The sequence below is a fragment of the Passer domesticus genome, chromosome 7 (genome assembly GCF_036417665.1).
Source record: "Passer domesticus isolate bPasDom1 chromosome 7, bPasDom1.hap1, whole genome shotgun sequence".
NCBI lineage: Eukaryota > Metazoa > Chordata > Aves > Passeriformes > Passeridae > Passer > Passer domesticus.
This window is the reverse complement of record NC_087480.1, coordinates 46,993,355-47,135,869: the sequence shown is the minus strand read 5'-3', so window position 1 is coordinate 47,135,869 and position 142,515 is coordinate 46,993,355. Positions and strand designations below refer to the sequence as shown.

Sequence of the window (142,515 nt, the reverse complement as noted above, 5' to 3'; positions counted from 1 at the left end):
TCAGCTGGACAGAGCAGTCCCTGAGAAGGTGTCAAAGTGAGCATCCTTCCACATGCGTATGGCCAGTTTGTGGGGGTCAGTTCTTAATCCTTAGGATGGCTGTACACTTGCAATGAATCGCAGCCATTAGGGCTTGAATCATTCCCTTCCTGTTCCCTGGCTCTGAATGAACTGAATCCCCTAAGTTCCTGAGCAGCCTCTCAGCAAGTGTGTGCTTATCACTAAGCCTGCACAGAAATGGATGTCACCAAACCCACATTAATGGGTCCCAGTGTGCAGCTGAATCAGGGTTATAGACTTCTAGTGTTACTGTGATATGAACTGATTGTGATGAGCATTTATGATGTTAGTTAATGGACAAATTTTGTTAATTGCCCTTGGGAGTATTTTTGTTACATTCCCATCTGAATTTATCTTTCCGCTGTAACTTACTAAGGAGTTTCAGTCCTGATTTGATCTCAGGGATCTAGTTACACAGTATGCTCTAGGCTTTAATATCAGTTGCTTTGCCTGTACATGCTCATGTGTTAGCTGATTTTTCAGAGGACATGATGATGTAAGCCTGCACTCCTGAGGTGAAGATAAAGCCCTTGATCTGGCTGTAGTTTTGGTTACCTAAACCACTTTAGGAGCTTGCATTCAAAACATACTAGATTTAAAATTGCAGTGAGTAGACACAAAAATATTCCAAAGCATTCCTGAAACCGCTATGAATAAGATGGAAATGAGTGAAACATGATAACTAAAAAGGTGTGTGAAGTTTGAATGCAGGAGAAGCATTTCAGCCAGACCTTTGAGATCAAGGCTAATGTGTGTGATGCTGAACATCTCTATCTACAGAATGGGCTGATTTTCAAGGGTGCAGAAGGCTTTACTGACCTATCAGAGATGGCTGGAGTCAACAGAGAGAGGGATTTGCCTGCCTGCATGGATGGCACTGCAGGCTCTCCCTTCCAGGAGCTGTGTAGTGACAGCACGAGCATCCCTCTTCTGAGATGGGGAGTTCCATTTACAGAGGAGGTTTTTTCACTTGCTGGCCCAGGGTGAGGGGTCTGAGCTGCAGGAGACTGAGCTGGCCTCGCTGTTTGTTTTGCAGGAGGATGATTCCTGTGACCGAGTTCCGGCAGTTCTCGGAGCAGCAGCCGGCGTTCCGGGTGCTGAAGCCCTGGTGGGATGTGTTCACGGACTATCTCTCGGTGGCCATGCTGATGATCGGAGTGTTCGGCTGCACCTTGCAGGTAAATCAGAGGGACAGGAGTGGCTGGTGAAAGAACACCACAAATGAGGAAGGGTACTGCCCCATCTTGTTTTATCTCTTGGGCTCGCCATGAACAAAGCAAAAATGTGCTGGTCCCAGGATTAAAGCTGTTTAAGTAGCAACATCAAATAACACAGACCAGACTTTTAGCAGCTGTGAATCAGCAGACTTGCACTAGAGTCAATGGAACTGTGCCAAATAAGATAAGAGCTGTTGGTTTGGCTGGTGTCTGCATCACTGTTTCCACCTCTGTTTGGCATAACAAAACAGATTATCAACTTCGGGTCTTTTTTGTTACCATTTTGCTGTTTGAAAGTTTAAAATATGGAATTTTGTAATTCCTGTTTTTCTTTATTTGGCAGATGTTAATATTATTTCTGTCATTATGCTTTTAAGAGATTTGAAATTAATGTGCTGATTTTATTAACAACACCCACAGCTAATATTATGTCTCTTCCATTCCAAAATGTCTCTGAGGATGCTTACACATAAACAATTGACATCACCGTCAGTCACTGTTAGTTACATTTTGCTGAAGAGCCAAAAGCAGAAAAGAAATGAAAAATACTGTTTGGGATGACTCCACAAAAATATATAGTTACAGTACAAGTTCAAACATGGATCTCACATTTCCTGGCATGACTTTGAAATGGAGCTAAAGGGACACATTGACAGAGCTCTTATTTCAGAGGAATTTGCTCACTTAACATGGCCTAGGATTTAGATTTACTATATTTCAAATTTCATATGAAATCCACTGTAGTTTTGCCTGTATTCTTCATTCTCAAGTATTTTCACTTGATACAACATTCATGTTTAAAAGTTTTATGTAGAGCTAAATATTGCATTAGTAGATGTTTGCTTAACCACACAAAGTAAATAATCTGTTATATTTGTTGTCTGTTTTAAGTTTACCTGCTTGATTGGAGAAAGCACACTGGAAAATAATGTGTGGAAAGACTGAAATAATAGACAAATTGTTTTTATTCCAACTTACTGTGAGATACATAAATCCAGGACGTAACTAAGGGTGTATATCACAGTATTACAGACATAGATTAACTACAGAAGTTTTTGATGTGTCAACAGTTGTGGCACTGATACTGTTTAAAACATGTGTGGTCTTATCTCAGCATTTCCCTGATCATCAAGGATCATCTGATTTTGGTAGCTCTTGTTGCATACCTTATATTTAGTGCTTTCAACAACCATGATGTCAAAGAGTACATCTATACTACACATATATTCTTAGTTTGGGCTAATAGCAGTTAGCCATTCAGGGCAAGTAAGAGAGCTCCTTGGCTTATCACATGGATTAGCATTTTAATTCAGACCTGTCGGGAGTCTTGCACTGAACCCAGAACTGTTACCCAGATTAAACCAAAGGTGATTTGTCCCTAGAGGCACTTTGACCTCAGTTTGTCAACATGGATGACCATCCTGGATTAGGAAAACTTCTTGTTTGATTTTTTTTTATAGACAGACTCAAGAACAGAGCTAGATTATTTCCCCCAGGTGTGTATTCCATCCTGCAGAAGCCCCCCCACAGAGGGGGAGTTCGGACAAGGGCATATAATGATAGGACAGGGATAAGGGCTTTTAGCTGAAAGAGGGTCAGTTTAGATTAGCTATTAGGAAGAAATTATTCTCTCTGAGGATGCTGAGGCAGTGAAACAGGCTGAAGTTACCAGGGAAATTGTGGATGCCTCATCCCTGAAATAGTGGATGATCTTTAAGGTCCCTTCCAACCCTGATAATTTTATGATTCTATGAGGACTCTATGTCTATGTGTGAGAAACTAAATAAGATTTATGTCCATGCACACACAAATGCCATCAAAGAACTGTCCTTATCTGTCTTTATTAAGACTGAAGATTAATAATGTCCCTGCATAGATAGGCTCACATTAGCCCTTTGTCAGCCATTTTTGGTGTGATAAGACATCACAGTGTGGTAGTGTAGCCACATGAATGCAGTTGTGCTGCTGTCAAGCCTAAGCTATCTCTGAATATCATGTAGCCAGGGTGAATACACCTGGCAGTAACAGTCTGTCTCTGGGGAGAGCAGAGCAGGAGATCCCTGGTCTTTTCTGGAAGTGTTCCCCACATTTCTCCTTTTTCTGGATTGTGTCAATGCCCTCTTATTCAAATTATGGGAAGCTAGCCGTAGATAGAAAGGGTTGGCCTAGTTCTTGGCATACAGAACAAGTGTCTTGTTGAGAATAATAATAGTGCAGCCTGTGGGGACAAGTAGCAGGCTGTGTGGAGGAATGCCTGGCAGCTGGAGGTACTCCAAGGACAGCTACCCATTGGTGCTGCCACCATTGTTTGTACATCAGTTCAAAAGATATCTGTTTGTGTGTTCCAGGTCATGCAAGACAAGATAATATGCCTTCCAAAGCGTGTCCAGCCTTGCCAGAACCAATCTAATAGTTCAAATGTGTTTAACACAATCCCAGATACCACCCCCCTTCCACCACCGAAGCCATCCACCCCTCCAGCTACAGTTGAAATGAAAGGACTCAAGACTGACTTGGACCTTCAGCAGTACAGCTTTATAAATCAGGTGTGCTACGAACGGGCTCTGCACTGGTATGCCAAGTACTTCCCTTACCTTGTCCTTATACACACACTGGTCTTCATGCTGTGTAGTAACTTCTGGTTCAAATTCCCTGGATCAAGCTCCAAAATTGAACACTTCATTTCAATACTTGGGAAATGTTTTGATTCTCCCTGGACGACAAGAGCTTTATCTGAAGTGTCAGGGGAAGACTCTGAAGAGAAGGATAACAGGAAGAACAACATTAACAAGTCTAATACTACTCAGCCAAGCACTGAAGGCACTTTGGTCAAGACACAGTCTTTAAAATCAATCCCTGAGAAGTTAGTTGTGGATAAGGGAACACCTGGGGCATTAGATAAAAAAGAAGGTGAACAGGCCAAAGCACTGTTTGAAAAGGTGAAGAAATTTAGACTGCATGTTGAGGAGGGTGATATACTGTATGTCATGTACGTTCGCCAGACTGTACTTAAGGTAATTAAATTCCTTATTATTATTGCTTACAACACAGCACTTGTCTCAGAAGTTAATTTTACAGTAGTCTGTAACGTTGATATTGAAGACATGACAGGATACAAGAACTTTTGCTGTAATCACACCATGGCACATCTGTTCTCTAAACTCTCCTACTGCTACCTGTGCTTTGTCAGCATCTATGGCCTGACATGCCTTTACACACTGTACTGGCTGTTCTACCGCTCACTGAAAGAATATTCCTTTGAGTATGTTCGGCAGGAGACGGGAATCGATGACATCCCAGATGTCAAGAATGACTTTGCTTTTATGCTTCATATGATCGATCAGTATGATCCTCTCTACTCCAAGCGCTTCGCTGTCTTCCTGTCTGAAGTCAGTGAAAATAAGCTGAAACAGCTGAACCTGAACAATGAGTGGACTGCAGATAAACTGCGACAGAGGCTGCAGACAAACTCCCACAGCCATTTGGAGCTACAGCTTTTCATGCTTTCTGGACTACCAGACACAGTGTTTGAAATTACTGAGCTGCAGTCTTTAAAACTTGAAATAATTAATAATGTAATGATACCAGCAACCATTGCACAGCTGGACAATCTCCAGGAGCTGTCATTGCACCAGTGCTCTGTGAAGATCCACAGTGCTGCCTTGGCTTTTCTGAAGGAGAATCTCAAGATCTTGAGCGTCAAGTTTGATGACATCAGAGAACTTCCACATTGGATGTATGGCCTCAGAAATTTGGAAGAGCTCTATTTAATTGGCTCCTTAAGTCATGATATTTCTAAAAACATTACATTGGAGTCTTTTCGGGAGCTTAAAAGCCTAAAAGTTCTTCACGTAAAAAGTAATTTGTCCAAAATCCCACAATCTGCAGTTGATGTTTCAAGTCACCTGCAGAAATTGTGTATCCATAATGATGGCACTAAGTTAGTGATGCTCAACAACCTGAAGAAAATGGTCAACTTGACACAGCTGGAATTGGTTCATTGTGATTTAGAGCGCATACCTCATGCAGTCTTCAGCCTTCTCAGTCTTCAGGAATTGGATCTAAAGGAAAACAACCTCAAATCCATTGAAGAAATCGTAAGTTTTCAACATCTGCGAAAGCTGACAATCCTCAAGCTGTGGTACAACAGTATCACCTACATCCCAGAGCATATAAAGAAACTCACGAGTCTAGAGCGGCTTTCCTTCAGCCATAACAAAATAGAGGTTCTTCCGTCCCACCTATTCCTATGCAACAAAATCAGATACTTGGATTTGTCTTACAATGACATTCGCTTTATCCCACCTGAAATAGGAGTTCTTCAGAGTTTACAGTACTTTTCCATTACTTGCAACAAAGTGGAGAGTGTGCCAGATGAACTGTACTTTTGCAAAAAACTTAAGACTCTGAAAATTGGGAAAAATAACTTGTCAGTCCTTTCACCTAAAATTGGTAATTTGACATTGCTCTCCTACTTGGATATTAAAGGCAATCACTTTGAAATTCTTCCACCTGAGCTCGGTGAGTGTAGAGCTCTGAAGAGGACTGGTTTCACTGTGGAGGACAACTTGTTCGAAACTTTGCCATCTGATGTCAGGGAGCAAATGAAAGCTGAATAACTTCTTCTTGCTCAGTTTTACAGAAATAACACTTCTACCAAAAACGCTCTAGAGAATGCATACTCTGAATATGCATTTAATTTGTCGTTATTTTTTTCTTTTTCAAATCCTTTCTGTACAAACAAATTTGGAGTAAGGAGTACATATATTTTTTAATAAAATTTTCTCATATTTTTTCACTGTTTTAAGATATTTTTAGTTTGTTTTGCCCTGAGAAGAAGGGCATCTGTAAATTAATTTTTACTGGTAAAAGTAAATGATTTTGTCTGCTGGTTTTTCTTTCCATTTCCTAATCCCACCAGGGAAACTGTGTTTATGATGTATGCTTTGAGTTGAATAGTTTGTAATAGATTATTATATTGTCTTCCTAGTTATTGTTAATCCCTTAGGACATGGTCTTCAACAGGTGGTGCTGCAGGTGTTGAATGCCTTTGTTCCTCTTTTCTTCAGTGGCAGTAGAAGGTGTTCAACATCTAACAAGATCAAGTCTAGGCTTACAATCCCTTTTTACTCACAACAGGGTTTTCTCAGATGGTCTAAGCAAGTAGAAAAGGATCTTTATGTATTTTAACAGGTGAGAGGGAGCATGCAGAACTCCTTCAGGACCTGTTGGCCATTCAGTCTGGCTGCCCGTTCACACAGTGCACTGAGCAGGAGGCACTCACTGTGATTTCCTCTCTGGTGCAGGAAGAGTAAGGTCACAGCTCACAGTGGAATCAGGACCAAAGTGACTCATATTAAAGGTTTTCTTAACAGGGCAAAGGGATGTGGCTGCCCATTTCCTCCTGACTTGAGTGGAAGGGGTGCAGTGAACTCACTGTATTGGAAATGTCAGCTCAGCAAGATGAAATGCTGTCTTGAGAAACCCCATCCTCCCTTAAACACCAGTGCTGCAAGAGAGAAAGTGCCCTCTGCCCACTTCCCGCCAAACTGCTTGGCACCTTCTAGGAATGGGATCCAGAAAAAGTGCAATCATACTTAGTTTGTAAAGCTTCTGATGAGGAAATAGCCTCTAATGTGCTCCTTGATTTAGCCTGGGTTTTATGCTAAGCACAGGAACATTTGCACATTTGCAAAAATGAGATTAAATGAATACATTAATTTCTCACAAGTCTCAGCCTACCCAGCATACAAAGGACAGAGATGAGGGCTATGTTTTCATCTCCCAGAGGATAATTAAATTGGAAATCCTACAGTTGGAATTTTGCTTTTTACAATAATGTAATCTCCGATTATTGTGCATCAGGTTGGGAACTTTATCCTCTGAAGCCATGTTCAGCTGTTTATTTAATCCAGCCATTTGATTTCTTTCAGTCAGGTTTTAAAGGGATGTGCTGCCCACAAGCTAATTTAAGCTAATCAAAAGTAATAAAATATTGTGCTGGGAGGAGATCTCTTCATCGTATCCAACAACACACATTTGAGTCAGATGCAGGCACTTGATAAATGTTTCACAAGAAATCTAGGAATAAGTCCTTATTTCTGTAGAAGGCAATGATGCTCATTAATTGCAGAGGCCGAATTGCTGTTTGTTCAAATGTATGTAAAATATTTGACAGTTGTCAGATTGGTTGCTCTTACATATTTTCTAACTGCCATTGTGTGTCTTGAGCTACAGTTACTCTGAGTTCTTGAGCTTGGTACAGAAGCATACAGTTGGTTTAAGAGAATAACTTACAGAGGTGAGGAGACAAACTACAGTGAGAACTTCCTCATTAATCCAGGGTGTGCTATGCAGTTTGGTGTGTGAGCTTGCCACAGTACCAGGTCAGACTTATTTTTTGTGCTTGGCTGTGTTCTGGAGAAGATCCAGATTAATCAAAACTGGGTCAGGCATGAAGGAATCAAATCAAGCTTTTTTAAAGGGGTTTGATTTAGTTCTATTTAAGACCTGTAATTGATGTAGCTATTGTAAGAGCTACCCTTACTGTTGTGTGGAATGCACTTACTGGAACAGCTTGGCAGTATATATATTCTAAATGTATTTCACTTTGATGTTATGTGAGGAAGAGAAACATTTCATTGGTCATATTAACCTAATTATGTAAACCAAAGTGCTGTTGTCCCTGATGAATGTAAACTGTTTGAAATGTCCAGGTAATTGGTGGAGCTGTATAGTTCTCTTACTTAGATTTTAAATATGGGATTACATTTAAAGCTTTTTTAAAAGTCTTTATATTCCTAGATGTAGCATTTTAAACCCCTAATTTATTTTGTGTGTAATACTGTTTCATGTGTAGTTTGTGATCTTGTTTCTGAATGGAAGTTATGCACACCTCATAACTGAAGGTTGGAGACATGTTCTATGCCATTTTTGTAAATACATCACTTAGGGGATGTGGGGTTTTGTTTGTAACTGATGATATTTATACCAGTGCAACCCCTCATGTGGACACAGTTACATGAGTATAAAGTGCCTTGTGCTGGCATATCTTTATTCACTTTGCTAGGAATAAACTATACCAGTCTAAGCACTTTCACACTAATAACTGTATCTTCTCCAAGGATGTGGTGAGCTGAGACAGCATCCTCAGTCTGACAGCTCCCTGTCACCAAAAAGGGGCAGCTTCCTCCTCCTCCCATGCTCCCTATTCCTGCCAACATGTTCCAGCTGCTTCTCATGTACCTTTACAGGTCTGGTGCTGGTCTGATCCCTCCACAGGATAAACCAACTTTGAAAGCCAGCAGAAAACTATGCCAGTTTTAAAAAAGCACTAATTTTCTGCTGGATCAGCTCTCTACAGGATTGGATGGACACTGGGATGGGAGTAGCAAGGGGACAGAACTCTGTAGCTGGGGACTGTAAAAGAAGAAGGCACTGCAAGTCCCTTTGGAGATGCTAGGTCAGTTCATCATCCTGCCGAGCCACGTGCTTGGGGAACTGTGCTGTTTTGTGTATAGCAGGGTTGGGCAGCTTGGTTTTTGTGAGTAGACAACCCTCAGGCTCACAATGGATGATAAAATATCACATTACTGTTAATTTCGTAATGAAACAAACTCAGGTAGCTGCACTGTTGAATTTTGTAAACCTCTTACTGTCTATTCTGGGGTGTATTTTCCAAACCCATATTACAGTAACTAAGGAATGAGTCAGCTGATGGAAGATTGTTTCCTAATTCTCTATAACATCCAGGAAAATATGTAAAAGTGCCATATTTACTCAGTGAATCATGTACTGCTCATATGTATATTCAAATGTGATTCATACTAGACTTTTCTGTGACCAATAGTATTTGACTTACAGTGGATGGACATTTTGTGGACAATACTTTAGCATGGTTTGTATATATACAAAGAGTTTCTATAACTACTTATATTAATCAGGTGCCTAACAAGTATGACAGTTCCAGAATTTAAGCAAGGCATTTTTTCATTATTGCTCAAAAATAATAAAAATCTTCCTTGGTAACAGAATTAGAGATGACAAAGATTGCATCAGAAGTAAGAAGACAGCCTTCATAGCACATTGAGCCTGACAAGCAAATTACTTTGTGATGAAAATCTGGAGATGTTCATCTCCCCCTCTGTCAAAATTAGAATGGATATTTGTGCTGACCTCGTGCATCCAGCCAGACCAACAACTTTTTCAAATTCTGATTGGAAAACGCCTGCTCCAAGTCTTATATCACTTTTTTGGCACGTCAGTAATTCATGTGCTTAAGTGGTGACAAGTCCTGCAGGAATGCCAAGAAAAAACTTTGAAATTTGACCAAATGGATAAACTTAATTCTGTAGCAAGAATCATAATATCATAATAGACCTGCATAGTGTTACATTGCAATATAGTACACCCAGAAAAAAACAGAAATAAAATGTTCTTTTGTAATAATGACCATTGTCAGACTGCAGTGTTGTTTGGGAAACACTTTGTTTCTGGGTTACCTAAAGATCAAACCATCTTTTGGGTTTGGTCCCTTGGGAGGGAAATCTTGAAAATATGCTTAAAAAAACATCATTGTACTTGACAGGATTTACAGCTGCATGGTCTCCATTCCTGTGCACCTCCTTCCATTGCCTGACTCCAGCAGCCAGCAAAATGGCCAGGAAAAAAGCCCTTCCCACTGGAACAACTTCCCCACTCTGGTTCCTGTGCTCTGCCAGGGCTTGGGGGGTGTATTGGGAGCCCTGCCAGCCCACAGCCAGGAGTGTGAGGGCTCCTTCTTCCCCCCTGTCATGTGCCTGGGCTGCCAGGGAAATGGTGCTGCTGGTCCTTGCATCTGACATCCTCCCCTATAAATCTGAAGAGATTTGGAGATTGCTCCAAAGGCAGTTGGGCTGCCTGCCTTTGGTATAAGATGTTTTCCTCATTTCTGTTTGTTTTTTTTTTTAAGTTGTAAGGAATAATGTGTTTCAGTTTTGGTGTTTCATACCAAGACAGCACTGTCCTGCCAAGATGGAGCAGGTACACAGCAGCCTGAGTCGGCTTTGCCTTTGGCTGTGCCCTGGCAGGGAGCTGGCATGGGGACCTGTTGCCCCTGGGGCATGGGGGGCCTTGCAGGAGAGTCAAAGGAGGCTTCCTGACAGTGCCTGCTTTTACCTCCATGCTGTTCCTTTTGAAAATGTGGAGGGCTGGGAAAGCTGGTCCACTCCTCCCAGCATTGCTCCTTCCCACCAACCCAGAGATACCATCCCAGATACCATCCAGCGGGATGGGAACCATGACACAGGTGTGACTGCCAAGGGGATCCTGTGGCAATGTCAGCTGCTGGTGAAAGTGTCATCCTGTTAATGGAGTGTGCTGGTAGTAGGAGAAGATGTTAATGGCCTGAGATAGCTGAGCCCTGAAAACCTCTTGCAGTTCCCTGAATACGTGTGCTTGGGAGTGGGTTTTAAGTGGAGCAGGTACTGTGCCATGGGCACTGCCAGGGCACAACCCCACCAGCAGCTATGTCCTCTCCTTGCCAGCAAGCAGCACTGCTAGGGCCAGTGTGTCCTTCACTTCATGCCAAATAGCTACTGGAAACTCCGTGTAGCCATGAGTCTGTTTGTACCTCTCCATATATTACATTTTGGTAAATTTTTTTTTCTCCTTTGGGTTGTACATGAAGTCCTGAAGATTCAGATGAAAAACAGTTGCTGTTCTTATTTTTCCTCTGTGATTGCCTGCCCCTCCTACGAAGGGTGCAGGTCTGCCCTGCTGCTGCCTCCGTCCCCATGAGGAGCAGGTGCCTGGGAGCAATGGCACACAGGCAGAGGCTGGGAACACTGCAGGAGCATGGATACAGGAGGGGGTCTGACAAGAGGGTGAGGATGGGCCCCTCAGAGTCTTCCCTGCTGGGGCAGTGTCAGGGCAGGGGCAGGCAGGACAGCTCAGCACAGCAGCTCTCTGCAGGTCCACCTCCACCCAGGGATGCCTGGCACACCAGGCTCAGCTCCTGATTTCCCACCACACGGGCTGCCTGTCATCATGCTGTTATCTGTTACTGGATGCAGAGCACCTGAGGGACAAATCTGAGCTGGACCTGCCCAGTTCCCACTGGGACTGAGAGCTTTGGTGTGTCATGGGGGAACATGAGATGCAGTGAATGGCAGTGGCCCCAGAGATTCCACATAAGGAAGCCCAGACCAGCATGAGGACCTCACTCTGGTCCTCTGGCTCCAGGAACACATTTGAAAGGAAGGGAAGTTGTTTTCAAAGATGCAATACCATAAAAGAAGGAATTAATAATGAGCAGTGGGGTTTGATGGCTCTGGATGAGGACCAGATTCCCAGGTACCACATGGGGAGCACTGGCAAGGTGTGTGATCCCAGGGGTGTGGAGTCAAACACCTGCATTACAGGCACTCTTGAACCATTCTACTGTCAAGAATGATTTTATCAGTCCATCCTCTCCCCTGCTGCCAAGCTGATGAAGATGCACCTAAAGCAGTGGGTATGGGGACCACATCCAGCAGTGTCCTCCTTGTGATAGGTGGCAGTGGCATGGACACTGAGAGTTGTCATGGCAAGATGGGGCTCCTTCCAAACCCGTCTCAGTGGGCCAAATGATACATGAGTGACCATGTCTCTTTACAGTGCTGCAGTTACACAGAAGGCAGACCTGAGCTACTTCAGACAACTGTAAGGTCCCCTAGGAACCTCACAGAGGTGGCAAGGGAATTCAGGACTTCCAGATGCACCAAGAGCCACAGAGCACCAGAGATTTCAGCAAGGAGTCACTTTGTAGTGCATGTGTTGTTGCTGGCCTGGTATGGTATTGCTGGAGCACAGGCTAACTTGATTTGTTGTGCTTTTACATTGCTGGAGTAAGAGGGCTACTAAACTGTCTGTTAGAGGAATTTTGTCACATGAATTTTATGAACTGTGGTAAATAAGTGTTGATGTTTTTCTGAATTAAAATTAAATTTAAATGTAACCCTTGTCTCTTGCCAGCTGGGGTCTTGTGGCACTGTTGGACTGGCTTGTGGAGACTGCCTGCAGTTCTATTTATTTAGTAAAATATTTTGGCAAAGCTCTGGCTTCCTGTTTCTTTGCTGTGAGCAGAGAGAAGAAAGTAGTTTAAGTAGCACAAAACTCCAGTACAGTCACAAGGTTATCCTTAGGATCAAGTTTTTGGCTACATCTAGGAGCTAGATGAGTTCAGAACAAGTTGCAAACAAAACTACAGAGCAAAATAATACCCTAAGAAAAGAGTAGCTTTGGGAAACTGAAAAGGAGGAAAAAATCCAGGCAGGATTAGTGCTTGGGAGACTTGTGACCTCATTTACCCATTTGTCCCTCTCCCAAGGCACATGATTCTCTGCAATGCAGAGGTGGAGAGTGAGAGGGGCATCCTTACTGTTGGATGCAAGACAGCTGGAAACAGCAGAGCACTTCTCACCTGTGTTTTGAAGGTGATGCTACCCATGAGGCAGTTCATTTACCCACTTGACTGCAGCATCTCTGTGCTGGATGCACTGAGGAGAACTGACAGCCTCAAAGGGACACAATTTATTATTTCCTTTAAATACAAGAAATCTATTGCTACATCCTCACTGGAAGATCTCAGTGTTCCACCTGTGTCATTCCGAAACACTGACCCTTCTCACCATCCCCAGCAGCACGTCAGAACCCGCCCTGTACTCTGCATGGGGTAGGACATGGTAAATGAATCCCAGCAGAGATGTGCTGCTAGATGATGGCTACAGTGCTCCTTGGAAACACAGCCTAACCTTTGGGGGCTTTTACCCCTGTGCCTTCAATCAGCTGAAAGTTTCTACAAAGCCGTGGGCCTGGACATATTTTTTCAGACCAGAGAGCTTATCAGGGGCATGAATCAGTAGAATAGACAAGAAAATAAACTTTCTGAGCTGATGGAAATGGCTTTGCAAGGCCTGGTACTTGCACAGATGAGGAGCAGCCAAGTGGTCCAGCCAGCTGAGGGCTGGATTGGCCAGGCAGGTAGGGCTGGCTGCTCCTGCCCCAGCAGCCCCTCCCAGGAGCTTGGCGTGGCCACCCCGACACGCTGCCGGAGGAGCTGTGAGCACACGCTCTGCCTTTGCCAGCAAGTGTTTCTGCAGAGCCGGTGGAAATGGAGAGGCACTGCTTCCAGACTGCTGATAGCATCCATTGTCAGAAACCAGCTGCACAAGGGGCTCATCCCTGCTGGCACCAGCATCCAGGCACCTTGAGCATCAGTGATCCAGCTCTGCCACAGTACCTGTGCTGTTCACAGCTCCTCCAGAGCTCTGGGGCTCTCTCCTTAGCACCATAACCCACACTCTCCTGTGAGCACCCAAATACTTGTAGTTGTTTTCTTCAGAGAAATGAGGCTGGGACTTGGTGAGTCCAACTTGTGCATCAACAGGAGCTTAAGCTTGTACCTGCTGCAAGAGGAGCTTTGCCACAAATCTTGCAAAGCAAAAGATTTTTTGGTTGGAAACATGAAAAAGACCTGAAAAAAAGTTAGTGTTTATCAAGAGTCTGAGGCAATAAAACCTAGCATGCCTGAAAAAAAGTGAGGTGGTGAAGCAGGGGCTGCTGCATCTTGTGGGGTTTGATGATACCCAGGGTGGGGAGGGGTGCTGGGGTTCTGCTGCCCCTTATGCTCCAAGGGCTCAAGGGTTAGAATGCTTTTTCAAAACAGGGCTGCAGCAGCAAGGCGAACTCTTTGTAAGAGAATGTTCTGTCCATGACGGAGTAAAGGCTTTTACAGTCATTGAAGAGAGGGCTGCGGCCTGGGCAGAGAGGGACCAGTGAAAAGGTGTTTTGTTGAGACTTGGATTTTTCCTGGGCTTGTGTTGATGCCAGAAGGGCTGGGGCTCTCCCTTGGCAGGAATGGGGAAATGGAGGAAACAGATGTGTTGCCATGGCAATGCAGGGAGCAGCTGCCATGGGCACAAGGCTCCTTTTCTGCTGCCTTCCAGCCCACACTGAGAGCCCACATCAGGGACAGTCACCCCGCAGGCCCACAGCCACCCTCTGAGCCCAGTGACCCCGGAGAGCGGGGTGGGACAGGGTGACTGCAGCACCCACACCACCAGCCAGGCTCCCCCTGCTGCCCACCAGCACCGGGGTTGCCAGCAGGACACTTAGGGCTTTCATTAAAAATAAAAAACCCTCTGTTTACTTAAATGTCTTTTTTTCCCCTCAGCTTCATTGCTCCAATTCCCCTTAGACAGGCTTCAAGAGTCCTCAGTCATAAGGGGAAAGAGGTAAGTCAGACTCTTTGGGGGAAGTTACACCTAAATATGAAAAATGTGTCTGCTCAAAACTTGCAGGCCTTATTGTCTCTATGTCCCAGGTTTTGCAATTTTTTTTTCCCCCAGGAGAAATATTTAGTGGGTCAGTAGATGACTGAAGTGGTGAGTTTCCCAAAACTTGTCTCCTTGTTCTGTCAAGGCTGGAGCATGGGGCACCAAAGGTGCATCATCTCACCAGAGGGCAACAAGCTCTGAAACAGCAGGGATGAGGATGTGTGGCAGAGGGCAGGTGAGGCCAGCTGAGGTGCTCCCAGTGTCACTGACAACTCTCCCCTCCATGCTGCAGGTGTGGTCAGTCCTGGCAAGAAGAGGTCCTGTCTGTCTTAGTATTTAGCCCAGGATATTTTAGACAGGGATTCGAGGAAAAGGAATAATCACTGGCTGAACTAATCAGTAGGTTCCAGGGGTAGGATGTTCAGAGGTACAATTAGGTCACTCTGCCTCAGATCCCTCATGTGGCACAGGCTGTTTCCTCCTCCTCCAGCTCCTTTCTGCATCCTCTGGCTGGAGTTGGAAGGTGCAAAGCACCAAGTGCATGATGCTCGATCCCAAGCAGCTAAAAGGAGGTGAGAAGTTCCCTCCCCAGATGACTTACAGCAGATACCACCATCCCTGCGTGTGCAAGGCTGCTTGGTCCCAGCAGCTGAGTATAACCCTCTATACAGCAGGGGCCAGCTGAAACATTTTTGCAGGATTTTGATATTTGCTGAGACACTATCCAAACAAAAGTGAGCAATGTCTCCCCAAGTCAATCATTTATAATGTTTGTGTGGGTGTTTTCCCTTGACAGCAATACATTTGAGCCCTAGCCTTATCTAAATATCATTTAACCAGCTATCCAAGTACGGTTTAAAAAGTAGCTGGAAACTGCATCTAAATCCATCCATTTGAGCTGTAGTTTCATCCAGTACTTGTTTAGAAGTTATGCCTGAGAGATCTGCCTAATGTATGAGGGTGTTTTCCTTACACATTGCCTGCCTGGACATTTTTCCATTGGAGATCACTCAGCTGCTGGGGATCTGTGATAATGATGATTTAGAAACAAGGCCAGCAAGGAATTCAGACAGAGTACAAACAAATGGCCCAAAGCTGCCTCCATGCCAAACGTATTTCCATTTTTAACACCCTTTTTCTCTACAGCACAGAAGGCCCATAAACTCCATAAGTACACATTTACAGTCACTTCAGGCCTCCAAGGGCATCCTGTATGAAAACAGCTCTCATTATAAAGAAACATTTCTAGTTTAAGAGCCTTTAAAGTGAATTCCATCAATGTCATGCTTCTGTAAGTCCTGCAGCCCTCTCAATAGATTTTTGATCCCATCTTACACATGCCTTGGATGCTCCAGTTGCCTTCTAGGATAGCAAAACTGATTCCCTGGTTTTTTAGTTGCATGGTGTCCCCAAGCACTTTGTTTTCAGGCCTTTAATGTATTATTTGCCATGGATGCACAGATAATGCAATGGATGCCAGATTTATTATGTCTTACAGAGACACTGTGAATTTTTTCCCATTGCAATCTTTATGAAGAAGTTTATTTATTCTGCAAAACTTCAAAGCATTCAAATTTAAACATTTTGCTTTCCCTTTTATGGCTGTGAAAAAGAGAGGTGAGACCTCAGAATGTGAGCCTCTATCACGGTGTCACTGACAGGCAGCAGATACTAGAGGCCAGGGGAAACTGAGAACACACCAAACAAGATCTTCTGAGGGTGCAGGGCAGGGTCTGAGGTGAGGAGCTCAGGAGCAGTGCTGCTGGTGGAGGTAGCAGGGGCAGCCCTCCCACACTGCTGGCTTGTGCAGCAGGGGCTGGGCTATGTACCCTTTCTGGATGATGCTCCTTTCTGTGGTGAAAAAAGGAGAATTCACTAGAGATGCTGCTGGGGACAGGCTTGGGGAAATTCCTCTCTTTTCTTTGCTAATTAACTTGTTAAGCATACACTGAGCATGATGCCAGCTATTGCTCCAGGACAGGGGCTGTGTCTGGTCCCAAGTGGGGGCACCCATGCCAGAAGAACTACCCCAGAATGTTCCTGCCAGGCCCAAGCTATGTATGGAAGTTGGTATGGATGCCTGGTACCCAGCATCTCATTTGCTGCCCTAAAACAGCCACCTTGTGACTCCCTGGCACCTCCATCCCCACCTTTGGCACAGGGGGAGCATTTAAAGGAGTTTGTCAAGCTGACAAGAGGTGATGTAAAATACTCTGAGATCCTCAGGTGAAACCCACTGATGAAATAACCTGTTATTGCTGTGCATCTCATCAGACTTCCCTGAAAATCACTCTGGCAGTTCCATGTGAGTGATGCAGGGGTGTATGAGCCAGCAGTGCTGGTAAGGGGGTTTTCCACTTTCCAGGTGAGACAGATGCTGATTTGATCCTGGTGACAGTTACACATACAGCAGATAGTAGTGATTCTGTGTTCCTCCTGGGGGTTTACAGCTGAGTGAAGCTCCAGGTCACTACCACAGTAAGTAAAGCCAGGAGGTGACCCTGCACTGCAGGAGACCTTGGCAGTGTAGATGCACGCTTTGTCAGCAGTACATGAGTTTGGTTGGCTTGCCTTTGGACTTGCTTGCTCTCCATCAGCCTCTACTGCTGAAATCCTGTCTGTGTCCAGCTCTTCGCTGCCCCATGGAGTGAGGGGTTGTGGCTGGATGCCATGGGCTTGGAGGGCAGCACTGGTGGGGTCAGGGAAGGCAGAGCACAGCACCGAATGGGTTCCAAGGCAACAGGGCTATGTGGTTTTCTGGGGGCATGGAGCCCAGGTCCTACCCCTTAGGGTGTCCCTGCCTGGCTGTGGGTATCACAGGCATGCCCAGCCCTGGGGTGGGCACCAGAAAGGGCTACAGGGACACAGCTGCAAATGGCAGTGCTGAAAGCCTGGATAGAAGAGGAAGGAAGTTTTCTAGCTGTCTTGGTTTCTTGTTTTTCTTCAGAATTGAAATCTGATGGGTATCTAGGAGAAGGTTTTATCCTTGATATTGGTCCTCTTAAATCCTTCTCTTTTCCACCTCTCTGCTCAGAAAGATTTTTTGTTCTCTTGCCTGTTTCCCAAAGCTTTTCCCTTTCTTTGTTTACCTATCACTGAGGGGAAAAAAGTTCCTAAACGCAAACCAACAACAACAAATTAAATAAATAACTCAGACTTACAGGAAAAGCTTGTCTATTTTTGAACTTCCTCTGCCTAACTTTTTTTCTGACTCCTTCAATGCCCAGTGCCTCCTGCCACCCACCTCTGGGCTTGGGCACATTCACAGGCAAAGCTGGAGTGGGGCAGGGTGGGTGCCTGCGGGGACCCTCCTGGGGCCTTGCTGCCTCATTGAGTGGTCAAAGTTCTTCCCTGAGGGAGTGGGGAAAAGGGGGTTTGCTGTTTTTAAAAAGCAAAGGAATTACCTTGGCTAGCCAGGAAATTCTCATACATGCAGGCTACACAAACAGTAGCTCAAATTCTCTACAAATCAGATTACCCAAAAAACTCTGCCATAAAAGCAGCCTGATATCACATCACCTTAATGGGAGTGCTGTATTCCCAGGTTGATAACATAAAAATGAGCAACTAACTAACTAAAAAATACAAAATACTGTATTTCTCTGACTCATTCTAAGTGCTACCTACATGGTTCTTTTTCCTGATTTGGATCCTATTTTCTGCAAAACCAGTTTTTTAGGCAGAATTATCATGGCTCATTCAGTGAATGCCCCACTCCAGTTTGCTTTCTGCAGCTTTTTTGCACTTGGATCCTCTGTTAATAAACAGCCTCTATTGTTTACCTCCCTGGGGGACTTTCAGAGAGCCTGCAGTCAAAGGGGATTGAAAACATCATCTTTCCTCTGCCATTGAGCTGGAAAGAAAAGCCTTCTGAAAAGCCTACGGGACACGATGTTTATAGGAATCTCAGCTCTGATGAGGCCAGGAATAGCACAGGGATGAAGTGATACACAGGGGGACCAGGGACACAGGTGGCTGCTGGAGGAGGGGGTAGCCAGAGGGATGGCTTCTTCTCCAAAAGCTCCTGCAGACGTATCATGCAACTCCTCCTTCATGCACAGAGGGAGAAATCTCTCTCAGCTGCCACAAGTGACTCATGTACAAGGAAGAAGGTGGATCTAAAAACCAAACTACAAATCAGGACTAAAGGTCTGTACCTTCCTCCTCTGTTACTATGCAGAAGAACATCAGAATTGAAAGGCAGATTGCTTTTTGTGAAACAAATTGCAAACAACTGGAGGGCTTCAAGTGCCTGATCTATTTATAATAAAACCAATGGGAAAATTAATTTGCTTATTTTCCTAACACTTAATAAAATAGCTGGCAAACAGAAGTGATAAACCACTTATGTTAAAAAGTCTGTGTTTTCACTTCTTCAAGAAGCCTTTTTGCCTGTAGACTCTGCTCACCACCAAGGGAGACTGGAAATTTGGAGAGTTGAAAAATAAACACATAGGCTAAAACTCTGTGAACAAATATTTCATTACTTATTTCTTGGAATTAAAAGCCAGTACTTCCGGTTCTTCCAAGATAACTTCATATCACTTTAACAAAGATTCAAAGAAATAAAAAAGGGAGAGGTAAAAAAAAAAAAAGTGTAAATCCTTTTCCACTTCAGTCAGCTAAGCTGCTGCCAGTGGAGCCATTCACTGGAAATTTCTACGAGGAAGCCCTGAAACAAGCTGAAACTACTTGGTGAAGGTGACGTTTTTGATGAACATCTCCACTCACAGAAGCCTACAAACCATCTCACAGTGCTTTTGAACAAGGCTGGGAAGAGGAGGATGCAGAGAATGTGCGGGTGATATGCTCCTCTTTACAGCTATTTTCCAGGTTCTTCCCTGATAAGATTTTTTAAAAGTGCAGTTGAGGCAATCTGAGAGGTCCAGGAAGGCTGGTGGCCAGGGGCTGCAGGCCAGGGGTTTGGTTTGGGGGCAGCAGGTGGGCAGTGGGATGCCATTACTCGCCTGGCTTGGGCAGCCCCAGGTTCCCCTCTAGGCAGCACAGGGGCAACACTAAGGCAGCTGTGCCCACCTGAGTGCTTGCTGCAGTTCTCAGCTCAAGGAAAATGACACCTGGGAGAAAAATATGTGCATCTATTTATTTGTGTATATTTTAAATGCATGCAGGTCCTTGAGCCTTAGAAACAAGAAAGAGGATGAGAAGGATTTAAAGAGTTGCGTTTCTATCCTGCTTGTGAGTTGTGCACATATTTTCCTTCATGTATATCTCACAATAAGGCTTATAAAGAATGAGTGCCTTTGCACTAAAGGTTCTGAGGGTCATGGTGTTGCTTACTGGAGAGGGCTGAAGGACCAGCAGGTTAAATCAGAAAGCCGAAGTGGCAGATGTAGGACACTGGCCTAGGATCAGTGCTGTGCTTCCCTGGAGCTGGGTACCAAGCTCCCTGCCCTGCATGGCATATGCAGTCCATGCAAACAGGACCTTTGTGCCTGATGAGTGTTTTGGGGGAGGATGTAGATGTGCTCTCAGGATAAGCTCTGGGTCCCCATCCCATTCTAGAGTAATGTGTTCTATATTCCTGCTGCTGGGCACTCTTCCCCCACCTGTGGATCCCACCTCTGGCTCACAGGCTCTTTCTTTGCAGGAGCCCTGCAGCTGCTGAGTCCCTGCTGCTGGCTACCTCAGTGTGAAGGCTTTGACTGTCCATAGGAAGCTAGAGCAGAAAATGGAGGGAATAGTTATAAGGTTGTGATGCTGCTGATGGGGAGTTGGTGTCTCCTGGGCACTGAGTGCTCTGTGTGTGTGTGCTGCAGTGCTGGCAGGCACTGACTAGTAAAGGTGCATGGAACTGACACTGAGAAGTCTCAAGGATGGGCAGGTGATCCTGCTGGGGAGGTGAAGGGAGGCTGACTGTGTGTCTGGGTTTTTGGTTATTTTTTTCTGCTGTTCATGTGCTGTGCTCCCTTAGGACGGCCCTTTCTGCTGAACTCTTTCAACCATTGGTTCCCACAGTATTCAACATTTTTCTAATGTAAATGAGCCCCTTCTCAAAGTCTCCCTTGAACTGCACAATACTTGGGAAGTTCAGAGAAACAGTGATGCTCTGAGGGCAGGGAATTTTCGAAACCCTTATATAAGTAGCTGATGATAAAATCCTTGCAAGTTATTTGTCTATATCCTCGTTTTTCTCATTCACCTGACATTTACCCACACTCTCTATTGGTGCAGCGGTGGCTGGAAGAGGCATCTGGTCTGTGTCAGCTTTAATCTGCCTTTTTTCTTCCTACTGTGCCTCATTATGTATGCTCAATAATTCAATTCAGATTTGAAAGGAAATACATAAGAAATTAACTGCCAAGACAGCAGCAGCTGCAGGAACTCCATGGGAGAAGAAATCTATGAACTAATGGACTTAGTGGCAATGTAATACCTAGACATAACTGCAAATTGCTTCAGCACCTGTGAGTCTGAAAACAAAGAGAGGATCCGAGAAAAGGGAAAGGAGTCAGAGGAAAAATATCTGTGAAGTGGCATTTTCCTAGCTCCTCTCAAGGCTGTAGATGCACTCAGAACACAGTAAGGCACCTTGCAGAGCAGGCACAGGCAGAATAATACAGTGGGCAAAATCCTCAGTAGTGCAGTGGCAAAGTACATCACACTTGCTCACAGTGCCATGGGGGCTGCCACCAGGACTCAGGGCACGGTGGCAGCAATGTCCCAGATCCCTGGGAGCACCTGAGGCTGCATTCAGGGTGCTTGCATTCCCACCTACCTGTCCTGTGGAGCAGGAATATGGCTGTGAGGAGTTTGCCATGGCTGTCCTTCACTTGGCACCTGTGGGACAGTTGGGTCTGAGTAATTACAGACTTTCAGCAGCCTTTCTACAGATATAGAGACAGCTCTAGAAAAGCACTCTAATTACAGATTTCAGTGGTTGATGTCAGGATTAAAACAGAGACACTTCCCCTAGAAGGTCTGTGATGCCCCCCAGTTTCTAAGAGTCCACCCCAGCCCAGGGGCACTGTGGGGCTGGGGACATTGTACATGTTATGTTACAGCTGAGGGTTCCCACTGCCTTTCTTCCTTTTTTTTTTTTTTGGTGGGGGGTGGGGGGGATGTCTTTGTTTTGATTTTGAGTCAAGCGACATAAGTATTCCCTAGCACTGGGGAGCCATTTATTTTTATAAGACTGAACTTGTCTCACCTCAGTGTTTAGGGCAGTTTCCTAAGAGAACTGTGCTGCCTCTGGCTGGTAGCTGGTGTGATCAGCTGGGTCTCCCAGCCTGCCCTCAGGCCAGGAGATGGACTGGGAAAATGCCACAGAGGGATGCCAGGCACAGCACAAGTGACAACAGCCAGCACATAGAAAACCAGTTTAAGGTTATAGGTTCTGTGCTGCAGCTCTGCCCATAATGAGGAGAGTGTTTCAGCTGTGAGAAATGCTGCTCTCCTCAACCAGAGTTTGTATTTGGACAAAATGGAAAGACAGGTACCCACAGGCTATTGGGATGTGGTTCCAGCACCCAAAACCACCATACAAAATGCTGTCAGCATGAGGTAAAGAGGCTCCTTAAATAACATAGCTGAAATTAGCCCTAGATCAGCAATTCTTACAGTAGCCCTGTGCTGTAAGGCCACTAGGAATTGTTCTTTTTATCTTGCTGATTGTAATAGCAACAGCAAAATTTTTATTGGTGTGTTGTATTTGTTTTGCTTTCTTAGGAAATTTAAAAAAAAAAAAGATGGACCAGTGTTCTGCAGACACTGTGGTAATAAGTGTGTGTCCTTGTCTACAAAATGAAATATCTTCTTTTTTTTTTTTCTAGTCCCTTTTCCTGGGATGCTTGCCCAGCTCAGGACAAGCTGGTGAAGTCCAACATGATGAACTCCATTCTATGTGACAGACTTGCCAGGAGGTGAGGCAGTGGGGGCTAAGCATGGAGAAACTTCTTTCCTGAGCAAGCCTTCCCAGACTGATGTACTGAAACTGGCATGGAAGCCGTGGTGCCATGAGGATTACAGCTCCTGGAAACCAGCTGGCCTCCAGAGCTGGGGTGTAGAGCCACCATCCCAGAGCCCACAGGACCTTTCCATGGTGTCAGCATGGTCCAGGACAGCCCTGCCATTCCCTCCTCTCCCTGCAGGTTTGGGACAAGTGTCTGGGGCAATGGTAAGTACAGAGGCAACGGGGGCTCAGCCAGAGGCTGTTTGATTGATCCAAGTGTCCCAGGCAATCCCAGAACATACCAGCTTCTCTGTCTCACACTGGGAACCAGAATACAGGAATATACAGAGGTTTTTAGAGCTCTACCACCGTCTTCACTTTTCCATTCACCCCTTGTACTGGGTTTGCTGATGGTACAGCAAAGGGGTTGCTAGCATTGCCAGCACTGTGCAGGTATCTGCAGCTGTAAAATTAGGTCAAGTGCTTTGAATGTGATTACAGAACAGAGGTCAGGCCCATCTTACAGTGAGTTTGGACTATTTAGAGAGAGGGATATTTTGATTCCAGTCATCGATACAGGGATACAGATAGCACAGCAGGAGCAGAAGAGATGTCCATGAGTCTTTCAACAATAGGAAAAGGAATTTAAAACAGACTCATTGGAATGTAACTTGAAAAACAGATGAGTAGGAAAAAAAGAGAAAACAATTGCAAATAAATTCAGGTTTACAGTTCTTTAAAAATTATAATGGTTCAGATATATGATGAGCAGCTACTTTCTCTGAAAAGCAGGCAAAATATTAAATCAAAGAAAAAGGAGAATGTATGTACATATGTATGCACTTTGAAAGCTTCCTGTTGAATTATGAATACCTTCAAATCATAAAATATAGAGCCTGTCAGTGGTTTCCATAGAAGTTTGAACATGCAGCTTCACTTGTTCACAGTGCAGTCTGTGTGTGCTATCACATTAAAACCAGAGAGAAGCAAGAAAGACACAGAATTATCTTGTAAGTAAAATTAAAAAAAAAAAAAACAAAAAAATTCCACAAACCTGATTGACAGACAGAGTAATTATTAATGGGAAATTCAGAGAGAAGAGGCATGAGGAACAAACTTCTCTAGGAATTGGCTTTTATCACACAACAGTCAATAGATTAACTGCAAAAGGTGAAGTGCTTCCTTCCCTTGGAAATGTGGGGAGGTTAAAAATGCAAAGGTTCACTGTAGCAGCCAGCAGCCGCACCGGTGCAGCAGAGATGCTGCAATGGGACACTGCTCTTGTGCTGACAGAGGCGGGAGCTTGCACAGCCCTCCATGGGCACCACCAGTGTGAGGACCACTGGGAATTCCAAAAGCTGTCACAGGGCGGAGGGCATGACCCTGAGGAACAGTATATTAGGGGCTGACAAAGCACCCAGACGCTGTGGGTTTGGCCGTAGCCCTTCCAGTGCTTCCTCCACACCATGTGCCCAGGATACCTGAAGAAAGGATGTGCCAGGATGGGCTTTCATCCCTAATTTTGTTTGGGTTTTTTTGGTTGGTTTTGGTGGGGTTTCCCCTCCATGCCTTTGCTTTTCTTTTTCTTTCTGATACTCTTTTTTAATATTCCAGTGTGTAATGCCTTCCTGGCCAAAAATGGCAATAAGAAAGGAAAGAGAAGTTAAGAAGCTGCCACCGTTCTGAAGTTCATTCACGGTGTGGGTGTAAACAGACTCAGCTTTAACAACACGGCACGCATTCTCCCGTGGCTGCCTCTCTTACTGCTCATGGAAACAGGAGAATATTGGCTTTTTCCAGAGCGTCAGCGTGAATCCTTGTGAGCAGCAGTGACGGTGCCGGAGTGCAGTGCCAAGGTGATTTTCAGGATGAAAGCCTTGCGGCCCGCCAGGAGAGGAGCCGCACTCTGCCCTGCGGCGGTGCCGGGGCTGCTGCCCGCGGGCGGTGCTCGGCCCGGCCCCGTGAGGGCTCTGCTCGCAGCCCCGGGCAGCCGTGAGCGGGGCCAGCACGGCCCGGTGCCCGTGTCGCTGCCCTGCACGGCTCCCGGGTGCCTCCTGCCGGCCCGAGCCAGGCCCCGGCCGCCGGCGGCAGCCTCTCCTGGAGCTGCGGGAGCGGCCTCACGGCAGCCGCACGGGCCAGGCCCCGCCGCGGGGCCCGGGGTGAGCGGGGCCGGGGCTGTGCGGGGCCGGGCAGCGGCCCGCAGTGGCACCTGCCGTAGGGGCCGGGCAGCACCGGGGTTTAAACGCCGTTTGCCACCGTTTCGGGACCGTTTAGCACACTGTGCCCGCCACCCTCTGATGGGATTTCGGCTGGATTGCGAGCCCTTCCAGCGGGAGTTCTCCTGCCTGAGCACCTGGCCCCTCAAGCAAGGGACACGTTTCTGCAGACACCTTCGCAGAGGCTCAGCAGCGGCTGTGCAGCGCTCACTGGGCTGGCCTACGTGGAGCCCTCATTCAGGTCAGAGAACAGCTGTAACTTGAGGAGAGTTTATTCCCTAGCCTGACCATCTTCAAAGTGTCTTTGCAGTAATAAAAAGGAAACATTTTTCATGTGCAGTTTTTACACTACTCATGCTGCAAGAGTGACCTCATGAAAAAAAGAGTGTTTCTTAGCGCTAGATATAGCAGTCATTTTATAACAAGTACTGGAAGATAGCAGTAACAGGCTTCAGTCATCTCTGACGGATTTTGGAGCATGACAGAAAGTCTGTTACTGGTTCTCTTTGTTCTTCCAGATAAGTTATTCATAGCCAGGGCTCCACAGCAGGTCCTGAGCCCACTGAGGCCAGGCTGCTCCTTGTGGTGGTGGCCAGCCCCAGCTGTTGTGTTACCATGAGGCCGTGGCTGCATTGTTTAATAATTTGCTTTTGTTTTCCTTTGCAGAACTGTTAAAACCAGCAGGCATTCAGGCAAGCAGACCAAGACTGGGAATGCTAAATGTTGCACACTCAAAACCATATGAGCAAAGCGTTTGTTTGCCTTCAAACCTAGGGAACAGCCTACTAACACAGGTGATAGATGATGAAGGATGGGCTGTGGGAAGTGGAGCTTGCTGGAGTCTGAAGGGCCAAGGGTGTCTGGCTGATGAGCTCTTTGCCCCTTGGGTGCTGCAGGGGGTGGCCTCCCTTCTTTCCCATTTCATGCAAGGGAAGGTGGGATTCTGGGAAGGATCTAAGAGGGGGAAGAAACATGTTTGTGGGCATCCTCTAAAGGCAGATTTCATTTTCTTTGAAGATCTATGCTCTCTTTTCTGTTGAGACATATGGAAATTGAGTGCATTGTGGCCTACAGTCATGTGGATGTTGTTTTTTCTGTTGTGACTAAGGATTCAATACTGTGTAGCACCCTGTAATGTGGTCTGATAGGGCATCTTCAGTTTGCCACTGTGGACAAGTTTCTTTGATTGCTTTGTGACTAGTGCAATTGGAAACATATTCCAAACACAATGATGGGAAGAAAGGGAGGCCTGTATTTCCCTTCAGCACTCTCCATGTGATCTCTCTGGATCGTGTACCCATGCAGTTTTCTGTGGCTCCTTTGCACACCCCAAGTGAAGTAAAAGAAGCTTTCTTGACCTAAAAGGAGCTGTTCTTTCAAAGCATGGGATTTTCCAGGTTTGTAATAAAAGTATCATTGTGTTTCATAAAGGTAAGAGCTTCTGCAATTGCAGTTCATAAACAATGTCATGGGATGTTTTCAGAGCAGCTCAAGGTTTGTTCGACTTCCACAGAAATCATAAAAGTCTTGCTGTTGACAATATCCTGCTTTACCTCGTGTTCTTATTCCAGCAGAAGAGAGGTCTCTCATGGTCCTGTGTCATATCTGCAAGCCTTTCTGGCTGCTGACCCATGTCCTTTGTGAAATTGGCACTGATTTACCAGAGATGCAATAAAATGCTGCATCCTACCTTCAAATTCCTAGAGACAGAAAATGAATTCATAAGTTTTGGTCTGCAGTGTCAACACACAATTGTGTCTGTCCAGGTGGGAGAGGACTGAACTCTCCATCAGCTTTATTCAGGGTTTTCAAAGACCTCTATCAGCATTTTTCAAGCCTGTACACACTTGAATTGGAACAGTAAGAAAACATCCACAAAACTCAAGTGAATAGACTGGGGAAAAATCTTGAAAAAGTGAAGTGGATATCCAGCAACTGTGTGTGTCTGATCCATTCTTGCTTTTCTGTATTCTAAAATTTCCTGTACCATGTTGAGCAAAGGCACCGCTGTGGTGTCGAAACCTGGTGAGGTCTGGCAGGCTGGCATCCCAGAGGTGCAGGTACCACTCCCCTGTAATGCCTACTGCACTTCAAAGGCAGATTTTGTATTAGCTTTGAGACAAACTGCAAATCCAATCCAGCCATGCATTTGCTACAGAGAACACAACAAGCTTGTCCATGGGTATAGTGGCTTGCCTTTTTTCCAAATGAACTAGTTCTGGGAAAGGAAAATAATGTGAGCTCAATGATCTGTGAATTTGCTGTATGTAGTGGCTCTGCTAATTGAGTTGAGTGGAAAGACCATCTCTCCTCTGTTCTTTCCAAGCCCAAAAGGAGGATGTAAGGACATAGCCTACCTGCTGTGTGCAGGCAAGCAAAAGGGGAGGAGAGCACCCTCCTTTGCTTGTCTCTCCAAAAGCCTGGACACCAGCAGCATGGAGCTCACCTTGTCCTTCCCCCTGGCAAACCAGCCACCATTTCTGAGACACATTCCGCTCACCTAGATTTAGGAAATGCACACAGGAGTAAATAACACAAAAAGAGTGAAATGGATCTTAATTTAAGGGATCTTCAGCTAACCCCAGCTCCAGTTTCTCAAGTTGGGAGTTCATCCCTGTTCATTACATGCTTAAAGCAGAGATCAGGTATTCCTTCCTGTTCATGCAGCTCTGGGAAAACTGGTTGTACTTTGTTCAGAAAAGAATAAACAGCAACCACTAACATGGTCAGCTCATTCCTACCATCATCACTGATCTTGATCTGTCAACTCCTCTTGCTGCTTATTTGCTGGCAAAGAAACTCAAACCAAAGGTCCTTTGGGAGATGCAAAGACAATAGAAGGAAACATTTGCCTGATATCTGATGTTACCACAAAGAGCTGGCCAGTGCACATAGAAGTATTGGACTCATGATGGAAAATTTAATGGGGAATATTGCAGGAATAGAACCTGTCCATCGAAGGGCATATCTGCTCCCTGACACACACTCCAATTGTCTGTCCTTTTCCAGCACACTCCTCCCCCTGGAGGAGGGTACTGGGCACAGCATCTCCCGTAGTCATTCCTTGTTTCGATTCCCGATCCCAATTTCCAGACTTCCAAATTTAGACAGTGCTTCCCATCTGAGCAGTCCTGATGTGGAGTCCTTATTTACTCACAAGACACTGACTGTCCAATCCTTCCTGGAGTTCTTCCTTAGGTGCATTTTGGCTCTTCCCTCTTGCACAAGAAATGTCCTGGTTCACTCACAGGCTGCCACTGCTCTGTGCAGCTGCTGCTTGTTACCAAGAGGTTTATGTGTGAAATAAAACCCAGTTATAAAAGAAGGGAAAAATGTGGATTCCCTGGGGCTGGGCATGAGGCTGTGGGACTGTCTTAAACCCCTGGAGATTAATTTCTGGTTCTGCAAACAAGCTCTGAATGAAAAACTTTTGCCTGCTGGAGCCAGCTGCTCCCACCACAATTAATGTGTAGGAGCTCTACATATGTGAAGGTTGTGTCTCTGGAGGCATTGTGATGGACTAGTGTCACTGCAGGAAACCTAGAAAAAGTGGCACAGTAAGTGGGCATAAATTGGAAAAATTAGGCTGTTTTCAGTGAATTTACTGTGGATTTAGTAACATTTCATTGTCATTTTATAAATATTCAGGTTTACTGATTAGCCATCCAAGCAAGGGGTTTGCAATCGAAACAACTGCAGATCAGGGGAACAATGTGTGTGAGTATCAGTACAGCTCATGCCACAGCAGCATCAAGCATAGGGTTGTGTAATTTGAAAGTTTGGGTACCCATCCCTCACCCTCTATTGCACCAACCTGAATTTTGTTTTGCAGTGGAACTCGTACAGAAAAGATAGGAATGTCTGATTTTGAAATGGAAAGACAAAAGAACTTATTGATAGCACAAGGGACGGTGTGCAAGAAGTGTTTAAAGACACATTCAACAACTGGTATTCAGACGTGAAGAAGAACTTCTGCAGTAAGCACAGGGTAAGACAAACTGTTCTTTATGAGGAAAAAAAAGGTGTTTGAGAGCTAACAGCACAGACAGTCTCTTTTACCAGAAGTTTGTAACTGAAGTATGGAAATTTCATATAGGGAAAATCAGGAACATAAAGCTGCCAGTCTCCTCCCAGACAGAATTGCCACAAAATGGCATTGTGAAACTAGATAGATACTAGAAGCTTTCTCAAATACTGGGAAGCAGGAAAGAGATGGTCATAAAGTTAACTTCAAGTGTATCCAGGATGCTGTTCCAATGGACAGGGAGTGTTCAAAGCTGGAAATTTGAGTCCAGATATATAAGTAGCATGACAACACAGTGTGCAAAAAGTACCTAAAGGAACACTGCAAACAAGCCAAAAAAAGACTTGGTAATGTACTGATCTCAGGGTCCAGAGGTGTCATTACAAAATAGTGAAGTGTGGCCTCACTTTTCCTTACTTGAGAACACACATGCAAATTACTGCAGGCTGCATTAACAAGCACATGTGTACCTGAGATTACAGAAAAGTGTAACACGTGCCAAGCTAGCAGCCAAATGTGGGTTCAAGAGTCACAGACGGTAGGGGAAGACTCTGAGTCACATTAAATTATGAGATCTTTTTGTTGTTAAAAGATGAGCAAAATTGGGAAATGCAAGAAAACTGTTCACATTTTGCTGAGTTTTCAGATCTGAGTCTGCTAAATTAATGTTTTAAGTAAACTAACACAATTTTATAATATGTTTCAAACTAGTCATTTTACAGCTTTCCACAGATGGTCTGAAGTGTGTATGAAAATATAATACAAGTGGAAAATTCCATGTTTTTAGAGCATCCTTATGTGCTCTCTCATATGCACCTGCAGCAATAGTTTAAATGTTACAATTTCATGACCAGTGGTGGTTTTGTGGTGGTGAAATGAAGCTGGAGAAGTGGAAGCAAAAGAAACAAAGCAAGAAAGAGTGATGTTTCTGGTAGGAAAATAGAGTGTGCAAATGCAAGGGACTTGCAAGGGAAAGTAAAAGAATCAGAGGAGGTGATGTTAGCAGCACTCAGTTCTGCTATCAGGAAAGGATAGGGGTTGGCTGAGACGCAAGGTGCAGAGACACCCATCCCCAATGGGGACCAGCAGAGCTGTAGATGTAGCTGAAGCCCTCCAGGCAGATGAGGTGCTCTCCAGAAGGTCATCCAGGAGACATTTGTATCCTTCACAGGGGAGGAAGGAGTAGATAGGCTTGCTGGAGGCTCCCATGTGGAGAGGGCAGGGAACAGATGAGGGCAAGGAAGGATGAATAATGTGCCTGTGATGGGAATAGAAGGAGGACACTGGGGTCCTGATCCAAGGGTCTTTGTGGAAAGAAAGAAGGCAGCAGAGAAGAAAAACAATTCCATAAGACAGAAAGGAATACAGCTTCAAAGGGAATTTGTAATTAATGGCACCAGAAGCAGCAACACAACCAGAGGGATGGGGACAGAGATGGAGGAGTGAGAGGCTGTGAAACTTAATGGTGCAAGCACTGGAATAACGGTATAGATCAGGGTTGTTAGGCTGAGAGTAGAGTTAGCTGTGGTGCTGGTTGGATTCTCCTATTCAGAGAACAAGGAAGAAATGTGTGTAAGGGTGGGATTTAGGGACAAGGGGGAAATTATAAGGTGCTTACCTTGGAAGTCTTGATAAAGGAGCCTGGAGAAGAGTGAGGCTTTGGAGCTGTGAAGGATTGAGTAAGGCTAAAGGAGGTGGCAGAAGATACAGTTTCAGGGGTATTTGGATAAGTAGGAGCAGAGTAATGCTGTTGAGTGTAAAAGAGCCAAGGAGAGTACAGGAGAGGAACAAGCCTGGATCAGACCTGGGAGAAGCTAGCAGTACCCTGCACAGGGGTAGGAGAAAGAGAAGATCTGTGTGAAGCAGTAACCTGAGATGGTAGGCAGGGCGTCTAAAGTGAAGGAAACTGTAGGAGGACTGGGAGAGAGGATGGAGCAAGAGGTGTTAGGAGAGAGCACAGAAAATGTGAGTAATAGGGAGATAAAGAGGAAGGAAAGGGTAGAGCAGTGCAGCAAAGGTTTGTGTGCCTGAGGAGTGCAAGAGAAAAGGGGATGGGAATCAAACAGCAGAGGTAGGAAGGTGGAAAGGATGGAGAGATGGAATAATTCCAAGGTGGGAGGGAAGAAGAAAGACAAATGAATAGGCAAATTATAACTAATGCAATAATTAACTGCTACAGCAGTAATCTGATTGTCACCCAAAAAAGAGGATGAGGCAGGGAGTTCGTGAGTGAGTGGGAGGCATGATCAGGCTGGCAGAGAAGCAGAAGTGGGCTGAGCCCAGTGGGGTGCAGAGGCAGCGTGGCAGGGAGCAGCAGGAGCAGATGCTGGGGCTGTAGTTCCTATGGCAACATACGAAGGCAAATGCAACAAGTGTGCCAACGAGGCAGCGTTAGCAGGGGACAGCTCGGTGTCACACTCCTCAGGGTGGGATGGAGCCGCGCACCATCCCTGGCCACCAGGGCAGCGTGGCTCTGCTCCTGCAGAAAGCAGCACAAGTTACTGGCAGGTTTGGAGGCCCGGCCCCCTCACTGCTGCGAAATGGGTGCCTTGTGCCCTCTTTCTCCAATCCCAGGAATCCCAAAGGGCAGCAGTGAGAGCTGCTGAGCATCTTGCCAGCAGTGAGTGTGTGTGCCACGTGGCGAAGGGCTAACTCTGCAGGGAGCATCCCCCCTCTCCATGCCCATGTGCCATGGGGCTGGGGGCTTTAATCTGGCTCAGCATGGCCTGCTGCAGCTGGCACATACCTCCAGGCACCTGCCGTGTGTAGGTGCCCCCCAGCAAGGCTGTCATAGTGTGAGGCCAGTCTGCCTACAGCAGGCAGAAAAAGCACATGGCTTTCACAGGCTGGGGCCTTATTTTTCACTCATAAATTTTGGCAGAGTTTTCCCTTCCTTTCCTATAGTATCTCTTGTAATTAATCAGCAGTTTGGGTCTGCAGCTACCCCACACCATTGTGCTCATGTCCTACGCTAAACAGCTGGAGTCAGAACATAAAGGCAAATTTTCCTATTGCTCTGACACTCGGCCAGAAAGAACAGCCCTGCGGGGTGAGCAGCAAGGCTGCTGCTCCTTTCATCGTGCCCCGCAGCAGCGCTCGGGCTCCCCGCGGGCTCGCAGCTGCATCCAACAGCAGAGGGAGCTCCGGGAGAGGAAGAGGAGCGGGAGAAGCTTGGCAGGAGCAGCCCCGGGAGCGAGGGAGGCGGGCAGCGGTGGGCGGAGGTAACTTCAGGCTGCTCTGCCGCACCAGGTAGGGAGCTTTTAACAGCGTGAATGGATGAGGGGAAATGGGGCCTGAGAGCGGGAGTGGTTGAAAAGCAGACACCATGGAAACAAAATGCCAGGAGAACTTTAGGTATAAAAAAACCCCCCAAAATGAGACAAGCAAAATATGTGTCTGGGTGCTCTTTCTAAGATTTAAGACTTAGGCTAACTTCAGGGTATCTTGTGCTAAATAGCTGTAAGGAGGAGGAGGGTATCTTGGCTACTTGGAGAGTGTTTGCTGTGTATTTAAGTGCTAAAAGGTCTGGCTGTATTTTTTCTGAGGAGAATGCCCTGTGTTGAACACTGTTGTCACATCAGATTAATTTCAGAAAGTTTCAGTGACATTTTGAGAAACTCTGGTGCCATGGGTTCACAACAGGATCAAAGGAAAGCAGTGAATATTCTTTTGTGGCAGTGGAAATGCACCCATTGGTAGCTGATGGCCATTTCTGCCACACTTGGGATGACAGCAATACCAGCCAGCCACATCACAGCCCCTACAAAGCCAGCTCATGGCTATGACTCTCTAGCCACAGAGATCAGAGCAAGGAAATAAATATGTTGGTCTTTCCATCCCTTGTTCTCCGTGGTCCCGGGTGCAGCACCAGAGCAGGCATGATTCATTCTACGGTGTCTGGGCAACCCAAGGGAAAATCGCCTGCTAATTTCAGTTTCTGATGTCAGAACATATAATTAACCTGACAAAGCAAAACGTTATTTTAGGTTAAGGCGTGATCAGACCTTCCTTCTCCCTCTACCTATTTCTAAATGGTAATAAGTTGAGGGTGCTTGAGGCTGGGGGAGGTATAGGTTTTGTGGTGGCTATATGTTGTTGGCAGTGAATTTGCTGCTCTTATGCCCTCTAACATATAAAAATATTACCAGTGGTTTCTCCAATTAATTTATATTCAAGTTAAATGCAAGAGAAAACAAATTATTTGGACATAGGAGTAACCTTCCCTGTCATTGCATGTGTGTGCAACACTCCTCCTTTGTATCAGTGTTTGGAACAGGAGATGAAGCAGGTTTTGAAATTAGCATGCTGAATGCCATGGTGGCTGTGCATAGGAATTGCAGGAGTACTTGGAATCTTTAAGGTGTGTAATGTTAGAATGGATAGTGTGATGATAGACTGACAGTGGATATTTAATTGTAGAAGCTTTAGTGACTGGAATAGTTTGGTTTACTGTTACTGGATGTGAAAAAGTGCTGGGAAGAGGATTTCAGAGGTGAATTTATATCATGCTGTTGCTATGTTTTCCCTCGGGTAGAACTGATAGAATGGAGCGATTGATTTTGTTTGATCTATAATATGTACACATAACTAGAATGTGCTGCATTTAATGTAAGAAGATTAATACAGCCCATTTCAAGCAAAATCAAGTTCTTTTAGTGCTGTGTTGGCAAGTCTGGATTCTGTAGGCTCTCAGGCACCAAAAAAAAAGAAAAAAAAGCAGCCCTTTTGCAGTTCTTCAGATGGGAAAAGAGCTCTAAGTACCTCTAGGTCCCTGATTAAGGAGCTCCATTTTAAAATAAGAGTTCTATAGTCTCCTTCTACAGAATGACTAGTGGTTTCTTTGCTCCATGGTAAAATAGGAAGGTAGAGAAAAAATGCAGCATGTAAGATATAAATATTGCTCCCTTATCCCTTTTTTTTCCCTGCTGTTTTTTCCTGGTATTCCTCAAATTTGGTAGGTTTTGGTGGTTTCGGGTGGTTTTTTTTTTGGTTTTTTTTTTTTGTTTGTTTGTTTGTTTGTTTGTTTGTTTGTTTTCTGGTTTGGGTTGTTTTTTGTTTTGTTTTTTTGGGAGGGGGGTTGTTTGTCTGGATTTTTTCCTGATCTAGTTGGGTGAGTCCTTAATTTTTAGCCATTTGAATGACTGGAGATCAGTCATTTGCAGGCTTAGAGCACTTTGGTCCCACATATGTTCTTTCTTTTTCCTCCTGCTGCTCAGAAAGCTTTGCCCAGCTGTGCACCTCATTATGGCCTTGTGGCTAGGCTATTTTAAGGAAACTTATTCCAAAGGTATAGCAAAATCAGCAAGGTCTAACTATTGTACCTATGTGATTGGGGAAGTAAAGGTTAAGTGCTAGCACAGGTACAGCTCAGCACTCTGCAGATAACTGGCTTGCCATTGCTTTAAAGGCCACCATTGTCCTAGATCCAGGTAGGGCACTTAGGTTTTGTGTCACTCCGTTTGCACATGGAGCCACAGCCATTTCACTGAGAAAGCCAATTGAGATCTGAAGGGAAAAGAAGAGCTTTCAGGCATGATTTGAAGAAAGAAATAACAGACTGAAATGTCCCGGGGAAAGCAGGGAAACTGTTCCAGAGAGCAGGGCTAGACAAAGTGTGACACCTGAAAGTTTCTTTTGGTCTTACCCTGCTAATTCTGATTTTGACAGCTTTTTAATTTTTATTTCCTGTTCAGACTCCATGTTTAACATTTAGTAATTGTGGGAATGGTGTTGAGTGGAAGAGGCAGATATCATAGAAGCAATAAAGTGCAAAATTAAGAAAATAGGAAGAAATAAGTAGATTAAGTGGACTGTCACAGACTAACCCCTGCTCCCAGCCCGCTGGCTCTAAAGACCTAAAGGTGCTCAACATCTCAGTGGTGATTCCTGCCTGGGCACTGAGTATACAGACCCCTGTTACCAGCCAGTACCTTTGACTGACACAGGCTCTATCTTGGGCTGGCCAAGAAATGCACAATATATTCTAGATTCTGCTAAAGTAAAGTCCTGCCCTGGCAAGCTGCCAGGGCAAAGGGCAGGTTTGCCTGCAGCTCAGTTTATGGCCTTCCTGCCATGCCTCCCATCTCATATGAAGCTGTGTGTTTTATGACTTTATAGTCCTTTATTGATAAGTACAGAACGAAACAGATTGGCCATCTGCTTGTATATCCACTGGATGAAATTTGAGAACTCATAAAACTAGGTCTTCTGTGTAATCAGAAGCAGCCAGCATGTGTTCCTGCCATCACTTGAAAAACTTTGCTGAGCTGCAGTGTGATAACACACGCTGCTTGCAATCCACACCATCATGGCTGCTGCTCTTGTTTCAAAATACAAAGGTACTTGCTAAGAATGAGGCCTCATCCCCCAAATTTTTAGAAATGGAGCTGCACATTGGGTGGCTGACATGTTATCACAAATGAAAGAAAAGAACTGGTGATCACATGGTGGACTTCTGGATGTAAGTAGAAACTGCTGTTTGTCTAAAACAGTCATTCATTCCTTTTTCAGCACAAAGACAAGGTAAGCAGTGATTTTTTTTTTCCATCCAGGAAGTTCAGAAGCTGGGAAAATCCCAGCCAGAATAGGCTGGTTTACAAGGCCTTTAAAAGTCACTGTGTTTTTAATACAGAGGTTGCTGTGCCAGGTGACTGAAGACCAGCATAATAACCATTTTCAGAAAAGTGGTAACACGGGTCTGGATAATTGTTTATAATGGAGTTATATAATGGCAAAGAAAGTTGGTTAGCAGGAATTAAAAAAAAAATGATGGAATTACAAATGAACCTAGTAGGGACAGGGTTTTGCAATGCTTTTTATATTGGAAAAACATGCTTTCTTTTCCTCAGTATCTTTGGGATTGTCAGTAAAAATGTATCAAAAGGAAGATTGTCTGATAATTTGATTAGTCTTTCTGAAAGCTTTGGCAGTTTGTCCTGGTGATGGGGCAGACTGGGCTGCAGCAGTCTGGTAGCACAGGATCACATCCCTGGGGCTTCTCCTTCCCTCTCCCCTCTGGAAGAGCAGAGCCCCACACCCCACAGCTGGCTCTCCATGCAACAGGCTTTCCACAGCCAGCTGTGGGCATATGCAGAGCAGGCCCTTGCCAACATCTGCTTGCAGGACAATGAACCAGCTGCCAACACATCGCCCAGTTTTGCCTGGGAAGTCATCCTTGCTGCCACTGTGGCGGGCACGTGGCACAGGGGTGGCACTAATGGCCCTGGGAGGTGGCAGTGGCACACTGGGGTGACAGGTCTGACTGCAGCCCCAGCCCCACGGTCCTGCCCGTGTGTCCTGGGTGAACACCACGGGCTGAGCTGTTCAGCACTTAGAAACACTCTTTCTTGAAAACAGGTGGCCAGTAGCCAGGAGGAGTGACTCATATGCATCCTCCTCCTTATTTAAACTGGAGTCTTCCCCTTCATGCTTTGCCCATTCCATGAAGCCAAACTGCTGTTTCTGGAGAGGGGAAAGCCAGTTCCCTGCCTGTGCCTCTTCTATGTCTGCACTGTCTGCTGTCTGCACTTCTTCCCGAGTAACTGCTACCTCATCTACTTCTTCATCATAGAATCATTTGGGTTGGAAGTCATCTTTAAAGGTTATCTTGTCTAATCCACAGTATCAAAATTCCCCTTCATCTTAAATTTGCTTGGAAGAAAAATTTGTCAGCCCACTCAAAACCAGGACTGAAATATTTCCCAGTATAGAATTTTCTCACCGTTTTCTGAGGAGCCACTGGTGCACTCAATTTTGACACCATCTCTTCCTTATGTTCACTTTCTGCTGGTGTTTCTTTTGCAGCTTGCTCCCTTGGACTGAACTTGGACACCTGCTGGACAATGTCATGCAGGTATATATGAGATGCACAGTATGGCTGTTTGAGTGAAAGAAGGAAAGTACTGGAAATCATCTCAGAATAAATAGTCAGCTTTCAACCTGGCCAAAACTGTAACTCTGTTGGAGGGCTGATATTTGCTAAAAATTTTTAATGATATAAGAATAACAATAAGGTTGAAAAATATTACATATTTGGCTACTCAAGGTTATGGAATTTGAAAAATTGAAACTAAAATGCAGTTGTAAATCCAAACAGGGTTGATTTATCCTGTGAGGCATATGGCTGCATTGCTATTGCTTGTTAATGTAATCACTAACTCAGTTCCCTGAGCCACAAATCAAAATAACAATATTAGTTTATTTAATTGTAAAGGGCCAATGTCAAAACTGTGCAAAAGAAACCATTTTACCCCACAGCCTCTGTTTTCTTGCATCTTTTTAATCATGTGGAATAACTTGGAGTTGGCTGACTTGTACTTTTGCCTATAGACTATAGCAGGATAACAGAACAGCTGGGATTTTTATTTGCCTCAAACTGAGCTCTTTTAGATTTATAATTTCCCTCCTCTCTTTTCTGTCCCACCTCAGCATGTCCTAGGTGGTCAGAGCCAGAAACAGCAATCTAGAAAGTGGTGCCCAAAAGTACTCAGACTTGAGCCTGGGGAAGACCAAACCTGAAACAGTGGGAGAGGTCTCTACCAGAAAAGCTTGAAGGAGAGGGTGTAGAGAGGTTTAAACTGAAACCCATTTGCGTTACCTTTAAATACATATCAAAACAAGTGAAAAAAAAAAAACCCAAACAAGCAACCTGGCATATGTTCTGTGGGAGGTGAGTCCTTCACACTTGTGTTTGCCCTGTCGGAAAGGGAATCTTAATTGGATCCGGATCTGCCCAGTTCCAGGTGTCTTCTCTCTCAGGTCCCCAGAGCCATTTGTTTGTTTTGCTGGTGTGCCTCAGCTTGGCAAAGTATCTTGATTGCTAAGTGAATGTGGATTCAGCCAGCTCTGACCAGCTCTGGCATCTGAAAAAAATCCTTTTTTCTTCCGCTTGAATTTCTCTGCCAGCTGCCTTCGAGTCAGGATTTCCCAGCCAGCAGCTCTTGTTATTATCTGTTTTCACTTGCCTTGATGTTTACCAGATTGGACTGCTTTTATCTCTATTAACCCTCCCTCACTGTGGAGCCCCAGTATTACACACCCTATGTGCCTTGGCCACTGGGTCAGAGCAGAAATAAGTAAACAGATAATAAAATCACCTTATTGAGAAAACAGTGAGGTCTAAAATATTGGCCAAAAATAACACAAGTGATGATGATCTCAGGGAATAAAATAGCTAAAAGGCCAAATGAAGGTATTAAAAATCAAAGCTTAAAATAATTGACGCACTAGCTCATTAGACTAAATCTGAGCTCTGCTAAAATTCCCCACCAGATGAAAACTCTGGTATGAAAATAGTGCCGAACAGCTGAGAGCAGGACAAGCTGGCCTGATTTTTTCTGGTCTCAGAAGTGAATTGTTGCTAAGAAGTGCCTTCATTTGTAACCTTAGATACATCATACAGTCATTTAGACCAGAAGGTCTGATTAAAAATGCGTCTAAAAATATAAAGGGGAAATTCTCCATCTTTAAAGGGCCATAAAGCTATTCTGAACAAGTGACAAAAATAACTTCCCATGTCCTCCAGTTCTTGAAACCATGGGGAGGAAATAAAATATAGAAAAGATAAGCTCGTTTTTTGTTTTTATTTTAAATTCCATTCTTCATCAAGACCAATATACTTTCAAAGGTAATAGATTACATCTAGTTAAAAAGACCCGCATGTCTGGTCACGTGTCGGCTCAGTGTTTAAGATGTCTTTAAGGATATCGGTGGCTTTTCAGTTAAAGGAGGAAAAAAAATTTCCTAGTGGATTTCGGGGTGAGGATCAGGGTCAGTTCGGCTGCTTCCTCCGTGTCCTGCGTTCAGCTTCTGGAGCCGCCGTGCAGAATCCATCCCTGCGATCCCAGCGGTGCCGCCCCCCGCCCAACCTAAAGCTGCCTTCGACTTTTTGGCTCCCTCAACGGCTCAAAACAGACAAACAAAATAACTTTCCTCCGTCCCCATAATAATATTTTAATAATAAAGCCACGCAATGTGAACTTGTCGCTGCTTTATTTGGCTCACGCACTACGTTCCATCTACCTGCGCACCGAGAACAGCCCAGGGGCTTTGCCGCCCGGCGCTTCGCTCCCGCCGCGCCCCGCGCACGCATCCCTGGGTCCCGGCCCCGGCCCGCGGTACCTGAGCGCGGCGGCTGCGCGGGGGGCGAGCGGGCGGGGCCGGCCCGGCCCGCCCTCACATGCGCGGCGCCGCGGGAGCCATTGGCCGCCGCCCCGCCGGCCCCGCCGCCGCCGGCAGCCGGTGCTGTCCGCACGCCGAGCCATGCGGGTGCGCGCTGCAGGACGCTGCTAGGAGCCGAGCCCGCCCCGCCTCTGCCCGCCCGCATGGCAGCGCCGTGGGACTGACCGCCGCCGAGAAGCTCTGCGCGCCCGCCGCACGCACGGCTCGGCTCGGCTCGGCTCGGCTCGGCCGGGCGGCTCTCGGGGTCCGCAGCCCGCAGAGCCGTCCCTGAGGTGAGGCGTGCGCGGGGCCGGTTGGAGGCGGTTGGGCTGGCGGCTGAGGGGCCGCGGGGAGGGGGCGGCATCTTCACCGGCACCGCCGCCGCTCCCTCCCCGCGCTTTCCCTCGCGCTTCTCTTTATCTTATTCTGCGCGCAGACCGGCCTGGGCCGGTTCGCTGGTGCTGCTGCCAGCGCCGGTGTGCCTCGGCGGGACCCGGGGGCGGCTGCGCTCGTTCCCCCGCGGGATGCGCATCCACGCAGGACGTGCCCGCACGAGCGGGGGGCCAGCGGCGAGAGCGGGGCTGGCAGTGCGGCGTGGTGCTGGGGAATGCGGCTGGAACTGCGAGCCCCTTTCGAGGCCGGTGGGGTTCGATCCGGCCCCTCTGGGGGCCGCCAGCTGTGCGGCTTTTGTATGGGGTCAGCTGTGCGTCGTGTTGCAGCGCACGCAGATTACAGAGGCCCAAGCCAGTCAATAAAGCACATCTTCAGGGCAGAACCAGCCCTTGTCAGATAACCATCTCTGTTTTTTCGAGGCGCGTCTCCTCCCTTCCCCCTGCTCCCCAGTACGTGGCAATACCCACTCCTGCTCCTTTAGGATCCCTGAGCTTGGCACGGCAGCTCCTGTATTGCAACCTGCATTCCCCCCCTCCCCGTCACAAGTGCTGCCACTGCTCTTAAACAAATACGAATTCAGGCGCTGAAGGCTTGTGACTTGCCCAGCATCCTTTAGGGGAGCTGGTCTGCGGTCACCGGGGGGATTCGGGCTCGGCGTTTACAGCACGCCTGCCGCCTGGCACTTTCGCCTCTGGATATTCCCAGGGCGTAAGAGCCATGAGATAGGTTACTCAGACTTGAAAATGGAGGACGGTAGTGGTGGTGGTGTTGTTCGGTGGATAAGTCTTAGCAGTACTTCCTGTAATGGTGGTGCTGAAAGTGATGTTTTACTTGACTTAGCTGCTGGTGCAGAGAGCACTTTGGGGTACTGGCTACTTGTAAGCTTTGCCAGTTACAGCTTTAAAAAAATCCCCAAACACTGCAGGGAAGTATTTGGTGTTTTGTCAGCATTATGTCTGTCACCGTGATAGGAAAGGATAGTATTTTCTGCCTGTAAAACTGAAGGTGGGGGGTGACAATGCCCGCTTGTTTGAGAGAGAGTGCTTTAGGATGGGAGAAATTGGCATGAACAGGGCTGAGATTTTAAACCCACAGCTATGAGCTATCAAAAAAGCACTCTTGTGCCAGATGGGGTAGCTAAGTCCTTTTCTCTCTGTTCGTTTTTTTTTTCTTTTATTTCTGTCTTGTTTTTCGTGGTGGTGTTTTGTTTTGATTTTTTCCCCTCACCTCTTCCTAGAGACAAAGGAAACCATCTTTCTTCAAACTTAGGGTAAGGTTAGTGTTGTGTTATTTGCTCTTGATTGCCGTCTTAAATTAATTCACCAAGCCTTACTTGGGGCCAGGATCCTATTCTTTCTTTGTGCCTTACAAATGCCATATAAACCTTTTATTGTTAGTAGAAACTGATTTATGAAATCCTGACCTAGGAATATGCTTCTGTGGCTATATATTTTTTTACACAATTTTCTCCTGTGTCTCTAGGCAGGCATTGCTTTTATAGTAAACTCATTTGGTGCTTTGCCTGTATCTTGCTTAGTGTCAAAAACATTTGTCTGTTTGCTTTGTTTTCTTGCACATAATATCAGGGAATATTAAATAGATGCTGTTATTTGTAATTGTGATGACTTCAACACAAAGTATTAAAACTTTACAATGGCCATGTGAGCTTATGCAGGGAAGGGAGCAGCATTAAGCTGTCGTTTTGTTTTGTAAGATCCAGGTATGCACAATAGATATCTCTACCAATCTTGACATCCTTGAGGGAATGGTAATCTGTCCAGCATGTGGAGATCTGGAAAAGGAATTCTAACTAGCAGTACGAGCAATGAAGAAAGACTGTGCTGCAATTAGAGGAAGGTAATTATTAATAGGAGCCAACCTCTATAATAACAATGCAGAGAGTGAAAGCACCTGGGTGCTTGCCCTGGAAAGATTAACTAGTGAACATTGTACTAACACATTGTTGTACACCTGAAATGTAGCTCTTGTATTCCAGTTCTTTCTTAGCCCTTTGTGCCTGTTGCCTCCTTCTCTTGTGTACAATACATAAGTGGTGGTACAGAGATTCTACAGCTCTGCCTCCTGTTTATGGGCAGTTTTCTTGACTACATGCCTGGATAGGGAGGAAAAAAGCTGATTCTGTTTGTGCTGGACTTGCAGTAAGTCCTGTCAGCGACAAAAGGATAAGAGAATAAAGGCTAGTGGACAAAAGGGTATGTCCATCCCTGTGGTCAAAAGCACTTGCAGCTATGTGTGTTGTGGCTTGGTGCAATGTTATAAGAAGGGACTGTACAGAAGTTTCCTGGGTTTTGCAGCTGGTTCTTTTAAATTCTCTAGATCTTCCCATGTCTCCTGTGCATTGAGGTCCCATTCAAAGTCTGTTAAAGCCAGTGGCAGTAAGTGGATTTTTTATCAGGCCCTGTACACAGGCTGAGTTTCTTACCTGCTGTGTGTTCTCTGCTGGCACCAGCGCTGCGTCAGGTCCTGCTTGTGTGGAGTGTGGAGCGGTGGCAGTGCTGACTCAGCACTCAGCCCGGGCTCTCCCTTTGCTTTCTCCGGCACCTCTAAGAGCCAGAGGGGAATGTAGCTACAGACACATGGACATGGATCGCTGGGTTAGTGTCCTGAGCCTTAAAGCACTTCATCTCTGTGGGGCTGCTGGAGGCTGTTCTGCTGAGCCTGAGTCACAAATGGGGGAACATGAGGGAACTCAGTAAACAAGTTTCTCAACTGGATAAAAAAAAAAAAAAAGGAGTTCTAGTGTAAGTATTTTACGAAATACTGAACTCTGAAGGTTTTAATTTCCTTTCAAAAAAGCAGTCTTTATCTTCCAATTCACGAAGTTGCTGTAGATCCCTAAATATCATAAAACACAATTAGCGATTTTTGTTATACTTAGATGTTATATATAATAGCACAGTAACATTAAGTGGAAAGAATAAAACCTGTTATTTCAGTTTCTGCTATTTAAATTCTTCCATTTCTTGCTAGCATTGAAATAGGGCTGCACAGTTCTCCTTTTGTGTTTTTTTTTCTTTCTGTTTTATTTATTTATTGTCTCTTGGTGGTGGGGAGATTATATCCTAACCAACCTAAAAAGCCATTGCTATGTTAAGAAAAATGGAATTATTTTCCCCCAGAAACTTTACATTTAGATAAAGACTTGCCTGTGCTTTTGCATAACTAACATTTTAAACATGTTTTTTAAACAAGCAGTGAAAAGTCTGTGGACTTCACCATGCAAAGACTTGTGTCCATGACTAATTTTCCACGTATGTGTAGTTTCATAAGTCCACATGCATGCATGAGGCTCTCTGGGGTCGCACTGGTGCTGCTTGATCATGGAAGTGTTTATTCTTGGCTGTGGTGATGAGCTGCTGAGGGTCCACACAGGGCTGAGATATGAAGAAAGGTGTTTGTGAAATGCAGTTTTCTAGCAGTTACTAGCCTTATGTTTTGTGAAAGCAATTGTAATTAGTGTTTCAAGGCTATCCTGTGCTTCTAACCTTGAAAACACTTTGAGCTACATTTTTGAAGTTTGACTTGCTTGCGTTGGGGATGGGTTTGGTCGGGGCAGATGGAGTACAATTTTCTTTTAACCATATAACAAAGAATAGGCACCAATTGCATGCCAAACAATTTCTCCCCTCAGAGATTACAAACAAATTTAGGAAAGAACAAAGCCATGATTTCTAGTGTTTAACTTCTTGAGAATCATCTTGGTTTTGGCATGTTAAAAAGAAAAGTGCGTCACAAGTCAAGTTGGCACCTAATACCGTCAGTAATACTAATTTCCACATCATTAATTTTAACTGACACTGCTTCAATCTTTCTCTTACCACAAATTTATTTAATTAAAAGAATTGAAACTCTTTTCATTTATTTCTGTATTCTCTTCAGCTGTAGCAAGAACAGGTTCTTGTCCCCCTTCAGGAAATGGATAGGAAAGGAAGTTAAAAGACATTCATGTAGCAGCTGCCAGAATGTTGAGGGAGATATCCTTGGAAGGAGAAAACTTGTTTTCTTGAAATCAAGCCAGCAAAATGCCGCTTTTGCCCAACACTTGGAGACAAGCAGTAGTATGGGAAGTGAGTATGGCTGCACCAAGAACTCGTTTGTTAGAACTGTTTTAAGAGAAATACCTTAGTTTTTCGTCTTCTCCCTCTTCAAGTATAAATCAGGATACAAAACCATATTGTTCATGTAGCCTCAAAACTAATTTTCCTCCTTTCCACTTGAGCTCTTTCCTCAGAAGTGATTTGTTCCGAGACTGAAGTAATTGCAACATTCAAACTTGAGAAGCAATCGTGGTGTAAAATACAGCCACCCTTAGGAAGGAGGAAGGATGGTTGTTGCTCAGATATTTTTTTCTTCTTGGAGGCCCTTTTTTGTTGAAGGTAATTCTGATTAAGAAGAAGAAAGAAAAAAGGCTGAAGGCGTGTGGCATCCAGCAGTGAGTTAGGATAGCATTTGTGTTTATTCATGGTCTTGCTTTTTGTATTGTGTGATCAGTAAAAGAAGAAATAGTCTGATTCTTGTGATCTGCCTAGCTCCTTGTTAGTGTTAAAAAAAAACCAACCAAAACCCTCTTGTATATGGTCTTCTTCAAAAGTTAGGCATCTTAGGTGTTCTGTCTTCTGATGGTCTACTTTGAAGACCAGAAAATTGCAGTGGAAGATTTCTCAGACCTTAGGGGTGGCTGCTACAGATAAATACTGTTGTTACCTTTTCCTATCAGATATCTCTTCAAACTGTTTGCTGTGCTTAGAAATTTGGGGGAAAAATGCACAGTTCTCAAACTGGAGTTTCAAAAGCTGTCTATTCATTTGCTCAGGATTTTTGAGTTGTATCTCCTGATGATTTCCCCTGCATGGTTAGACCATGGATAAGGTGGATTAAAGTATCTGTTGCTGTTTTAGATGTCTTACCCGTGACTCTCATATGGAGCTGGTAAATATGCTGAGACCATCTGCTGGAGACAGTGGTGCTCAAGATGAGCCCCCTCCCTGCATTCATTATGTAAAGATACACAGAGAAAGGAAAAACCTCATGCATGGAGGTTCTTTATAGTCCTGATGAAGCAGTGAGACAGGCTCCTGCCTGTCCTCATGCAACCTAATGGTTACAAAGTCACAGCCAAGATACAGGTTTGTCTTTTTTTCCTCTCTTGAACTTCATTCTTTGTACGTCAGCATTGAGATAGTGTCTTTAGAAAAGGTATTCCTGATTGCCCTTGGGTCCTACAGAAGGCAGGGCTGCCACACCTATAATGTTTTCAAGTCTGGCCAATTGCACAGATACCAACATGCCTATTAAAAACAGGGATTTTTTTGTATGGAAAAAATTTTGAAGCACTTTACTCTTGCTGCAGTGATTTCCCAATTTGAGATTACAGCTTTGAGGACAGAACAAGTGCACGGGATGTGTATATGAGTATGATGTCTGAATATTTACCTGTTCTTCATCCATTTCTGGAAAGGAAGCTTACATGCTTTCAGCTGGTGTGAGAACTTGTATAAAAAATGCAGATGCCTGCAATTACCCCAGTGCAGGCTTGCTGAATCTGTGTGTGCCAGGGATGGATAAATTTTGATGTGTGCACGTAAAAAGTTGATTTTTTTCATGTTATGTCAGTAAAATGTATGGTTTGTTGTCTGTCTTAAATACACTGATTAAATAACCAAGCTTATACAACACTGATTTGTTAATCATTGAAAATAACCTTTTGGTTCAAGAGCTTCCTCTGTGAGAATTAATATTTTATACAGAAGTGTTATGTAATAGACATTTTGTTGCCTTTGCAGTCCTGCACAGAGGAACATGGTGTTAAGCTGATGTAGTTTGGATTGTTCTGTATAAATTTGTCCACTAAACCAATGCAAATATCAATGAATAAGGGGAGAAAAAAAGTCCATATTGCATATTTGTAAGCGGTGGTTTGTGTACAGGCCATGGAAAGGGAGGATAGGAATTGCTCTGGTCTGATAGTCTGTGCATTAAAACTTGAGGGAGCAGTGTTAGAGGTAGTGCCCTGGCTTGCTTTGTTTCCAGGCACCGCTGTGGTTACACACGCTTTCCACATGCATTAGCAATTGCCTTCATCAAGGATGCAGGAGCAGCCAGACTTCACGCTTAATCTGACTGGTGTTTCAAAACACAAACTGAGGAGTCCACATACAGGGTTCCTCTCAATGGCTGCCATACAGAAACTTTTATGTACTTATTTCTGACTAATTAAATTAAGAAACAAAGCCTAACCTACCTAGTTTAGCAGAGGAACTGACAAAAGGGAAGTGAAACTTCTCATGCACTTGATTTTTTTAAGTAATATTTGATGCTTTATAACCCATAATAAGTTTCTTCACAGTTTTGCCTTGTTGGCCTTGATAGTAGAGAGGAAGGAAAAACTGGTTTGATAGTTTTGCTCTTCTCCTTTTCTATCCTTCTGAAACAAATGTATTGGCTCTGGAAACAAGGAAGTGGAGGAATGCAGATACATAAAGGCTTGTTGGTGCTGCAAAAATTGAGTGTTTAACCAGTGTTGGTGTCCCTATGAAAAGTGGGTAGGAAAGTGCCTAATAGAAGAAAAGTGTTCTTACAAAGAGGAGTGGACTGAGAGAAACAAAATTGTGCTAATAATCATTCAGATTCTTTCACTTTCAGAAAAGTGAAAGATGCATAGGTTTGGACAAGAATATGTTTTCCAGTGTTTAAAACTTGTATTTATGCCATGTTTATTTTTAGTGAAAGTTAATTTGGTATGTGCTTAGATTGAAAGGTGAATTTAAGTATCTTTATTAGCATTGGTCAGTTTAACCCAAACAGATTTTAAAGAAAGAAACCACTGAGGCTGGAGTTACAGGAGAAAAAAGATAGTAAAGCCTGAAAAGAAAAATACGAGAAACATGCAAAAATACAAAAGAAAATAGTAATAGTGAGGCAAAGAAAAGGAGATAACAAAACTGTGGAGAGAAGTGTGAGTAAATATAAGCATAAGGTTATATATGCTGTTCAGCAAGTGGAAAGTGTATGAATTCTGTTTGTTTGAGGGTGCTTCATTCCAGAAACAAGGCTTTTGTGCTCACAGTGAAATGGCCAAGTTTTCCCTGTTTGGAGTTAACTTGAAAGCAAAGTATTTGAAAAAAATCATTGCATGCAGTGTAATGGGTGCCTGAAGCTTAGGGGTTGAATTAGTACAAGCCTGGTTTTGCCTAATGGTTTGCACGTGCCTCATTTGTATTTTAAGGTTGTAGTCTGTCCATGTGCACAGGGCAGCCTGGAAACAGCCAGTGTGCAGCTGGCCAGCATGAGGAGCAGGGTGCCCCTTCTCTGCTGTTCCTTCTGTGCACAAAGAGAGGATGGTGGCCCTCCACACTCTCATATCTGCTGATTTCTGTCACCTCATTCATGTGAAGACTTCTTCAGTGTCTGATTACTTACCTGTTTGCTGTTTGAAGTTGTGAGATCTTAGCTCTGGTTTGCTGTCTGCTAAAGAGTGCAATACCAGAGCTACCAGCAGCTGTGATCAGACAATGAGTTAGCTCATGGTAGCAGTGAGGAGCTTTGCCTGCTTGACCAGCAAGGTTTGATTTGTTGATGTCTTTGCTCTATTCCTGCTGTCTGCAGCAGAAGAGAGGAAGTGGGGAGGAGTTTGCACACAGCCTCTGGCTCACGGCTGGGGGAAGAGGAGGTGGCCACCAAGAGAAGGGAGGAATTACAGGGAGCTCCCAAATTAAACTGGGAGTTGGGTGTCATGTGAAAAGCCAGGCCTGGAATGGACAATGAACTCTGCAGGGAGTGGCAGTGGGGTCCTGTAGGCTCCCATGTAGCAGGAGCAGTGCCTAAGGTGCTTTCCAAGGGGAGTGTGGTTTCAAGACCAGCTGGAGCAAATTTGAGCTTGCACTGCTGTTGAAAGGGGAAGTCCTGCCTTCCAGCCCACCCTCTGCTTTGGGCAAGATGCCTTTCCCAGGCACATACCATGGAGAGAGCAGGAATGTTAAGTAGCAGGGTGGCCACAAATCAGCTTCAGCTAATTGCCAAACTCACTCAGAGATAGCAACAAAATCTGGTATTTATCTGGTTAGGCTACATGCTACTTTTGACAGTATATCTGCGGGAGGTATCTGTGCTGGGGGTTTTTCTTCTCTCTTGATGGCATGACACTTTTCCTGTGTGCTGGTTTGCTGTTTTTCTTATGCAGCAGCAAGGGAGGAAGATGGCATTTTAACTGAAGAGATTGTCAAATGTCTGCTGTTGTCTGGGTACTTTGAGATATATGTAGAACTGAGAATTATTCAGCTGTGCTGAAATTAAACCTCTAATGACTGGAACTGCTTACTTAATTAGCTGGAGTTTTGGGATTTTTTTTTCCAAAATACCCACTTCTCCCCCAAAATACTGTGACTTCCCTCCTTTTAATTGCTTTACAGAATTCATAATGATTTGTTCTAAGTGAATTGTTCTGTGTTTTTTTCAGTCTGTTAACAATTATTATTTCCCTGTTAAAAGCATCAGAAGTATTGTTTTCCTTAATAGAAAAGATGTTTGATCAAGTGACTGTACAAATGGAGGCAGCCACTGTATATAGGATGTGGCATTTGGAGGTTGCATGTGTTATGCCTGAAGTGCCAAGTGCTTGGCTGTGATTCAGATGAAATTGGCACTGGCTAATGCCAACACCCCAATGTAAATGTGGTGTCTTTCCCTATGCTGTAGGGCCCTGAAAGAAAAGTATTGAAGTGAATGAGTGCCAGAGGGGATGAGGTTAAAAGAGGAGTGGTGCATGTGCTCCTTATTTAATCTCCTTCGTAGCCACAGTCCCACACACTGACTATACCAGTGGATTTGTATTCTTGTATCAAAGCAGATGTTTCTGTAAGAAAGACGTCGCTTTGTTTTAATAAATTGAGGTTGTCACTTCAAAAATGGGAGAGGGAGGTGAAGGAAGTAGCATAAAGTGAGAATTTGACAAATGGGATTTGGAACAAAATCTATGGGAATTTTTGTGGTAAGAACTGCAGGGAAGAATCCTTCACTGGTCTCGGCATTGCCCAAACATCTGCTTACACACTGCTATGATTTATATAAGAATTTCTGCTTTTAGATTGGTTTTTGGTTTGTTTTATGTTTTCTTTTGTTTGTTTGAAACCAAAATTTTCGTAAGTGTTTTGTCATTTGTTATCCTTTACATTTCCTCAGGTATGATCCAATCCATGTGCTCAGCCTGTTCTGGGAAGGGGAGGGTGCTGGTGATGGACCTCAGCAGTATTTCAGATTGTGATTCAGCTCTTGAAGACAAGCTCTCCTGTGCTTCCCATGTGTTACCAAGTGTGGTCGTGGTGCTATTCAGCCTCTCCTGGCCCCTTTCCCTAAATGCTATACACTCTCAAAAAGCATTCCTCCTACTTTGAAGGTGGGAGCTGCCTTTGCCTGCTGTTTTCGGAAATGGTTTGTTGCCTTTGGGAGCGCTGCTGAGGAGGGATTGGAGGGCATGGTGAGCTCTGTTCAGGCCCTTCTTACATGGCTCCCTGACCTCGTGAAAAACAAGGGTTACTGGAACAGCCAAGGGGAATGGCCCCGTGGCTGTGAGCATTTTCTGTTAGAGCTCAAGTATGATCCAAAGGTCTGTTCTGAAGCCTGCTTGCTCTAGACCCTTGGAAAGTATCTAGTCACAGTTTTTTTCCTCCATTTATTTAAAAACCTAGAGTCTCTGAAAACACCAGTTCTGCATAAAAAGATTTGCTTCTACTGAGACCACTTGACTACCCCAAGCCCTTTCAAGAAGAAAAGTCTATAAGGCGTATTTTATTTGAGGATTTGACAGTGTTTTTTCTGTCTCCTTATCCTGGGTCTCTACTGCTAAGAAGAAACCCGGAACAGCAGGTTCCTGCTGACCTTTAAAATTATCTCAGTGGAAGGCTTGACACAGGGCTTGTTCCTGTGTGCTTCTGAGTGCTGGTGGGTGCCACCCCTGAAAAAGCCTCAGAAAAAAAATAGAGGGAGATTTGGGGGCGGAGGGTGTGTTTGCATTTTTTTCTGCAGTGGTTTGGGAGCAGCTCAGGTGGGTGAGTGCACTGCTCTCGGTGCTGGGTGCAGACCCTTGGGGCAGAACAGCTCTGCTGCAGGCACTGCTGGGGTGGGGGCAGTGGGCTGGGGGCTGAAGCAGGGATACAGCTGCTTGTTCCTGCCTGTGGAGCATCCTCTGCTCTGGAGGGCTGCCCCTGTACCTGGGGCTTGCTACCCTTGCAGTGAGCACCTGCTGCACTGGTGCTCGCACCCTGGCACAGTGTGCTGTGGTTGGCAGTGCTAGGAACACCCTGGGCACACAGCAGTGCTGCTTGGGGGGCAGCAAGGCAGCGGCAGCCAGCCGGCCGCACACAGAGTCCTGTAGAATCCTGCCTGTTGCTAAGGCATTCCTTTTGCATATGGAACAACACTGGTTTATATAGCAGCTTTCCCTGTGTTTGTTGATTGGAGGCAATTACTGTAAAATACTTGATTTATAACAAGGCATACTTAATAAGCAGCAAAGTAAAATAAATATTCATGAATTACCTGTTGGAGTCTAGCTGTTCTTTTTGCTGAGTTGTTGCTTTCCATCTGTGTGCTCTGCACAGCCCTGGAACCTCTGGGTCTCTGGAGATGAAGGCAGCCATGCTGGATCTTAGCTGGTGGAAGTTTTGGGCTGAAGAAGGAGGGGGCCAGTGCAGCTTTTTCTCTAGTTTGTTCGTCCCAGAGGATAGAGGTGTTTTCCTGAGATTTTTCCAAGCAGCTCATTTGACTCAAAGTGGTGTGCTTTCCTGGCACAGGGCTGTAATGCAGTAGTTGAAGTGTCATCGAAGTGTTTGTGTGGAACATGTGCATTGTGCAGCTACCACATCATTCGGGTCTGGTCTGGCTTTTGTGGTGGTGTAGGGAGGTGATGATGTAGAAATAGCAGTGCTCTTGGTTAAGTTAGGATGAGCCAATATGTTTAAGAAAATGTGTGGGAAATGATAAATTGCTCATTTGGGATCTGTGCCCTTCAAGAATAGGACAACTCATTTAGAGTAGTTCCAAAGTTATTAAAACAAGGATGTGCTCTGTCTTCCCTAGAGATGAAGCACAGTCAGCAAAATGATGAGTAACCTTTGTCTTCTGTGTTACTGAGTGGCATTCCTCTAACCCCTGCTACCATGACCACTTTATTTGGCCAGTTTGATTCACAGGAGTTTATTTTTATATAGGAGGAGTCTGTGGCGCTTGTCAAAATGAGAAAGTGATCATCAGAGTGTGGCTTGGTATTCCTGCCGCTGGAGCCTTCAGGAGCCAGCGCTCAGCCCTGCTGAAGCCAGAGGAGGAGGGCGGAGAAGCACAGCCTGATCAGGTACTGAGCCAGTCATGGGAAGGGTTGTTTGGTGCAGAGTTAAGTTATGGATGATCATTAGTTGTTAAAAGTTACATTCTGTGGAAGGGCTTGTTAGCATGTGTGGTTCAGTGGAGCCCGGTAAGGACAGCCACATCCGTGGGCAGGGCGTGGGTGTGTTTTGTGTCTGAGCTCTCTGACAGAGATGAGGTGAGCATAAACAAATGCATCTCATTTCCTGGGGTATTTGATTTGCACATCTGGTGTGCAGTACTGCTCAATACGTGTTTGCAGGTACCATTTTCAGGCTTCATGTAAGTTGTGAAGAATGGGCTAGGAATACTCTTTAACAAATGTTTGAATGTTGAAGAGCAGTTTGATGTCTTGAGGAAAGGTTTTTCCTCAGCTTTATTCTTTGTTCTAGTAGGGAGACTTCAGTGCTAGCTTTTGATGAGCAGTATGTCTTGTGGGAACTGTAGAGCACAGAGGTAGCATGCTGATGGGTTTTAAGACAAAACCAACTCTCAGTTTTCTTGTTATGTTTTTATTTGCTGAGATGTCTGTAACCATTCCTGGAAGCTGGTATTTATTCTTGCATTCACATCTTTCAGAGAAAGATACTTGAGAAGATCTAGTTAGGTTCATCGTTTATATAGACAGAGGGGTTCAAGATTTTGATTTATTGTATTCGATTTGGGGTTTTTGTCTTACGTAACTATACCTTCCAGTTTGTGGAACTCCTGCTCTAAGGACCATGTTTTGAAAAGACTTCACATATTTTTATGTACCATTAGAGATCTTTTATGAACAGGGCTAGTACTTAGGTTGGTTTGTACAATGCTCAGGATGGCAGTGGCATGCAATTCACTGTTAGACTGAGCATTCTATGAAGAGGCACAGTGTTTTTTCACCTCAAGTGATGCTTTCTCTCCAGAAATACCAGCCTCCTTAGCTTAGACTGTCTGAATTTATTAGTCACATTTTTGTTATTTTTTTATTTATTGTCCCAGATGGAAGCAGTGAGGGTATTTTAAAATCTGTTAAGAAAATTATTCCTAATGTTCTAGAGGTAGTTTTCAGCTCTGATTATATCTTTCCTGGTGTGGTTAAAAGATTTTTTTAAAAGGACTCTCTTTCTAGCATCCATTGTGAATACTTCACTTTTTTTTTTTTCCTTGGGAAATAAGAATCAGCATTTATTTGATTGAACAACCAGCTTCCTGCTTCCCAAGGAAGAGATAGTGGCTCATTTGCCTGCAAACATCCCTCCTGTGGAGAGTCTTTGTTGGGGAGTTAGAGGAAAGCTAGCAGTTCCTAGTGAAATAGCTGTGTAGCAGGATGAAGAGGGATTATTGAAGCATTACTAGGAAATTCATGGCTGTGTGGAAGACCTTATGTACTCCACAGACGAGCTGACCTAAATTCTGCAGCCAGGCCTTACTGGTTTCTGTGTTGATGTGATGTGGCAGGCTGGATAACCTGCAGCAGATCTGGGGTTTAAAAAAAAAAAAAAAAGCAGCAGGAGTACAGAGAAGATTTATGTTTGAGTGGAAATACAGACAAGTCTCTAAAAGTATACTGGATCAGTCTTAAATTTTTTTGTTGTTTTCTAGCCCACACTTCTCTATTCTTAGAATTGAGTATTTTTCACATAGCCAGGATGGGTCTGTATTATAAGGATGCTCATTAGGAAAAGTGGAGGTGTTGTTTATTCCTGGATGGGGAATACATGGATGATTTTGCTCATAAGAGTCTTGGAGTCCTGAGATAGGTTTTAGCAAAGAGCATGTGCTGAGTATCTTATCAGTAGTGAAACAGTTAACACAACTGACACTTGAACTCTTCAGGAAAATAGGATTAGTATCCACTTGACATAAATGGAATGGCTAATGCTTAAGTTTCTAGGCGATGTTTGTTTCTCAAGATTATACATTACACAAAACATGACACACAAATCCAAACAGAAAACAAAATGCCGGGTCTGTCACAGTCAAGTTGGTCAGTCTGACCCGCATGCAGTGTTTTTGTGCTGTTACTTCTTGTAGTAGTGTTGTGACTTTGCAGTTTAGTTTCTGCTGGCACAAACGTGGTGTGAGGGCAGTTACTGCTTCCTGCCTTTTTCTGCACACATAAGCCAGACTGATGCAATGCTCTTCTTTGCTTTCACCTTCCTGCTTGCTCACTTTGGTTACCTGGTCTCACTGCTTCCTTCTCAGGTTCCTCTGCTGGTATGAGAGGAATGTTTTTTTGCTAGTACTGCTTATTCCGTGTCCTGTGAAAGGAACGGTTTATGCAGGCAGAAACATTTTGCAATCACTAGAAGGGCTTTTGTGGTAAGATTTTTACTGGCATAGTTGAGAAGCAAGAAAAAATATTGGCTGATACAGTTCAATGAAAAAAATTGTTAAAGTATGGCTAGGGGCTTTGCTGTGCAAGTGTTGTGGTCTGGTTACTGTGATGGAGTGTGTGTGTGTATTTATAAAACATTTCTGTCTCGAAACCTCTTTTTGTGTCAGCATAAGCTTTAAGTCTTGAATTGTTTTAGAGGAATTTCTGCAACTGCAGCATCCTGAAGTGCCAGGGGAAATAGTGATATTCTGAAACATTGCTGGCTTATTTTAGATCACATTTCACTTGATATGCTTTTGATTTGTTTTAAGAACAACTTGTCTGTATAAGCTATTTGTTTACTGTATGCACATAGTAAGCAGCAATGCTGACCTTCGGCTGGAAACCAGAATGACTGCTGGTCCTCACTGCCAGGGGCAGGTATGGTGGGGGGATTGGAGGGCAAGGGTTGTTTCCTCTGTGTGTGTTTCAATACCAGAAGCAGTAATTAGAAGCTTATTAACTGACAAATAAATTAAATTGATTGGAATTCCCTCCAAAATGGTAAATGTTATTGCCAAGGCTACCTCAAGGCAGAAGCAGTGTTTTCCTTAGTACAGCTATAGATGTCATTTTGAGTAATTCTTTGCAATGAAAAGAACTTCTGTGTATCTTGCTCCAATGTTACAATTTCCATGTTGGTTTATCTTTTCTTTCTTCCTGTCCTTCCAGCAGAATTTTCAATGTTATCATTAGAGACAGAAACTGGAAAATAACTGGAAAATAGCTGGAGAACAGCCCCACTTCAGTGGTTTTTTCACTGTTTTTTGCTCTCGTATTTCTTTGCCTAGACAGGAGACTTGTCCATTACTGATAGCAGAAGCCAGTCCTCACAGTGATGGGTCAGTGAGCTGAGCTGCTTCCAGCATGTCCTTCTGGAGCCTGAACCCAGCCAGGCTGCAGGCAGTGGCACCGACACGGCACGGGGGAGGAAGGGGATGGCCCTGGCAGGGCTTGTCGCCAGCTTGCTCTAGCAGAGAAAAATCTGAGCAGGGTCAAAATGCAGCACTGCTCTCTTTCAACCTTCCCTGGAGTAATGTCTTGTTGCATGGTTTTGTGTTCACAGACTTGTTCTGTACTGGATGTGTATCAAATTCAGTGGGCTGTAGTATTCTTAGCTATGTGTTTTGACATATTATGATGTTGTTTTGAAATACCTACCTGCTCTCAGTTCTTGACTGGAATCTCAGGAGGTGCCTTTTGGATAGATGGGAAGTGATTCTCAATATGTTGCTCCCTCAAGCTTCATCTGTTGTCTTTGGTAGGTGATGCTGTTTTGAAAAGGCAGCAGCATCACAGTTCTTGTTCTCCCGGAGGCTGGGTGAACACTGGAGCACTAAATCCATGTAGTGAGGTGCAGCATCAAACAGTAAGGTCTGTGTGTCCTTGCCCATACCTGATGTGGTTTCAGGAGAGACAAAACACTTCCAGCAACTGAGAAACCACAGGAGATGTTGGACTGGGGAAAAGCTGATCTTTTCAAAACCTTTGCAGGTTTTCCTTGTCTGGATGAGCCCAACACAACTCGTGGTGCTATATTTACACATGATGGTAAAGAGGACATACCATGTTGGTGGCATTATTGCCTTGCACCTCAGATAGTAAAGATGGGGGAAGAGAGAGAGGGAGGGAAAAAATGAACAAACAGCTCTTTGTTGCTCAATTATTTTAGTGCTTCTGTGGTTTAGCTGTTATATTGTGTTACTCTGTCCACAGCTTTTTATGGGCCTCTTCTAGAAAAATTTTAAATTTACATAAATAATGTTTCTCTGGTTCTATTTATTATTCCAAGTGCTAGAATATGCTTGCAGTTATAACATTCCACTGCCTTTAGTGATTGGATGTATAAAATCTGGCTTTTGTTGCTGAGCAATGAGCTCTCAAACTTTCTGCTTATGTGACTGCATTTCATGAAGTAGGTTTTGCTCAGTGTATTAATGGAAACATGGAAAAGTCTTGTATGCATAATTAGAATTGTTTTGATCAATAAAGCATCAGTCTCTTTTCCATTCCATTAACTCTTACATTCTGCAGCAGCTGGGCAAAAAAAGTGATTTTTTTATCTGCTCATAAATTGAATCTACTACTTTCTACTACTACTAAGGTAAAATGTTTTTCCAGGAAGACTGCAAAACAATTTTCATGGGCAGTTCAAGTAATTATTTAAAGAATATAATGATTGTTAACATTACTGATATTTGAAACTTTGGGGGAAAAACAATTCCTTGAAAAGAAATTTTTGAGAAAGGAAAACACCATACTGCCCCTTCCCCCTGGCCTGCTGTTCTGAAGTTCTGTGGTAGTTAAGGGGAGCACTGCCCAGGTTTGGGTGTGGTTTGTTTTTTCCAGTCTTTACTATGGAGGAACCATTGTAGTTTAAGGCTTTAGAGGCAGAGCTCAAATGCCACTCCACTCTTTCCCCCATAGATCCCCACCAGATTGCTGCTTGTACCAGAGCTGCACTCTGGTGTCCAGCTGTCTGGTTTGCAGCTACATCTGCAAAGTCCCACATGCTTTGCCTTTTTGGCAGGTTGTGTGTTTTGGTGACTTGCTGCCTGCCATGACACCAGGCCGAGATGCTGGTAGTGCTGCCAAAGGCTGGGAGCAGCAGACATCCCTGCGCCATGGGGGTGAGATGGGAAGGACTGGAAATAGGGGTGCTGCATGGATTTTGCTTTAGATGCAAGAAGCAGTGGGCTGTGATAGAGCCAGACAACCACCTCTGAAGTCACCACCTGTTGGCTGAAGGCTGATGGCTGTTTTTTCCTAAGTCTCTAGTCCTTGGGCAGTCACTGATTGGTGGTGACTTGCAGTCAAGTTCACAGCAATACCAGTTTTTCCTTTTCAGCTCAGGGAACGGCATGGGGAGCTGCAGGTAACCTGTGCAGGATCTGGGTGAGTATTTGTGAAGACAGATGTGGGTGGTGACGGAGCTGGGAGGCATCAGAAGGGAGAACATGGAACGTAAAGCACAGCTAATTTTGCAGGAGTGTATTGGCCCACTCTTCTGGATTGGGCTCTCCTGGTATGTGTATTTAAACTGAGACAATCTGAAATTACTGGCTGTCAACCTGTTAAAATAATCAGGTTGCCAAGAGCTCTATCATTTTGTTAAGCTTCATTTCAGATTTATTGCATATTTTTTCACCTTTAATGGAACTAATCCAGGGGATGCAAACATGAGGTTTAGCACACTGGTTCCACTCCCTGCAGTTCATTTAAATTTTCTTTTCATTTGCTTTTGCACCCCTGCTCTGTCTCAACCAGGGTTCAGTCTGAAGGCAGCAACTAAGAAACTATTCCCTTCACTGAGAGGGTATGACTAGCTTGCAGGAGATGGGAAAAATGAGAATTGGAGCTCTCATCCATAAACATTAAACAAAGCTTATTTCAACAGCCTCTTCTGTCTTTGTTAGAATAGTTGGAGGTATGCCAACCTAAAATGCCCCAAACCTGCTTTGATTTAACTTTCACCTCGGTCTTTGTGTCATATCCTAACGAGGGGCAAAGCTACTTCTGTTTTCCTTGTGTGTTGGACAGCACTTTGATACAGTGGTGGGGGAACTTGAGTGGGTATTTTACAGTGCTATTGAGTTTCTTTTCCTTGTGTGGGTTGTTCAAATAGCCGTGCTACTGGGAAGACAAACACTTAAAATTGAAAAATATGATGAGGCAAGGGCTGTCAAGTATTATGCATCAATTTTGTACTTTGCATGCTGAGGTCCTGACCTACTTGAGGTCTCTAGATACTTTTGCAGTGTAAGTGTTTAGCAATGATAAACTGCAATGTCTGGCAGAGGGATTTGGTGTGCAAGGACACCTGAAAAAACAACCTTTAATCCTTTCCCTGAAATGAGCTGGTTTCCAGGTTTCTGTTTTTTCAGAGAGGTTGGACAGGGTGCTTCCATTCAGTGTGTGCTGGCATGATATTCAGTGTTCAGCACCTTGTTTTAATAGTTGTCAACAAAATAATATTGGTAGAGCTGACTTACCAGCCTTTTTTTCCCTGCATGTGTGCCACATTAATTCTTTGAATGTATTTTTTTTCTCATAAGTAGTCAGTATACCAGGAGAAGACCTGTTCGCCAATGACACCTGAAAACAGTAAAAAGAGCAGAAGACCAGAAAGCCCCCAGATATCCCTAAACAGCAACAAAAAAATGAGCTATGATGTGGTCAAGGGGAGAGCTGCTTGTAGCCAAGGACACTTGCTAAGAGGGAGACAGATTATGAGAGCCCACGATTTATCTTGGATTTTTGAATGAGGGAAAATGTAATTGTGTTCTCTAAATAAATAAGTGCAGTAGTTATGTTATGTGTTGTTCCTTATGGAATTAAATGGCCTGTTAATAGTTTCACAGCTTGTCACAAAAGGCCTTGGTGTTTATTCCTGGTTTTCTAGATAGTCTGATTACAGATGATGGAACTAGACAAGCTAACGGGTCATGGCATTTTAGAAAGTGGTTCCCTAAATGAATATCTCAAGGACTATTTAGAGTTAGAGGTGTCCCCAAGATAAGCTGTTGCTGATCTGAGGACACGGATAAGAGTGTTTCTTGCTTATTAAATGCCCCAAACGTGAGTAGATGTGTGTATGATTGAAAGGTTTTGTGGATCAGCATTGGCTGAAACTGTTTTCTGAAGTTTGCATGGCTTAAAAAGTGTTACTGATGTTTCTTGACACCTTTTCTGCAATGTCATCTACCCCATTAACAGCGTATTTAGGGGATGGGCTTGTTTCCATTCTGCACAATCAGAGTGCGCATAAGGAATGTGCATCTTGTTTTCGTAGCAGTCACAGACCAGTCCTCAGGAGCTGACTCACTGCTATTTTGTAAGCAGGGTTTGCCTCCCTTTTATGCGGTTCTGCATTTTTCCATTTCACAGCCCATGGTAATTTAGCTCTTAAGTTCGCTGGTGTTAAAAAGCCTGCTTCCTGGAGTAGATCTTATCTCTATGGATGTGATATGTACTTGGCCTAATATGATACTAACAAAAGTAATTTTTGATTATTTCACTTTTTTCTATGGGGTCTTAATCATGTTATGTTACCAAGGCACTTCCCCTGCAGCTAACATGCATGATCATTAACAAACAAGTATTAATGATTTAGGGGGAATTGCATTTGGTCTGTTAGTTATTGTTACACGGTCACACTTTTAGGGGCTTGTTTTCAAATTTTCCTGCACTATACTTTACTTTCTTGAGTTTCAGATTAATTGCTTTGTTCTGCTTGCAGTTAACTGAGTTTTGCTATTGGGATGTTGTGATAGGTGGCACTGGTAAAAATGGGCCGCTGGAAAGATACAGAAGGAGGGCTATGGCTCCCTATAATTTGAGCATTCAAGTTAGATTTTCTAGTGTAGCATACCTTGAATAACACTGGATTCCATTATTGACTTCCAAAATCACTTAAACTCACTCTCACACCTTAGTAACACTTTATTCATGGCAAGTCAGGTATTTTCTTGTGACTTTTTATTATTTGCTTTTACTTGGCTCAGTTATTTTTTCCACACTGGCATCTTTGGAGGAAGTAAACTGCCAGAAATCTTCAGTAGTGTCATGATTTTTATTTTTTAATGAAAAGCTTTTCTGAAAATAACTGCACCAATGTGTAAATCAAATATTTTCCAAAGTACTGCTACTTTTGTAATTTTTTTTATAGCTTCCCTAGGTAAAAATTGGAAGATCAGATTGTTTTAATTGATGTTTTTGCAAAACTTGTGTGGCTGGAAAACTGACAGTAGTCATGTGAATTTCCTATTACTTCTGCATGATTAAAATCAACATCAGCACTCTGGGCTGCTACTAGAAATATTTCCAGAAAAGCCATACAGGAGAGACTAAGGGAGATAACCTAGCAGAGACTTTTTTTTTCCTTTTCCTCATATTCTGTGGTAGCTCCAAGGCTGAGCATAGTAAAAGGGAAAGATGTAAATCATTCTTACGGAAAAAGGATGAGGTGATGCTGGTTTTCCTGGTAGTAGCCAGGAGGCTGCAGAGGGGAGAAACAATAGGAAGCTTTTTGTTTCCTGGGTGGAGTTTCACATTTGACAGTGGTAAGTGGGAGCCTGATCTGAAGGCATCGGGCGGGTAGAAGGGCAGCACCTTCCCTGGGAGCTGCTGGACTTCAGCCTGGGTGTTCCTGCAGGAAACTCCACCCTCTCCTCCTATCTCTTTCTGGTACGTTTTCTAAGCCTTGATGTCGTCTTCTCACAGCCGACAAAAAGTTACATGTGTGGGAGATATGCAAATGTGTTGTAGTGTTCTGATATAATTTTAGCACAGGAAAAGAGCAAGCTCTGTACATAGGTATCACTAACTGAGCTGCAGTCTTGCAGCTCAGTTTATTTAGTAGAGCTGTCAAACTTTGAAAAGATATTTGCATGGATGTGGGGTGTAGGATCAAGTTCATAATTTTGTGAACTTTAAAAGTAGCTTCTATCAATCCACAATTCTCTAAATTCCTTCACAGACAGTAAAAACTGTCTGAATGAGTACAGAAGAATTCTGTAGAATAGAATAATTCTATGACATTTTAATTGAGGATTTCTGATAATGTGAATCCTCTTATTTACAGTGTATACTGTTGCTGGAAGAATACTGGCTTTGCAGTGAATACCTGAGGTGGACTTTATCTTCTCTTGTTTCTCATGTGTAAAATTCTAAGTACTGTTTTACCTTTTCTCATTTTTTTCTTAGTGGCTTGAGATTTTTTTGGTGGGGGGATGTGGAATTTTTCTTTACAGGTATAATGAGGGCTTGATGGTCTTGTGGGAGAGGAATGAATCTACTAAAATCCTTTCTCATATGTACAGGGTTAAGTAATGTTCCAGTGGAATTGCAGTCTCCCCATAACAGTTTAGACTTTGGTAAAGCAAGTGGATGAGTCATTGCATGGATTTGATGGCTGAAAAGATTGATTAATAATTAATTTAAAAACAAGATGCCCTTTCCTCTGTGTCCTAGCTTTCAGCCATTCAAAAGATCATGAGATTCCCACATGTAGTTTAACATTTGAGTGCTAGGGACATGTTTACTTTGATGTCTTTCCTTGAACTGCAAATGTTGCTTTGTCTTTGCTTTTGCTCACACATTATTTATAGAGATATAAATGTCAAATTTGATTCAAGTGTTCTGATGAGGTTACTGCACTTAGAAGGAGCCAAATGTTCCCATTTGGTGTGCTAGGGTTATACTTGCCTCATGACCTTTTTAAGATACCCTGGTATACCAGGTGCTTAATGGGTAATGGCATTCCTGATTTTCAGGAATTCTCGGATACAGGTTCTTTGCTTTTCTTCAGTAGACATTTGTCAGTCAAAGATTTGTATTTCTACAGGTTTGCATTTGAGCTGCGTGTCTAATGGGAAACCCTGGGTCCAGGATGCTTTCTGCCTTTATGCTGGGATAGTGTAAAAGTGAAGAATGCTGCTGACTGCAGTGTAACCCTGAAAAGATGCCTCAAAACAAGCCCTTTCAATTCAGTTAAATTTGAGGGGGGTTCAACAGCATAGGTCAAAGATGTGGGGTCAATCAAAACCAATCCATGAAAGGCACAGAATCTTCAGCAACCTTTTGGAATCCTTTAAGGCGAAGTGATACCTTCCTGAGTGCTCCTGTCTGGGGCAGGTCATTGATACAAGATAGGCCTCGTGACTCTGATGTTAGAAGAGGTAATAACCTGTGTTTTGTCTTTTTGGTTAATTAAAAGCATGCTATGTGCAATCCTGGGCAATTTAGGTACTGAATCTTGAATATTTAGTGCATGGTGAACATATATCAAGACATCTATCTGCTGACAGTGTACAAAAAGCCACCGTTGAAACTTTCATTTTTACTTACTTATAAGAGTGAAAGGTGAATGAAAATGTGTAATAATCTCACCTTGAGCTGTTGCTATCATTCATAATTTAAACCTGAATTGCTTCAAATTTTTAGTGTAATGATAATGATTAATCATTAAATTCAGAACTATCACTTGGCTGTAGTCTTCTGATCAGGCTTCTCTAAAAAGAAAAAAGCTGCCAGATATTTGGTACCAAGATGTGGCCACAACCTGCTGGCACTGGTGTTTGTGACATTGCATGTTGTCAGATATGTAAGGTACAGCAGCTGACACCTTGCACTTTGCAAAGCCTCAGTCTTTGCACTGCTTTATAAATGCTGTATAATAGGTATTGCATACTGCAGAGTTACTGTGAGTAGGGATTTTGGCCTTTGCAAGGATAGCATTGGAGTTAGACTTCAGGAAGTTTCGTAAAAAGAGGTTGTTTCTTGACCTTTGTGATAAAACCACCATGTGCCTGTGCACCGAATATGGAAGGAGAAAGCTCTCCCTCCCACTGCCTCTTTAATTTGTGTTAAAAGCACTGAAAGTAGGAAATGTGGAGATGAGATTTTAGCTGCAGGGAAGAATATGTAATCTGATTTATAAAACTAAACCTTCTTGAATGCTTGTTTTACTCCAGCAAAACCTCCTTTGGTAGACGTCATGTGCAGGATTGAGTGGGTGTTCACCTGCTGGTTTGTCAAGAGAGAAGGACAGCAGTTTGCTCTTGAGGGGTGCTGGGAATAAGTGGATGATTTCACAGCCTGAAGTATATAAAACTTACTCTGGTGTCATCATGGGCAGTGGAATTTGATAAGAAGTGGGAGGGGAGAAATGTGTGTGTGACTAGAGTGATACTTTGCATTCTGGAAGGAAGAAGCAGGGTCTGGAATTCATGGTTTGACATTTTTGAATGTGGGAAAAAAGCCAAAGGAAGCTAGTGGGTGTTGGGACATGGCTGATTTGCTCCAGTTTACAAAGTAGGTGTGGACAGCAGAAATCAGAAATACAGCAAGAAATCACCAGGTTTTGCTTTAACTGAAGGGGAAAAACCTGCCAATGGAGTGGTCACCCAAGGCACCCTGAGCTGCTCTAGGTCCTGATGCTGGAGCCTGGCAGTGCAGCTGTTCTCAGCTCACAACTTCAGAGCCAGTTTGCTCTGCATTACTGCCATTGGGAACATCCTAAGGCAGAGAAGTCCCTGAAGAAAAGTAGTTGCAGTTCCATTAGCTTTTTCTCTGGGATCACTGCAGTACCCTTGGATGGGTGAGACATGGGTCAGAGATGGATTGGTGTTTCCTCCAGGCCTTATCAGATTTGCCTGCAGAGAGAGATTTGTGAATTGAGCAATGGTGCTGTAAGAGGATTCCAAGGCAGAGTGGGTGAATCTGGCTACTGGAACTTGCCCTGAGGAGCCAGACTCAGCAGGGCAGTGCCTTGATCCAGAGCCTGTGAAGTGGGAGTTAATATACACAAAGTATGTGGCTGGGCAATCCTTGTGCATTAACTTTGGTAAGTTTTGTAAGGTATCTCCTGTTAATTACCTCGCTGTTGAATATGTGAAAAGTAAGATTATGAGGTTTTTTTCTTTCTATTAAGCTGAACTAGAAATAGTCCCTATGGGTTTTGAGGCTTGGACACAAGAATATTGCTTATCATGTGGTGTCACATCAGCTGAAATCCTCAGACAGTAAGGCTGCTGGATTTCCCGATTTGCCTTTCTCCTAGTCTGTCACAATTCTTCCACCATTCAGACTGGCGTTTCTTGTGTGTTTGGGTTACGGGGTAACAAAGCTTGTGAAACATGACAGTCTGTGAAAAATAGGTCTGTAATGGTCCTTCTGCTTTTCCACTGGGAGAATTTTTTACATATACATTTGCATTAATAGCAGCTGGCTTCTAGTTAATAAATACAGTGCCCTGTGAAATTAATGGGTTATTAGGGTTGGATGGGTTCCTACGGTGCCCTTAGTGCTGCAGCTTTCACTAGCTAGCTGTGCCTTTGCTGGTGTGCACAGCAGAGTTGTTTACATGTTAGGAATATGCTAGAGGCAAGGAGAAAGGAACAGCTTTAATGTTCTGCAGCTTAGATGCTCTGTGGGGGAGGCTTCAGAATTGTTCATAACAGGATCAAATGTCAATCAATGTTTCAAGAAGAATAAAGTTACTGTTTATGAGAAAATTAAAGAATAGTATATTACATGCTTTTCCTCCATCTATTTTTGACCCTGTCTAGGAAAATGTCCCTGTCCTGTGGTTCCCTTGAACCCTGTAAGAGTATCAGTGATGCCTAGGAGAAGCGTCTGTGCAGACCTCTCCTTTTGGCTTCAGCCACTCCTCTGGGCTGCCTTTGGTAAGGAAACAAGTAATATGCCAGCTTCTTTCAGCTCTTGCATGAAAAGCCTGGTGATCGTGTTGCTGAGGATGCTGCTGGAACATTGTGGTTACTATTAAATTTCTTTTACAGGCACATCTGGGGATTTACTGCTCTGTAGAGTAAGAAAACAGTTACTCTGACATCAAGCCATGAGCATGAGAAAATGGCTTCTCCCTCATTGCAAGGGAGGAGAGAGAGAAGTGGAGAAGAAAACAGCTGAAATCCTCCTCCTCTCCCTCCAGAGCTATTTTTTGCCAGTGACAGAGAATGGTGGGATGAGCAAAGCTGATCTATATCTGCAGCAGGCTGTGGCGCTGATCTGAAGATGTATCCCCAGGAAAAAACAATGAGAGCTTAGCTGTGGGGGAGGGAGCATCCAAAGTCAAAGCACTTCTCTGCTGCTTCTGCACCTGCAGTTTCTGTTCCAAGCTGCTTTGCATCCTAGGCAGGTGATGCTTAAAATTTGTCAAGGAGGGGCTGTCACATTTTGTCTTAGATTATGCCCCATGTGTCAAGCTGTTAGGGCAGCAGGCTGGGCTTTGGAAGAGCAGCTGGGGAATGCAGCTTGGGGAGAAAGGGTAGGGATGGGGAGGGAAGAGCTGGAGAGGAATCATGGATAATTGTGTCAGAATATAAGGCTTTTCAAGCCAAGGCTAGGTGCCTCCTAGAAATGCTTCTCTAAAACCTGGCAAATGCACAGTCAGGAATTCTATTTGCCAGAAATCAAGTTTTTCTGATGTGTGGCTTCTTGCGTTCTTCTTAGAATGGTTTGGTATTGAACCAGCATCCTGATATGTTGTGTTGTCTGGGCCTGTCTCCCAAAGGGAGATATTTTGGACAGTTACTCCCAAGTAAATTCTGTGTGTCATCTGGAGTTAAGGGCTTGTCTTCACATGCCATTAGGAAATCACTCAAGTCAGCTGAAGGTGTGAATTTAAAGTGAATTGCATCAACTGTTCTACATCTTTGAGGTAAAATAATTGAGAGTCACTCTGATTCTGAAGAAGAGCATCTGAAGATCTCAAAGAGTTTAATCAAGTCAGTTTTTTAATTTGCATGGTTTTTGTCTTAAGAATTAATCCAAAGTGCCTTATGCAGACAAAGCCTCAAAGTGGATTATATTATATAGGAAGGCTCTTAAGGATTTGGGAGGGTTTATGTGGATGTAGATGTATTACTAGTCAGGAATAGCACTTGTATTTTAAAGTCACCTTGTTCTTTCATCTGAATTCATTTTTCAGTCTTCTGACTGCTAACCTTAAAAAGAAATTGAGAGGATGTGAACTGCCTTTAATCTTTGCAATAGACCTGCTGCTAATGGCATCCTTAAAGCTGTCACTAACCATGTAATGACTGAAAATTTCAGTAGAAACTTCTAGTTCACATATTTAATCATTTATAGTGAATGGAATGCACTTCAGTGGGTAAAGTTGCTGATTTCTTCTGAGATTTTCTAAGCTGATGGGAGGAGGTTGAAGGAAGTTAGAGGAGTACAAGCCCTCAGAGCAAATCTTGGACTTCCACCCCAAACTGAAATTCTTCCCATGCCATACAATTTTTTTTTTCAGATGTGTGTATGAAGCATGAACCTTTAGCAAAATCTGGGTAGTGGAAAAAGGCTGAATGTTCTGTTATCTGAGGCTTTTGGTAACCTGCATAGTTGTGTTTACCTCAAGCCTGAGAGGAAGGGACAGAGGAATCTGGCGCAGGGATTTTTTGTGCACTTCGGACTGAACTGTCTGTGCAGACTGGCAGTTTTGAATATTTGCTGCCTAATTCAGGAAGAATGTGTTGGAGAAGTTACAGACAGACATCTCTATTTTGCATTTTAATGTATTGCTACAGTTTTTTTCTTCTTTACTTCTCTTCCTTTTTAATAAGAAGAGAAATGTCTGAATTACTGTAGGTATTTTTCCTTAGTAATTTTCAGTTGTGCAAAATAAGTTGCAGTGGCTGATGTACAGTAAGAACACAGACTATTGCTTTTTCAGCTACTGAATTTAGACTTGGAAACATAGGAAGAAATTTCTAATTTAACTAAATTCATGCAAGTATGTGTTTCAGCAGCACATGGAAGGGTCCATGTATGTTGAACTGCAGAATTCCATCCGTAGACTGTTACTGCCATGCTTCTAGAACACATAATAGATCACTGTGTGTGGATAGTTAGCATATTATTTAAATAAGGTTGTGAAAATTGAAAGTTCTGAATGTTTTTCATACTGTTGAGGCAATTATAAAGTCAAGTGTTGTCTTGCTGAATACTTTTATTGCCCTGTGAAAGACTTCATTCTAGAGACTAAGGACTGGTTCTGTACGAAGGTTTAATTGACAGGATGGGCAAATCCAGGTAGAGCACAGATGCCTTCTCTTTGGGCAGCTGGGGGATGTTGTGTGCACGTGCTGTGCAGTGCCTTTCTTGGCTGAGGAGCAGTGCAGTTTCTGTGGCAGTGTCCCACTGGGAGCACACTGAGGTCGGTTCATTTTGCCTTGTTCATCAAACAAGCAGCAGGTGGCTGGGCTGTGCAGAAGCTGTTAACCTGAGTGAGGGTCAGGCTGATGGTAGGAGTCTGAATTTGTACCTTGTCCAGTCTGGTTGACTTACCAAATTGGTTACTTGGTAAATAGCTCATCTTTACAGTCAAGGACTAGATTTTGAGGTGCTTTTAGAGATGTCTGAAATGGCTGATCAGCAAATGCTAGGTTTGTTTCCCTTTGTACATTCTGTTTAGTTCTGTTTTGTTGCCTCCGGAGTGCTGAACATCCTGTTGGCATCATGGAAAGATGTTCAGTGCCGTGGAAATTTAGCAGGTCAATTCTTGTTTCAGGTCTTCAGGTGACAAAGCTACTGTGGACTTTGTTAGCACATAGCTGGAAGTTGGTCGGTTGCCATGGGACCATCGAGTGTGACCCATTTAGGTAAAGGATAGGTAAACAGCAAACAGCCCCAAAGAAATTGCATTTAATGCTTCAGAAGAGCATATTTGTCATCACAGAGAACTTGGTGTCATTGTAGGGGGAAAAAAAAGTGATTGAAAAACAGATCTTTGTACGAAGATACTACTAAATAGTCCAAAATCTGAAATTCTGGTTTAAAGAAAGAAGACATTTACACTAACAGCCCTCTGGTTTCAGGACACATCTAGAAATTTAAAAGAAAAACCAGTAATTAAGAGGAAAGTGGATATATGAAGTTAGAAGTTAACAAAGTAAATTACTAAGAATTAACTGGATATTTTCTACAGCTCAACTATGTTAGAAATAATTCAAATTACTAGACAGAGAATAAAGTAGCTCATGCAAAAAAAGTAGAAATATTTGTTAATACTCTTCCATATTTGGAAGAGTGTAGAATGTGATACCATCAGTGCAATTCCAACAGAGAATTAAGTCTGATTTAATAAATTAAGATTTCTTCTAGGGAAGAAATCTTAATTCTGCTGCAAAATCAGCAGTGCTGTGACTTGATCTAAAGCCCTTGCTAAAAGTCTGTAGGCATGCAGACAGTTTTCAGTAACTTTTGGTATTGGGGGTCTTAAAACCAACTGCGCCAGAATAGACAAGGAAAGAGTGGGAGACTGACTTAATCATAACCCAGCTAGCTTGAAATTAATAGTCACCAAAATATTGAAAGAATTAAAGTAATCAGGACTCTGAGGTGTATGTCTTCAAAGGCATCTGATGCAAGGGGGATGGAGAGAGTTCAATCCATTATGGTCCTCTGCTACTCCCCAGCTCCTTCCAAGTCCTGTCTCGTTCTCTCTCCCAGCAGCAGCAGAGGTAGTCAGTGAGGACTGCTGTGCCCCTCGGGGATTCCTGTCCTGACACGTTACTGCCCTGTGATATTGCAAAAGTAAACGAATTAAGAACTGACTAACCGATGTTTGAAAGTTAGTCACTTGTGGTGAATCATTGTCAAATGGGAATGCTTCTAGAAATCTTGTTTTAAGGATTGAGGTGAGGGCATATTCCATTGAACCGTTTCATCAAGTAGCTAGAGACAAGGGCAGGATCTGTACTGATAGAATTGGCAGGCTGTATCACACTAAGCAGTGTGGTAAACAAGGACAAGGCAGCTTGGACACCGGAATTCACACAGCCTGGTGAGCTGTAACAATCAAAGGTGCAATTTAATACAATCGGTAATATTGTGGCCCTGCAGGTGTTGCACTTCAGTGTAGTGACACAATAGGAACTTGAGGAGAAGACTGCTTGGGGGCACAGTGAGTCAACAACTGGACATGACTGCTGTCTTGCAGAGCAGCAGAGGAGTATAACTTGGGGTGTAGGAGGGACAGTGGGAGAAGGAAGGTGAATCGTGTACAGTTCTGAGATCAAGAGGAGCCTGTTGAAAATGGGAGTGAGTTCACATAAGTCAGAGGAGATATTTGAAGGCTGACTGGTGTTCCACAAGGTGAGCCTGAAAGGCTCATTCTGCTGCTGTTTGTTGCTTCTTGATAAGTGGAGGAACTTAATAATTGGTGGGAAACACCTTCTGAGGGAGAGCATGCTGGAGGCTAAAACGCAGACAGAAACAGGCATGACACAGAACTGATGGCTGGGAGCTGCAATCAGGCAAATGGAAATAAGTGCATTTGTAATGGTGAGAGAGTATAAGTGCTAGAACAAATAAATAACAGAGGAAAGTGGTGAACTCCACCCAGAATGTTCCCAGGGCTGAAAGATTTTCTGAAAGTGTCCTCTGTGCTAAATACAGGAATTATAGAGAGTAGTAGTACGTGATGTCAAACTGACTTTAGTAAGTCATAGATGCGACTATACAAAGACTATACAAACCTTCAAAGCAAAATGTTCTTCACATGCTCTGCATAGCTGAGCTGGCCTCTCTGCTAGAAAGTGTGTGTGTATATATATATATATAGCATATGTGTGTGTGTATGCTTCAGGAGAGGCATATGCATGGGTGGTGCCTCTTGGCGTGAGATATGTAGCTCCTTTGTTAAATATTTCAAGAGCAACTGAAGAAACTGCAATCCACAAGTGGTGACCAAGAGTTTCCTAACCATGCATATGGTTCTTCATAGACTCAAAGTGGGAAACATGAGGGCATTTCCACTCTGCTTATGCTAGGAAATAATTGCTGTCTGCAGGGCGGACTAACTTGGGTGTAATGCTGTCTGAACTCCTCTCTCTCTGGAGCTGACCTTTCTTGCATATAACCAGTTTTGGAATCTTTGTGCTGCTCTTCTCTTGCAAAGCAGCAGCGTAGATCTTTCTGTTCCTCTTCTTCAAGGTGCATCTAAAGGAGTGTTGAGGAAAAGTAGAATGGGATGGAGTAAGTGTGCAGCAGGCTCACAAGCAATGAGTTTATGAGTAATGTTTGGGCAGGGGGGTTGGGTGTGGGGTTTTTTTTTTGTTGTTCTTTTTTTTAAGTGGACAGTTAATTTTTGAAACTCACTGCTACATTATACCATTACAGATAAGAATTGATAGGCTTCCAGGAAGGATTAGACACCCAGGAAATTATTTACTTAATTTCACATAAATCTATATGATTCTGTTCTGGGCTTATAAAACAGTTGGTAGCAGTGTGGTCTAATGTGGTGGACTGATTATTGTATAGCTGTTTACTAGGAAACTTCTTTTGCTGTATCTGTTTCTAGCTACGTTCACAACAGGAACTGGTGATTCAGAGTTCTGTTTCTAAATTTAATATGAGAAGGAGCGTAATTCGGGCTGAAGGAACACTGAGGGTGTGTGTATGAAGGGGCGGTGGTGATAAAGGGAGAACGCACCCTGTGTGCTAAAATCTGTCATTGTGCCTCTGATTGCAGGGCATACATGCTGATACACAAACAGAATATGCATGGATCAGAATAGCAAACTGCTTTTTGAACACTCAGCTTTTCAGTGATGATACTTGTACAGTATTTCTCTGATGTATTAAAGTAATTTATCTGCAGGGAAAATGAAGCATCTTTGAGGATTGATACCATCAGAAGTGGAGAGAGAAATAGAGCAAGGAGATTTCAGTTATGGAAAGAAGGTTTAGCTGTGTTTTTGTCAGGCAAAAGTCTTCCATTTCCTTTGTGATTACCTCTTGACACTTGTTTTGGAGAAAGCTCTCTGTTCTTAAATGGAGAGTTACAAATGCTGTAATTATCATTACATTTTTTCTTTTCCCCTTTTTCTCTTCCCAAGGTTACGTGTAGGTGAGACAGGCACACCCAGAACTTCATTTGGTGTGACAGTTACATCTGGTAAATACAAGTGGACAGAAAGTATTGATGGAAGGTGCAGGTACAGGCATAATGACTGTGAGGGTTGTTTCCCTGTTGCTTCCCTTTCATGTTTCCAGGCCCTGGGACAGCTGCTCAGCACTGTTAGCAGTGTGTACCTCAGTGTGCTCTTGAGATGTCTCGTGAGGAGCGGAGAGCTCCTCTGTGTTTGTCACTGTGTCCATCACATGTACGTGATCAAAGGAGGAAGGTCAGCTCTGCATGGGTCTTGCAACCCACGTCTGTTCACCACCAAAGTCTTGGTGGAAAGCAATCTTCAGGATTATAGAACAAGAACATGAGAAAAATGGTGATGTAGTTAAAGTTTTAAAGTTTTAAAGCTTGAGCAGGTTCAAAAGATGAAGCATTGCTGTCCTTGTAGATGGGAATGTTGTTTTGTTGGCATGCCATTTGTGGCCCAATGATGGGGACCAGTGAGCAGACTGTCTTTGAAGTTCTTTGCAAGGATAAAAGGAACATCTACAGGCTGCCTTTCTAGCTTAATGTAGCACTAATCTGGCAAAGAATCAAGGATACTGGACTGTGAACACATGATATTGAAGTCGTAGATGCTATGAATTGGCTCTTAAGAGCTGCATCAAGAAACACAGTGAATTGTGATATTTTGTGGCTTTTGTATGACTGCCATATTTTTCCCTGCATGCAGTCGTTCCAACACAAGTAAAATTCTTTGTTGTAGAAAAGCGAAATATTTTTGAATGCTGAGTCTGAAACACAGATGATATACTGCAGCAAAAGACTCTCATGGGATGTTTTTACGAGATGGCTTTTATTTGTTAAATGAGTTTTCAGTAGTTCTTCAGTACATGCTATTGTATTGTTTGTGTGATGTCTTACAGTGTCACTGGTCTGATCTGGACTGTGATGACTGAATAAATTGCATCATTTGCTGACTGTGGAAAGATGGCTTGATCTGTAAGACACATTTGTGTATATGTGCATTTTGTAATGTAATTGTAATCATAAATTAAAGATGTTCAGTTAATGCCAAATATGAGCTGTGTTCATAACTCTTGCTGTTCTTGTCTACCCACAGGAGTTCCAAGAGTCAGAGGGGATCGTAGAGGAAACTGAAGCTGCTTTTTTACTTTAGGGGGGGAAGGTAATGAAATAAGTTATGTCATCTAAGATATCTTGAAAATGGAGTCTTTTAAGTGGTCTTTGGGCTTCTACCAAGGAGCATGCTGCTGGCATTTGGGTTTTGTGCATTAGAGGAAATAAAACACTAGAAATCCCTTGGCTTTCATCTACAGAGGAATAGCTACACTTTGCTGCTGTGTTTTGGCCATGTTGGGTTTTGGCACGGTTATGGTAATTTATGATTTTATATCCTGTGGGTTTTCAGTGACTTAGAATTACTGAGAAGAAGTAGTTTGCCTGCAAGTGGTTGGTGAGATGGTGTTACAGTTGGCAGGGAGACCTTCTCTAGGAGTTGGAGGGTCAGACCCTGTAGTGTGTTGTGGCTTTAACAGTGACAGATGTCACAGAGAGGACTGGAGAAAGCTATAGTAGCTGGCTGTGGTGTTGTGATGTGGTTGATTGTTCCTTGCTGATCCTTGCCTTGGATGATAGAGGCGTAGACCTTGTAATTAAAAAGCTCAAGTGCAAGCCTCACTGGGAAAAATTGAATATTTCATGTTAATATGATTATGCTTTTGCACATTGCTAAAAAACTTCCAATTCTGAGTCTGTGTTATAGTGAAGATTTGAGATCTCTGTTCAAATTGCAGCTATTCACAAACAGCAACTTAGAGGCAAGAAATAATTTTACGTAACTTAATTTCAAGTTGTGCCATCGTCACGTCGTTTTTTTTGTTAACTGAAGGCCATGAAGATTCTCTAATAAATGAGTCATAATAGCATTATTGCTCTTATTTGCATAACTTGAGATCTTGTAGTCTAATCCTGTTGGCCTTTACCTCCATGACTGTTTTAATTTTTGATGGGGATTTTGTTTCTGTTTTAATCCACTTCATGATTACTCATTTCATACAATCAGTTGTTTCTCCCTCATTTAGGGGTAGAAGTAAAACTATTTACATCTTGCTTCTCGTAATTTGACAAAGCAAGGATCAGTGACTAGGGCTGGCTCCAGCAAGTGAGTCTATGCAGAGCACTAAGAAGCACTGTACCCAGACCAACTATGTGTGGAAAAGTTGGCTAAACTCCCAAAGGAAGAGTTTCAGTAACTCTAATTTCAGAGAAATTATTTTTTGTGAATTGTACACCTGCATGGAAATACCAAAATTTCCTGCTACTTTGTATTTTTCAGCAATACATTTGTTCAATCACTTTTCATAGTAGAGTTGCATGGTAAGGAATAATTCCAACACACTGTCAATACTTGAAAACTTTATTTAGGATTAATTTACTTTGTGATTACTCCTGAGGTCAAAGTGTTACTAATGTAGAGAATAAAAGATTTATTCTCTACATATTCTCCAATTTCTAGCCCACAGCAGAATCGTAAAGGTTCTTCCTTTTCACAACTGGTTAGTCTTGAAACTCTGCCTTCCTCAAACACTCTGCTGTTATACAGTACGAGATCTGATGCAATTCAGCTGAATTTTTGGGCCATAATCCTTTTGAAACAGGATGACACTGTATAATGCAGTAAGGCTTTGCGACAGATTAGGGAATTGAACCTTTTATGCACTATAAATATCAAGTGCTAGCAGAGGCCAAGTCAAAAAAAAAAGGGTTTTTTTTGCTTGTGTCAGTTTGAAGAAACTGACCAAGATGCAGGAGCTGGAGATGCAAAGCACGTGGAACTACAGTCCAAGTATTGTGAAAAGTAGCGAGTGGCATCTGAGGCTGGGCACAATGAGACAGACAGTGTCCCTGCTGAGGCAGGAGCAGGGTTGTCCTAGTGCTCTGTCTGACACAGAATGCTTTAACCCAGCAGGAGCTCTGCCACCTGCAGCAGAGCAGGCAGCACAATAAGCCATTAGCCATGTTTCAAGACCAGGCTGCAGCAACAGTGCCTGCTTATGTGTGGTGAGCAGGGTCCAGATTTGGTATTGTGATCCAGGGCTTTGTCACAGTGAACGTGGACATGGCTGTGCCCATATGCAAAAATTTAGAGCTCACAGCAGCAGTACATCACCTGCCTTTTTAGAGTCACCATTTTGGGTCTTACCTGCTAGGTCAGTTGGTGCTATGTGTGGATGTCCCAAGCTTTGTGATGGTGGTAGAGAACAATACTTCATCTGGCTTCCTAAAGCAAATCTGTTTTTGGGAAATTGAAACCAGTGCAGGCTTAAAGGAATAATTGACTTAAATTTTCATTAATCCAAAGCTGCTTGGTGGTTTTATATCTAAGAGAGGGTTTTTCTTTTAGCCTTTGAGGAACTTGAAACTGAGATTAGAATTGCTGTTTAGTCTAAAAGGGAACAAAAACTATAACTGACTTCTGTGCCTTGATAAAATTTTTGTTATTTTAAAAAAAAATGTACTTAAGGCATGATTTGGCAGGCAGAACTCTTGGTCAAAGACAGGCTGTTACAAAACTTTATCGTAAATGGATGGTTTCAGTCTGGCCATGACAAATCCTAAACTCTTTACTGATGGCTGATAGGTATGTAGTCATATGTGTGTTATTGCTGTACACCCACATGCACAGGCAGTTGTCCAAGTGTGTGATGAGATAACAGGAAAATGTAAATAAAGTGGTTGGCTAGTTGTCCTAATGTTCTTGAGTAGATCCTTGTGAAAATAATGCCAGTCAGACTTACAAATAGGTCTGTATGGAAGATGACTTGTGTTCAGCTGTGACGTGATACAGGTCACTGTGTGGGAAATTGTGGCCATTTTGTTTTATTTTGTGTTGAGTCAACAACCTGAAATGCAAACCAAGAGTTCAAACAACCCCTGCTGTCCCCGGGTAGCCTCCAGGCTACCCTGTTCTGAGAGGGGTGTTTGCAGGCCCTGCCACCTGATCACTGTGAGTGCCTGGAGAGCTCTGCATGCCTGGGAGGAGAACTCTCTAGTTGTTCACTCTTCTCACCACCACCACTGCACCAAACTGGTGTTTTCTGGTGCTGTTACAAGATAGAAACTCATTTGGTCCATTGGTCCTGCTTTGTGCATAGGTGATGCCTAGTCCATCACACCTGCCTGTAGAAATACCACTTTTTTTTTGAGATCTTGGTGATTTAGAAGGTAAGGACCCTTCTGCCAGGTCACTATGATGTAGTGCTGTGTTCTGAACTTGCCTTGCTGGTTATTCATGCTTGCACAGAATCTCCTGGGGACCTAGCTGCAGCCTGCTGAAGGATGTGAAAATTGCTTACAGCGGCAACAGCAAAACCTGATTGTTTTGTTTTCCTCCAGTTAGAAGGCACTCTGCTTTTATTTCTGTAGCAGTTGGGGAGCAGCTATTGTGCTACCCTTAAGTGATGTGAAACTTGCTAAAACAAGTTCAAATGGAGAGCACCTGGGATAAGGGGAAGCTGCCCACCAAATAAAAAAGCTGCCTGTGCACTGATTTTCTGATGTCACCATCCAAGCAGATGTTGGCTGTAAAAGTCAGACAGTGACGTGGTCCATGGGTGAAGGTGGCTGCCAGAAACTATTGCAAGTGTGTGTGGAAGCCTGGTTTAATCATGGAAAAATCATAAGTGCTGGAGCAGGAGTGGTATCGTCTGTAAATGGGATTGGGTAAAGTGTCTTCTTTCTGTATTTTTATTTTACTTGATGTGTGCTTCATTATCTATTTTAAGACAAATTTGACTGGAAAGGAAAGCTTTGTTATCCATCTCACTGGAAAGGTAGGTTTCAAGAGCTGTTACATTCAGTGCCTTATTTTTGAGACAGCATCATCCTCAAACCAGTGGGAAGGAGTATGGCTAAGTATATGGGAATGCTGTAATTGTAAAGGGATTTATCTGGACATATTGTTAAGCCTTCTCAAAGATTGCAGTGCATTAAAACGTTAAATTTGATTATACTTTAATCAGGCTGTTATCCTACCTTTTTATCTTTTTCTGGAAGCCTGAGGGAGTTTGGTTTTTTGCTTTGAATGTTACGGCCACAAACATGCTTATCATTGCCTAACAAATAATCACTTTTAGATTGTGAGTCTTCAGGGGCAAGGGTTGTCTGCCCACTCCCTGCTGGAAGGCCCTCAGTGCAGAGGTTACAATTCCAGCTGGAGCATTTGAGTCAAATCCTAATATAAATTTAGCAATAGTAAATATTTAAATTGGAGGTTGTATGGATCTGTTAGTGCTGGTGAATAGCATCAAACAATACGATGGAACCTTACTGAACCTTTTTGCAGAGCTGAAAGCTTGCTTGTTAGAGCAGGAATGCTGCAATCACTGGTAGGACAGCAAGTCTTGGAACATTCTTTCTGTTCTTAAGGCAATGTTTTGAATGGTGTTTTGAGAAAATAAAGCATAAAAAGGAAGGAGGTGATCTGAACTCATCAGCAAAATTTTAAGAGCCCCCAAAAATGTGTTGCAGAGCAATTTCTTTTTATGTCAAAGTACTGAAGTACACACCCTGAACCAAACAATTATGGGACTAGATGGACTAAGCAAATAGCTTATCTCTTACAGAAAGCAGCTTAAGTTTAGAAGAGGAAAAAGAATTATAGTAAACTTAAATAAATCCCTTTGAGGATAAATGCTTCAGCTGCAGGCATTTTTCCTGGCATGAAACCACTGGAGGTTCAGCTATTGGAAGCTTGGCAGGAATGTGGTAACATTAATAACTCATCCTTCATCTGCTGATCAGAGTTTTATGTGAGAAGTCATCGTTGCTACCCATCTGGCAGGATGTCTGAGGTGTAGAAGATCTCTGTGCTTGATAGAGAGCAGGTAGGGTTGGCAGCAGGCTGTCAGCGTGGTGCCTGCCCTGTGTTGGAGCAGACAGCATGCTGGGGTGTCAGGGGCTGCTGGGCTGGTACCTCGAGTACTTTCTGTGACATGGCTTTACAGCTGGACCTTGGCTTGAGCGAGGAACCATCCCCTTCCCCCTGGGGATAAAAGAAGCTGTGTGACATTTAAGTAGGAACAAAGTTAGACTGTTGTCCCATAAAGAGTGGAGAGATTGTTTGAAAATTGAGGGTGCAGCCTATTTATTGAGCTGTAAACTAGCATTTTAATTTTTTCATCAAAGCAGAGTGGGTAAAAGGAAAGGTGGACTTTGAGTGTGTTTCTTTGTATCCTGATTCTCAGCTGCATTTAATGCACCTTCCTACTGCTCTTGCCACAGAAAAGGTCTTGGCAGAAACAGAGGAACTCTGATGTGTGAGTGGGAGGCTTGTGTTTACATGTAGCTTCTTGTGTCACTGGGCATTTTTTTGTGTGTATGCATGTGTGTCATTTGCTTTTGTTATTTTAAGTTTTTAATTTAAGTGCGACCTTTTCTTATTTGCTTTTAGCTAATGGGTATAATGAAAGTGCCACTGCAGATATTTGAAAATACAGTAGCTTGTATATGTGCAGATCTTTATGAAACTTCTCTTGAACTTGTAACCCAGTGAGAGTCACTGTGTTTGCAGGCTGAAGAGATGAACCAGCTGAGATAGGGAGCAATTGAGCCTGTTCTTTAACTAAAGGAACTTCTTGTCTGTTCTTGGCTCTAGATCTCCATGAGGATGCTGTAAATGTTCCAGTTCAAGGTTGCTCACATGTCCATTAAAATAAAACTAAGGAGAAAGTATTCATTGAAAATCATTTACTTCAGTTACTCAGTAAACCTGCTTCCATATGGATGGGAATGCAGTTTAGAAATTAGGTAAAAGAAAAGTTCAGTACTGTGAGCTAAGGTACTGAGGAGAGTTCATTTTGCCCTGAAGAGGCGCTATTAAAATCTGCAGTAAAGTGAACTTCAGCAACATATTTCCTTCTCTTTGGTAGGAATTCCTCCTTATTCTTTAGGTACATTTAGAATGTGTAGTTAGAGCTACTAATGTATATAATAAGCTTTGTATCTTCACATTCTGTGGCTTAAAATCTATCAGCTCCGTGTATGGCAAGTTCAATTTCTTACCACTTTGAAGTTGCTCTAGTTCCAGGTGAGTTCAGAAGAAGGAGACAAACAGACTGGCAGTGCATGTGGCTGTGCATCAGAGAAGAGTATTTTTCAGAGGAATTGCATGAGTTTGAGTGCTGTCTCTATCTGAGATGAAGCAATTTCATATAACAAGCTTTGTAGCCATGTGGACTTATTTATGTAAAAGGAAATTTGAATCACTTGGATCTAAACCATTTTTAACTGTTCTGTTTTTCAGATTTCTAAACTAAAAAGGAAATAAAAGTTTGTTATTTTTTTAAACTTTTTTTCTCTTTCAATCCTTTAAATTTATTTTTAATTGTATTGCTGGGTTGTTTTTAGTGATAAAAAGCAGCCACTAGGGACAAGAGTTACCAGATGTGCTTTTATTTTGGTGCAGTTTGCTTTTGCAACTTGATAAATTCCCAAAGTGCTCTGGTTAGTAGAAGTGCCAGATGTTTACTGTGTGTTCCTCTACTTCTGATAGTGGTCATGAAAACACTGCAGAAACCTCATGGCCTAAAAGATAGGGGAACAGCAGATTCAGAAATGCAGAAGGATTAAATATTTACACTTGAGCACAAGAAGCTGTTAGTTTATTGTATGGTGTAACTCTGATTGCATTGTACATCCTTGCCAGCGCAGGTTAAATGTGCTTCAGTAGCTTTCATTTGTGACTGCACTTGAGTAAAAGGTTTGGTGTTAAACTGGGAGTCCTGCACACACAAGTTGGGCTGTCTGCAACATCGCTGGTCTGGCTGTTTTGGGGATTCTGTGAAATCAGATACAAAGTGTCTGCTCACTGTCTTTTCTCTCTGGCTAGGTAAAACAGAAAATGCTGTTGCAGATTTGGTTACTCAGCCCTGGCGGTGTGACTTTGTTCACTGGGAATGTGCTGCCTCAGACAGAAGAAGGATGAATTGGCATTGCAGAAATAAGAGGGGCTGCAGCAGCAGTGTAAGGGTGGAGTGTGTGTGCCAGGGTACATCCAAGGCATATTCTCTGGCTTTCTGTGCCAGGTCCTTGCAACTCTGCTGCAGGATTTCTGTTCCAGCAGCTGTGCCCCTGAAATTCCTGTGCATTCATGGACTGTTGCTTACAGGTATGAAGAGCACGTTAAATTGAGTATTTACCCTGCTGATGTCTCATTAGCCGCCTCTTCTGGTTACCTTGCTAGGTGGTTTGTTTTGTAACTGTAAAATCACACGTGGTTAACTGACTTTAGCTGGAACACATCTAATCCTGATCTCTACGAGAGAGGACCACTCTCTCCAGTCTTGTTTGCTTCTCCCATCTCTTCTCTGCTGCTCTTCATGGTCTCTGACCCTGCTGACCTGTGAGAAGTAAGGATGGAGCGGTTTTGCTGAACATCCAGCTTTGGGTCTCCCTGAGCTTTCTGAAGTATGCTGGGCACCTGCTCTGCACTCTGAAGCCTGGGGATAAATGTCAGTAAAACCTGAAGCTAGCACTTTTTGTCAAAGCAGCTCTTTTATGGAGTGTGCTCAGCAGTACTGCACTAGGCAAAGTGAGAAGTCATTAATTTCCTGTGCTCTGTAGACATGAATCTGCATGCAGCAAATACACAGCTAACTGTGTTAGTAATTTTGGGGGGTTTTTTGGGAGCTTTAATTGTGTAAATAATCTTTGGATGCTTTGGGGAACTACTCAGAAATGTAAAAATGGGCTTCTGTCTTGAAAGTCATCTTTAAACAGACCTTTCCGGTCATTTACAGCAAGGCAAGAATGAGGTAAGATTTGACAGTTTATTGTTAGGGAAATAATGGCTGCTAATACTGCTTTTTAAATATCACATTGATTACAAAACCATTTGTGTAGGAGTGGTGTATGGCACTAGACCTTCAAAGAACTGGTAAACAAGGAAGATTCAGTGTAAACACTTAAATAGCAGCATCCAAAAGTAGGTTAGAGTGTTACACAACCTGAAAAAGCCCAGCTTTGAAGGGCAGCATTTTTGATGATTTTAAAAAAGAAAAAAGTGGGTTTTGTAGATTTAGTTTTTGTAAATGGTACTAATTTGACATTGATTATGTAAAAAATATCTTTTGTCTCCAGCTTACTGAAGCCTAATATTTCTTTATGCAGTCTAAGCGAAGTAAGATTTTGATAATTTTTTGTTTTGCAAGTCAGTGAGGTTCATGTTGGTCATAAAGGTGATGCTTCCTTAACTGGAGAATGTATTTGCAGACTATACCAGAGATTGTATATATCATGTATATAAATATATAGACATATATAGAGAGAGCCATTATATATCCACTTTAAGAGAAAGTCCAAAATTATAGCTGTGCAGTTTGGGCAGTGGCATGGGAGAGCTGGGGAGATAGGTTAGATGTGGGGGATTTTGTTTGGTTGCTTTTGTTTCTCAAACAGTGAGTATATGAGTTATTATTTAATGAAAAGCTACTGTAGAACTCTTGTTCCTTAGTTGAAATGTTTTTCTCTATGGGAAATATCCTTTCAGCTTTGTGTTCATTGCTTTTCCTTATCCAGTCATCATCCCTTACAGGGCAGCCATACAAGAATAAACCAAAGTAGATCTAGCAGATGAATTTCAAATGGGTAGATTTGGTTGCCGTTAGGTGTTTTGGGGAGAAATGGTAAGTGGGAATTTTTGTTGTTCTGGTTGGGTGGAAAGAAATAATGGAAATCTTTTTCTATGCAGTTTTTAATATTAAATCTGGTTTTGATTTTCCAGAGATAAAAGCACTGATCAGGAAGCATGTGATAACATTAGCCCCATCCTGGTGTTCATGTTCTGCAATCCCTTCCATCACTGAAGTAGCACCAAGACATTTCCTATAGTAGAGAAATACTACAAAAACACCTATGTTGTGTTTCCTGTGAAATGTTTCCTGGACTTTTCAGGCGATAGAGACACTTGGTGCACAAATCCGTGCTTAGCTGAATTTTGGGGGTTCGTTTGCTGGACGTTGAGAAGAGGAGCTGTAGTACAGTTGTACCTTCAGCTGGTTTTGTAGCTTGAGTGGGCTCAGGTAGAGTAAAGCACAATAATCCCTTGTGAAATAAAGCAGCAGAGAGCCAAGAGATAACCTATTAGGAGCTGCAAACCAGGCTAGGGATAGTGGTAATATTCCCACATACTTCAGCAGGACACTTTCCCTCTATTACTCGATCACAAAGCCTGCAGGTGGTTAAACCTTCACTTTGTTTAAGAGTTCTCATCTCAGAAACTGAATAACCAACGCAGGTATGGATGTGTCTATGCTCAGAATGCCTAACCTGGTTTTTAGACTTTCCTGTACGTCTTTGTGCATTATTTCACAAGGGTCTTGGGGTCCTTATACTTGGTTCTGTGGAAAAGAAAATGGGGGGAAAAAAGGATAGTGCCATCTTTTTGACCTTTGCAGATTGTCCATGGAACAATTGATACTGGCAGGGTCCTGGCTAACAGGAATCTTATATTCTGTTCTTACCACATTATGGTCTAATAGTTTGCTTTTATAGGATATTGCAGAAGTAGAAATGGTTGGTGGAAAGAGACAACAAAATATACAGTGGAAATAAACTTATAGTCACTTGATCAAAAACAAGCTAGCAAAGCCTTTTAGCTATGGGAAAACTTTTCTTCTCCTTAATTTCCTGTGGGAAGGGATAAAATAATTTTGCTCATGGTAGCACTTTTTAGCTAGAAATGTTGAGGTTTTTTTAGGAAATTCTTTACCAGATGCAGTAACAAGGCGGATTCAAGAATCTTTTTGTTTCCTGAAACAAAGTGGACTTGTTTGGAGTCTTGGGAACCTGAGAGTAAATGAGTGTATCATGTGCTACAATTCTCCTTTTATTTGTTTGTTCTGACTTTGAATTTGCTTTAACTTTAAATATGCTTTTAAGACAGGAGGGCCAGTGAGTTACAGGACAGACAGTTTTTATCTGTAAGTACAGGAAGAAGTAGGATGTAAATAAACATTAGTGACATACCAATCTGCTGCTTCCTTTTCTGCTAACTTCTGTATTTAAGCTAGAGCAGTTTCTTAGGAAATATCCCAAATATGTCTATTTTGTATTTCAGCATTTATAGTCTGAAATGTGTCAGAAATTCACCAGGCTAATCGCATTCTGACCTCTTTCTAGTACAGCTTTTGTTTAAGACTAATGAAATTATAATTGTTAAGAAGAATGATTTATTAAATTAGTGGCTGCCCTTGCTGATTTAATGTGGACCTATGACAATGCTATTGTCATTGTTAATTTTTTTCTCTTTATATTCCAGTTTCACTGTAACTTGTATAACTGCAAAATAAGCTAAGGTTTAATTCTAGAGGTCCAAATCACACCACTGCACTACTTTCAGAACTTCACGTTTTTCCACCTAAAATCTTAGAAGGCAGCAAGAAACAGCTGAGCTTAGAACAGTTGCATATATTTAGGCTAAAAAATTTTTGTTTGTTTTAGGAGAAAGAATATGCCCAGTAGATAGCTAGAAGTGATAGATGGAGCTAAAAGAAGTTGATACTATCTTAGAATGTCATCCATGTTACAGAACTGGAGACAGGGTTTGGGAGGAAAAAAGGTTATTTGTTAAAATTAAAGCCTTTATGTAGCTGTGCAGCTTTAAGGATCATATTGCAATATCTTTGAATTAAAATCTGTGTTTATTAAAACTAAACAAAAATGTGCTGTTTCAAAAAGGAGTCTGTCCTGGCATTGCATATTGGGAATGAAAAAAAAATTCTCTTCAAGAACTTCACTTTCCTAGTGTGGTTCTGTTTTCATCTTGGGTCTGTCAAAGCCCCATGTTCTGCTGACCCTTGAGGTCCGTTTGGTGCCTTGTAAGCCCTGAAAAGGGCTGAAAGAAGTGAATGTTTTCACCATGAGAATTCAGGTATTTTAACATTTCAGCTGTACAGGACTTTGTGCTTCAGTTTGACCCGTCTTCTCACAGATGTTTTCTGCACTGGGGCTGTGAGTAGAGCATGCCATGACTGGTTTTGAGGGGAGACCACCTGTGGCAGGGTGTTGCAGACTCTGCCTGCCAGACACAGACTGGCATTTGTATCTTCCTTTTTTCTTTCCTTTTTTCTTGCTTCCTTACAGTGTTATCGCTGTAACTTACAATGAAACTCAGAGCCCAATTTGTCACTCTTAAAAGGAGTTGAAAATTACCAGTGAAAACACTCTCCACTTACTCTAAGGAATATTCCAGACAGTAGGTTTCAAAGGCTTTGACTAGTTTAAATTCAAATGGAATAAAGAAAATCCAAACCCGTTACGATACTGTACAGACCTGTTGTTCTGAGTGCCTCTTAATTGTTTGATTTCTATGTGTGTGCAGAAATACAATAAAAGTTAACTTCTGTGGTTATTAGTTTAGTAAAATCAAGCACCAGTACATGTTATGATGGATTTAAGAGAGAAAATAAAAAATTTATTTGCAGCCTGTCAGAATGTGTCTTATACTCTGTGTAGGTTTATAGTTTTTCATTGTGGTTTTTAAGACTCAGAACATTAAACATTTTGGACATGTAAGGAGGAAAATCTGTTTTCAGCTCTTGGAACTGATTTTTACTAGCTAGAAAAAGGTCTGTCTTTTATGAGACAGTGTTAGTAATGCCACAGAGGAGTTTTTTGTGTTTTATAACTCTAATCTGCCAAAACAGGAGCTCTTCTCTGAGTATCAGTAACTTGAAAGAAAAGATGTGTTCAGAACACTGAATGTGGTACTTCTTGGTGTAAAGCTCCTATTACACCATGCTGCCGACAGCCTCACAAAGGATTACTCAGGCTCTGTTGAGTCTCCTAACCTTTTTGGGAATGATTTTGTGTGTGCCAGACAGAAGTCTGGTAGAGGTGATTGTTAACTTTTTCTTTTATTATTCTAAGTCTTCAGCTGGAGCCACTTTGTGCTCCATCATTTCTTTTCCATTATTTCTGTTGTTTAGAGCAGTCATGTCTGCAGTGCCTGGGTTTCCATGCTTTATCTATGTGTTCTCATGGCAGAAGCAAAAAAATCACCTTCTTTCTGTGAAAGGAATTCTGGAGGCCGTGCCCCAAACCGCAGTGAAGTAACTTCCCATGTAATTAGCCAGTGCAAAGTTGAGAGAAAGGCTATCCCCAGAGGAAGAGGCAGTAGCAGCTACCTACCCCTCCTTGCTCCAGCAGTGAGCTCGTTCCTGCTCCCTACCCTGCTCTCCTGCCCCGTGCCTGGCAGAGCGTGGAGATGGAGAGTATGCCTTCCAGAGGGCTTCCCAGAAAGAAAAAAGATAAATTCAGGAGAAAAAATCTGCTCTGCTGTTGTTTTGTTGTTCTCCTGTTCTGGGCAGGTTGGGCCCTAGGAGTTAGGAGGGTCCTTTCATAGCAGTCTGTTCACATTAGCACACGTGGCTAATGCTGTTCATGTGCACACTGTTATTGTTTAAATGTCAAAGGTAGCAATTCCAGGGCAAGCAGTCATGCTGTGACTCAGTGTAGGTAAAGCACTGGAGGCATTAAAGATGGGAGTTTGTAGCTCACTTCCAAGTAAGGCACTGCGAGGCTTCGATAGCTGGGGTGTGTTGCTGGTCAGTGTCCTTCAGCACTTGGTGCAGCAGCTGCAGCCCTGGGCAGGTGTGTGGGGGCAGGCTCAGGCACCTCTCAGGAATGAGGTCCTCGTGGGGCTGGGAGGATTGCAAGACCTCAAAAACTCCGAATGTGAGGGAGGAGTATTTGACAGTCATTTGCGTACTGGAAAATAAAGAAAGTGAGAGCTGGAACCTCCTTCTTTTGCTTCCCTGAGAAACTCAGCCCTAACTTTTAAGTTTTGGCAACTGTGCCGAGAGCACCGAGATGAGTGCTGCAGTGAGATAAAGTCCTTTCCCTCCTGGCTGCCTCCACCAGATCACAGACTTGGTATGCAGGACTGGTAAAAGTTTTGGGAGGAGTGTGGGAGGGCAGGGGCTGGGTATCTCCTGTGTTGGAGGAGACACTTTGAGCTCTGTGGTAGTAAAGACAAGTGCTGGCCTTTCTCACAGACCGAGATGTGGGAGCTGCTTGTACTGGTGTGGGGAAGGAGGGGTGCTAGTGCATGACTTTTAACATATAGACAATTGCTGGTATTGTAATTCTGTGTGTAGAAATGTCTGTTATCCAGAAATAATTAAATTATCAGACTGTATATATGTTGCTTCTGACACTGTCCTTTACAGGTTTGTATGAATTATTATGCTACAAGTTAAAAATAATAAATCTAATGCATCTTGTTACTGCCTGCTTTGATCTCCTTGGACTCTGCTAAGCTGTTGTCCCAAGCCAAGGGAGACAGACTCTGTGGGATAGTGTACATACTGTCTCCTTCCCAGCTGCATGTGTGCACACAAGCTACTTTTCTTTAGAAATGGCAAATTTGAGTCACACATTCAGCAGTCAAAATGATGATTTTACCACATCCTGCTTGCGCAGGAAGCTTATTTTTTTAAAGCTGATAAGTTGATTCCTCCATATTTTGTCAAAACAAAAAGCAAAGCAAGTTATTTAAAGCTGCAGAGAGGTTTGGATTCTCCTGTGGTCAGTTTGCTGCTTTGTCTCAAGTGCATATGTTTAAGACAAAGTGAAAGCCTTGCAGTCAGCTCCTGTCCTACCTATACTAACTGGCTTCCTGTGATCACTAGGGTGTGATAATACCTGAAAAAATGTTTTCCCTGTTATATTAAGAAAGAGTTGTGGGGTTTGTTCTTAGTTAGTTGGATTAAATAAGTTGGGGAGAAAAATGTATACAGTACCAATATTTGGTCCAATCATAGAATAAATGGTTTGGGTTGGAAGGTTCCTAAAAATAGCATCTAGTTCCATACTCCTGCCATGGGCAGGAATGCCACTCACTAGATCAGGTTGCTCAAGTCCCCATCCAACTGTTTTTTACTTTAAAACATCCAAGTATACTAAAAGGGATTGTGCCAAATGTTCACATAGTGGCTGCAAGGCTTTCACTTGTGCTGCAGTGATACTTAAAAGGGAAAGGAGCCAATCAATCTGATAAGATGTGGATGCTCAGTGGGAAGGAGTGGAAGATACTGTCTTGTGCTAGATGAAAAGAAATAAGAGATCTTGCTGATGACATAACAAGACCTAAAATGTGCTGTCCAAGTCATGAGCAGAGTGCAAAGTATTTGCACCTTGTTTAAATGCAAGGTAGTACAAAATACTCTTCATACTGGATTTTTTGTGCTCAGACTCAAGCAGCTATTTTACAGAATTGGATGTTGTGCTCTGTAGTCTAGTGTTGCTCTTCCTTTTATTAATATATATTAGCTACAGTATTATACCATTCAGATACTTCACTTGCACAGAGCAGGCTTCAGTGCTGTGGCAAAGATACATAACGATGTAGTCTGAAGTGAGAAGCCTTCTGTTTTGCTAAAATACTTCATTATTTTGTTCATATCCTTTGGAAAAACTGTTAAGTGGAATGATGGACAATATGTGACAGACAACAAAACATAAGAAAAAGGGAAACCTTCTGAGGTTCTGTATGTCATGCTGGGATTGTTTTTAAATGGTAAAATTAATGTTCCCAGTCAACAACAGTGATTTTGTCTTTGTTCTCTTGTAGGAATGTTTACCCTTGCAGAAGTTGCATCGCTCAGTGACATCCAGCCAACTTACCGTATCTTGAAACCATGGTGGGATGTATTTATGGATTATCTCGCTGTTGTTATGTTAATGGTTGCCATTTTTGCTGGAACCATGCAGCTGACAAAAGACCAGGTGGTCTGCTTGCCAGTTTTGCAGTCTACTGTAAATTCAAGAGTGCAGCCTGATACAGCAGGGAAGGCTGACTTTACCACTGTTGAAACAACCACTGGTCAGGAAGAAGTGTCAATGAGAACTGTTTCCTTTACCCCTACTGTAACACCTGACATTCTGAGCAGAGCTACCTCTTCTCAGTATCAACCCACTGAATCAGACCAGGAGCTGAAGAAGGAGCAGAAAGATTCCTCAGGCCGTAAAACAAATTTGGATTTTCAGCAGTACGTATTTATTAACCAGATGTGCTATCATCTGGCTCTTCCTTGGTACTCAAAGTATTTTCCCTATCTTGTTCTTATCCATACTATAATTTTAATAGTCAGTAGTAATTTTTGGTTCAAGTATCCCAAGACTTGCTCAAAAATCGAGCATTTTGTGTCTATACTGGGGAAGTGCTTTGAGTCTCCTTGGACTACAAAAGCGTTGTCTGAAACAGCATGTGAGGACTCTGAGGAGAACAAACAGAGGTTAACTGGTGCACAGTCTCTGCCCAAGTATGTTTCCACTAGCAGTGATGAAGGAAGCCCAAGTGCTAGCACTCCCATGATAACCAAATCTGGCTTCAAATTTTCAGCCGACAAGCCGATGATCGAGATTCCCAGTGTCACGATTTTAGATAAGAAAGATGGAGAGCAAGCCAAGGCGCTGTTCGAGAAAGTCCGTAAGTTCCGGGCTCACGTGGAAGACAGCGATCTGATTTACAAGCTCTATGTTGGCCAGACTGTCATCAAGACTGTCAAGTTCATATTTATTCTCTGCTATACTGCAAACTTTGTCAACACCATCAGTTTTGAACACATCTGCAACCCGAAAGTGGAACACCTGATCGGCTACACACAGTTTGAATGTACACACAATATGGCTTATATGCTGAAGAAGCTGCTTATCAGCTATATTTCCCTCATCTGTGTCTATGGTTTTATCTGCCTCTACACGCTTTTCTGGCTGTTCCGGATTCCTTTAAAGGAATACTCTTTTGAAAAGGTCAGAGAAGAGAGTAGCTTCAGCGATATCCCAGATGTCAAAAATGATTTTGCCTTTCTCTTGCACATGGTAGATCAGTATGACCAGCTGTATTCGAAGCGATTTGGTGTCTTTTTGTCAGAGGTAAGCGAGAACAAGCTGCGTGGGATTAGTTTAAACCATGAATGGACTTACGAAAAGCTTCGGCAGCACGTCTCCCGCAACGCCCAGGACAAGCAGGAGTTGCATCTCTTCATGCTGTCGGGAGTCCCTGATGCAGTGTTTGATCTGACAGATCTGGATGTGTTGAAACTGGAGCTGATTCCTGAAGCGAAAATTACAGCCAAAATTTCCCAGATGACAAATCTTCAGGAGCTTCATCTGTACCACTGCCCTGCGAAGGTCGAGCAGACTGCCTTCAGCTTCCTCCGGGACCACTTGAGATGCCTTCATGTGAAATTCACAGATGTTGCAGAAATTCCTGCGTGGGTGTATTTGCTCAAAACCCTCCGTGAATTGTATTTGATAGGCAACTTGAACTCTGAAAACAATAAAATGATAGGGCTTGAATCTCTTAGAGAGTTGAGACACCTTAAAATTCTCCACGTGAAGAGCAATTTGACCAAAATTCCCCCAAATATCACAGATGTAGCACCACATCTGACAAAACTAGTCATTCATAATGATGGCACTAAGCTTGTGGTACTCAATAGCCTTAAGAAAATGACAAACGTTGCAGAGTTGGAACTGCAGAACTGTGAATTGGAGAGAATTCCCCATGCCATCTTCAGTCTCTCTAACTTACAGGAACTGGATTTAAAGTCAAATAGCATACGCACAATTGAAGAAATTATCAGTTTCCAGCATTTAAAAAGATTGACTTGTTTAAAGCTGTGGCACAATAAAATAGTCAGCATTCCTTCATCCATTACTCACATAAAGAATTTAGAGTCTCTTTATCTCTCCAATAACAAACTTGAAACCTTACCTGCCGCAGTGTTCAGCTTACAGAAACTGCGGTGTTTGGATGTAAGCTACAACTCAATTGCGGTGATTCCAGTGGAAATAGGTTTGCTTCAAAATCTTCAGCATTTTCACATCACAGGAAACAAAGTCGACGTTTTGCCAAAACAGTTGTTTAAATGTGTTAAATTGAGGACTTTGAGTCTGGGACAAAACTGTATTACCTCAATCCCAGATAAAGTAAGTCAGCTGTTGCAGCTGACTTACCTGGAACTGAAGGGAAACTGCTTGGACCGTCTGCCAGCTACACTGGGGCAGTGTCAGCTTCTCAGGAAAAGTGGGCTCGTTGTGGAAGATCACCTCTTTGACACTTTACCCTCAGAAGTTAAAGAGGTGTTGAATCAAGACACGGGCATTCCCTTTGCTAATGGGATTTAGACTGAGGTGAAACGCTCTGGTAGCTGACTTCCAAATGGCAAATGATAAAAAGTATGGCAACTGTGAGATCATGTGTTTTAGAAAGCAGAATTCCTTGGAAGGCAGAATTACTAGCAGGATTAGAAGTGCAACTGAGTGTTCCATGTTTGCAGTGTTTTAAAAGTTAATTTCCAAAATTTTTGAGAGGATAAAGAACCTTAATAATCTCAATTCTTTTTTCCTTAAAATTGTTTGTAACTTGGATGCTGCCGCTTTTGAATGTTTACAAATTTGCTTGCCTGCTTAAAGTAAATGATTAAATTGATGACCTTTTCTTACTATGCAAGTTATTCCTTAAGGTCTGGTTTTACTTTAGTGCATTATGGGGAGACAAACCAAGGCTAAATGTTGTATGTGGTATGGGCCTAACAGCACTTGAAACACAGGATGAATTGTGTTGTTAGTGTTTAGCTATCCTTGGCAAATAAAACCAGTTTGGCTGTGATTTGAGCTGCACCAGAACCACCATTTTCCTGCATTAAGGTATGTGGGTTCATAGAATCATTTGGGTTGGCAAAGATCATCATTCTAAGATCATCGAGTCCAACCATTAACTAACACTGCCAGGTCCTCCATGTCCCTGATCACCATGTCTGTCCTTTTTTTGAATGCCTCTGGGGATGATGATTCCACCACTTCCCTGGGCAGCCTATTCCAATATTTGACCACTATTTCAGTGAAAAAATTTCTCCTAATGCTCTATCCTCGCACAACTTGTGTCTTTTTGTGCTATTGCTTGTTACTTAGGAGAAAAGACTGACCTCCACCTCAGTACACCTTTCAGGTAGTTGGTAGGGAGAGATAAGGGTCCCTCCTGAGCCTCATTTTCTCCAGGCTCAACACCCCCAGCTCCCTCAGCCAGTCCTAACAGGACTTGTGTTCCAGACCCTTCACCAGCTCCACTGCCCTTCTCTGGGCACTCTGCAGTACTTCAGTGTTTTGCATCAGACCAAGTGTGTTTGCCTTCGTTCTCGTCAAGGCCTCCTGTTTCTGGGTGAGATTCCTTCTGTGCTCTGGTGTGTTAGTCCTTCACCCTGGCAAAGGCCCGTCACTTTCCTGCAGCTGGTGTCCCCCTCAGCCTCCACAATGCTCCTCTGTCTCATGCAGCAGTGGGTGGCAAAAGGGAGAATATTGCCACATCGCTTTCAAGTTGGAGATAGTTTTGATGTTTGAGCTCTTTTGGAAGGTGACTTTGAAAGCCATTAAACACCAAGTGACTTTACTGCTCATGTTTTGCTGTTCTGAGTTTTTATCTGGAAAACTCAAGGCGTTTTATGAGTTGGTGATTGTTCTGTTTCACCGCCCTTGCTTAGGATGTGGGGCGTCATCTCCATTTACTAGACTAATAACAGACATAAGAGCTGCTTTTTCACTCAACCATAATGAAGCTTTATCATCTATTGTGGTGTCTTCCACACCTGGACTTTACCATACCCCAGCCCAACTAATCTGATGTCTTTGAAGACTTACTGTTAGAAATCCTAGCTGTGTGCCAGATAAGTCATCCAATAAAGAAAAAAGCAGACAGCAGTGAGTTTGGGTTTGGTTTTTGTTGGCGCTTTTCTTTTTTGGCCTTTTTGGTGGTGTTTTTTTAACTGAGTTGGCATTGCCAGAACCATTAGAGAAATATAATCCATTAAATCTGCAAAATCATCAGTTGTAAATCTCAGTCATTTACATTCCATGTGTGCAGAAAAGAAGTACTATGCTGGGAGATGATTGCATGATTACTCATGGTTTAAACACAATTCCCTATTGTAGTGTGGTCAGGACTGAACTAGTCTGTAGTTCAAGGGACTGTTCTTCTCACACAGAAATCCTCATGCACAGTGATTTCTACTGTAACTTCACCAGAGCTGCCCTGACTTACACCACTATTAACGAGCGGATAGTTTAGGCCTAGAGGCATTGAGCAGGCAGGAACATTTCAAATACTGCTCTTAGAAGTCTTGCATATTTTATTGTTAATAATTTACTGTTAGTCATGCTGGGAGGACTGTTCTCAGCTGTAGGTAGCAGTCTCTGAATACATACCTGCACCATATGTTTATGTATCTCAGAAGACCAGTTTATGAATAGTGGTTTTCCTGTTTCTCGTGGGGATACAGTCTGTTTTCCACTTGCCAGCAGGTAGTAAACTTGGGATATTGACAGTTTTGCAACACCAAGTCACAGGTTAGGCAGAGTACTTGGAGTTACTGATCTGTTCTCTACTGGGAAACTTAGTGCAAATCCTCAGATTCTTTTTTTAAAGTAGAAGTTAAGGCTGCAGCGGACTTTTCTTTTTTTAAGAAACTCTTTCATTTGTTTATTTTTTGCACATAGATCACTTTAAAATTGCTGGACTATTGACTCTTTAGAAAAACTGTGGACTATACTATTGGTGTATGCTTTGTATTTGCTGTTGAGTGTCATTTCAGTTTCCAAGAAATTGTGTGTAGGAGGGAGGAAGTGTTGGAGGATGACAAAATGATTAAAATATTTAGAAAAATAGTTCTATTTTTAATCTTTTTCCCCTTTTTTAATAGCAGAATCGCACAGAATGTGGCTGTGTATTGATCTAGTTTTTAAAAGGTGTTTTTGGTGTTTCTGATTCTCCTGCTGGCCCTACTGATGTTCAAAAGATAAACCCCTGTCTAATTCATATGACTATGGTATACTCAAAAATTAAACCTATGTCCACTTAATGAGTATGGTATACATAACTTAGACCACTGTTTTGACTAGTTAGTAGCCAACTGTATGTCTTTAGACAATTTTCTCCAAAATAAGTGTATGTTAAAATTAACATACTTCTAATGCTTGCTTAGCATAAACTCCATTCTTGTTTTTAGGAGATCTTTCTCAGAGTGGGGAGGAACTTCCCAGCACCCCCATGTCACTTCCCCCCAGTCCTTCCTCCTCTTTGTGACTGTTTATAATGTTCCTGTTTCCTGCGTGTCAACTGACACAGTTTTGCTTTAAAGTCTTGGAAGTTCATCTCTTTTCCATGTAAGGCATGTGAAATATATTTTGCATTTCTATTTGATTTAATAAATAAGATGTTTATATCTTCCTCTAATCTATTTTTTTAATGGGTGAAAAGTGTGTTTGCATAGTAAACTCTCTGATTTCAAGTACCTCATGCTGAACTTGTTCTGTGGTGCCTGTACTCTAAGAAGTATGAAGAGGTATGAGTTGCTGCTCCCAGTAAATCCTGTAAGTATGTTTCTATCTAGAATACTGTACTTCAGATATTTTTTTCATGTACACAATCTAAATTACCTACCTAAATGTTTTTATTTGGCTGATCAAATTCTGCAGAACACATGTATGGCCCTGGAAGAAAAACCTGTGTTTGTTCAAATGAGAGGAAGTGCCCTTCTGTTTGCTTCTGCCACTGTAACTCGTTTTGGTGCAGATCTTTTAGCTTTCCAATAAATTGACCTTTTGGAAACTGCTTCCAGTGGTGCAGACTGAACGATGGCATTTCTGGGCAGGCATCAAGCCTCTTGGGAAGATGCTGACACTCGTGAAAGCTCTCTGCTGGTACATAAGTGGCTTTGGCAGTCCTGAGCTGCCTTCTCTGGTAGCAAAGCAAGATGCCCAGGCATTGTACATCATGTCTGAGTGTGGGGTTCTGCTTTGTGGACTGCATTTTTAATAAAAATCTTACAGAAATAGCTGTATATTGTGTTTCCATGATGCACAGAGAAATCAGTGGTGTATGGTTACATGAAAGCAGTGGATTAGATTGTGATTCCTTTACTTAAAGTCAAATTGAACAAAGCAGGTACTTCTATAATTGTGGTGTTGACTGTCACTCTTATTTCTTACAGGATCTGGCTTTTAGTCTTCTCAGTTCTCAAGGCAGGGAGTTAAGCAGGAAACCTGACAGTCCCACCTGTAACTGCTGCAGCTTGTTGTGAACACGACAAATGGGGCTTCTCTTGAGTCTTTGGGTTGTGACCCTGTGAGGGGGCTAAACATGAGAACAGAAGTCTCAGATTTGCTGAGGGATCTTAGTATTGATAGCAGAGCCGTGGGCACAGTGGCACTGGGCTGAGGGGAGCAGGGCCGTGGGCACGGTGACACTGGGCTGAGGGGAGCAGGGCCGTGGGCACGGTGGCACTGGGCTGAGGGGAGCAGAGCCATGGGCACGGTGACACTGGGCATCTGGGAGCAGAACCATGGGCACGGTGGCACTGGGCTCTCGAGGGGAGCAGGGCCGTGGGCACGGTGGCACTGGGCTCTCGAGGGGAGCAGGGCCGTGGGCACGGTGGCACTGGGCCGAGGGGAGCAGGGCCGTGGGCACAGTGACACTGGGCCGAGGGGAGCAGAGCCGTGGGCACGGTGGCACTGGGCTGAGGGGAGCAGAGCCGTGGGCACGGTGGCACCGGGCCGAGGGGAGCAGGGCCGTGGGCACAGTGACACTGGGCCGAGGGGAGCAGAGCCGTGGGCACGGTGGCACTGGGCTGAGGGGAGCAGGGCCGTGGGCACGGTGGCACTGGGCTGCTCATCTGGGCAGCTGTCACCAGTGTGATGGGATTGTTTTCTATGCAACAGCTGGCCTCAAACCACGATGGGCTGTGGCACCACTTTTTAGTCCAGAGCAAGGAGGGAGGCCAAGCCTATGATTTGAGATCTGCTTTACAGTGTGGTACAGCCTTCCCCTCACCTGGGGTAAAGGATATTGAAAACACTTTTATTCGTTAAGGGAGGTAAAATGCCTGAATTATTGTGAAAAACACAAATCATGCAGAAATTATGCCATGTAGAAAGATTCAAGAGGCAGCGGCTGTGTCAACGTGTTTCTAATGTGTGATCCCAGCACAATTTGATTTAGACAGCAAATCATCAAGAGTCTGAGCAGGACTAGAAGATACCTCAACATGTCTTTAAGCCTGCCACCCTGCCTCATGCAGCAATAAGGTCCCTAACTCATTACTGCCAGATGTTTGTCAATATTAGAATGGGGTAGACAGCGATGGAAATTCCACCCTCTCTAAGCAAGCTGTTTACTTAATCATCTCTGTGTTGAAGAAACACAGCAAAAGAACTGCTGATGCCCTGTTTAAGCCAAACCAAATGGTTAGAAATGTATTGACCTATTAGCTTGCAGAAGTACAGACAAACAGACTATGTGGATATGCTGTGTGGATATGTTCCATCCTGAGCGGTTTGGGCGGACTGAAATTTGGGATTCCTTTGAGAAAAGCCCTGAGGGATAGCTTGCATCAGTTCAGTTACATGTACAGTGCAAACAGTTGTGTTCTCCAGTGACAGCAAGGCAACCACAGTGCAGTGCATCCATTACTGGTCTGCCTTTTCTTAGGCTAGACACTGATATCCTTGCCCTTGCAAAGCCCGGGTGTTTTGTTTCTTCAGAAAGACATTTTATGAAGGCATTTAAATAAAGTTTATTGAGCAAGTTTGCTGTAGGAACATGCAAGTTGATCCTTAAGATTACCAAATTTGAAAGATGTGAGACTAATTCTGTAGTGATTTTGACCCTGGCATTAATCCCTTGCCTCCCTCTGTGAACTGATGAAATTACTGCACAAACTAATGATTAGCTTACAGCGTTCCCCGAATGGTTGGCATTTCAGCACTACAGAAGAGTTCCCAGTTCAGGCTGTCTGCTTGTGCTTATACAGCGTGTTCAGCACTTAAACCAAAGGCATCAAACATTGAGGTTGCAAAACCCTGTGGGTTTATGCTGTTACCAATTTCCCAGGACAGCAAATCATTTCCCATGCTGCTCAAGGGAGGGTACACTGTGTCACTGAGTACAGTTGTTTCTGTAGCAAAGATGAGGCCTTAGAATTAAGCTCAGAAACAGATTTTCCAAGCTGATTACAAACACGCACTCCTTCCATGATAAAAGTCATGAGAGATGTAATTTCTGGCTGAGATGCTGAAAGTAGTTCCTGTAACTCAGCCAGGCATGGGTGCAGAAAGTGGCAGCTCTGTAATGCTGCACATCAACACAATACAACTCAAGTGAGGATCTTTAAAACCACACACCCTGGAGTTTGGCCAGGCTGCATCTCTCCCCCTTCCCTGAAGAGAACAGCCCTTAAGCCCTTTTGCAATTACTATCACTGGGACCTTTGTTCTGTCTTGCCTCCAACAGCACATTGCCCCTTGATGCTGGAGGTAACACAGGGTTATTGGTTTAATGATGACTATTTGGGAAAAAAGCCATCTTCTAAATTAACACCACAGTTGCTTGCAGGAAGTCTTCCAGCACAGAGCAGGTCTGTTCCCATAAAATGAACATGCTGTGCCCATAAACAATAAAATTTCAAGTTAGGACTAGGTTGTGTAGACCATTAGGAATAAATGCATGGACATGTTGCTGTTCTGCTAACCAGTTCTGGGTATTTTTGCTGCTTCACATGGTTTGTAAAAATGGATTTTAAAACTGTTTTCCCTAACACTGTGCTGCAGCAACTCTGGAGCCAATGTTGCTGGCCTGGGGAAGGCAGGCTTACCCCAGAGGGTGTTGCTGGAGGTGCTCTGGCAGAGCTGAGGTGAGAGAAGGTCTGGGTGTTGTGGCTGCTGCCAGCACCCCATGGAGGGTTCACTCTTCTCAGGAAGCCAGATTTACCTCACTCCTCCTGAGGCATCTGTGGGAGATGCTGTAAAAGAAAGCGTGTGCCCTTAACCACAAAATAAAGGGAGTACTGTTGAATGAAACATGATGTTTCTGAAAGATGAATTGTGACAACAGGAGGAAATGTAGAATGAGTGGGAATAAATGGTCCTGAGAAGAGGTAGAGTCCCCACCTCTGGCTTGAAATTTCAGGAGTTTCAGAAAGAGTTAAAATCTGGAAGTTACAAGTGCTCCTGCCTAAAGCCAAGTTCAAATTCTCAGGGCAGTGTATGACTTTGCCTTTTTATTCTGTGTTGTTTCCTGGTATGTGTCCCCCCTGCCCGTGTCCCTGATAAGCTCATCTTGGCTCTTGTCCCAGCAGGGCCCTGCCCGGAGCTGCGGCCCTGCCCTGCAGGGAAACCCGGCACTCTGGAGGGCCAGAGCCTAATCTGGGAGCTGCAGCTTCCCCTGAAGGGACTGTCCCTCCTCTGCCTGGCAGGATACCCGGGCCCAGTACAGCTCTGCCGGCACAGCTGGGCCTGAGGCTCCCCCGGCTCCCGCTCCAGGGCTGCTCCATGGAAGGGCTGGGGCAGGCAGGGTCCTGTCCTCCCCCAGCTCAACAGCTGGGGTGAACCATGTTCTCCTGCAGCCCTCCAAGGACAGGGTTGCCATAACATCCTTAAATTGCCATTTCCACAGGCATCCCCATGGCTCCTGCGGTTTTGTGTCTCAAGAGCCTCCCATATCTTTGTTGGAAATGGGGCTGTGTGTTTCTAACCCTGTTCAGGGAGGATGCAGACAGCACCTGATGATTGTCACAGCCTGTTCTGCAGTGAGTGCTTCTCCTCCACCCTTATTTTTCTCTGCCCTGGGTTAAACCTCTTCCTTCAGTAGTTTGTATCTCCTGATTCTCTCCTCTCAATCCTCTCAGTTTACCAAGTTTGATAAAAGTAGTGTTGTCTGTAATGGAATGTGGGACCTCGGCTGAGGCCTCCCAGTATAGAGCCCTGAGGACACACAGCCAGAAGGAGATTCCCCAGGAGTGACAGTGTCACACAATGTCTGGTTTGCCCAGCTCTCCATCTAGCCACGACTTCCTGGTGCCCTCCACAGAAAGGGAATTCAGAGGCCATTCTGCAAGGTGCCTTTGGTCTGGGGGCTGGTCAGGGCAGTGGCAGGATGTTGCACAGGGTCTGCTGCCCTCGTTTGCTGCTTGGCTTCTCTGAGGTCCAGGGGATACATCTGAAGGTGGTGGTTGGTCTCCAAGCCCTCCAGGCTATTGAGAGTTTTATTGTGGAGTTCTTCCCACGCTGTAGCTGAAAGAATATGCTGTGGATGTAAAATGCTGGCAAGTGGGGACTCTTGAGTGTGTATCCAGGTCTGTAGGGCTATAATGAATAGCAGAGCTAGAAAGCAGGTGCCTTTCAGGGCCTCAGGTTTTAAGCTATTGAAACTGTGAAATGTGCATAACAAAAAGCAAAGGCCAGCTGGGCTGTAAATTGCTCACTGTCAGTATCAGTTTGTGTATTTGAGACCTAAGAAAATGCCAGCGTGATCTGACCCAGGAGAATTAGATAGGTTTCTAGCTGTCTTTGTACTGAAATCTTGTTAAGTAAATTGGCTTTAAAATTGAGTGTGTGTGCGGTGGCGCTGTCCCTGCGAGTCAGCACTCGTGTGGATGAATAACTGTACTTGGGAATGCTCCTCAGACCTGCAGAGCTATCTGTGGCTGAGTGCACGGTCCTCCCACCACAGACTTCAGCCCTCACCCAGGGCAGGGGTGTTTTCCCCAGGTGCTGCTGATCGGAAGCCCCAGTGATTCAGTGTCATGTCTGCATGACAGAGGTGAGCTCCAGGAGCCCACACAGGCATTCTACAAAGGAGCTTTAGCATGTCCCCTCTCAGGGACCTCCTCTTCTTTCAGTTTAGGACCAGTAAAGCTGACAGGCTGCAGTTTTGAACTAGAATTCTGCTGAAGAGGTCTTAATTAAAACATTTTAGTGAAGTAATTAAAAGACTAAAATAATCATGTAGACAGCAGCTACAGGATAGCTGTGGCTTTGAAACCTGCCTTTCTCCTCCCTGCCAGGAAGTCAAGTGAATCTTGGCCACGTCTACCCCAGAAGAGCAGGTATGCTCCCAACCAGGGTGTCTCTGAAGGAGTTGCCCCACAGAAGAATTACACCCACTGTGAAAGGCAATTTCAGAGGAAGGCAGGCAGGATTATTGCCCCATGTACAGGTCCTTGTGCCCATTGAGCTTTGTTTGTGTTTCTTCTTGCACTGATCAGCCTTAGCAACATCTTTAACTCTCAATAGATTTGTTTAATTAAATGCTTTTAATGTTCTTTAACAGGGCTTCTAACTGCTGAGTGCCCCAGAGGAGCTAGCAGCAGACACTATAGGTTGTGAAACACTGAACAGCCTTGTTGGGGTTCTGAGGGTCCAAAAATGAGCATTTATATTCTGCTGCTGTCTCCTCACCAGAGTGAGAAGGGGCAGGTAATGGAGGAGACCTCAGAGATGTAGCATCGCTGGTACATCGTGGTTTTGTTAGGCAGCAATCAGTGCTCCTGACAGCCTGGAGGGCTGCTGCTGTTATTAGCAAAATGGTGGTGATGGTGTGATTAGCTCTGTGCAAGACTTGAGTTCAAAGAAGCTTAAAGGATGGACAGATGCAAACTGGACTAGGCACTGGATATTATAAAGCTATGTCAGTTCTGTGTGGTGTGGAAAAAAGTGGGTAGATGCTGGTTCTCCCCTTGTTATCCTGCTGGCCACAGCATTTCCACTGCAAATGGGCCTCAGTGTGAGCTGCTGCTCCTTGGTGGCACAGACAGAGACTCTTACTGTCTCCTGGAGCAGTCACATTTGGAGATGCAGCTCTTTTTTCCCTCTATGAGCTTCTGCACAAAGGCAGTGGCAAAGTGGCTGTCAAAGACCAGGGGAATGGAAATTTCCTGTTTCTAATGTTGCAGGGTTGAAGTGAGGCACAGCTTGTGAGATTAATGCAATGATTATGAGGAGTTTGGAACTGGTCCTAACACATCACAGAAAGCAAAGAAGTCCCACAGTTCAATGTGCTGACTGTTCCCAGGGCTGTTCTGCCTCCTCACTGCTCACCTCCTGAAGCTCTGTCATATAAAGCATATGGCTGAATGAGCTCCAGTGAAACAATCCTAAAAAAACTGGGTTGCTTCTTAGAGCTTCATTGCTAACTGGCACAGAGGTAAACTGTTCCTGCTCTAACCCCTCTTAAAGGACTTTCTTCTGTTACCAAAATGTTTGTTCTGAATTCCTTTGGCTTCACATTCAAAATTAGCTGAAACTTGTTTTTTTGCAGATGCCTCTTTTGAAAACTGCAGACTTGAGCCATTGTGCATGGTAGCTCTGATTTTAACCTGCTACAAGTTTGACAACAATATCTGCAGTTTTTATTTTCTCTTCCCTGTGGGTTTTGTTTTGGTTTCTTCTTTTTCGCTGCTGATTTGGAACAGGAAAAATTCTGACTAAAATCTTCCTCCCTAATAAAATTAGTGCAAAACTTCTTATCTGAAGCAACTATTCTACTGTATTGTCCTATTAGTATGTGGGGAACATTTTCTTCCTGAAAGGATGTTACTGTGCATTTATTCTAACTTTACCAGAAAAAAACCCACTCTCTAATATTCAGGGCTGTTCTGGAGATGCTGCCATCCTTCATTAACTAATTTGCTGTTTTACTGAAACCACAGAATTGTGGGGAGCGTTTCTGTGCCAGGCCTTCTCAGTGGACTGGTTGTGCTCAGTGCTGCAAGGGTTGTACAACTCAGTCCTTCAGCTTCTGTAAGTATCTTTTTACAAGCTCTAGGATCAGGATTCATACATACAATGTTTTTACTTTGGTGCAGTTCTCTTAAGTAGAAAAGTACTGTGTATGGGGTGTTTATTGGGGAAACACCATGGCTTCAAACTCCTGCAAGTGAAATGCCTTTGTTTCATTGATTTTCACTGTTCCAGGCATACCAAGAGAAAATACAAACACTGTATATAATGTGGATCTTCAGATGCCATTTGGGGAGAAATATCTACATAGACACGAGTTACAGGTAAAGAAATATGCTTGTGGCTGAAAAGAAAGTCCAGTCTTTATGTTGTCCCCCTGTCCTTGCTGATCTGGCTCAGCCATGGAAATAGCAGTGAGCACCTGGCTGGTCAGCCCTGCCCTGGCACCCGGACCCAAGCTACACAGGGAGCTGAGAAAGGAGGTCACTGCTTTGCTCTGCTCTGTGTGTTTAGCTGGAGAGGAGAGCCAGATGGTGAATTCATTCTGGGGCACAGAGCACTGGACACTAGCCTGCTGGGAAAAGATCCAAACCCATCAATTCAATTCCCATGAATGGTGAGCATATCGATTTAATCCAAGAGCCGGAACTGACAATGCCATATCCACGGCTGCTGATATATAGCTTTGCTTTTCTTGTGACTTACAGCATCTGGAAAGTAGCTTTAAACTAATAGCTTGTATGTCTTATTTCAGGAGGGAGCTGGTGAAAGTTCAGAGACAGTTGCTCTGGCACAGCCCTCATAAGGCTGGAGGAATCCTGAGCAGATTGGGAACTACCTTGGCTTTGGTCAGCTTACAAATTTCTTTAATTTGCTGAAGGAATCATACCTGAGAGGGTTATAGGACTTAATAAACAACTTTAATTTTCTTTTTCCCTAGTCTTTCTTACTTATCCTCAGGCAAAGAAGACATGAAGTTTTAATTCAAAATCCTACATCCTACAGTTAATCTCCTAGGTACCCCACATTTAACAACAGGTTGATTTGGTTTCTGTGTTTTAAAATATACATGGAGATCTCTGACCTTTTCACTTGAGCTGAATTTACATGATAAGGCAGGGTATGACCACAGCACAGTTCCAGTGCTGCTGCCTTTTACTGGTTTGACCAGCAGTGACATGGATGTCAGCAAAGGCTCTTGAGACTTTCTACTTCAAATGTCTCTAAAAATTCCTCTCCTACTGTTGCTGGCACAGCCCTGACTGTGCACACAGGAACCCCACCTTCACTGGCTAGTAGGTGGCTCTGATTTCCCATGCTTCTGGTGCCAAGGAATTTTGCAAATTTTTCTGTGTAACTTGGATGGAAAGTGATATTTCAGTGGTTTTTTTTCTGTTATTGCTGATTTTGCTCTCCTTTCCCTGGTATATATCTTGGAGAGTTTATACATCTTAATGAAATTATGCAAAGGGAGGTGGTGCCCAGAGGAAAGGAGAAAATGGAAAAAATTATATAAGCTTCCAGAAATAACAAAGAAACATTTTCTTTTTTTTTTCTGTAATACAGAAAGGCTGTTTTAGGTGAGTAAATTAAAAGTGTTTGTTAGTAATACACTGAAAAAACAATGTAAGTGTATGGGTGTCTGCTAGGAATGCCCACCATAACAGGATTCCACCTCCAGAAGCACCAGAGAACTCTGCTGGTAAATCCAGGGGTTTTCCAAGGGACAGACACTGGGATGGTCCCTTTCAACTGCAGTCTGATGAATCACACTTTTCTGAGGTGGTTGTGGAGCAGTCTTTGGCTCCGCATACAAATTCCACCGAACAAGTGCAATGCAGGAAAAATTCCTTGTAGGTAATACAAGCTAAAGCTGCCATCAGTTCCTGGGGCAGCCAACTCCCACATGGACTCTGACCCCAGGGAGCCCAAACTGGCCTTTGCTTGTGGGTGTGGGCTGAGCAACCAGAGTGCTTGGGGCCAATGAGGCTTTGCCCATGGTATGTACATTTCCAAAACCTGGTATTTTGTGTGCAGGAATGCTGCAGGAGGCAAGGCAAGCCCATTGCTTCATTGAGCACTAAGCCTGGTGTTCTGGGTCTCTGGCCTAACTTTATGTTAGCTGTATATGTTTGCATTTGATTATTGCCTCTCACAGAAAAATACATAAACAGATATCCCTCGCACTGTAGCTGTCTTAGTTAGTTTGCCTGTAGTTGCTGGAGTCATTACTGTGAAGGGAGAAAGAAAAAGGAAGAGAGGTGCATCTCAGCCACAGGTTAGATCTGGTTCAGAGCCGCAACAAAACCAGTTCACCAGTGCCCCTGTCTGGGGATAACTGAGCTGCGTGAGAATTGTTGACAGGAGAGGGGAGTGTATGTATTTCTTTTTTGTTTGAATCTTGATTTGACCTTTCTGTCACAGAATACTTAACATACATCACTTAGAAGGTTAAATCTTCACAGTTCCCTCCCAGAGCTACCTAAAATACTTCTGGGATTTGTGCAGGGGAATCTCAGCAGTGAAGGGGGTGAATCCATTAACCTAGCAGTACATGTCCCTTGGTAGCAAAATTAGGTGAGAAAAACTGCCTTTGAATCCCCCATCACCACAATACTCACTCCTGCCCTCTCTCAGAAATTCCCTTCAGGAGTGCTGATTCAGCTATTTGTGTGACTGCACATAAACTGTGTGAAAGAATGAGATTTTCAAAAGCCCTCAAAAAGGGGGAAGTTTTGTACCTGTGCAGAAAATCCATGTTGTGCATCCACATTAAGATCTATAGTTGTGGCTAGATGAGGTTATCTGCTCTTAAAATGTTTCTGGATTGGGACCACAGATGATAAATCTCGCTGGAACCACGTGCCCAACAAATATATGACCCTGGAGCACAGAGCTGAGTGAAATCCATGTTTCACAAGGATTTTTGAGAGACAGCCAGCACTGTTTTCAAAGTGCTCTCAAATATTGTGGAGGAAATGTTGACAGATACTGCAGTACTCAAACTGATGAATATGCTCAGGCTCTGCAGAGCACCTCTACATTCATGCCAGGACTTGAGACCCAGAGTAACAAGTGAAATGCAAGGGGAGGAGGAAGGAAAAGCTGATAATGGACAAATGCTTTTATCATTTTCTGGATGAGCTGCTTTGGCCTCAGCAGAAGCAGCTGTCTCCTGGCAGGCAGAGCTGCACTGCGGAGGGGAGCAGGCAGAATTACCAGGGCACAAGTCATTTTCAGACCATAAAGAGAAGTTTCTCTCCCAGGGAAGAGCTGGGGGGACGCGAAACTTCCATCAGTGCCAAGGCACTCATAACCCTGACACCCTGAGAGCTGCTGCCCTGGCTGCTGACACGTGGAGGATGGCGCAGCAGCCACCCTTTGCAGTGAATAAACCCATCCTGTCTCCAGACCAAGACCCCAAAGTGAGTTTACCACCACAATTATTGAGGTAACCGAGTGTGTAATCATCAGACATTTCACAAAAACCGCAATATTTGTAAGTGAGGCTCCTCACTGTAGATCAATTCAAAGCAAAACAAATGGGAAGCACGGAGAATCATTATTTTCAGCATTAAATTTTCATGTTGCACTATATACAAAAATCTGATTCAGAAACATGTGCAGCATATGTAAGTTTTATGGGCCTTGAACAGTAAAGGGTTTGCTGAAACTTCTGTCATCCTTGAAGTGCATGGGAAGTAAGCATGAATGCAGCATGAGAAAGAAGCTGTAGCTCTTTTCGTCTCTTACAGTTTTTAAAGGGTTTTGCATATGTACCTTGTTTTCATAAAACTATGCAGCAGTTCCCTATAAAATGTCAGTAACCTCAAAATAAACTGTTACATGAAAGTTTGACTGTGTTTCATGATGTACACACTGTATCATAGACCCAGCAAAAACACAGGGCAATTTTCCCTTCCTGCACTATAGGAAAAATCCTTCTGGTCCTTCAGTAATACTCACCAGCATAACACAGTTTAAGAGGGAAAATGCTGAGCACTCTCATAGCAAGACGTATTGGGCCATGTGGAAATTGTTCCTGGCATAAACTACTTTGGAAACACAGAAAAAAAAAGTGAAATGTTATGTCAAATCATATGCTGATATTCTGGTGATTCTATCACAAGTCTTCTAACAGTGTTTGCTCTACACCTCTGCAGTCTGACTCAAGAGAGCATGAAAACTTGAGCTTTAAGTAACAATAAAAACTATAAATTAAAAATGAGAAAAAATACTGCTCAGTCTCACTGAAAAGTCCAAGAATAAAACTCAAGAGCAAAGGCTCAAAAAGTGGCCTGCAAGTGTAAATACATATACACACTCAACCTTTTTTGTCCCCCACCCCCATTTTTAAATGTATTTTAAAAGTCTCTGTGACTTCATGGCAGTTTTGAGGAAGGAAGCAGAGGCGCATGGGCAGTCTTGTACCTCTGTGAGCAGTTCCTGTAGGAAACCCACATCCGAGCCTACTGCAGTATGAAAGAAAAGGATCTGAGTTTGTGCTCTTTCTGATACAAAATTATATATATATAAAAAAATATATATATGACCTATACAGAAGGTTTGAAAAAAACTGGCAATGAATATGTATGTTTGTGTTAGTTTGTTGTCTTGTTTGGCTTTTTTTCTTTTTAAGGAAAGAGGAAGTTAGGAAGGGGTATGGCACAGGCAGCTCTAACATGGGAGCAAATAGGCACATAAAAGCAACTGAAAGAAATGTTCCAGGACATAAGTGGGCTGACTGAGAGGGAAAGAGCAATGACAACTCCAGTTGTGTCCCTACTCAGGGCACCTACACAGCTCTGCCTCCCAGGGTGGAGGCTACAGGGCAAAGAGCCTGACCAGAGTCCCACACACCTCTTGCAGCAGCTCTCTGCGTGCTCAGATAATAACTAGAGCTGGACATCAAGGAGTGCAAAGTAAAACAAGTTGTAAATATAAAAATCAATAAGCATAATTGCTAATTTTTTTTGTATTTACATTTGAGAAAAGTAAAACACTTTGTAATTTGACAATTACTAGAAAGTTGTTCTGCAAAGATCCTTTCTCCTCTAGGGCTGTGTCATAATGAAGCTGATATCCTGTCTCCATTTCCAACTAACCAGTTGTTGGCAAGCATGCCAAAAACCAACCCAAACCCTGAGATGGGTTTTGTTACCCTAACTTCAGTGTTCTCCTGTGGCCCAGGAGTTACAGCAATGACTGTCTCTGGTGAGTACCCACTGCTGCCCGTGGGATGCTGAGGAGGCTCCAGCAGGGCCACCCAGCATGCAAGCTCCAGCAGGCCTGTCTTATGGCACATTTGAAGGCTTCTAGTCTTTCCTCTAAAGGAGATACATAAAGAAATTTAAGTTTGGTTGATTTTTAATCTATATTCTAAGTGTTCATTTTCCCCTGGAGGAAAGGAGAACATGATTAGTTTCTGCATTAGGATGTTTCCACTCCCTCCTACTGAATTTTAGGGCATCTTTTATGCTTGTGTTCTCAATATATGCATTCAGACAGCATATTTGAGCTTTGGAAATCCATATTATGGCTCTGATTTATGCTGTGATGACAGACATAAGAGCCCTGAAATCAGTGTGGCACTGGATGGTTACCATGGTTCTTCTGTGAAGCTGGGATGGAAGGATCTGCTTCTATGTTAATATGTAAAAAGAAACAAAGGGGATTAGATTTCACGTTCTAGAAAGAATCAATGCAATTTTCATGTTCCTGCCCTACTCTCCATCATCCCAAAATGCAAAGAAGGCTACTTCCTGAAAATGTCAAGTGTCAGGGGACATCCATGTTAAAGATATCTATATCTATATATATATATATAGATATAATGTATATATATACACACATGCATACATATATATAGCCCTGCTGTGACCACTGCTTTAATGGTACTGGAGAGAGGTGCTGTTGGAGAGATGTACACCTGTAGGTTTAAACATTATGTCCGTCACACCTGCTCTGAACAGGGTTAATAGGCAGCTTCCATCAAAGGCCAGAAGAACTCTCTCTCTTATTTTCAGTGAGATGTAAATCGACTCCACTGCAATTAAACTGTGTTAGGCCTCCACAGTTGTTGGTACCTGGTTGCTAACCACTGTTAGCAGCAATTGATAGTTATTTGACAGAATTCATTCAGGTATTAGACAAAGCTTTAAAAGGAAGGGCAGAGGAAAACATAGCAATTGGAAGAGGAGGAGAGGGTGTGGGTAGTCACGGTACTGAGCTGCAGAAGAACTGTATTTCACAGTAACCGTGCTGCTGTTTGTTCTTGGGAAAAAATCACTCATTGTTCTTTTATCCCTGTACTGCTCTGAAGAATCTACAAAAAAACCCAAAAAAACCCAGAGAAAACAAACCCAAGGAAACACTAGAACATGAATACAAGAGCAGAATGTGATTGCACAGGGAGATTCTACACTGAACTGAAACATTCATGTTTTGATCATTGAGAACAAATGAAGTACAATGCTGGTCTGTTCCCCTTCTCTTCTTATGTCTCCATTTTGTTTTACTTTGCTTAGCTTAGATTTTTTTCCTTTTTGGAGTCCTGCAGGGAGGAAAGAAGGAGTCTTTGTTTTAAAAATTCTGAAACCAACAGTGGCCCATTGATCTTAATTAAGTCTAAAATAATACGCTTTTGCTGACCCGTTTGTATTGAATCCAAAAAATTGTATGTTATACCTGCTGTAGTCTCGATCTGCCCCTGGATCCAGTTTCTTCTCCTTGAGCTTCTGGTGGTGGGACAGTAAGCCCAAATAAACCTCTGTGTTTTCAGGGCTATACTTCCTCTTCTGTATGAAACCGAATTTGTCATAATCAGGTGTTCTCTTTGGCACACACCCTCATTTCTTTGACAGATGCCTGTCCCCATTACAACCACCTGTGTTGTCAATAAGTTCTTCAGACCATGAAAGGACACACAGGACACCAGCAGTTTTCACAGGAACACTGGGGGATGCATACAAATTTTAAGCAATCTTGACATGATGTGCATGGGCCCAACTCAGAGCCTCCTGAAGTCCATATGAAACTGCTGATTTCAATGATCACTCATGTCTCCAGGGGCTGCTACTGACTTTTTGAATTCAGATTTTTAACATGACAAACTATAGAGGCTTAACCTTGTGACTCTTGGGAGTCTAGTATACTCTAATGAGTAAATCTGGTGATGATTAGTCATAGAATAGATGTGCTTTAGGAAAATAGTGGAGAGATTCACAAAAATACATGTTTTGGCATAATTTCCTGTGAATGAGGAGTGTTAGGTGCCGTGGACCTGCTTCTGCCCATTCTCAGTCTTGGTCTTTGGAGACCCCCAACATGCATGCAGGCAGCATGCATAGCCTGATCCTGCTTCTAAGGATGTGTGCATAGGGAAAAATCCTTCAAGGGTCTCCCAGCACTTGTCTCCCAGACTGCTCATGTGACTCACCAAGCCAGCTGGCTTGAAGCTCATTACCAGCTCATATACATGGACACAGAACAGAGGGCACAATCAACCACATGGAAAATAGATAAAAAAGAATATGAAAAGAGGATCGGATAGACGGTGGCCATTAGCTATGGGGCTCAGTCACACAAACATACTGACGAGCAGCCTGCTTCTCTGCAAATAGTCCTTTTTATTCCCATTCTCCAATGAGCCTCAATCTTTTTTGTTTTCCTTGATCTACCATTGGTTGTCCCTTCCTTCTCTATGGCCTTCTGCCTAAACATCTCATAATAATGCTCATCTCATAATAATGCTTATAATTTTAACAGTCTCCTGACTTTCAGATGCTTCAGTACAAATTCTGCTCTCCTTTAAACAATAGTCTGTTTAGGTTGTGATAGGGAAGATGTGTGATAATGTCTTTATAATAATTCGATGGGTGAAAGTATAGGTGTTTATGTCTTTGAAACAGGTCTTAATGTCTCTATTAACTTCAAGCAGCAGTTTGCTACAGAGCCCAGAGGGCTTGGCTTCTGAAACAGACAGGTGGGTCTGCACAAGCTTGACTTCCCGGAGCTGGGTGTAAAATGACAGGTTCATAAGGTCACAGGGGATCTGTGGTTCACAGGGGATATGCGGAAGGCAGTTTGGGAAGGCTGTACCTTCTTGGTACCTCAGAAGCGAGGAAAGGAAGAGAGCAACTTGTGGCCAGGACTTCAGGATAAAAGGAGGCTGCGCCCTCTGAAATCTCAGGAGGGAAAACCTGTGGGCATGTGCTCCAGGGGACTCTCTCCCTTTATTCGAATAAAGCAGGACTCCTGTATCTGCTTTATGGACACTGATTTTTCATACCGTGATTTTCCATGCAGTTGCATAGCCAACCAGGGACTTTCAGTTGTTGAGTCTCTCAATAGGTTTTGAGCCAGGGAAACAGCTAAAACATTCACCTTTGACAGACCTATGGGCAATTGATTCAGATGAATTTTTGTGTTTATTTTGGATAACGATTAGCTGCACTGATCACAAATCTATTCTGCCTATATATCTTCCTTTCAGAGCTTTAGGGCAGCGGGATGCTGGTCCACGTGCCTGTTCACAAGCACGAGTCTGAGGATCAGGCTGGACCATCACAAAAGGCTGCAGAAAAGAGGCTGCTGTGTTGCAAACACGAGATGGATGTACAGCCCCGGACATTCAGGAAAACATATACTGTATGAATCTCACGTTCAGTGCAAGAAACTCTGTCCGGTCTGCATGTGTGCAGGGACGGCGGCGCAGAGCGGGCTGTGTGAGGGGTATTTGCACCGTGGCGTCAGGGCTGTGCCCGAGCACACGGTGCCTTTGGCCGCGGTGCCGGCGCTGTGCGGCGGGGCCATGCGCTCGCCTCTGCTGCCCCCCAGAGCCCGGCCCCGAGCAGGCACGGACCGGGTCAGGCAAGGACCGCATGGATCTCCGCTCCTCGCCTCGGTGACCCAAATCGTGCGAGCCTGCAGTGGGCGTTTATCCCTTCGCGCATGGAGAGAAACTGTTAGAGCCACCCAAGACTGAAGGAAACCTGATTCGCCGGCAAAACCTAACCCCATTGCAGAGTGGCTTTTCTCGCTTATACAGCCTGAAAGTTCACCCACAGCCTGTCCTCAGAGACATTTTCCTAGGTTTTCTGTATCAGATCTGCTCATTACCATCTCATGTGTTTTTTTCTTCTTCTTTTTCTCTCCCCCCCCCTTCCTTTTTGTTTCTTTCAGAGTTGTATAAAACATTAAGAAACTCTAAGGAGTGACATACCCCTCATCTTCACACCCGTCGTTGAGGATTTTTTGCATGATCATGTGTCTGGGCAAAGTCTGTTTCTTCAAATCTTTTGGCTGCATAGAGGAGCACAGTGTTACCTACAACTCAATGAAGTCTGTACCTAACCTCAAATGAAGTCTGTGTTTAACATCAGCCATTTTGAGTGCAGCCTGTTACAGACACGAAATACTTTGTCTGGGGACTGGTGCATCACAGAATCACTGAATCATAAAATGTTAAGGGGTTGGAAAGGATCACAGATCATCTAGTCCCAACCCTACACCCACCTCCCCACCAAGGGCAGGAACACCTCACACTAGACAGCGTGACATAACCCATGCAGTAAATAATTTCTTCCTTAGGTAAACTGGTGTTGTTAGGTCCATCAAAGGGGGGCATCACAGAGGGCATGTCTTAAACAAACGGTTTATTTCGCAAAGTCGCTTGGTTTGCGTAACACAGCAGCAGCCCACACTGGGAAGAGGCCGGGTCCATGGCCAGGGCTGTGCAGCTGCAGGGGCGCCACCGAGGGCTCAGTCCCCCCAGCCACTGGCTGACTTCAGCGGAGCGCACTCGGAAGCACTTCACCAGGCCGCTGGGCGTGTGTGGGAGGGTGATGCTGTGGATGTCTCGCCACTCCTCGTCCTGCAGCGACCTCAAGCATGACAGGGCCCGCCGCCAGAACACAAAATGGCGGCTGCCAGGGCTCAAAATGGCCGCCGCGCAGCCTCCCTCGTGACCCGGCCGGGCCGGGCCCCGTGCGCGGCGCTGCGCGCGGCGGGCTCGCGTCCGCGCTCCCCGCGGGCCGGCCCAGCCACGTGACGCGCCGGCCGAGCCAATCGCCGCGCGCCGTGGCAGTGCGTGCAGCGCGCGGGTCCCGCCTCGCCTCGTTGTGGTGGAGGGCGCCATTGGGAGCCGCCGGAGCCGCCGCCGCCTTCCCGCCAGCAGCGCCCGCCGCCGCCATGGACTACGGGGAAGGTGAGGGCGCTCCCCCCCCGCAAGGGCAGGGCCCGGCCGCCGCCGCCGCTGCCGCCGTGGGGCCCGGCCGCGACTCAAAATGGCAGCGGCCGCTTTGTTAGGCGCAGGACGGAGCCCCCCTCACCCACGTCCTCGTGCTCCTCCCCCGCCGCCACGGCCGGGCTGGGGGAGCTGCGGCGGCGGCCGGCGGCGGGAGGGCTGCGCGGGAGGAGGGCCTCCCCGGGGCGGCGCGGGCGGGCGGGAGCGCGGGCGGGGGCGGCGCTCCGCGGGGCGAGGCCCGTGGGGGCGCGGGGCGAGCGGGGGGCGAGGGGGCGGCGGCGGGCGGGGGGCGCGGGCAGAGCCGGGGGGAGCTCGGGGCGAGCTCTTTGAGGGGGTCGTGTCAGGAGCCTGGAGATCCGACAGGAGAGAGAGCCGCCTCTTGTTGCGGCTCCCTGTCTCTCCCCTCCAGCTCTTGCTAAGCACTAAGTCATTCTCACTGACCCATCCTCTCCAGCTGAAGACAGAGATTGGAGATTCCCAGATACCCCCATGCATTGTGGTGTGAACATGCCCAGTGGGTCAGTCTCAGGTATGAGCTATAAATACGTCTAACCTGTAAAAAGAGTTGGGGCTGAACAATCAGTGTTAACAAAAACGAAAAAGGAAAGGGGTTTTTTAAAGTGCGTAACGTGGTTTAAGTGCTCATGTTGTTTTCTGGAGGAGTTGTCACTGTTTGGGAGTGAGACTCGATTTTCATCTTGGGCATGTCAACATGAACTGCACGTTCCAAATGAAAAATTGTGAGATAAAGGAGTGGGGATGGGGGGTGGGGTAGAAATACAGACTTTTCTTAAGATGGTGGCTTTTTTTACATAAACCAGTATATTCTTACAGAGTACTATTTTTGTTGAAAAGAAAGGATATTTTTCTTTTTTATATAAACCAGAGCCTGTAACTGCTTGGGTTTTATTTACTTTTTGCCCCCCTAAAGTTGACTTTAACTAACAGTTTGGAAAAAGTATAGAAAAAAACACATAAAGCCAAGACCAAAAGCTACCTCTTTTTTCTGCACTGCCAAAAATACTATGTAGATAAAACTAAAAGGAGTGCACATACTTTGGTAAAATGATAAAGATTATGAGTTTAGAAAAGACTCAAGAAATGTTTTGACATCTCTTGCTAGCATGCAAGCAAGTGTTGAAAGGATCTTAATATAAAAAGCTTTACTGATACTGTATCCAAGCTGCATTTACAGATCCTGTCAAATAAGTGCTTCTTGACACTCTTGCTGGCTGTTATATGGAAATAACACGTTCAATTACAGAGGCATCTTTGATTGCAATGTAGTAATTTTTGTTACACATTTCTCGAGTCTTAGCTTTTTTTTTCCAATTATATTATTTTTCATTTATCTTCTGCATAGTAAAATTAATAAATAGTAAATAAAGAAATATATTGCCCTGTTTTTTCATTTACTGTATTGAGTACTAATTAAATATCCACTTGATTTTTAGAATGAAAGGTTATTCTTAAATGCCAGTTTAAGTATCTTATTGGAATATTCTCTGTAACTGTTAACCAGAACTTGCTTTTCTGAGGTCTGATGACACAAATATTAAAGCGAATCCAGGCTCCTTGTAGGGGAAGTAACTAATCAAATGTGTAATGTACAATTAGAGTGTTCCTTTCATGTACCTCTATAGTAATAGTTTTCATTGTGTTAATTAAATTTTGTGTTATTTGTAATTATTATAAAAGTTTAATTATGATGTATGCAGCTTGCAGCTTTTACCATGACTGTTTATACATGGAATGTACATGAGCAAGGCATGCATAAAAATTGTTTTAGCCAGTTCTATACAGGGGACTGAAGGCTTTTTTGTGGGGTTCAGAAGACAGGCAGCAGAGGGCAGATGTTGGGAATTCTCATCTTTGCCTAGTTCTCATTTGAGCTCTTGGCAAGGTTCTTCTGTTGGAAAGTTTCAGCCAGTGGGAAGCACTTTCAGTTGTATGTCTGATGACTCCTGTAATTGGACCATTGTCCCTTCCTGACAGCTCACTTTGAGCCCAGAGTTGATGTGCCCTTTGGAAAAAAATGTTAGTATTGTTAGCAGAAATATTATTAAATATTCAGGTTAATATTTTAGTTACTGCAGCTATTTTCCTTTTCGTCTGGAAGGGAAAATGGCCTAATGACAAGGTTGTGATGCTAACAACCTAGACGTGGTGTTATGAAAATGTAATGTGCCTGAAAAAAACACTGCTTCCTATTGCACAACAGACCCATAAGCTTCTGGTAGTCAAAATTTAGCTTTTTTAATTTATCATTTATTTTGCAAGATCTTTCTCATTTTCTTAGCCTTTTCATCTGCTTCACATGGAGCACACTGTTCAAAATGATTTCTTGTCTTTATGCTGTGAATATGATTTCAGTGTTCTCTGCTCTAAAGCTTTTCTTTTGAGTTCTTTGTACCAATAGATTCTGAGTCTTACCTAATGTTTGTTTACTTTGTAGTTCTTTTCCTTTGGAAAATTTTATTTTTCTTCACTGGCTATTGAGATTTATTTTGCAACTATTTTAAGTGCTCTCTCTACCAAATATGGCTTTTTTTAAATTAATCTGAAGAAATACATACACATTAACAGTTTAATTTTTAGGTTGAACTTGTGTTTTACTATACCATTCTTTTTTAATTTAGTGGTAATATATTATTTTCACCTTTGACATAGCTGTTCTCTCCTCTTTTCGATATAATCTAGAAATTAAAAACCGGATCGTTCTTTGCAAGTTCTTCTATTTCCCTGCTTAAGTTCAATGGCTCATTCATCTGCAGGGTATTTATGCAAGAAGCTGCAGATGCCAAAACCTCATTTATTCTGTTAATAAGTTCTTTGTTTCAGATGCTTTGATAATGCTGTCATCTCAGAGGTTCACTCTCTCGTTTTTAAGCTTTAAGAGCAAATATGGACCACTGTTTTTTAATTTCTTTTTAATTCTGTGGTTTTCATAGATACACAGATAAAATATTTCTTCAGAAGTTTCTTTGATAAGCAGTTACTATTTAACCTTAAATGAACTACTACTCTTGAATTTTTGGTTTGAGACACTGGAGTGCAATTCCTGGTGTTTCTTCTGTAGTGCTTTAATACCTGTTCTCTCAGCATGTGAAACAATTTCACATTTAGTCTGCACAGAGAGGCAGCTTGTCTATATCTCTACTGGTGGTGACAGTGATTATTAATCAATTACTACACTAAGATCCTTTGTATTTTCATTTATCTAAATGAGTATTTACTGTTGTCTTGTATGTTTCCCCATTTTTAGGATAAAGCCTGTCTGAAGAACATACTTTGAGAGGAAAGTTTAATACCTGAAGAAATACTGTACTTGTTAAGTTGAATGCAGTTTCTTTGTCATGCTCTGGGCATGAAGCATAAAATGTAGGAATCTTTGGTAAAGTTTGCAGCTGATGACTGAACCAGGAGGGCAGTGGTTGGAATGATAGGTTAACTGATCAGCAGTGTGGAACAGTTCATGAAATAGTTGGAAGGAGATTATAAGGTCACCTTCAGTAGATCGGGTCAAAAGTGTCTACCCTACCTTAGCAATATCCTGTATGTCTCTCTCTCTTTGGAGGCATGGAACAAGTAGTACCAGTACTGCTTTGGTTATTTATGTGCCTTCACACGTTTGCAGCTTGAGGACTTTCCCAGTCATAGTCTGTGTTTGACATGCTTTGAATTTCTTGTCAGTTGATTTATCCGATTTCTGTCTTAAATCCCTGTTAATCATTAGTAACTAGTTACTTGTGACTTGGTTCTGGGACTTGTATGTCTGCTTTGTGAAAAGTGACTTGTTACTTGTGAATTAATTTGCTCCCTCTAGTTTCTTGCAGTAAATCATTCAAGTGATCATTCCTCTTCATGTCTTTGTACCTTTTCTATCCTGTGTTAACCATTTTCAAATATGAGTCTATTATAATGTAGGTAAATGCAGGGCAGTGAGTCTGGAAAGAGGTGAATAAATTGTTCACTTTTAGAGAGGAGATGGTGGTGATGTCCTGAAGGCAGGGGTTTGAGGATTTAGGGACTGGCATAGCACTGTAGCAAGACTGCTGATGTTATATAACATGAACTGAGTAAGGAGTGTTGAGCAAGTGTGGGTGTCAGAAGTTATCCTGTGATTGTAAATTGTATTTTAGTATTTGCTTTCATGCTAAAAATTTTAGACTAAAATGTATTCCAAAATGATGCTTTTTAAACCATTTTTGGAAGAGTTCTTTGCATGTGAAAGTTTTTGTGTTTTTCCAAAACTGAACTGCTGCAAATGCATAACACTGGTCCCTACTTCCTGTGCTGTAGTAGAATTGCATTGCAGTGGCAGGGATCTTGACAGTGTCTTGTGTTCTTCCTTGTTGGATGACTTGATTCAGTTCTCAACTCTTAACCTCACTGATTTTTTGCCATCTTAGGAGGCCTGTAGATAATAGGGAACAGGTGAAACTGAGGTAAATTATTGGGTGCTTTCAGGTCAGGTATGTCAGTTTTCAGAATGTCAGTGTCTTTTGATTGGTTGTCCTGTGTTAAAGTACCTAACAACCTGGATCTGAGATTCGATGATCCCATGGTCAACCTTAATTTCTCTGAAACTGAGTTTATTTTCTTGACTGTCTTGTCTTTTTGCTGGTCTGCATCTTTATGTGTACAGTCTTGAAGGTAATGTTCTGGATTAGGTGGCAGATCATTCAGAAGGACCAGAGAGGAACATTAGATGTTTTTATTAGAAGCCTCATCTGTTTCTTTTGGCAGTAACTCTTTGCAATTTAAGTTGATGGTGGGTGGTGCTACATGATTAGTGTTTTGAAAAGGTCTTTTTGTGCTTTGGTTTTTGAATCTTTATTGTATGTACAGAATATGAAAAGATGCAGTGTGACTTCTGTGTTAGAATTTTCTTGTCTTTTCCCAGAAGTATAATCTTTAATTTTTTAGAAATTACCTATGATCATTAGAATAAAAATCAGCAGTAGGTCTTTATGTGTTGGAGTCTCTGTTCAGGCATGCTAAGAATATCTATGTCAAAGTGATACAGTCATCTTAATATAATTTGCAGAATTTTCATTGTTGACAGATACTGGAAAGTAAATTACAATGACTTGGTGCTAACAAGAACTAGGTACAAATGGGATAAAATTTATGTACGTATTTTCACCACTACAGTTATTTTCATGGAATGATATGCACAGAGAGTTACTGTATTTCTTTAAATAGGACAGCTTCTTATGACTTCAAGAGAGCTAATTGTCCTGGAGAAGTCAGTGGTTTACATGTGGAGATACTGAAATGTATAAAATACTCTCTCTTGTCAGAGTAAACAGCTACTTGGTTTCATTTTTATCCTTCCTGTGTTCATTGTGTATTCCTTCTCCGTGTTACTTTTTCTGTGAATCTTGACTTGCCAGGTTTTCTTGGTATTACCCAAGCCTTGGTGTTGGTTGGTACTGGGAAGCAGTTTTGGTCTCCAGAATGCCAGTGAAGTGCAGATTGTGTACATTACAGAAAGATAGTGGATCATAATCGTTGTGCAGATCTGCAGCATTATTTTAGTGCTTTGAATTTGAGTGAATATTTGCCCAGAATTTTTACATAGACCTTCCAGTGCTGAGGAGGAAGTTGGTTCTTTTGCCAGACTTCATTACAAGATGCTGAGATGTCATGAAGTGACATCACTTTGACTGTGAAATACTGGCACCTTAGCACAGTTAGTGAGCTGCAGCTCAGTGCTGATTTGGGTGTATTTTTGTTTGTGCTAGATGGCAGAAAATTCTTTTGTTTGACTGTAGCCTATATACAGAGCCTGCCCTGCAGCATGACAGCTTGTAACCTTGACCCAGGGTCCCTGAGTGTGAGTGAAAGTTTCTTGGGGCATTGGATAGAGAGAGCCTCTGAGCTCATTGTATTATGAAAGGGTTAGAAGTGATCTTGATTCTCTACAACTTCGGACATATTCCACATCAGGTATCTTTATTTAATTCTCTTAATTTGTGACGATTCCAGCTGATGGAACAGTAATCCTAAGTTACCTGCTATTGGAAAAGATTAGGAACTTTATTCCAGTCAAGAGGTGCTCAGATGATGACAAAGACACGTGGCTTCTGTCATCACAGTGTCAAAATTGGTTTGCAACTGTCAATTTTGTATTTTGTTTCTAAGTACCGTGGCAATGAGTAAGCCTCTTACTTAAGAATTTAAACTAGATTACTTAATAAGAATTCTCACTTGCTTTCTTTATAAACATTTTTCTGCTCTTTTTTTAGACATGGACCGGGATTATGGGCATGGAGGCTATGGTGGCCCACGATCCATGGACTCTTACCTTAACCAATCCTATGGGATGGAGAGTCATGGAGGTGGAGGCGGAGGAGGTGGTGGTGGTGGTAACAGGTAAAATAATCCTTCAGTTGTCCCAAGAATCAATCAAATCCAATTTAAGTTTAAATCATTCTTCTAACTTAAGTGTTCCTGAGGCATGTTGTTATGATTTTGTATGAACACTTTCATTCCGAGTCTTCATGTTTGATAAATACTGGCAAATACTAAACTGTAAGTGCTGGATTCTTGTAATAATCAGCATTTTGTGGAAAAGTTTGACAGCGGAGCAGTGCGTCTGAATGAAAATAGCAAAAGTTTTGTTTTTCAGTATTGTCTAGCAATTTATAGCTGATTGGCCTGACACACCATTTCTGACATAGCAGACTAGACCTAATTGGTTTAGTGCCTTAGACTGAATCTATCAACATTCCGTTTTCAAGGAACATTTAGGGTATGTGTTCTTTGGTTTAAATGTGCAGTGCTCAAGTGATCTTGGTATTGAATCTGAAAGTCATGTCCAGATTATTTCATTGGAAGGTACTGATTACACTTGAAACTGTGTGCATGTTCTGGGCTGCTTTGTAAGATTGAGTAGTCTAAAACTAAAAATTCTGATGCAGTGGTCTGAAAGCTGTGTATTTAATGCTAGGGTACTATTTGCTCTTTCAGATGAAAACAATAGGGACCCGCTGATTTGACTTAGGTCTTAAAATTGCATTCAAAGAAGCATGCTTTTCAGAGTAGTGATTCTATCTTGGAGGAGATAAAATGTGAAGAAAACTTAGATAATCTGATGGTTTTCTTGTGTGCATCCTTGAATTTTTGTCTGGCTGTTGCCAGATTACTGTGTGGTTCCTGTCTAGTCACTGTGGTGCCACTGGGAAAGGACAATACTAAAGAGGGAGGCTGGAGAGGTGTTGTCTTGCTGCTCGGTTCTGTTAAGCATTTTAGTTACGTATAACTTGTTTAATAATGAATGTTAATACTGACTTACAAGTCTGAGCAGAGATTGAGGAACGAGCCGTACCTGCCATATAGTAATCTGCATATGATGGAGGTTGAATGACTACTGAACGCCAAAATGTCGCTTGCTATGTAACCTAATGTTCTGCATGGACTTTTTCTAGTGTCATTTTCTGTGTATCTTTGAGTCTTCTGTGATGAAAAGATTTTGAAATGAGGGCATTCAGTTTACTGTAGCTACAGTTAGTAAGTTGAGTCTCTTGTAGGTTGTATTGTATCAGTTAAGGGATTGTCTTTCCCAGCTGCTCAGTCACCCTGTTATAACCCTGCAGGGACACTAATGTGTTTCCCTTCCAAGCAGTTACAGATACTGATTTCTAGCCTGACACTGCCCATGTCCCAGGCAAAGCAAACTCTTGATAAATAGCTGAAGATTGTAGCTCCTTGTTGCTTGACTCTGAAATTCCATGGACTCTTTTTGTGTCCACTCTGCATGCTTTGGGGAGACTTTCAGAGTTGCTAGACCTAGTGGTCTGCAAGTGAAAGCTGGATACACTGAAGACCATGAACTTCTTTGATTGTGAGACTTAATTTTACAGGGAAAAAAATTTCAGAAGGAAAAAATGTGAACAGAAGAGCATATGTATTTTTTCTTTAAAATGAGAACTGTGGGATACTTGGAACTCACAACTGTACCACTAAAAAAGCCAAAACTTTTTTTTTTTTCTCAGTTCAGAACTAAGCTGCCTCTCAACTGCTGTTTAACTATTAGACCGTGAGGGTATGATTTTGAAGAAAGCGGAGTTTGACTAGGCTTTGAATGTCTGCAGGTGATTATTTTTGTGAGACTAGGGCTGGGCTCCAATAATGTTTTAGTAAGTAAACGTTGCTGAAAATTTAAATAAACAAAGTTCAGGTATACTGAACTTTAGAATTGTTTGTAGCAAAAATGGCTCAGATAGCTTTCTGTCTGGTCATAGTGTGAATTGCCCAGCCCTAATCAAGATTAAACAATAACACAACTGTACAGATCAGTATAGTTATAAATTGATTTTAGTTGATAAATGTCAACTGATAACTTGTCTTTTGAAATGTATAACATTAGTAAGCTTACTTTTTTTTCTCCTCACTGTGCAACTTTTCCAGGTTTGGACCTTATGAGTCTTACGACTCCGGGTCTTCTCTGGGTGGGCGAGATCTGTACAGATCTGGCTATGGTTATAATGAACCCGAACAAAGCCGCTTCGGAGGTAGTTATGGTGGTCGATTTGACAACTCCTACCGGAATAGCCTTGACTCTTTCGGAGGTAGAAACCAGGGCGGGTCTAGCTGGGAAGCACCTTACTCCCGTTCAAAATTGAGGCCTGGGTTTATGGAGGACAGAGGAAGAGAGAGTTACTCTTCCTACAGCAGTTTTTCTTCACCCCATATGAAGCCTGCACCTGTAGGCTCTCGGGGGAGAGGAACGCCTGCTTATCCTGAAAGTGGATTTGGAAGCAGAAACTATGATGCTTTTGGAGGACCATCAACAGGCAGAGGCCGAGGCCGAGGAGTAAGTACAGAATCTTTTCAGATTCTTTTCACTAGACACTCTTTTAAACCCTTTCAAGACCACTGCTTTAAAATGAATGCACTGTTCAGTACAGTGTGGGGGTTTTGTCCAAGCAAACGATCGTGGGTGGTGACAATGTTGTTTATCCCTTTGAAGCTGTCTTCAAGTAGAACCCAGTCCCTCTTTCTGCTGAAGAGAGTAAGAGACTAGTTGATAAGGTTTGTTAAATCTCTCCTTTTGTTTGAAAGGTGAAGATAAAAGTAGTAGGTTTGGTCTAAAAGGGATTAAAAGGACTTTCATTTTTCCTTGTAAACACCAGCATCTCTGCTGCTGGTGAGGAAATTTTTGAATATTGTGAAAGTTGAAATCAAAGTCTTTTGAAGTTTTGAGTAGGTTAAAGGTGCAATGTATAAGCAAAAAATAAAACCCAGGTTGTGAACGCTAGAGCAGTTTTTGGTTCATGTAAAGGGAAAAGTTGAGCTAATCCTTTAATATGTTGAGTACATGTTTTATCAAACATCAAGTCGTCTTTTAAACTTAATTCTCACTCTGACTTGTTTACTGGAAGGGTGATGGGGAGGAAATGGCAAAGGTGAGTGGTTAGCAGTTACAGTGATTCTTTCTCAGAATTGAAGCATGGTTAAAGGGGCATCATCAACTTGAAATCAGATCCTTTCACAGAACTGAAATTAATTTCCCCACAGTGTGCCTACTCCTCTTGTATTCGTTTTGAAGACTTAAGTTCTAAGTGCTTCTCAGTGGATTTCTTTCCAGTGTGGGATGTAAAAAGTCTGTGTCCTAGAAACGGCATGATTAACTGTATGCAAAATAGTGATCAATTTGAGGAAGTAATGCCTAATGTTAAGTGAGGTAGGGGAAAAAATACAGCAGAAAAGAATTAAAAAACCCCAAACCTGACAGAAATACTAACTTTAGGTTGATGGTGTCCCTTTGTCTTGGTTTTATAATCCCAATTTTGATTTTTTTTTAAGCACGAAATATTCAGTGAACACCTTTCTGCCTGTGCCTCTAGGTGCAACTTACTTTTAAAATTCCTGAGCGTGCTGTATTTCTTTGGGAAGTGATTCTTTAAGTTTAAACTATACAGCTTGAAGAGTAGAGGAAAATTATTTTTTACTGGGTCTTTTATATGCTTAACATGTGTGGTGGTTTTGTTCCAGAAAGTCTACTTTGCAGCATTCTTGAGTATTGTAGTTGCCACATTCAACTTTCAGCTCAGATTTGCACTTGGCTGTTAGATAGCATGTAGCATGGTATGAGAAAAAGATTTCAATCTTCATTTCTCTGCTTGTGAAGCTGAAAATGTTACATTCTTAAGCCTTTATGTTATTCTTTTGGAACTCATTTAGATCTCAAAGCTTTGTGCACAGTTACAACTGAGTTCTTTTTTAATTTGCTTTTGAAATCTGTCATTTTAGTTCTTTTTATGTAATAAAGGAGAATGTAAAGGCTAGAGTCCTTACCATATGTAAAATGCATTGCACCTTTAATAGGTAGATTGTCTGTTTAAAAAAACCCGAACTTGGAATTATCCAGTGTGTACTTCGTGTCAAATTTGTGTCTGATGTAAATGTACATGCCAGGCAGTCTATAGCTACCTCAGCTAAATAAATTAACATGGAGATCTTGTGCATGGACTTCTGATTATGGAAAGTGCCTGTTTTGGTACATTCTGTCTGTCATTTAAAATCTGCTTTTAAAAAATAATGCTTTTCTTAAAGGTTTTGAAGTTATTTTTATGTTCTTTTGACAGTGTAATACTAATTCTCTACTCATGGAAAGAGATATATTTCTGCTTATCCAAGTCACTCATCCAGTCTGTGGGCTCTCTTCTGCCCTTTATTAATCAAGTAATCATGCTAATATTAAGAAGTATGTTAGCACTTTTGAAAATACTCCAGCTACCTAAATTCCCCTCTTCAGATTACTCATTTATTTACTCTGTCTTCAGAGAGGTAACTTTCATATACATATATCCACAAATGACTGTATATCATTTTAGAAATAGTGGAAAGGTTTAGTCTTTCAATGGAGTTTTCATTGCTATCACTGTGTTGGTTTTGTATCACTCTCTGCAGGCCCAGCTAAAAAAATCTGCTTTTATTGAATTCAGTGGGAAGATAGATAAAAGAAAGAATGGGCTTCCTTCAGTTAATCAGTATTCCACAGTGGGCAACTTTCTTTGCTCAGTTTTCAGATCACTACTCTATCATTTTGCGTAAGATGCAAAGCAAGGAAGCTTTTTTGTTAAAGCTTCTATTTTTTTTTTAGTGTTGAAAACTGAGTTGTTAAGCTCTGTTTTTTAAATTTTTTTTTTTAATTTTCCCCAGAGGCAGATGGAATTCATTATCTAGAGAATCTGAAGAGAGGAGCCAGGATGTTAGGCTGAGATATGACAGATATGTTCATTGCCTGGACAATGGTTCTGAATAAGCAGAAACACAGTTTATACATAAGTATTAGTTCTACTGGACAAACACCCGTAATGCCATTGCACAAACAAACATCAGACCAGGAGCTTAAATCTCCTCCTGCATTTTGCTCTAGAACACAAGATTTTAGTTAAGGTCACAGTCATACTGTACCAAGTAGTTGTTTTATTGACATTGCTTTCATATACTAATACCTTCTTCTTGATTTCACAAATTTTCAGCATATGGGAGACTTTGGCGGAATGCACAGACCTGGAATTGTCGTTGACTATCATAACAAACCCAGTCCTGCAGCAGTTGCTGCAAGAGGAATAAAAAGAAAAATGATACCACAGCCATATAACAAACCTGGTGGGACATTTATCAAGAAACCCAAAATGACAAAGCCTATTTTGAAGCTGAGCCAGAAAAAATCACCAAGTAAGTAGCAAGTGTCAAAATTTTTAAGTTAAAATTAGTAATTTTTTATTCATTAGAAATTACTTTGTTTTAATATTCAGAAAAAGGGCTGTATGTGCTGTTTTGTAATTCTTTGTTTTCTATCTTTCAAATAGTCCACAATGGATTTTAGGAATTTACATGTCTAACTTTTCTACTGCAAAGATTATTTGCTAAATGATACTGAATATTTTGATATGTTCAGATATGTACCATTGAAGACTATCTCTTTGAGACTTCATGATGATACTTCCTGGAGGCAAATTTTCATCACTAAAAATAATGTTAGAGCTTAACTTGTCTGAAGAGACAATGCCTGACAAATACTAAAATGTGCTCTTACTTGAGCCTGGGCCCTGCTGTCCAAATTCTTTGGCTATAAAAAGTAGTGCATCAGCTGTGAGCCAGTTAAAATAAAGATATAAGGCGTGGGTGAAAAGGAAAGGGAAGAGGAGGGAAACTGCAAAAATGGCAAAAACTGTTACATAATAATTATGAGAGGCAGAAAGAGATTGCTCCCACTTGTAAATGAAATGCTCTAATGACAAGAAGAACTGGAAATGAGATAAAGAAACCAAGCACCACTAATACAATTTGCAGTTTGTATTTAGTTTCTCTAACTTCCATAAAGATATTCTACAGCTCTAATATTAAAAATTTTTGTATTACAGTCAAAGTTGGAGAAAAAAGTCACTAGTGAGGTTTGAATAAAGTACTTGCTTTGAGGGAATGTGAACTTGAGTGTTATGTATTGTGAACAGTATTATATATAGTGTGTACAGCAATCAGATTTTAGTTTTTATGATTTTTGTGATTTTCTAGTAATTTTGATGTGCAGTGTTCTAGGTAGTTTGGTTTTGAATCACCTGTGAAAATAGTTTAAAGTTGCTGTAGCTCATAGCTTGCATGGCAAATGCACAGACTTGGCAGAGACTTTGAGGCATAAATTCTAGTTTTGATTTTGTTATTCTGGTTACATTATTATGTATTACATAAGTGTTCCCTTAACTGTAATGTCAGGAGTACTGTACCAGTTCCAGGAACTGGCTGTGTAGAACACATTCCTCTGCCTTTTGTATAGGGAACTTTATGGTGGTCTCATCAGCTTTGTTGTTATGAAAAGGGTCTCTAAAATGCACATCCAAGTTCTTTCTGTACTTTTGTACATTCTTCTTTCTAAGCTACATTCAAGCACAATGCTTCTAATTTATTATTTCATCCCCCTCACTGATTTCCAAAATCTAAAGACCAATACATAACATTGGGTTACTTTAGGAAGTGGAATATATAGTGCCTGCAAGAATGCAGGCAGTCCTGTGGCTCTGAGATTAGGGGGAAAAAAATGTGGAGTAGTTTAACAGAGTTTCTGAAACTTGAACAGAAAGACCAGATGTAGTTGAGAACTAAAAAGTGGGTAACAACTAACAGAAACTTTGATGCAGTTGCTATCTATTGTATGAATGCAAATCTATTTCAAAATATTATTGTCCTTTCAGCCTTGAAATTCTTGTTTTAGAGTTAGATATAGGTGATTGCTTCTGAAAGTGTTTGGTTTGTATTTCTAAGGGTTACTGATTTGGCATTTAACAATATTACTAAACTATGATAAATTGTAAATGTAGACAATCTTCCCTGCATAACAAGCTGTTTTTTTCCTAAATATCTTATTGTCTTAAAATGAATTGTCAGTGACAGCACTTTTGCATTGTTTCTCATTTTATGTTAATAGACATGAAGACATCTTACCAGGATTCTACTGTAGAGGTAAAGATTCTCAGAACTGGAACATGTTTTGATTCTTGAGAAGTTTGCATAGTATACCTGAAGACACATAATTCTCAAGCTAGAGTTACCAAATTGAACATTAAACTAGATAAGTTTTTCTGAACATGATTTTGGGGTTTTTTTTCACTTTATCTAAAACTGTCTTATTTTGGTGGCAGTTGATGTTGACTGAAAGATACAGCTTGTGCACATAGCCTAGAAAGTGAATTTTAAGGTGTATTTGTAGACCCTGCCTGTTGACATAGTGCACAAGAGAGCTCTCATATGAACACTTCTCATGTTGCCACAGCTTGAGCTCATGCAGCTATGACCTGCTTGGGTGGGTCACTAAACAGAAGTGAGGAGTGGCTAAGCCATAAGACACATCAAGGAGAGAGGATAAATAAAAAAGGGTCAGTGTTAAAAGGTATTATCTGATAGGGTAGGAAGATTAGTCCCTTCAGACAGATCAGTTGCAGCACTATGTGAGAATGTTACCAGTAAGCTAGGCATGTGTGTATATATATTTATCCTGGTTTAATGTTGCAGGACTGGAATGGCATTTCCCTTCTCTTTTTGAGTGAGGGTATTAACACCTTCTCAACTAAGTAAAAGTCTGGATTGGAAGTCAAAATATTTATACAGAAAAGAATTTTGATTGTGAAAATAATTTAGTAAGGAATTATGGAGAAATGCAGAGCTAGAAGTGTTTGTACATGGAATACCACAAGATAATTCACTTTTTGTTGTCATATTTAAAAAACAGCAAGTAGCAGCTCATTGGAAGTAATGTAAGTTACGCTGCCTTTCTGGATTTAGAGCGGCTTTTTTAATTTATGGATCTGACTTTATTAGGAAATTGAAGTTGATACAAGTGGTGCAGTTGTTATATATGAAGACTTCACAAGAGATGCTTATGATCTTGGGTATCAGACTTTTGGAGGTAAGTCAGTTTGCTTTGTCAGGTAAGGTGTTGTAGGTATTCTATGTATGAGGCTTTGAGGGATTACATTTTGTAAGCCTGTATTTATGACCTCTAGTAGTTATTTGGTAGCATGGCTGCCTGTTTTTTGTTTAAAGAGTTAAACAATTTAGGCTGTGGAAATACGGTTGTTTGTAAGATCCATATATGACTTGTTTGGTTTTTTTCATGCTTACTGTGTCTCTGCTCTCTGATCATTTAAATATGTTGTTGTTTGCCTTTTTTTTATTTTTGTGGGAAAAAAAAAATTGTGGTTTTTTATACTTGCTACCATTCCATTGTTTGAATGTTCTTCATCCCACTGGTTCCTCACCCATATCCTATTATTTATCCCACTAGCTGATCAACCTCACCCTTAAACCCTAGGTGAGTCACTTTAAATAAAGTGGATTCAGTTATCTTGGAGAGCTGCTGTCAGGAACGCGGGGTCTGTTTCACGTGCAGTCTTAATGAAACAGGTTTATTATTAGTTCACAAGAATCAGTTCAAGTGTGTATTAACTGTAGTGATTCCAGACACACAGTAAAAGCAATCCAGTGATAAGGCTGAAATTACTTCTATGCTTTTTGTATGCTGCCTTATTGCATATGGCATGGTATCATTTGAGGGCAAGGAGGGCTGGAAATTTGCAGCCAAATGAATGTTTCTTTTCTTGAAGTAATAGTAAATATTTTGAGTTTATTTTCAAATTGTGTGAGTTTCTTTTTGTTTGAAAAGTTTGCATAACTGCAGTGAAGGAAAGAGGGGATTTTTGGTTTATATATAGATTCAGGTCCCCATTCCCCAGCATCTCACAGGGCAGGCACTTCAATTTATGAGGTTGAGGGTCAGATTAGAGGCCATTTCATGCCACAGAATATCATACCAGATGGTTTTTACAGCAGTAAAACAGGTAGTCCTTTGCATATTTCCAGGGTTAGTGGTAATGCACTGAATGAAATTTAAATCCTGAGATCAGTATGGGAATTGCTCTGTGGGTAGGTAGATGGTTTTTTTTGTTTTCAATTTGATTTTTTTTTAAAAATAGTCTCATGGACAGGAGTTTTTCTCCTCTCTGGATCACAGTAAATTTTGAAACTTTTTGCTACAAAATTATATACCTTGGGATAATGAGGAGCTGTTAGTCATGAAGATGTTTTCAGTATTCAGTGGCACTTTTTGATCCACAGAGTGTTCTGCAGTCTTGGTGTTTGTGCATAATGCTGTTGTGTGTTCCTTTCTGTTGCTGTTTGGATGGAGGTAGATTTCTTGGAGGCTGACCTCTCTTCTAAGTTTGAACTGTAAAAGAAAATGAAGTGATCCTCTTTTTTTTATCTAAAGCTACCCACTGGATAATAGTCTATTTTTTCTTTTTGTCCATAGACTACTAAAGCAGACATAGGAAAGACAAACATAAGTGCACTTATGCAAAAAGTTAGTTTCCTTGGAAGTCTTACATGTTGTAGAACTAAATTCAGTTCATTTACTCACTGACACTTACATGCCAGGTGGTAATTTAATCAAGTTCTTCTCTGAAGGTCTGCTTGGGTACTTTGTTGTGTGTTGAATCTGTCTGTCCTTGTCTCTCCCTCCCCACCCCCATTAATTGGTTTATTTCTTTAGCTGAAAAATCTTTGGAATATTTTTCTGTGAAAGCAAGTGAAGTCTAGTGGGTAGAAATAATAAAGTTGTTGAATTTCAGTTTGGGTACCATAACTTGAAGCAACACTCACTTGTCTCCTTAATGAGAACCTTTGCTTTTACTTTTGGGAACTGCCTCTGAGTAGAGGAGACAGCCTTTAGATAGTTTCCTTTTATGTAAGGGGACTGTAACAGTGGTGCTCTGAAAACATGGGAGAGTTTTAATGTGTTGTTCTCTATCCGTTTCCAGTTACCTTTTTCTGATCACTTGAAGAGGCCTTTAATAGCTAGGCACAACAGGGAAGGAGTTGCTTTAACTCAGAATTTCTTTTATGACTGTAAACTAGAGTGTAAACCCTTAGCTGCAAAGTTGAAAGCATTTACATTGGTTGTCTCTAGAGGAGGAAAACAAAGCAAAACTTTCAGAACATTTAAGGAAGCCATGGAACCATGTTGTTACAGGGGCTTTCTCTGCATTTTGAAGTGTTTGTAGAGGAGACGGGGAAGACAGATACTTCTGCTGTTTGTTTGTTTTGAATTTGGTTTTTAATCCTTCAATTATATCTTAAGATGGCAAAGGAGAAGTTAAAAGTGAGGAAGAAGAAAAGCGGCGGATTGAGGCCAGAAGAGAGAAGCAAAGGCGTAGAAGAGAAAAAAACAGTGAAAAATACGGTGATGGATACAGGTTTGTGCTGTAACTTCTGTGTTGTGTACAGTGTTTTTCTTAACTGCCCTTAATGTCTCTCTAAGAGCACATGTTTTTTTCCTTTTGGACTGATTTCAGGAAAATAAAATGTAAGAAAGAAATTGAGGGGTGTGGAAGGAGGCTTTCCTCTCAACTTCCCCTGCTCCACAGCAAAAGCAAAAAACTAACCCAAATAAAGAAAAAAACTTCAAGCCAAAACTTGGCACCCAAATTCAGTGTCTTAGAAGAGTGGGTGTTTCATTGGACCACTGTTCTATCAGAAAATCCTCAATTTACTGGCCCCTTCTCCCTCAGAAGTGCATCAGTGCACACTTGAGAAGCAGATTAGAATGGTACTGCTTTTGAAGTCTGTGTTCATGTTGACTTGAAAAGCCTTTAGAAATTGGTTTTATTCTGGTTTTATATATGTGTGTGTGTGTATATTTGTGGTCAACTGTTTGTAGCAAAAATAGGTTTGCAACTTTGTTACTCTTGCCCTGTGGCTGCACTGTACAAAACTGTTCAATGTCAGTGCAGTATATGATCCTAGCTAGTGATTAGTGGCATTTCCTCATTGTACTGAGGAGTTTATATTTACTTCTAAAGATTATACAGCTTTTGTATGGAAAATGAGCTTTAAATGAATTCTTGTAATTACTTATAATCAGGAATTCATGGCCTGGCTGGACTATGATTCTGTGCCTACAAGGTGTACTACAAAAGGTGACAGGAAGTAGAGAGCTGCAATAGATGAAGTCACAGAATAATGTGGCTTTTAAATGCCTGGCATCTGATTTCAGCAGTTTTTGTCTCCTGAATAGATAATTTGTTACTCTGACACTGGCCTGATTTATATTTGATTAATGTAGCACTTACCCTTTGTAATGGAAAAACTAGGGATTTTTTTTCATTTCTGTTTCACTTGGCATTCTTCAAAGAATGCTTTTCCTGTTCCCTTTCTGATTGGGTTTGTCAAGTGTCATTATTTTGAGGAGTTTTAATAGTAATATTTAATGTATTTCTCTTGATAGAATGGCATTTACTTGCTCATTTTGCAAGTTTCGAACATTTGAAGAAAAAGAAATTGAGTCACATCTGGAGAGTGCAGCTCACCAGGAGACGTTGGATCATATCCAGAAGCAAACAAAATTTGACAAAGTAGTGATGGAATTTCTTCATGTAAGTCAGCTGGTTTTAATCTGTATAATACTTTCATGAGAATGTAGTTACAATTTTTACCATTTATTTTCAAAAATACGCTTTACTTGCCATTAGTAATTTTGTAGATGACTTTTGGTGCAGCACATAATACTGAAAGTTCAAGCAAATGAAGCAAATTCAAAGTCTCTAAAGTACTGTTACTTTTACAATTGAAAGTAGTACCTTAAGAAGTAATAGCAATTATTTACTGTTTGTTAAAGATTTTTCAAAATCTGGGTTAATATTGGAATGTAAACAATTGTACATCACAGATATTTACAATATTTTTCCCTTTGTAGGAGTGTATGGTGAATAAGTTCAAGAAGACAGCAATGCGTAAGCAACAGACAAGTAACCAAACGGAGAATTCCCAAGCTGCTGAAAAAGATATAATGGAAGGTGAGTCGAGTCGTTTGGAGCTCTCCTGGTCTTTTTCTCTTTTCATTCTTCTTTGCATTTGATAAAATGGATAAAACCAGTTAGTTTTCACATGTTTTCTGTACCTGGTTGAGATTCTTTGCTTTGTTTCTGATCCCATGTGGAATGTAAGCACGGCAGGAGATAGCAAACCTTGTTTGTTGGGTATCCAGGTCCCCTTGTCAGAAGGTGAGAACATCGTGCTGGGTACCTGACAAACAATCCTGTGGGCTTTGCCACAGCCTCATTCAGTACAAGGCATGAGGAGTGACAGCAGGTGGATGCAGTAGATTGAAAGAGTGTAATAAAGCAATAAGGTGATAGTGGTCAAATACAAGGATTTGGAAAAGTGCAAATAGGAGGGTTGCTGTGGTTTGGAGGGACAGTGCCAGAAGGAGGAGTTGGAGCATTTTTTTGGTTACCCAGGATGCATCTCGGCCTGGAATTTTTTTCCCCTTGGTTGCCCTACAAGCAGTTTTCTGGAGCAGTTAATGTGTCCCTGCCTTGCTGTGTCATATCCTCCCCTTCTTTGCTTGAGGGATTTCACAATATGGGCTACAACCAGACAAGACATTTTATTTTATGCAATAACTATTGCAGTATTACCTAATTTGAACTTAAATACTAAAAGCTACTTAAAAATGGATATAGGCAACATTTTAACAATCCCACAAATTCTTTTGTATTTTCCTTAAAGTACTGGAGGGCCTGTTTTCCTTTGTGATGAGAATGTTCTGTTACCAAGCTAATACTTAAAATTGCAAGAGGATTTGGATTCATGTGCTTCTTCCTGATAGCGAGGGAGGGCAAGGAAGTAAATTAGCTTTTATAAGGGGTAAAGTATGTGCAGTTACTTCGGTGGAGCTTTGTTTGCTATATCAAAATGTGTAGTTTTAAGGATATTGGCTATTGTTGATTGACAATGCCATTTTTATACTTTGCCGGGGTATCATGTAGTCTATGAAGAGGTGAAGTTGGAGCATTGAAGTGAAAAACTTCATCTTCCAATATTGCCCTCAGAGAGTCTAATTTTGATGCCTGAATTTTGGGTGAATATTCCTCAGTGGTTCAGTTTGATATGTTTAGCAGCTGAGAGCTTTTAATTTTGGGGTAAAAAACCAAACGAGCTACTTTTCCAGTTGCCTAAAGTAACACATTTTTTGTTAATGATTTGTTGCATCTTCTTTGGCAGGGGTTACAGCTGATGACCATATGATGAAAGTTGAGACTGTTCACTGCAGTGCTTGCAGTGTTTATGTTCCTGCATTGCACAGTTCTGTTCAGCAACATTTAAAATCTCCCGATCACACAAAAGGAAAACAAGTAAGATATGACATTTTTTTTTAAAATAGGTGAAAAATGTTACAGTTCTTGGTGCAAGTAATTTCTAAGTTCTTGTTGCTGTGGCTTGTTCTCTAGAAAGCTGTAATGTCCTTACTGCACTTTGTAAGTTTAACACCTCAGAAAGTAGCCAGCACTTAAGCACCCTAGGTAATGAAATATTGGTGTGCTTAATAGCTGCCAGTAGAAAATCATGAGAAAGTTACTAGAAATCACTTCTTCATTTGATGAGGATTTGCATTACAGAGTTTAAGTATTGAAAACATTTTGTTACTCAGATTGGAAAGCGAAACACATGTGTTTCTAGCAAGATTGACATACTGTCTCTTTTGTTGGCCATTATCTTTTTAATTTGAAGACAACTGAGAGCAGTTTAGATTTAGCAGTTGTGTTGTATTTGTCCCTGTTAAAATTCGTAGTGATAAACTTTAGGGCTGGTAGAAGGGTTGAAAGAGTAGCATAAGCATGATAGTAAGCAAGATTGCCAAACTTACAGGGTTTTTTTTCATACAAGCTTCTGTGACTGAAATGTTGTAGAATGTGTTGAGTTGGAAGGGACCCTGAAAATGAGCAGGATTAATCTTCAACAACATGTTAGACTGTGATGGAGAAGCCTGGATGTTGTCTGTAGATGAGAGCAGATGACTGGTTATAGACCCTTATATAAGCAAGATCTTACCATCTTTTGATCAAAGCTAAAGCAACAATCTATAAACACTGTTAAACCTAATGGGTTTGGTTTATGTGGTTTGGGCTTACGTACTAAGAACAAGCAGCTCACACTGTAGTGTGTTCATTATTTTATTTACAGAAACTGACCGTGAATTCAAATTCATGTGACAGCTGTTATAGGAACATGATAATTATTCACTGTCAAATTTGTTTCCTAGGCCTACAGAGAACAAATAAAAAGGGAGAGTGTTCTTACTGCCACCAGCATCTTGAATAATCCTATAGTCAAGGCTCGATATGAGCTGTATGTGAAGGTAAGATGTAAATGGAAAGAAAATAATTGTTTGCCATTTTCTCCATGTTGATAGTGTTTAACCTCAGTCCTCTGTCTTTTAGACAGCTCACATATTTAATATACCTTTAATGTATTTTGCCAGTCAAAAATCATTATCTCAGCTAAATTATTTTGCAGCAAAAATTACTACTTTCAGATTCACCAGCTTTTGGTTGTCATTTAAAACTTTTATCTAGGCAATTTTTAATTAGATTCTCTAATTAAAAAAAAAAAAACCAAAACAAACTTCAGGCAAACATCAGCAGTGTCTTTATATGTAATGTTAACTGCAGAGCACAAAACACAAATTACTCCCATCTTTACATTTAGAAGCAAAAGCTCCAGCATGTGGGTTTGTACTGAAGTATAGTGTGCACACTATTCAGATGCTTTTTAGTAGAATTTTTTTGATTCATCACAAAAACAAAAGCTTGCAACAGTAGTTGATGAGATAAGAAAATTTAAAAGGCATGAAAGCATATGTTGTAGCTGTGTGGCCTGAGAAATAGGTGAATTCATTTTAGCAAAATGGAGAGTTTTTTCTCCTGGGCCACTTACTTTGCTAAGGGACTCTGTAATACTGTTGTTAGCTATTTCTGGATTACCTTTAATTGGTTTATGATTCTGCCTGTGCCACAACAATAAGAGTCTTTCAGACAAAGCAATAGTGTCTTTTGGAAATATGGCAAGGTATGAGCCAGTGCCCAAGTTAATTGTGATTTAAAATGTCAAATTAGTTGTGTCCTGGAAAATTATGTATGGATGGGTGTGTGAATCAGTTTCAGACACCTGTTGTGTATCTGTTAAGGAAAGGTTGCAAATGGCCAGATAGCAGAGCCTGGAATATCTGCTGGAATATCCATCCATCTCTTCCCAGGTCCTTATGCCTGGCATGCCCTGTCCAATACAGCCCCCTAGCGGGAGATTGAGAAAAGAGAGAGTGGAAATTTGGATTCATCAGTTCAAAAACTGAGGAGAGAAAAACTTGCAAGATTATCTTCACAAGGAGACCACTGATGTTTTCACAATGCTTAGCACTGGTGTTCTCTGTGGTGGACTGAACTTCATGCACTTTCACCAGGACCTGCTCAATGAGATGTATCTGGCTCCTGGTCATGCAAATCTCTTTCATCCTTATTCAAATTTATAATTAACTGAGACTGAAGTAGTTCAGTTTTCTTACACAGCATGGGATGGAGCAGAGCACTCATGCATTTGGGACCTGCAGTCTTCTGGGAAAAGCATGGTCTTAATTCTGCTTTCTTTGGGTTAAATCTAAATCTGAATTTAAAAATTCTCTTAATTTTTAAAATAATACTGAAACCAAGTTTTTGTTTCATGGAATTTGCTGAATATTTTTATAGCTGTCTAATTTTTCAGTAGCCACCTGGAAGATTCTACCTGAGAAATCTAACTGGCGTGGAGAAAAAAGGACAAGGGGCATGGCATTCAATTTTTCTTTTGTATCTTGCTTTAAATAATACTCTTAAAATCCTAGTCCTGGTGTGGTTGCTGTCATATGTTCAGCTCAGACTTGATTTATCGGATGTATGAACATTAAATGAGATTTAGCCAAGAAACTCCTAATAGTTCATGCTGTTATTATTCGTTGATTATTCACAGTTCTTAAGTATATGAACAGAGGAAGGCTGAGGTATTCATGCTGAGCAATTGTATGAAATGGAGGAAATATGAACCCAGAATGCCAGTGTGTGTAAAGTACTAAGAAAACTGGTAATTTTTCAAGGTTGACAATGGAATGAATTTCAGGCCAGTCAGTGTAATAAATTCTAGATTTCTTTTTCATTTTCTGAGGAGTATGCCTTTTTTCACAGAATTATTCAGAGTACATGAAGACTGTAAATAAGGAAAAGCAGAACAAAACTCTGCTGTTCCAATTTGGTTTTGATTGGGGAGAAAAAGGAAGCAGCTGTAGTTCTTAATTAAAACATGTTGAAACTTAAGCATGTAATTTTGATTTCTGAATGTTGAAGTGAAATCTGTGTTTAGCATACTTGGCTTTTTCTCAGTGCCATTTCCACTTGCATTGAAAGAGTTTATTGGGATCCCAGTTTCCCATGTACATAAAGATGTGGTGTTGCTAGTTTTAAATCCAACATGTTTTGATTTTCTTGCAAAAAACCCACAACTATTAAAAAGCTGTGTGAAATAATGTAGCATTTCTTAGTGGCTGCCCCTTTCATTCACTGAAATGATGAGTATGATTTTATATTTGAAATAAATATCAAAGTGTTTATTTTCAATCTTCTACTTCAGGGTGAAAATCCTTTTGAAATTAATGATCAGGCTCAGGAGCAGCAAACAGAAGAAGAAGAAAAAGCTGATGAGCCAGCTGAGGGTGAGGAAGAGGAGGAAGAAGAGGAGGAAGAAACTGAAGAACAAACTGACTTCACTTTAGACCACACTGAAGATAACTAAGTGCAAGAAAATGAAAATAAATTAGTGGGGGCAAACCGGCTTTTTATTTTGCTCTAAAGTGGCTCAGACTTTTTAATAGTCTCAAATGGATCTGAAGGTTCCCCACCATATGCATGCATTCCATTCCATGGAGAACTTGTTTATATAATTCCTCTGTGTTTCTGATTTTGTTAAATTGAAATTAAGACTATTTTAGTTGAGCTTTTTATAGAAAACTGACTGTTAAAGCTGATCAAAACATTGTGTTGTATATTTTTTTAAGCATCCTATTTTTTTGGTGTGTGTACTGAAAGTTGGATATAATAACTTTTGGTCTAATCAGTTGAAAAGGAGGGTGGGTCTGTGGGGTAAATATTTTAAAAGCTTTATGGTGTAAGCTTATAAATATTTACCTCAGTACAGGATGAGTAACTTCAAAAATTGTGCTGTTGAGTGTGGCTGTTTGGGGGACTGCATTGCACTCTGTATTATAGAGTATGTGTTTATAATATGCCTTGTAGCTTTTTGTGATAAGATGTACCAGTTTGTAGCAATAAAATACGTAAGAAATATTACTGTTTTAAATGTCTGTAGTTTAAGTATTTCAAAAGTTTCCCCATGCTGACTACTAAACTGGTTTCAAATTAAATCTTAATTGATACTATCATTGAAGTTTGTACTTGCATCTTAAGTGACTGACTCATTGCTGAGTTTTTATGTGTTCAGACTCCACCTGCCAGGACAGGTAAGTACTTGGGCCCTCATAGTGTGCTGTGGGAAGTGTGCTTTCTGTGTGTTTACATGTGGTGTACTCTTGTCTATCTTAGGAATTAACAGCATGAGCTGTATAACTTTTTAGGCTCTTGAGTAGAATCAGTACAGCCTCTTATCTGAGTAGTCATAATGGTATGGAATGTTTCAGGTGGTGATTTACATTACACAGGAGTGGCAAAGTTTTGACTTGCATGATGATACTAATGCTATTTTTATTTCTGCTTGGAAACATCCTTATGCATTTTTAATCTTTCAGAGGACTAAATGGCATTGGTTTATAGTTATGCTGAAGGATACATACAACTTGTCTTACATTCTGCCTACCTCAGGAGCTAGAACTTCAGTCTTTTTGCTCTGAGAAATGTTGACAGATACTACGTAGAGTTTTGTTTGTGTTTTTGTTTTCTTTAGGGTTGAACTTGCCAGGTAGCCGGTAGAGTAGTAAGAAATATGGGCACTAATCCTTGCAATTTGCTCACAGGGAATAATTGCCATATATGCAAGCTCTTATGTATATTGCAACCAAAATGCACTAGGGTTTTTACGTACAATTATTTTTGCTACATGGTATAACTGTAGGATGATAAGTATCATACTTGTGTAATACTTGGTTTGATTTCATGTGTGAAATACTGAAATCTTGAAACAAGCCTGTAGATTCTCTTGCTTTGGCTTTTCCTGTTCTTCTTACAGTTAAGAATGAGAAAGATATGGAGACTTACCATCTTCATTCCTATTTGCCCTGGACATCTGCCTTGTGGACTCCAGAACACGTGTTCCAAATTGTTGCTGTGTCTGTAGAATGAAATCTGTTTTTAGCTTGCTGAATAGAAGCTTTACTTTTCTTGTTGTTGTCTATCAGACTTCTACAAGAAAATGAAGCTTTTCTTTAGATGTATTTTTCAGCTTCTAGAATTCTCTGCTCTTTCTAAGTAGCCCTAAAATATTGGATCCAGAGCTTTTCTTCAGTTGGTTATCCTACTAACTGAAGTCCTCACCCAGTCAGATTTAAGATTGTAGGGAGAAACTTTATTGTAAGGAATGCCCCTAGCAAGCTGGGAGTTGGATCTCTCCTACCCTTGCTAAATCCCACATCCTCTTGAATCAAAAGCTTGCAGTGAAGTCTCAAATCACGTGAGAGGATTAGAATGTTACATTGAACGTAGCAGTGAAGTCTCTTCTGAGTTAAGTGTAAAAATGAGTAGTATACCATCTGTTTAATTTCTTAAAGTTAATTTCTAAAATTGTGTCACGTTTTTAGGCTTACAGTAGTGTACTTCTCTTTCAAGTGAAGTCCTGCACCTCAATTCAAACAGATTTGTCTGGTTTAAAGTAAAGTAAGCTGATGAATAATAAGCCTTTTTTATAACTAAAAAGGTGTATAAACTGAAGTCCAACATCTAATACAAAAGAGCTTCTGATCTTACTCTCCAAATCTAAGCTTTCCTCATCCCATTCTTTGTTACTTCAAAGCTGATGCCAGCAGGGAAAGGAGTAAATTTGAGCATCAAAATCTGCTGAGACAAAACAAAAGAGAAGACTTCTTAAGACCCCACAACCCCTTACTATCCTCTGATTCTGATTTAAAATAAAGTCCTTTCTGTATGCAGAAGTTTGGTTGAGGTTTTTCTGCCTCCCCCCCCCATGATTTGAGGATTACCAAGTATTACAGGAGAACAAGAAATAAGTAACCTGCTTGCCTTTCTGGTTCCCTGCAGGTGAAGGATTTGGGTATTTGCAGCAAACATGCCTGTTCTTTTTATGGAGACTTACCATCTTCATTCCTGATTACCCTGGACATCTTCCTGGTGGACTCTAGGACATGTGTTCCAAACTGTTGCTGTTTTTGTAGAGTTCTTTATATACCCAAAGCTGTGAAGGTAAGTCAGCAATGTTGAGAGTTTTTGTGGGTCATCAGAAAAGCTAAGGATGGGTAACATGGTGGCAGGAGCAACGCATGTACTGTGAATGAGCACAACCTACTGGGTGTGTAAGTGAATATTTGTCAAAAGATTTTGAAGAGCAGAACAGCTGTATGGGCTTAGGTCCACAAGTGTTAATGTGGCCTATTTAAATATCTTCTTTATTGTATAGTCCTTTTCAATCTTCTCACTTCAGATAGGTCATAAGATAAATGTCCTTCCTCACCAGCCAATAGCGTGGTTGTCCATATCCTTTTGTTTTCTTTCGTTACCAGTAAGGTTGCTTTAACCCTCAGTCATTAACCATCAGTCATTAAAGTTCCTTCAAATGTACCTGTAAATCAATCTTGCTCTTTTCACACTGAAACATTTTAGAGCCTGTTTGAATGTCTTAGAACACAACTAAGCTAATTAGCTACTACACATGTGGAAGTAGACAATTAACAGCTGCCTTACCGTCAGAGTTGGGGTCAAGCAGTGCTGAATGTCCTTCTCCTTAGAGCTTCTTACCTGGGCCTGCTCTCCATATGTATCATGGGATACTACAGTCATTGGGATGGACTAATGTCTATAGCCTGTCCTCCTTGCCCTGCAGACATCTGAGTGTGTGGATTTTGTATTTCTGGTCAGATTTTTTATTTCTCCCTGACTTTCTAACAAACTATGTATAGCATTTGGAGTCAGGCCAGGTTGCAAGCCAGTGTTGTAGCATTTCCTAAGAGAGAGGATTTGCAGGATCTCTGTGGTATCCCAGTTCTGAATCTGACTGCACACCCTCTTAGTAAAACACAAGTGCTGTGTGAAATGGGTATACACAAAGGATGGTGCCTTCCTACTTTTGTGTGCAGTCCCTGAACACTAAATTATAAATGTCTTTCAGTGAAGGGTTTATTTCTGCAATTGAAATTTGCACCTTTTGAAGTATCAAGATTTCTATACAAATGCTTCTATCAATACATTAGCAAAAAGGGGGGATAAGGAGATTCTCCATATTCTGTTGAATGTAGGAGGAAACAATGACAAATGGTGAGGAAAAGGCTGAGGTACTTAATGCCTTCTTCACTCCATCTAATAGTAAACGCAGTTATTGTCTGGGTAGCCAGCCTCCTGAGCTGGAAGACAGGGACAGGCAGCAGGATGAAGCCCCCATAATCCAAGGGTAAATGGTAAGTAAAGGATGAGCAAGAGCTACCAAAGGCTACTGAGGGAGGTGGCAGAAGTGCTTATCACTACTTCCCATTGCTGATCAGCAGCCCTGCTTAACAGGGAGGTCCCAGATGGTTGGAAGTTAAGTGTCACATTTGCCATCTACAAGAAGAGGCAAAAGGAGGATCTGAGGACCTACAGGCCTGACCTCAGTGCTGGGGAGGGTCATGGGGCAGATCTTGAGTGCAATCACACAGCACATCGAGGACAACCAGGGGATCTGCACCAGCCAGCAGGGGTTTAGGAAACAGGTCCTGCTTGACCAGGATGGTGTCATATAACCTGCTTAGTGAATGAGGGAAAGACTGGATGTTACTTGTCTAAACTTGAGTAAGACCTTTGATGCTGTCTCCCACATTTTCCTTGAGAAAAAGTGGCTGTTCATGACTTAGCCAGGTTTACTCCTTGCTGGGTAAAAACTGGCTGGAGGGCTGGACCCAGAAATTGGTGGTGAATGGAGTTTAAGCTGGTCGGTATTTGGTCACAAATGGTGTTCCCCAGTATTGGAGGCCAGGACATATTGGGACCAGTTCCATTTAATATCATCAGCGATCTGGATGAGGGGATTGAGTTTACCCTCATTTTGCAGGTTTTCTGCCCAAACTGAGCAGGGGTGTTTCTCCTGGAGGGTAGGAAGGCTCTACAGAGGAATCTCGACAGGCTGGTGTGCTGAGGCCGATGGCATGAGGTTCAACAACACAAAATGCCAGACCCTGCCCTTGGATCACAATGACCTCATGCCCTGCTATAGGTTTGGGGAAGGTGGGTGGAAGATGCCCACAGCAAAAGGAGTGGGGGGTGATGGTTGACAGTGGCTGAACAAGAGCCAGTGGGTGCCCAGGTGGCCAAGAAGGCCAATGTGGCACCCTGGCTGTGTCAGCAATGTGGCCAGCAGGAGCAGGGCAGTTGTTGTACTGTACTTACGATTGGTGAAGGTGCACCTTGAATACTGTGTCCAGTTCTGGGCCCCTCACTACAACAAGGACATTGAGGTGCTGCAGCATGTCCAGAGAAGGGCAACAGAGCTGGTGAAGGGTCTGGAGCACAAGTCCTATGAGCTGCAGAAGGGAACTGGGGATGTTTGGGGTAAAGGAGGCTTGAGGGGAGCTGTGTCAACAACTTCCTGAATGGGGGTTGTAATGAGCGGGGGGCAGTCTCTTCTTCCAGGTCACAAGCAGTAGGACAAGCAAGAGGAAAGGGCCTCAAATTGCATCAGGGAAAGTTTAGTTTGGATATTAAGGAAAATTTTGTCACTGAAGGGTTTATCAGCCTTTGGAAAAGGCTGCCCAGGGAGGTGGCTGAGTCACCATCCCTGGAGGTATTTAAAAAGACATACAGATGTGGCACTTAGGGTCATGGTTTACTGGTGCACTTGGCAGTGTTAGGCTAGTGGTTGAACACAATGATCTGAAAGGTCTTTTTCAACCTAAATGATTTTATGGTTCTATGACTGTCAGTAGCATATGTTAAATAATGTCATAACATTTTGTGTAGAGCAATTATAATTTTAAAGAATAACCCTCATTCCATCTATTGCTTGGCTTGAAGGTAAAACTTAGTGTAGCCTGTTACTATTGTTAGAGTGCACAGCAGTCCTAATGCTGGAGTTCTCAACCCACTGTGTACCAAGGGGTTAATTTGTTTCCATCACTGGGGATTTGAATTCCTTGTCTGTGCTGAGGTCACTGTCACTGTTAAATGACAGATGTCTTTCTGAAAATCCCTTGCATCTTTCCTTGTGCTGTAAAGTTCAGTGACTGCAATAACAGGGTGTTGTTCTTTAATAACTGTTAAATTTATTCTTTAGAGAATTTACAAAGATGTCCTATTGCTCTGGGAGAGCTCCCTTGATGCCGAACTCTGCATTTTCTTTTTGCATAATGCCTACAGATTTAGAGCCACTGTACTCCCAGTTGTATAGCTGCTGTATCCCTTGTTCAGTGCTGCTGAAATACTCGTAAATCTCCTTTCTTCTAGTGGCTTTGTGCAGCAGCTGGGGTATGACAATAAGGTCCCTGATCTATAATTCCAGACAGCCCCGGAGGGTGAACAGATCGACCAATCCTCATCCCCAACGTAAGCCCAGGGAACTCGCTGTCCCTGGGAGGTAGTTGTCTAATGCTTTCTATTTGTATTCTGCATGAAACTCTTCTTGATGCTGGACTGTTGTTCACTTAGAGAATTATCCAGTGCACAGTATATAAACTCCCACTAGAGATTGAATGCATGTAAATAAAGCATGCCTTAAGTCTAGCATAATGTAACTTTAAGTGAGAAGAAATAGACTCAATCTAAGCACCTTGTAAAGCTGCATTCACTGCTAAGATCTGCACAATGCAGTCACAATCTGCATTTCTATGTCACACGGATAAGAGGTAAGGAGGACAGCTGTATAGGTTTTCTAATTCCAGGGATTTCCTGGCTTTTTATTGATTTAATGAGAATACAACACTGGCCTTTTAAAATAACATCTGTTTTTAAATACTCTTGTAAAATAGCAACATTTATGTTGTAACAAAGAGACATAGTTTGAAAAATGTGATTGATTGACCTTTATGCTACACACGCCTCATGAAAATGTTACTTTATACTCTGTTTTCACACCACCTAAAAGCCTGGCAGGCATTTCAGAGTACAGACAGAAGATGATCCTTGCCCTATAGCTGTTGCTATCTCCTTGTAATCTCTAGCTATATTCACTTCAGCTGTATGATTTTTGCAACTTTCATGTCTGTGTAGCAGCATTGACATGTATTTGAACTATAAATTATTTAGAACATATCCACTTGAAAGCTGGCACTCGTTTACTCCTAAACCTCCATCATCTGCTTAAACATTGAGATTAATGAGGTGTAAAAGGCTATTTTTAAGTGTGAGGCATTATGTACATGCTATCAGTCTTTGATTGCACTTGGTTTATCCAAGCATCTTTAATGCTGACAAAATTGTCATACTATTTTTATTTTCTGCAACATCTTTAAAGGCAATGAAACTGCTTCAGTTTAGTGATTTCCTATTTTCCAGAAATAGATATTCAGTATATGGAAAGTAGTCACATTTTGATAGAAGCAGTGTGCTCTGTGCCAAGGCCCCCCCTGTATCGAGGAAGTTTTGGACATTAAATTAGGCCAAAATAAGGAAAGACCTTCACTGAAAATAACTAGCTTGCTTCCATTTCACAGAGTTTTCAAACAATCCTATTATCATTTTGCTTCTTACCACAAATGCTCACAGACTTATCAAACTTCTTTCACAGTGTTTGAAACATTTTTCTTTATGATTGTTTTTTGATAAAGTATAAGTATTTCAGAATCTTTAAGGTATGAAAGATAACAATATGGGACGTTTTAAATGCAGCAGGACTTTTTAGTGAAAGTTTTAGTCTTATGAAAAGGCATTATTTCAAGCAAAAAGCCCCCAACTTCCTGCCTTACAGAAGTTGTGGGTCTCAGAATGTGAATTTTGCTTGCTGTTTTTCTAGATGCTGTAGCCTTTGCTTCTTTTCATGCATATCATAATTACTTATCTAATTTCCATGGAAGTTATCTGAGAGAACATGTCAAATCAGAGGCAGCTAAATTCCATGTACTTGTTAGGATATAATCTACATTTACTCTTTTGCTCTCTTCTAAGTGTCTTTTGCACCATTCAGAGCCTTTCATGTCTCAAGCCTGTGGAGGGTGCAATAATGTGCCACCCTGTTGTGCTAATTGCTCTTTCTACATATTAACTTTGTCAAATCTCATTTCTTAGGTTGATGTCATTGTTGTAAGTCAAGACTGACATACTTTCTCTTCTGCCTTTCTTATTCCTTCTGCCTGTATCACATTTCCTTTTCCACTCATGGTCTCTAATTTGTCATCAAAATGGTAAGGATATTTTATACAGACTGATTTCTTCTTCCTTATCCCACAGTGTTCTATTACTGTTTTTGCCAACCTGAATCAATGATTGGAAGTGTAAGCATGGCAGACAGGCAAGTATTAATCTTTGAGAGAACATAAAAAAGGATATTTAAATCCAGATGCAATTGTAGCACTGAACACATAGGCTCAAATAGATCTAACTTCAGTGTACCTTTTGTTTTTCAAAACTGAAGTGCCTGAGATTTTAAGTAACTAAAATAAGACATGCAAAATGCATAACAAGAATGCAATGTTTCATGAGTCTTTTAATTTCAGACCCCTACTCACTTCCTGTAAGAGGTTTTTAATTGTTTAGCTCCTGCAAATTTTTTTTCCAAATGGAGTTTGGCCATAATTTCCTTCCTCCCCCATGTTATTGGGGAATTAATTTTCTTAACTTAAGAAAAATAATCCCTATTATAAGTGGCTTGATTTTTATTTTTTGTACGTTTAAATCAATGTTCATATTTTTATAAAATCCTTTTGGACCTTTTTGGCAGACTGTCATAAAAGCTCAAGCTCATTAGCCTTTTCTAACATTACAGCAATAGTATAAAAATGCAGACTATTTATATTTTGCTCATGATATTCCCTAGCAATAGTACATTTCTACTCCTTGTTTTGTTGCACTTGCATGACTGAGTACAGTTTTGATGATACTACTTCAAAATCCTTAATTGACCTCATAAAACTTCTTATATTTGTTCTTTTCCTCTGAGGGGGTCAGAAAACATAACCCTTCACAGGAGACCAGGCTTCAGGTTGCTGCAGTTCTGTCAGTGGAGGTGAACTACGTAATTAAAGTTGTGTGGGTTAGGTCCTTTACAACCACCTCAATTTGAAGTGCTTTATGTGTTAGGAAAGGATTACTTTGAAGAAGTTTTGTTGTGGCCCTTCTTGTTTCTTATTTGTTTGCTTGCTCTTTGGGAGCACTGGTAGTTAACAAAACAAGACCAAACAAAAAAAACTCCAAACAAAACAGCAAAGTGTTCTTGAATGAGTGGTAGTATCACAGTGAAACATTTCTTTAGAAGTAACTAAATAAGAGTCAAGCAAGGATTCTCTGCTTGTGTTTAGCTCTTCCAAAGACTTCTGATGTTTTGTGGGAATTCATTAATCTTCTCATTTGGATAAGGAAATTATAAAAGTTAATAAAGCAGCTGAAAATATTTTGAGATTCCAAGTGAGAGAGTCTACCACAGAATTGCGTATTTTGTTGCTACTGTGACTTAATAACCCCAGGACTTCTGTGTTCTTTTCTTGAAGAAGACGCTTTCATTTAATTCCTTTTTCATGAGCAAAATTTAATTCCTTTTTCATGTGCTGGCTCAGTGTTTCACTCCTTGAATTTTCAAAGTGGCTCTCCATGGTTTCCATTCAAAAGCTTGTTATTTCTTGTATTTGAAGCTCATCAGGTTTTCAGGTCCTCTTGAAAGACTTGGGGTTTTTTTGGTTGGTGGTTTTTTTTTTTTTTTTTTTTGTTTTGTTTTGTTTTCTTTTCTGGGAAGTTCACAAAAAAAGAAGTTATTCTTTAAAACAAGCTCAGGATTAAAAAGAAACCCCAACAAAGTCTGAATTGCTGAGTCTGTCTGGCTATCTGTCTTTAGACTTTATAATGGAGCCCACTGGTGTAGTTTCTGTGCAGCAGTGTGGTTAATAAAATGAGATCCCAAGTGAACTTGGAGGCTTTTTATCCTCTGTGGTGGTAGACAGCAGAGCCTGGTGTAATCCTGAGATGATCAGTGTTGATTTGTTAGCTTTGTCAGGGAGTGGAACCTAGACCATGACTGAGAAAAGGCCTTTTTGCCCCTTCTCACTCACTGGATAGTGCATACTCTTCTTACATCTTTACAAGCTTTACAGAACAGGAGCTGTCTCAGAAGTTTTGCCATTAACCCTAACAAAAAGTAACTTTTATTCACCATCCTGAGTTTTAGATTTTAGTAAGAATCAGATCTGAAGGGTTGCTTATATAACTGGAATAAAATATGTTGAGACAACCATTAGTGGGTCTCACTCTGTGTGAAGAAGAGATTTTCTCTGGAGCAAATCAAGACCATGTCTAAAAAAGGCACACTCAATTAACAAAGAGGATGCAGCCTGTATTCTTACACTCAGTAGTTGCAAATGCTTCATTACATTTTAAGGTTAATGATTTACTCTGGATGTTTGACCTGGTGTGCTGTAGTGTGCAATACAAGTAGCATGAGTCATCTTAGTTTAGGACTTCATTACAATACAGTGGGCGTTCATTATATTTCATGTACGCCTACTTTTGGCTGATGGCTTCACTAACAAAAGATGAGCTGGCAGGGTGGAAGGTGTCTCCTTAGCTCTTAATGTCATATCAGCAATAGCTGGTTTATTCCTATTAGGTTTTAGCCATTGTGATATTTAGGACATTTCCTCAGTCTTTTGATTTCATAGAACTGACATTGGAAATATTCACGGGAAGATCATCTTGTGCTTCAGTGACAGAGGAGGATGGACAGAAAATGGCATTCAAGGAGGAGGTTTTTTTCTTTTGATGTTTTAATTAAGGGAGTATTAAGAGAAAGCAGTGAACAAACTGCAGGTTTAAAAAGGAGGGGTAAAACTGTTGACATCTAAATTAACAGTGTCTGAGTGTAGTAATGATTGTATTGATTCTGTGATCACAAGTATTTAGCACAAATGAAACTTAAGTTTCTCATGGAAAAAGGAGAGTAATGGAGAGAGATTCTGTTGTTCTGTTTCAGTCATTTCAGTCATAGATGTTCAGGCACTTTTTAGTGCAACAGAAAGAAAATCAGAGCAGACTGATTCCTGCTTTCTTGTCCAGGTCTTGCCTTATGTAACAGCAAAGCAAACTCAGAATTTTTGAGGAATATAGCTTGTAAAAAGACTGTGAGAGAAAGCAGAGGTAGAAACATTGCTGTTGTCCTTCATGCACTGAAATGGAGTGTCTTTGGCCTGTGGGAAACCATGCTGGTAGCTTTGGTAAGGGAAGACTAAATGAGTAATTTTGGGATGGTGTCTTACAGCTGAATATAATTAAAAGCATTTAGCAATCATTCCTCCAATGGCACTTCTCATGTTTAATCATGAACTGATTTGTTGGTCGGTTTTTATTATATTTTCCAAATAGTTTCAGAGAATTCATAAAGCATTTACAGCATGACAGGCCAGTCAGTCTCATCTCAGTGCCTGGCAGGATTGTGCAGCAGATCCTCCTAAAACTTATGCAAAGGCATGTGGAAAATTAGGTGATAGGTAACAGCCCACATGGCTTTGCTAAGGGAAAATGAGCCTTCTACATAGGGAGTTAGTGCTGGTGGATCAAGGAAGTAC

The 142,515-nt window shown here is 42.2% G+C and overlaps 4 protein-coding genes and 1 long non-coding RNA gene across 18 annotated transcripts in view; all 5 read left to right on the top strand.

Annotated features, from left to right (window-relative positions):
* The window catches only part of LRRC8C (leucine rich repeat containing 8 VRAC subunit C), a 41,138-nt gene extending 31,410 nt beyond the window's left edge, over positions 1–9,728 (top strand). For all 7 annotated transcript variants that reach the window (XM_064428350.1, XM_064428346.1, XM_064428347.1 and 4 more), the window contains 2 exons: positions 1,097–1,238; positions 3,626–9,728. In XM_064428350.1, coding sequence (XP_064284420.1) covers positions 1,101–1,238; positions 3,626–5,896 — 2,409 coding nt within the window. In that variant the 5' untranslated portion in view covers positions 1,097–1,100 and the 3' untranslated portion in view covers positions 5,897–9,728. The remainder of the gene's footprint in view (positions 1–1,096; positions 1,239–3,625) is intronic.
* Positions 9,729–22,456: 12,728 nt separating this feature from the next.
* Positions 22,457–38,425, top strand: LOC135305108 (uncharacterized). Of its 2 annotated transcripts, XM_064428369.1 has the most exons (6): positions 22,457–22,706; positions 24,096–24,938; positions 25,364–28,414; positions 28,530–28,685; positions 36,525–36,573; positions 37,149–38,425. In XM_064428369.1, exons 2-3 carry the CDS (start codon positions 24,350–24,352, stop codon positions 25,735–25,737), a joined length of 963 nt encoding a protein of 320 aa, XP_064284439.1. In that variant the 5' UTR covers positions 22,457–22,706; positions 24,096–24,349; the 3' UTR covers positions 25,738–28,414; positions 28,530–28,685; positions 36,525–36,573; positions 37,149–38,425. The 2 variants fall into 2 exon arrangements, with proteins under 2 accessions (XP_064284439.1, XP_064284438.1); XM_064428368.1 differs by lacking the exon at positions 37,149–38,425 and having other exon boundaries at positions 36,525–36,809.
* A 487-nt stretch (positions 38,426–38,912) lies between these two features.
* LRRC8D (leucine rich repeat containing 8 VRAC subunit D) lies at positions 38,913–90,698 on the top strand. Of its 6 annotated transcripts, XM_064428338.1 has the most exons (5): positions 38,913–39,172; positions 50,498–50,637; positions 69,378–69,476; positions 70,512–70,577; positions 85,044–90,698. In XM_064428338.1, the coding sequence occupies exon 5, from the start codon at positions 85,046–85,048 to the stop codon at positions 87,602–87,604; it is 2,559 nt and encodes an 852-aa protein (XP_064284408.1). In that variant the 5' UTR covers positions 38,913–39,172; positions 50,498–50,637; positions 69,378–69,476; positions 70,512–70,577; positions 85,044–85,045; the 3' UTR covers positions 87,605–90,698. The 6 variants fall into 6 exon arrangements, with proteins under 6 accessions (XP_064284408.1, XP_064284409.1, XP_064284407.1 ...); XM_064428339.1 differs by lacking the exon at positions 69,378–69,476; XM_064428337.1 differs by lacking the exons at positions 69,378–69,476; positions 70,512–70,577.
* Positions 90,699–94,168: 3,470 nt separating this feature from the next.
* On the top strand, positions 94,169–98,913 carry LOC135305109 (uncharacterized). The gene is made up of 5 exons (XR_010366394.1): positions 94,169–97,448; positions 97,954–98,044; positions 98,219–98,307; positions 98,498–98,600; positions 98,739–98,913. It is a non-coding gene; the product is annotated as an uncharacterized LOC135305109 (long non-coding RNA).
* Positions 98,914–108,044: 9,131 nt separating this feature from the next.
* On the top strand, positions 108,045–131,950 carry ZNF326 (zinc finger protein 326). Of its 2 annotated transcripts, XM_064428333.1 has the most exons (13): positions 108,048–108,191; positions 108,685–108,759; positions 114,485–114,611; positions 116,649–117,054; positions 119,729–119,927; positions 121,675–121,709; positions 122,565–122,652; positions 124,882–124,996; positions 126,028–126,175; positions 126,496–126,595; positions 127,806–127,936; positions 128,845–128,940; positions 131,238–131,950. In XM_064428333.1, exons 1-13 carry the CDS (start codon positions 108,176–108,178, stop codon positions 131,397–131,399), a joined length of 1,698 nt encoding a protein of 565 aa, XP_064284403.1. In that variant the 5' UTR covers positions 108,048–108,175; the 3' UTR covers positions 131,400–131,950. The 2 variants fall into 2 exon arrangements, with proteins under 2 accessions (XP_064284404.1, XP_064284403.1); XM_064428334.1 differs by lacking the exon at positions 108,685–108,759 and having other exon boundaries at positions 108,045–108,191.
* Positions 131,951–142,515: the final 10,565 nt, after the last annotated feature.

Coding starts and splice junctions, on each gene's coding strand:
- ZNF326 (XM_064428333.1), top strand. Junction 121,710..122,564: donor ACCAGGATTCTACTGTAGAG/GTAAAGATTCTC, acceptor TGACTTTATTAG/GAAATTGAAGTTGATACAAG. Junction 127,937..128,844: donor ATCACACAAAAGGAAAACAA/GTAAGATATGAC, acceptor TTTGTTTCCTAG/GCCTACAGAGAACAAATAAA.
- LOC135305108 (XM_064428369.1), top strand. CDS start 24,350: ATGAAAGCCTTGCGGCCCGCCAGGAGAGGAGCCGCACTCTGCCCTGCG. Junction 24,939..25,363: donor TACGTGGAGCCCTCATTCAG/GTCAGAGAACAG, acceptor TTTCCTTTGCAG/AACTGTTAAAACCAGCAGGC.
- LRRC8D (XM_064428340.1), top strand. CDS start 85,046: ATGTTTACCCTTGCAGAAGTTGCATCGCTCAGTGACATCCAGCCAACT.